Source organism: Pleurodeles waltl, chromosome 9 (genome assembly GCF_031143425.1).
Source record: "Pleurodeles waltl isolate 20211129_DDA chromosome 9, aPleWal1.hap1.20221129, whole genome shotgun sequence".
Classification (NCBI taxonomy): domain Eukaryota; kingdom Metazoa; phylum Chordata; class Amphibia; order Caudata; family Salamandridae; genus Pleurodeles; species Pleurodeles waltl.
In genome coordinates, this window is record NC_090448.1 from 567,260,187 (window position 1) to 567,404,365 (window position 144,179).

At 44.7% G+C, this 144,179-nt stretch overlaps 1 protein-coding gene across 1 annotated transcript; it reads right to left on the minus strand.

Annotated features, from left to right (window-relative positions):
- Positions 1-2,612: 2,612 nt before the first annotated feature.
- LOC138258676 (olfactomedin-4-like) lies at positions 2,613-113,619 on the minus strand. Its single transcript, XM_069205981.1, has 5 exons — positions 113,532-113,619; positions 106,670-106,822; positions 95,689-95,895; positions 88,107-88,254; positions 2,613-4,420 (listed from the first exon to the last, which is right to left on the minus strand). Exons 1-5 carry the CDS (start codon positions 113,586-113,588, stop codon positions 3,609-3,611), a joined length of 1,377 nt encoding a protein of 458 aa, XP_069062082.1. The 5' UTR covers positions 113,589-113,619; the 3' UTR covers positions 2,613-3,608.
- Between the last annotated feature and the right edge of the window lie 30,560 nt (positions 113,620-144,179).

The following is a 144,179-nucleotide window of genomic DNA, read 5'->3' on the forward strand; positions in this document are numbered from 1 at the left end:
AATAGTAATCGGGGTTAAGTTCCTTTTAAGATAATCTCTAAAAAGAATAGCAATTCCACCCCCTCCTTTCCTTTGGTGGTCTCACCTGGCTATAGAGTAGCCCTGTGAGAGTGTCAACGCTACATCAGCCATACAATCTTCCCTAAGTTAGGTTTCAGTGAGGAATAAAGCCTCGGGCTGATTGTCTTCAAGACAAATGACAACTCTAATTTGTGTTTAGGGAGAGACTTACAATTAATCAAAAACACATGCCAATTATTGCCGTTAATATCTGAGGAATTTAAAGGGTCAGTCTAGATGCCCTATCATCTGTTTGCATGATTTACACTTAAAGTGGAAACAAATAGGATCCAAAATGTGGTAACAACTCTTACCCAAAGGGCGGTGTAATGCACGGAGTTCTACGGATGAGTAGCTTAACCTATTTTTAGGCAAACGGGCAGGGGTTCTGTCCTCTGGCCCTGGTCAGACATAGATGGGCACAGACAGGCTTGACTCTGGTATGCCTTTTTCGCACCAGCGGCACATCCGCACCCCCAGCACTCATTAAGTAGGAAGGCCAACCTGACAACTGGAGCACTAACAAAAATGGCGCCTATGGTTGTCCTAACAAAGACTGCTAGCACTAGTCATGGCCAGTGAATAAAATGCAGTGCTGTGCTTAGTTCTCCTTACAAACCCCCCTGCCTTGTTGCCCAACAGAATTCTAAAATAAGGCTTTTCAGTGAGGCAAAAACAGAATAATAACACTTAAAAACAGGCGAAAAACAGCATACAACAGTGCAAGTAACGATTTAAAACACAAGCCCCCTCATTGATGGCCTTCTTGTGGAGAGTGCAAAACCTCACATCGTAACTTGCAGCTCGTTGGGATTGATGCTGAGAGACACATCTACGACCCAGCCCTTGTATTGCCTTGGCTGAGCGACGCACCCTCGACTCTGAACTCCACAACTCTTCGCAACCAGGTTTCAAGATACTCTTGTTCAGCATGCCTAACTCTATCTCTGTAGCCAGCCTGTGCTCCATCGCAGTCAGCCTGAACTTGTGACTTTGTCCTGGTCCAGTGTGACAGGATAGTCACAATTGGCACTTTGTGCTTTTTTACTGATTGAATTCTTGTTGATTTGGTCCTGTTTTATTTATTAAAAATAATTCTACTTTTCTAACTTGTTGTGGGATCCTTTTTGTGTGGTGATTTCACTTTATTTCTGCTTAAAGCGTTGCAGAACTACTTTACACACATTGCCTTCAAGTTAAGCCTCACTGTTCTGTGCCAAGCCATGGTAAGATTGAGCACAGGTTAATTTCGTGTTGACTAGCACTTCACCCTGACGAGGATTGTGTGCTGCTTGACCAGGGCTCACACCCCAGTCAACCAAAAACCCAATTACTTACACTCGTTCTACTTGTCTTTGTGGTCTGGGACTACATTTGCACTTTTATAATTCCGGCCCACCACTCCTATCTTAAGCAAGTGGCAGTGAATTTAAAATTAATCATATTACATATTTATATAGAGCAGGCCAGACAACCGAGGGGGTTAAATAGTAGTCTCAACTCACAAAAAAAAAAAATATGTTTCGAGATTTACTCTACAAATTTTGTGGACTTTTACATTTATATGGAATTCACAACCCTTCCCTTTTCTATGTCTGTAAATCTGCAGCAGCCGCAGGTTTCTACTTGTACTCATGGGATAGTCATGTGACTTTTTGTACATTACCATTTCCCCAGTGGCGGGTTGTATGCACAGCACAATTTTGAGTTAGGAAAAGATAGCACAGCTGGTCAACTGCAGATTGTTCTTTGTTTTTCTCCGTAGGGATTGCATTTTTCCCAGTGGAGAAACCTTTCCTCTAACAACTCCACAAAGTATGGGAACGTTGCGGTCTCCTTCCCACCCTGAAAAAGAATGTAAACAGACATGCTCGTATATGTTTACCATCCTAAAAGGCACTTGCAATTGGTTTACTCTCACACTATATTACACAAATTTTACGTAATAAATGTTACGCGAGATTACATTGCTTTTTGCTGGAAAGCCACTTTTTTAAATATCTTTCATGTGTAGATCTGGCCATTTTGCCAAAAATACTTTTACGACCAAAAAATGCCTTTGTCGGGCACTAGGTGTGTTTAATGCTCATGTTAAGGGGTTTATATTTTCTGAAAAAATGTAAATCTGAGTTGCTCCAACCAGGGTTTGAATTTGTGAGGTTGTGGCTGGAATCAACGCACTGAGGTTAACACTCTCCTTTTGGTATTTCAATACTTCATGGGTAAAACGGCCTGCTGCAACTGATAACTTAACGCAAGGTGCAATATCTGTTTTATTACTTCTAACAATCCCCTGCTCTAAACATATAGTGGTTCACCTGTATATCACAAATGGTGAACACATATGCCTCTTTTGAACATGTTGTTATCTATGTCATCTGTTTACACTCAAAGGCACCCTCAACTGTAACTAAGAGCCACACCAGCAATCCATCCAACAAAACAAAAGTGCAACCCTTATGGCAGTCGTGTGCTATGCAATCAAAGCTGAATGGCAACCAAGATATAATAGAAAGGCAAATGAAACTATTCATAACATTTAAATGCTTTATTATTATTACAATCAACATTTAATCAAAAGCAGATAGACAATCAGGCGCCTGTACTTTGAAAACAAAGCACTTTCCACAAACTGATATAAACAAACTTTTTGAAACACAGACATAGGTGGATGAAAGCAAATGAATAAAGACAACAGAAATACTTCTGCTTAAGATCACTGGGAAGTGATTGACCGTGTCTTGGCAGTCAGAAGTAATATGCGAGTTCTTAAAAACATTGATTGGTGTTTAACCCATGCATTTGCCTACCTTGGTTATAACTTTGAATCAAAGTATCAGGTTCCATGCCACTGAATGTGATAGCATGCCACTGAGTGTGACAATTTATTGTTTTCTGTAATTAATGCCCTGTAACATGCAGGGCAAATTCAGTTTACATCTAAGGGTACTGCCAAGGGTGCCGTGTGCTTATAGAAGCAGTCTTATGAACAAGTTGGAACTGACAGACCATGACATTCATGCCCAACTCCACGGCCGGCCTGAAAACTAAAATATGATCAGACACAAATCTTCAAACCAAGACCATGCTGTAGGAGGACATGACTAAAATGGAACAGAGGACGCTTTTGTGTTTGGTCCACTGTATGTCGTCCCACACTCAAGCAGCTCCTTAGCCTGCCACCGACATGGGAAACTCCAGAGCGGCAGAACGGCCAGACCTACCCTGCCGAACTCTCAAAGACGTTATTTGTAGAGTAGTGCCTTATGGCTGAAAAGAAATGACGTTCTTAAAGCCATCATGTCAACATCATTCATCTACAGAAGCTTTTAATGTTAACAAACTTAATAACTAACCTCTCTAAATGACAGCTTAAAGGTATGAGGTGCAGACAGTTAAAGTAAGGTGGCAAAAACATCAACGATTGGCAAACAAAATCAGCGTTTAAAAAATGGTAACATCCATAGCTCATTACCTACAGCCCCTCGTAGCCTTAGATTGCATGCACAGAAATTCCCTAGTTTGCCAGGTAAGGATGAGGCGGATTATCAGTTCTTGGAAGAATCTGTTTTGAAGTTTACATCATATGTGACCTCGTAGCCATCATTGTACATATACAGCTTGTGGTCATTAGGGTTGTAGCTCAGACTCTGCACCGTCTCCATCATCTTGTCAACAGAAATGCTTAACGTGCCCTCCTGACCTATATTGGTATCGTACATATAGAATATCTCCTCCCTGCGGGTAGTCACTGACCGAGTTGCGTACATCACCCCGCAGATCATGAAGGCATTGGATGCTGATCGTTTGTAAAGGGTGGTGGTCCAACTCTTCTCTAGAGTCAAGGAGCTCGGGTTCAGTTTACCAATGACAATATTCCCAACACTCTCCTCTGTGGCGTAAATAACCCAAAGCCCATATTCATCAGCAGCAAAGTCTATATCCTGGTAAGAGACATCAGCATAGGAGAAGCGGTTATTGAACACTGCTTGAGGCAAGGTCTTGCATTGCTCTACACTGCTCTGTACATTATGTGTGCAAATGTCACCATTGGTGTAGCGGTTGAAGTATAGAGTATTATTATACATAATCATGCCACCACCCTGCCCATAGTGTTTAGTGAGCTGCTTGTCGGTAGGAGTTTTATACAGTAATAAGTCGTTTAAGGTAGGATAGACGCGTAGCATTTTCACAACACGACCATCTGTTTCAAGTGGAGCTACCCAATATTGTTGTTCCTTGCTTGTATTCAGAAGTGAGTCCTTGCCCCATGCGCCGTATCGGTAGCTGAAGCCTCTCCAGTTCAGCTGCACCACGTAGGGTTTGCCTACACTTGCGAGGCCTCCGTGGTCGCAGGTACCTAATGAAATATACAAAGACCATGAAACATGGTTGTGGTACAATATAATGAGCAAATTCTACTGGCCACATCTGTCATTTGATTCCAACATATTCAATTAGCTGGTGAATTAAGCAAGGAATCTTATGTAAAATCTATTTCTTTAGCAACAAAACACACCACTTCTCAATGGGATTCCGCATTCAACTGTACCACTGACTTCTTTGGTAGATTCATAATGTGGTTCCATAATGCTAGAGGGCTCCTTATCCAATCCAAACTTTATGGAGGTTGTGCTCTTCAAGGGGCGTAGGACATTTATCAAGGCCACTCATATAGTAAAGGTCATTACATTACCTTGACTGTTTTCCTTGTATTATAGTTGGAAACTGCAGAAACTGTAGCACTATGATGGCAAATCAAAACTTCGAAAGCAACACTTAAAAATTACTTACTCCTGATAATTTGTTTACAAAATAAATTGTGTGAAAAAGGAACACCTGTTATAGTGGTTGTTCCCAAAATATATTGAAGTAAGGACGGGATGAAAGTGCCCGGTAAGTTAGGACTCTGTGGTTAAGGGTACTGGGTATAGGGCATATGCTGAAAGCATTAAGGTTCTGGGGTTTAAGGTTGAGGGAATAGTGGTGGGTTACAGAGTATAGAGTTAAAAGTTAAGGGGTTCGGGTCATAGGTTAAGTGGTTGAGGTATAGAGGTTAGGCATTAAGAGACTAGGGTTAAGGTTTGGGGTGCACAATTAGCTGTATAGGGGTTAAGAGCATAGAGATACGCCTTAAGGGTGTAGGATTAAACGTCCAGGTTTATGGGTTTGGTTTTAGGAGTTTAGTTATAGAGGTTATTGATACAGGGTTAAAGGTTCAAGGTATAGGGTTCAAGGTTATAAGGTTGTGAGAATAAGTGGATCTAAGGATTGCAGATTAAGGGTTTGGGTAATTATGTTAAGGGTTTGGTGTAGAAGATCAAAGTTTAAGGGCTGAAGTGTAGTTTTTAAGAATTAGGGGTATTTCTTCAAGGGTGTAAGATTAAGGGTTATGGGTATAAGGTTAAAAGTCTGGTGTATAGGGGTAATGGTTCTGGAGTAACGAGTTAAGGATATATGGTCAAGTGTTTTGGTTATAGGGTTAAAGAGTTAAGAGTTAAGCATACAGTGCTAACGGGGATTAGAGCAATATGGTTAGAAGTTAATTGTATAGAGAATAGTGTTAGGGTTATAGAGTTAGATGTAGGATTAAGGTTTTGGGCATAAGGTTAAGGATTTGTTATTCAAGGCGTTATGGGTAAAGGGACAGCCAATATGAAGTTAACCTCTATGATTGCACTGGCTTAGTGTCACAGTTTAAAACAAAATACTTAATTTGTGATTAGTTAATGTGTGTGTGTGTGTTATCAGCATAAGAAAAAGCAAATCTAAGCGCTCCTTTTAACAGTTAGTGCATTTAATTTATTTCAGTGAAGCAAACTTCACTTTTGAAGTGATGTAATTACAAGCATGAAAAATTAACTGATGCAATTCCTAAGTAATAAATGTCAAATAGATCCGGCTTGGTATTTATATGTGTGAGGATTTGGGTGTTCCATATGGTATGGCTTTTCAGCCTTACTGTGGAATACACTCACAAAAACTGCCTTGGGTCCAGTTATGCTTGTTTGAACAAACTTAAGCTCAACTCTGGGTAGATATAGCTTTGTGCAGCAGGGCTTGCACAAGGGAGCTTGGGCCAGATGTACAAGGATTTTTTCTTGTCGCAAACGGCCTGGTTCACAGAATCGGGCCATTTGCAACAAGAAAAAAGCATTTTGCTATGTGTAAACCCTCGTTTGCAATTCGGTAATCTATTTAACCAATCACAAAATAGATTTGCGTGTCGCTATTTGGAAGGGGTGTGCAGAGGGCGTCACTTCCAAATAGCGAGTCACAGGGGGATGTATGATTGTTTTGTGACCGCAATTGCGGTCACAAAGCAATCACAGTTAACACCAATTTAAAATTGAGGGTAACCCATTCGCAAACGGAAAGGGGTCCCCAAGGGTCCCCTTCCCCTTTGTGAATGGATGCGAACATATCTTTTCCAGAGCATGCAGTGGTCTGTGGGACCACTGCCTCCTCTGAAAAAATAAAACTGAAAGGTTTAATTTTTCTTTTTGAAATGCATCCCATTTTCCTGTGAGGAAAATGGGCTGCATTTAAAAAAACCTGCTTTATTTAAAAAGCAGTCACAGGCATGGTGGTCTGCCATCCCCACCAGGACACCATCCCTGTGAGTGCAGCCATTCCCAATGGGTCGCAAATTGCAACTTACCTCATGAATATTGATGAGGTAGGTAATTTGCGACCCCATTGGGAATCACAAACAGTGTGAGTTACACTGTTGTGCATTTGGATTTGCGACACACAATTTGCAACTCACAAATAAGTCGCAAATTGCGAGTCGCAAAACTCACGGTCGTACATCTGGCCCTTAGTGTAAATCATTTAACAGTACCAAATAATGAAATAAGAAAGCCACACAACATGCAAGAAACACAGCACTGATTTATAAAAACAGATTATATTTTCATGAAGTTTTAGATTTCAAGATGAGAAAAATCCAACAGAGCGTTCTAGATATACATATTTTTAAAGATTTGTCACTTTTTAACTCAAGAGTAAACAAGCATTGGTCAATTTGAAGTTTGCAAACATTTGAAAACTTTGTAAAGTATTGGCTACTTCATCCAGGCTTGGGTGACCAAATATGAAAGAATGGAGGGTTGGGGGGGGGCATGACCAACGGGGTACATTTAGACAGTTACCTGGCCACCAGAAAGTTTTCCAGTCCCAAACTTTACTACACAACCACCATAGACTTTAATGGAATGATGCTGGTGCTGGGGATACAGCATGGAAAGATGCTCAAATATGCCCCAGTTGCTGCGCAGTTAATGGGTAATGGGGGAAGAACCTTTGTGGTGATTTCTCAGTCCAGAGGTCGTATGGGCGACTTTGGCTGCAGAGGTCAGGGTTCCGCTAAGTTCTCTTCGAGACAGTACTGCTGGGGTACCAGTCTCCCCTCTTGGAGACTCCTGTTGTAGTAATGACACTGCTGGATTTTGGGCGGAAGCACCACCAAGTATGGGGGAGTCTGATCCCACACTGTGTGACAGTTGTCGGCCTAACTCTTCCTGCTAGCTAGCAGCACCTCACCAATATCAAAGGTAAGAGTGATTTGTGGCAGCCTTTCGCATGATACTTAGACTCATCAGGGAAGGTGTGATGGAACAGATCGTACCCGTTTCTCTCCGTTACACAAGTCTCATACATGCACAGACAAAACAGAAACAAGATCTTGGTTCAATAGGTTTAATTGAAGCAACTGCAGTGTATGTAAAAAGGCATGAATTGTGATTATGAGGATAATGAAACACAACATAGTACAGCAGTGAACAGAAAAGTGAAATAAAAGAAGAGACCCACCATACTGGCACAATAGCGTGTGTAACATCTCTACCTACACTACTAAATTGCTACATGAGAGCAAGCAGCGGTGGTAGCCCCAATTCGCTCTTCTGGGCCCAGGAGTGAAGCCCATCCCCCATACCTGTGTTCTGAGGTAAAGAGGTCTGTTAGCCTGCTGGGAGTCCTCTTATATAGACAACGAGGAGACAAAGGGTTTCATCACTTACTGGGATGAGGTGCAGCATGAGAAGGCATGCTGGCTGGAATGCCCCCTCTAAAATGATATGGGCAGTTTGATGTTTTAGAATAGCATAGATGTTGTTCTAAGAACTGCCCTCATATGACAACACATATTTTTCTGTGTAGAGGAGACAATGCCCACTTTGCATCGGCAATACCAGGTAAACATCATTTACAGCCTTGGGTTGAGCATAAGATGAAAATGCTGTGCAAAGGCATGAATAACAGATTTTGTATGGAAGATCAACTGATAAAAAGAATCAAAACAGCCCCAATAAAATGAAGCTTTGCTAAAACAATAAAAGGAATAAAAGAGAAATATAACTAGGTGAGAGGTCACAGGCCTCAGACCCAGGGCTAAATAACGTGCCAGTGTAAATGGTAAAATAACCCAGTGACAGCGGTCATAGCAAAATCTTTTGCTGGTGGCTAGTGTCCTTTTGGGTGACCAATGTGGGCTCTGATAACACTCCCTGGTCTGGCTGACTCGGATGCAACTTTTGGTCATCAAAGAGGTCTCTTGGGGCACCCAGCGGCAGTTAGTGGTGATTCTCTGAAGTGGTTACTGACTTGCCAGATTGGGCTTTATCAGCTCTTTTGACCCTGGAACCGGGCACAGAGGGTCAGCCAATTGACCCTTGGAGTCGATGGTTTGGTCTGGGGCACAACGTTTTCCTGAGCCAGGAGCCACATGCACAGTCCTAACTTCGCTAGCCCAAGGTGCAGCAGGTGCAACACAGCAGATGGTGCAGCCTTTCTTTGTTCAGTCCAAGGTTCTGCAAGGCAGTCTTTCTTCGTTCCTTGATGCTGTTCTGATGTGATCCGAGGTTCAGGGTGCCAGGGGTGTTTTTTTATCCCAGGAAAGTGCCCTGAGGGGGTAGTTCGGTAACTAGCCAATGGGCTACCAGGTCCTCTCCCTTTTGGTGATGCATTTTTGACAATGTGTGGCACGTAACACTCCCACGGGGCCCAATTCTGCCCACTCTCAAGATGTTGGTACCCTTCCTTGGCTATTAGGAACTTGGTAGCCCATCCTAGAGGTTTGGCTACTTGTGGGCCACACACCAAGGGAAAAACTAGTTTGGGCACTGGTTTCCCTTCTCTCTTCCTGTTGTCAGCCATCTGTTTGAATGAAGGGCAGCCCCTTAGTGGTGTCATCACCATTTTCTACCAAAGGCAACTTCCCCTTTGAAACTCACCATTTTGGCTAACACCCTAAGCGGCTTGCTTCAAATTGGAGGTAACACCTTGCCCTGCAGAAATCTGCTTTTGTTTCAAAGACTGAGAGTCATTCATACTACTCCCTAGTCGGGCAGAAAGCTGCCTTTTGGTCAATGCCCATGTGAGGCTACTGGACCAACTGAGTGACAGGGTGGCAACTTTCTAAAATTTGCATTACTTTAGAAGTGACCTGAAATTCAACATAGGCATCAGGTCAGGCGTAATGCCACACTTCATTTAATACCTTACAGTACCCAGTTAGGTAGCTCCATTAAGAAATTAGGAAGGCTGGGGTGGCAGTAGGTAACACTGTATTAGCCAATGGGGCTACTAACTTTTCTAAAGCAAATCAACAATTTAGAGGTATTTCTGCTAAGACATATATAAAAAATACATATTCTACTTAATAATATACAGCTCCCTGCGATAGGTCTCTATAGGCTTTCCTTAGGGGAGACTTTTATATTTTGGTGGCTTTGCTATACCTTTGAATGGCAAAGTCAAACTAGCAGTGTGATCACTGCTCTTCCAGTCTGCAGTGGCAGGCTGGGACCCATCTTCTACATTGTCACACACAGGGTGGCATAATCAGTGCTGCAGTCCTGAGAGGACACTTATGAAATGTCCTTCGTTCCCTGTGTTCCATATACTAGGCACTTAAAAGTAAGTCAGCACTTCCCAATGAGGATAGCCAATTTCACATATACTTTGTAAGGGGTTAGAACACTGACACTGAGGTCTGGATAGTAGACCCCAGTGCACTCTCTGAGTTGAAAAACTAGCAGCATCACTTGAAAAACATGAGCAGAACTTGCAGAGTTTTACTCTGCAGAACTCACAGAGATTTACACCACTGAATTCCGTGGAGTTCAGTAAAACCCACACAGCCATGCAAGGTGGCATTGCATGATCTAGTAAAACCCAGTTAAGGGCTTGTATAGCCTTGCAATGCCTTGCTTGATGCAACGGCAACACACGTCCTTAATAAATTTGGCTCAAGGTCTCTCCAAAGTCAGCTCTCCTATGGGGTTCAGTCCTCAGGAGTGAGCTGAGCTCTCATGGAATGAGGACTCCTTCTGTTTTTTGTGTCCCCAAAGCAGGAAAACAGGGGATCAAGCACTTGACTATTGGAGAGTAGCTTCAATCCATGGGAAGCAGCAGAATTCAGGAGTCCTTTAGTCCTGGGTTGAGTCCACTTCTTCCAGCAGAAGTCGGAGTTCCAGGTCGAGGAATATTCTCAGAAGGTGGTGGTTGAGGTACCAGATTTATCCTGATCACTAACCAGTAACTGGTGTAAATTTATCACTCAGTCCTAACACTCTTCGTGCAGTACCCAACCTCCTTTTACAGCACTTCCTACCTGTTATCTCTGTATGATTAACCAGATGCCTATTTTCCAACATGGCAAAACCCTACAGCCACCAGGCAGACCTGCCATCAGCTTCTTAGCCACATCCCTATTTGGATGAGTTCTCCTCCCACCTGAGAGGGTCTACAATTGGTCTCTCCCTTAGTGTGCAAGAGCCTAGATGTCTAGGAGGATCCAGGGAATTATTAGGGGAACCCTTCACAGGTATCTCCAGGTCAAAAAAGGCAGTGTTAAAGCTGTCTGTCATTCTTCCAACTGTTCTTGTCCACTCACAGGTAGCTGATACCTGCTCGGTAGTCAGAAGTTTACTGCTGTCTATTTGTTCAGGGCTCAGAGGTAAGCTATTACCCTCTGAGTCAGAAATGTTAACTCTCTCTGCCAAGGACTTGTATACTAGCCCGGATGGGTCTGGGTGCCAAAACTTCTTTTAAGTCCATTTTGGCTCAGGCAGCTCAACATACATTTTTACAAAGTTACTTTTCCACTCATATTATCAAAACTCTGATTTTACCATGAAAGATGATTTTAAAGTTTAAGTGAGAAATATGTTTGCAGCACCTGCATAGCATTTTTCTATGCTTTTATATAAAATAAATATTTTATTCCCATCTAGGCCTGTTCTATGAAAAGCCTAGCAAACCCTAAAGAGTGAGATATCTTTTGGGTTTTAGTTCTCTGGGAGAACACACTGTACTCAATATGTATTATGCTCTATTTTTATAAAATAGCACATTCCCTATGGGTATACACGGCACACATTAGGGGTCACTTCTGAATATATAAACATAGGCTTTCCCTGTGCGGCAAAGCATGTTTCCCACCACCCACCCATGTGGGAAGCACTGGGGCTCCCCCTGACAGCCCCTTCACATGTCACCTCAGAGGTTCGCAGCACATCTGCTTCCAATGCCTCCCCCACCAGTTCCCCTAGTGATTCAATGACATAAGCACTCATGGTGCATATCTGTCATCAACAGGCAATGGGGATGTTGTTTGCTTCCTGTGTGTCCAGGAAGGAGGACTCTTTTTGGGAAGTCCTCCGAATGGGAGGTTTCGGAGGTCCAACAGACACCAGGAGAAAGGAAAGAGTTTTTTCCTTTCCCCCAATGTCTTTCTAAGGTGTATTCCTGTTGCTGGACTTCTGGAGAGCAGTGATCACTCAGAAGGAATGCACCCACTAGACACCAGGAATTTCTTCTTGGTGCAGGGAGAAGCCCACTGGGCAAGGGTCAGTCCTTATATTTGGAACAAAAGATTTGGTCATTTCCCTCTCCCCAGGGGCAGGTCAGCCATTTGTTTGGCTGCTCTGCCACAAGAGGGGTGGAAAGCTACTAGACACCATGGAGATTATTTATGTATGTTGGGGAAGAATCTCCTTAAGCAAGGGTTGCTCCCAATTTTAAAAATGGCATCTCGTTTGTTTTCAGCCACCTACAGGCCAGATCAGCAATGTTTCAAATAATCTACTCCTGGCAGTGTGTATGAACTGCCATTTTGCTGGTGCTATGTGTGAACTGTTGTTGGCTGGTGGTGTGTGTGTCTGGTGTTTGACTGGTGGTGTGTGAGAACTAGCATTACAAATATATCAAAATGCCAATGCATATGAGTATAATTTCAGGGGGTACACTGGTAGGGTAGCATGTCCACATGCTCACACCTATTTACAATGAAAGCATTACACCTATGACTGCTTGGAGTCAGGCAGACGAAGTGTGCAAGCCTGTGCACATTGTAGACTACAACAGATGTAGAGTAGATCAAAGGTGTGAGTCTTCCAAAGTCATACATCTGGTGCACAAATTTGGCTGTTCATTTGTGTCATTTGGCATACTTCAATGCTTGTAACATTGTTCTCCAGATTTCAAGATGGATTATGTACAGTTACGGCAGCCTGTAATAGGCAGCCTTCTTGAAGTTGAGCAGGCAGAGTCGCTAGAATTGGAGTGGTGGAAGATGTTACTAGATTGAAAGAACCCCACTTTCTTGAATACATTCTTTCAACACCCAAAAAATACATTCCTTTTCTGATATGTAGAGCCTGTGTCCCAAGAGGAGTATAAAAGGAGAGTTGTATGTACTGCCATGAGAGCCATTCTAATCCTAGCCTATGTGTGTCCACATGTTTTAAGTTTAACCAGATGCAGCTCAATTATGGGAAGCAACCATTAGAATAAAATGGAACAGACTGTGGTCTGTATTGCCACTGGTGTAATAATAGCCTCCGCAGCCTCTGCAATGCTAAGTGGAGCCCCACTTACACCTGAATAGGATGAGCTCGGCAAAATAGGCTTAACAACCCTGTATTGTCAGTGCAGCCAGCTAGGAGCCAGGGCCGGGCAGACAGGAAACTCCTAGAATTTCAAAGGATCCTTCTGGAAACTTCTCCCAACTTCTAGGAGCAGGGCAACAGGGTATATAAATAAGGCTCTCATACTTGCTCTTCACTACTGGACCTGCGGAAGGACTTGTAGGAGGCTGGCCAAGTTTGTAGTTGGTACTTAAGGTACTTACACCCTATACCAGGTCCAATTATCCCTTATTAGTAAAATATAGTCAGTGTCTAGAAGCCAGGCTCTCTAGGGGTAGTTTGGATGAGCAGCAAAGGCCTAACTAGGAGCCATGCAAAGCTCATGCAATACCACTGTAGTCACGCAGTACTCACAAACATGAAAGAAAATACTCAGTGTTACAAAAATAAAGGTACTTTATTTTAGTGACACAAGGGCAAAAATACTTTGGAGACTATAATCCCTTAGGCCGTAAATAAAATACACAATGTATACACTAGTATCCAAAAACAGGAAAATAAACAGTTAGAAAACAGTGCAAATAGTAAAAATCACAATAGTTAGAAATAGGCGTAGGGGGAACACAAACCCTATACTAAAATAGTGGAATGAAAAAGTCAGTTTCCCACCTAGGCAAGTGTAGTGCGTAGAATGGCATTGGGAGGGTAGGAAAACACCAAAGGTAAGTAGTAGAATCCACCCCAGAGCCCAGGAAAGCAGGAGTAAATCACAGTAAGTTTCCTAGAACACACAAGAACATGTGATAGAATATTTTGCAAGAACCTGAAGAGACTGCAAGACACCAACGATGGATTCCTAGACCTGAAGACCTGTGGAAGAAGGGGACCAAGTCCAAGAAGCACTGAAGAGTCCAGGGAGACCAGGAGCCCCTGCTAACCCGGATGAAGGTGCAACAGAGGAACCACCGGTGAGGAACATCAGCGAGATTTGCACCCAAAAGACAGGTGCAGGTTCCTGGTTGGTGCAGAAGATGTTCCATGCCGGATGGATGAATGCAGTCTGGTTTGCGTCGCTGGATTCTGCCAACAAACCTTGGCACATGCAAAGCACACGGTTAGCAGAGAATGGCGCTGCCCAGGACCAGGAGGGACCTGGTGGCCTCTACCCACACGGGGTACACGGAGACCCCTCAGAAGACCAGGCAGCATGCAAAGGAGTCTCACAGCCCGGAGATAAAGAAGGTGCAAATGGAGGCCCACGCAGCACTACACAAAGGGATCTCAAGCCGCCGGAGAGCCACTCAGGAAGCTGTGCATCGCAGGAAGGAGTACTGGGGGCCGGAGTTGTGCTGTGCACATAGAACTTTGTGGAAGGTCGCACACAAGCCTTGGCAACTGCAAATCAGGTGGTGCATGGAGCTATTGTCTTGCGTGGGGAGGCAAGCCCTTACCTCCACCAAAGTTGGACAGCTGGAAGTCAGGACCATCTGGACCACTTCAGTACACCACCCGTGATGCTGGATCCACACACTTCATCAGAAGAGAGGACCTAAGCCACCGGTCATCACTGAAGAGGGGTCCCTGCTGAAGCAGGGAAGTGACTCCTTCACTCAAATGGAGATTCCTTCATTCTTCTGGTGCAGGCTGAAGACAGGCAGTTCAGTCCTGCTCTGGCGCGAAACTGGACAAACCAAAGGGAAGTGACCACTCCCCTGTCCATCACCACCCTGGGGAGGTGCCCAGGGCTCCTCCAGTGTGTCCCAGACCTCTGCCATCTTGGATTCAGAGGTGTTGGGGGCACACTGGACTGCTCTGAGTGGCCAGTGCCAGCAGGTGATGTCAGAGGCCCCCTCTGATAGGCTCTTACCTCTCTTGGTAGTCAATCCTCCTTTCTTGGTAGCCAAACCTCCTTTTCTGGCTATTTAGGGTCTCTTCCCTGGGGTATTCTTCAGATAACGAATGCAAGAGCTCACCAGAGTTCCTCTGCACTTCCCTCTTCGACTTCTGCCAAGGATCGACCGCTGACTGCTCCAGGACGCCTGCAATACCGCAACAAAGTAGCAAGACGACTACCAGCAACATTGTAGCGCCTCATCCTGCCGGCTTTCTCGACTGTTTCCTGGTGGTGCATGCTCTGGGGGCTGTCTGCATTCACCCTGCACTGGAAGCCAAGAAGAAATCTCCAGTGGGTCCACGTAATCTTCCCCCTCCTAACGCAGGCACCAAAAGACTACATCACAGTTCCTCTGGGTCCCCTCTCATCCTGACGAGCATAGTCCCTGGAACACAGGAGCTGGATCCAAGTGACCCCCACAGGCCAGTGATCCTTCAGTTCAAGTTTGGTGGAGGTAAGTCCTTGCCTCCCCACCTTTGACTGCAAACCTGTGTACTGCGTGATTTGCAGCTACTCCGGCTTCTGTGCACTTCTCCAAGGATTCCTTCATGCACAGCCTAGCCTGGATCCCCAGCACTCCATCCTGCAGTGCTCAACCCTCTGAGTTGGACTCCAACGTTGTGGAACCCTCCTTTTGTGACTCCGGTTACACCAATCTTCTAAGTGTCTGCTCTGGTACTTTTGCGGGTGCTGCCTGCTTCAGCGGGGGCTCTCTGAGTTGCTGAGCGCCCCCTCTGTCTGCTCCTCCAAGGGGCGACATCCTGGTCCTTCCTGGTCCCCAGAAGCACCCAAAAAACCCCACCACGACCCTTGCAGCTAGCAAGGCTTGTTTGCAGTATTTCTGCGTGGAAATACTTCTGCAACATCCAGCACGCAGTGGGACATCTTCCATCCAAAGGAGAAGTTCCTAGCCCTTTTCGTTGTTGCAGAATCTTCAGCTTCTTCCACCAAGAGGCAGCTTTCTTACACCTTCATCCGGGGTTTCCTGGGCTCCTGCCCACCCTGGACACTATCGCTAATCTTGGACTTGGTCCCCTTGCCTTGCAGGTCCTCACGTCCAGGAATCCGTCTTCAGTGTTTTGCTGGTGCTTGTGGTTCTTTCAGAATTCCCCTATCACTACTATTGTGTCCTTTTGGGGTAGTAGGGTAACTTTACACCTACTTTTCAGGGTCTTGGGGTGGGGTATCTTGGACACCCTGACTGCTTTCTTACAGTACCAACGACCCTCTACAAGCTCCCATAGTCTGGGGTCCATTGGTGATTCGCATTCCACTTTTGGAGTATATGGTTTGTGTTGCCCCTAGACCTATGTTCACCTATTGCATCCTATTGTGATTCTACATTGTTTGCACTACTTTTATTACTGTTACATACCTGTTTTGGGTTTGTGTACATATAACATGTGTATATACTTACCTTCTAACTGAGGGTACTCACTGAGATACCTTTGGCATATTGTCATAAAAATAAAGTACCTTTATTTTTAGTAACTCTGAGTATTGTGTTTTCTTATGATATTGTGCTATATGATATAAGTGGTACAGTAGGAGCTTTACATGTCTCCTAGTTCAGCCTAAGCTGCTTTGCCATAGCTACCTTCTATCAGGCTAAGCTGCTAGAAACACCTCTATTCTACTAATAAGGGATAACTGGACCTGGCACAGGGTGTAAGTACCACAAGGTACCCACTGTAAGCCAGGCCAGCCTCCTACATTGGTGGTGCAATGGTGGGATAAGTACTTGCAACTGCTTTACCACTTTGTCATTTGGTGCTTTTCATAAGAAAATCTTATATCAAATAGTTCAGTATATGTACATTTAATCAAAACTGTTTACTTTTACACTTTAAAACGTTTGACAAAGTTTCTGAAAAGTTTTGAAAACTTCTAAAAGTTTTCCCAAAGTTTGAAAAAGCTTTTCTATGTGCTTTCTAAAATTCTAAAACTTTTTCTCTCACTATCCTTAAACCTTTTCTAATGTCTGTTGTAGAGCCCACTCCCAAAACTGTTAATGCAACATATGAGAGTTTAAACTACAAAAGTTTGAGGGGTTTCCTGCCTGGAAAGAGGTTTAGGTATAGGTAAGAATCCTACAATAGAGTTTCTCTTTAACAAGCTCATTGTACATGACCAGTACCAGTCTGGCCCATCTCATGAGAGGTTAGAAAATGGGGAAGCTTCCCAGTCAGACTCAGAGGGGGTCCATGAGGAAGCTGGGGAGGATTCTTACAAGGTCCTGCCCCCTAGTAGGGCACCTAGTGACACTGGTAGTGTTAGAGGGTCCCACACCAGTAGGGCATCTTTCACCGCTAGATGCAAAGTTACTAGAGTCCAGACAGTTAGGGACAGGTCCCCTTCTGAAACTTCCCACATTTCCTCTGTGTCTAAACATTCCCAACCCACCCACCCTGAGGATAACTTGATGGAAAGGGAACTCAGAAAGCTGAGGGTAGAAGAGACCAGACTGAAGCTTAAACAGCAACAACTGGCCTTAGATAGGGATTCCCTAGACATGGAGAGGGGAAGACAGAGGTTGGGGGTTAGCTCCCCATAGTAGCAGCAGCAGTATTTCTGATAGCAATCCTGTTAGAGAGCAAGATTCCAGGAATCTGCACAAGATAGTCCCCCCTTACAAGGAGGGGGATGTCATTAATAAGTGGTTTGCTGCACTTGAGAGGGCCTGTATGGTATAGTTGGTCCCTCAAAGGCAGTGGGCTGCTATTTTGTGGCTATCTTTCACTGGAAAGGGTAGGGATAGGCTCCTTACTGTCAGAGAAAGTGAAGCCAATAATTACAAAGTTTTGAAAGATGCACTCTTGGATGGATTTGGCTTAACCACTGAACAATACAGGATTAAGTTCAGAGACACCTGAAAAGAGTCTTCTCAAGAATGGACAGATTTTGTGGACTGTTCAGTGAAGGCCTTGGAAGGATGGTTGCATGGCAGTAAAGTTTCTGACTATGAAAGCCTGTACAATCTTATTCTGAGAGAGCATATTCTTAACAATTGTATGTCTGACTTGTTGCACCAGTACCTAGTGGACTCTGATCTGACCTCTCCCCAAGAATTGGGAAAGAAGGCAGACAAATGGGTCAGAACAAGGGCGAACAGAAAAGTTCATACTGGGGGTGACAAGGATGGCAAGATGAAGGATGGTAAGTCTTCTGAGAAGGGTGGGGATAAAAGTAAGCATTCTGAGTCTTCATCAGGCCCACAAAAATCCTCTGGGGGTTATGGGTCCAAATCCTCTTCTAATAATCAGAATAAGCCTTGGTGTTATTTGTGTAAAGTCAAAGGCCATTGGGCAAGTGATTCCACTTGTCCAAAGAAAAACACCGAACCTCCCACCACCACAACCCCTGCTGCAAATTCTAGTGCCCCTAGTAATAGCAGTGGTGGTGGGAAATCTACTACTAATAGCCAATCCAAGGGTGTAGCTGGGCTCACTATTGGCAATGTAGTTGGGGTGGTCTTGTTAGGGAGACCACAGAGGCTGTTTTAGTCTCTGTTGGTGGAATTGATTTTGCCACCTTGGTTGCTTGCCCCCTTAATATGGGTAAGTACAAGCAACTACCCCTAATCAATGGTGTTGAGGTTGAGGCCTATAGGGACACAGGAACCAGTGTAACTATGGTGATAGAAAAACTGGTCCACCCTGATCAACACCTACTTGGTCAGCAGTACCAAGTGACAGACGCTCATAACAACACTCTTAGCCACCCCATGACTGTTGTGAATCTCAACTGGGGGCGGGGTGTTACTGGTCCAAAGAAAGTTGTGTTAGCCACTGATTTACCTGTAGACTGTCTACTAGGAAATGATTTGGAGACATCAGCTTGGGCAGAAGTGGAGTTGGAGACTCATGCAGCAATACTGGGCATTCCTGGGCAGAATTTTGGTTTGACAAAGGCTCAGGCCAAGAAGCAAAAAGGACAGGGTAACTTGGATCCTGGAACAATGGACCAAGTGCTCCCTAAAGCTAGAGGTAGAAATGGTAAATCCCTACCCACTATCCCTCTCTCTACAGATGATTCACCTTTTGAGGAAGAGGAATTCTCTCCATGGGCAGAATCTACACCAGAGGAGCTGGCAGCAGACACTGCTGAGCTTTTGGGTGCTGGGGAGCCTGCCAGGGAAGAGCTGAGTGTGGCACGGCAAACCTGTCCCACATTAGAGGGTCTCAGACAGCAAGCTGTCAAACAGCAAAATGGGGATGTCAGTGACAGTCATACGGTGTATTGGGAAGACAACCTCTTGTACACAGAGTCAAGGGACCCAAAGCCTGGAGCTGCCAGGAGATTGGTCATTCCCCTGCAGTACAGAGAGTTTATTCTCACCCTAGCACATGACATTCCTTCGGCTGGACATTTGGGCCAGACGAAAACTTGGGAAAGACTTTTCCCCTTGTTTCACTGGCCTCACATGTCAGAGGACACAAAAGACTTTTGTAAATCTTGTGTAACCTGCTGAGCCAGTGGCAAGACTGGTGGCACTCCAATGGCCCCTCTAATTCCACTACCAGTGTTTGGGGTGCCCTTTAAAGGGTAGGGGTTAACATAGTTGGGCCCCTTGACCTTCCAACTGCTTGAGGCAATAGATTTATCTTGGTGGTAGTGGACCATGCCACAAGATATCCTGAAGCCATACCTTTAAGGACCACTACAGCTCCTGCAGTGGCAAAGGCCCTCCTAGGAATCTTTTCCAGGGTGGGTTTTCCTAAAGAGATGATGTCAGACAGAGAAAGCAACGTAATGTCTGCATACCTAAAAGCAATGTGGAAGGAGTGTGGTGTTACCTACAAGTTCACCACCCCTTACCATCCACAAACAAATGGTCTGGTTGAGAGGTTTAATAAAACACTCAAAGGTGTGATAATGGGACTCCCTGAAAAACTCTGGAGGAGATGGGATGTCATGTTACCTTGCCTCCTTTTTGCTTACAGGGAGGTACCCCAAAAAGGAGTGGGCTTTAGCCCCTTTGAACTCCTCTTTGGGCACCTGCTCTTGTAAAGGAGGGATGGGAACAACCTTTAAAAGCTCCTAAACAGGACATAGTAGACTATGTACTTGGCCTAAGATCCAGAATGGCTGAGTATATGACAAAGGCCAGTAAAAACCTTCAGGCCAGCCAGGAGCTGCAAAAGCAATGGCATGACCAGAAGGCTGTTCTGACTCAGTACCACCCAGGACAGAAGGTGTGGGTATTGGAGCCTGTGGCCCCAAGAGCACTCCAAGACAAATGGAGTGGACCCCATCTCATTGTTGAAAAGAAGGGTGAAGTTACCTATTTGGTAGAGAGAGCCAGGAGTCCCCTTACGGTGATTCATGTCAACCGCCTGAAACCCTACTATGACAGGGCTGATCTCACCCTGCTCATGACAACAGATGAGGGACAGGAAGAAGAGAGTGACCCTCTCCCTGATTTCTTCTCCACCACTGAAGCAGATGCCTTAGTGGAGGGAGTAGTTTTAGCAGATTGTCTGACTGCAGAACAGAAAGACAACTGCATCAATCTCCTAAGCCAGTTTTCAGACCTCTTTTCACTTGTACCAGGTACAACATCCTGGTGTGAACATACACTTGACACTGGAGACAGCCTGCCTGTCAAAAGTAAAATTTATAGGCAGCCTGACCATGTCAGGGACTGTATTAAACAAGAGGTGCAGAAAATGTTGGATTTGGGGGTGATTGAACCTTCTGAAGGCCCCTGGGCTAGCCCAGTTGTGCTTGTACCTAAACCTCACACCAAAGATGGAAAGAGAGAGATGAGGTTTTGTGTAGATTACAGAGGGCTCAATCAGGTAACCACAACTGATGCACACCCTATACCCAGGGCAGATGATCTCATTGATACACTGGCTTCTCCCAAATATCTTAGCACTTTTGATCTAACTGCAGGGTATTGGCAGATTAGATTGGCAGAAGATGCTAAACCCAAGACTGCATTTTCTACCATTGGAGGGCACTACCGATTCAGAGTAATGCCCTTTGGTTGAAAAATGCACCTGTCACTTTTCAGAGGTTGGTGAACACAGTCCTGCAAGGGTTGGAGGCTTTCAGTGCAGCATTTCTAGATGATATTTCTGTCTTTAGCTCAACCAGGGATGATCACCTGGTCCACCTATGGAAAGTTTTGGAGGCCCTGCAAAAGGCAGGCCTCACTATCAAGGCCTCAAAGTGCCAGATAGGGCAGGCAAAAGTGGTTTATCTGTTTACCTGGTTGGTGGAAAACAGATTGCACCACTACAGGGGAAAATCCAAACTATCATGGATTGGGTTCCCCCTACAACTCAGACCTAGGTGAGAGCCTTTTTAGGCCTCACAGGGGACTATAGGAGATTCATCAAGAATTATGGCTCCATAGCAGCCCCTCTTAATGATCTCACTAGCAAGAAAATGCCTAAGAAGGTGTTATGGACAGCAAGCTGTCAGAAAGCTTTTGAGGAGCTCAAACAGGCCATGTGCTCTGCACCTGTCCTAAAAAGCCCATGTTACTCCAAGAAATTCATTGATCAAACTGATGCATCTGAATTAGGGGTAGGGGAAGTACTATCACAACTGAATTCTGAGGGCCAGGATCAACCAGTTGCTTTTATCAACAGAAGGTTGACCCCTAGAAAAAAGCGTTGGTCTGCCATAGAGAGGGAGGCCTTTGCTGTGGTCTGGGCACTGAAAAAGTTGAGACCATACTTGTTTGGTACTCACTTTATTGTTCAGACAGACCACAACCCTCTACTTTGGCTAAAACAACTGAAAGGTGAAAACCCTAAATTGTTGAGGTGTTCCATATCTCTATAGGGAATGGACTTTACAGTGGAACATAGACTTGGGAGTACCCACTCCAATGCAGATGGACTCTCCAGATATTTCCACTTAGACAATGAAGACTCATCTGGACAAGGCTAGTCTTATTGTCCTTCGTTTGGGGGGGTGGGTGTTGTGTAGGAAAGTACCATCTTGCCTGGCATGTTACCCCCATTTTCACTGTATGTATGTTTGTTTTTGCCCTTGTGTCACTGGGATCCTGCCAGGCAGGACCCCAGTGCTCATAGTGTGTGCCCTGTATGTGTTCCCTGCGTGGTGCCTAACTGTATCACTGAGGCTCTGCTAACCAGAACCTCAGTGTTTATGCTCTCTCTGTTTTCTAAATTTGTCACTGCAGGCTAGTGACTAAATTTGCCAATTCTCATTGGCACACTGGTACACCCATTTAATCCCCTTGTGTATGGTACTTAGGTACCCAGGATATTGGGGTTCCAGGAGATCTCTATGGGCTGCAGCATTTCTTTTGCCACCCATAGGGAGCTCAGACAATTCTTACACAGGCCTGCCACTGCAGCCTGAGTGAAATAATGTCCACGTTATTTCACAGCCATTTTTGCACTGCACATAAGTAACTTATAAGTCACCTATATGTCTAACCCTCACTTGGTGAGGGTTGGGTGCCAAGTTACTTAGTGTGTGGGCACCCTGGCACTAGCCAAGGTGCCCCCACATCGTTCAGGGCATTACACGTGTGAACTATACATAGGTCACTACCTATGCATAGCGTCACAATGGTAACTCCGAACATGGCCATGTAACATGTCTAAGATCATGGAATTGTCACCCCAATACCATTCTGGTATTGGGGTGACAATTCCATGATACCCCGGGTCTCTAGCACAGAACTCGGGTGGTGCCAAATTGCCTTTCCGGGGTTTCCACTGCAGCTGCTGCAGCTGCCAACCCCTCAGACAGGATTCTGCCCTCCTGGGGTCTGGGCATCCCCGGCCCAGGAAGGCAGAACAAAGGTTTTCCTCTGCGAGAGGGTGTTACACCCTCTCCCTTTGGAAATAGGTGTGAAGGGCTGGGGAGGAGTAGCCTCCCCCAGCCTCTGGAAATGCTTTGATGGGCACAGATGGTGCCCATCTCTGCATAAGCCAGTCTACACCGGTTCAGGGATCCCCAGCCCTGCTCTGGCGTGAAACTGGACAAAGGAAAGGGGAGTGATCACTCCCCTGACTAGTACCTCCCAGGGGAGGTGCCCAGAGCTCCTCCAGTGTGTCCCAGACCTCTGCCATCTTGGATTCAGAGGTGTTGGGGGCATACTGGACTGCTCTGAGTGGCCAGTGCCAGCAGGTGACGTCAGAGACCCCCCTCTGATAGGCTCTCACCTCTCTTGGTAGCCAATCCTCCTTTCTTGGTAGCCAAACCTCCTTTTCTGGCTATTTAAGGTTTCTCCTCTGGGGTATTCTTCAGATAACGAATGCAAGAGCTCACCAGAGTTCCTCTGCACTTCCCTCTTCAACTTCTGCCAAGGATCGACCACTGACTGCTACAAGACACCTGCAAAACCGCAACAAAGTAGCAAGATGACTACCAGCAACATTGTAGTGCCTCATCCTGCCGGCTTTCTCGACTGTTTCCTGGTGGTGCATGCTCTGGGGGCTGTCTGCCTTCACCCTGCACTGGAAGCCAAGAAGAAATCTCCCGTGGGTCCACGGAATCTTCCCCCTGCTAAAGCAGGCACCAAAAGACTGCATCACAGGTCCTCTGGGTCCCCTCTCATCCTGACGAGCGTGGTACCAGGAACACAGGATCTAGATCCAAGTGACCCCCACAGTCCAGTGATTCTTCAGTCCAAGTTTGGTGGAGGTAAGTCCTTCCCTCCCCACGCTAGATTGCAAACCTGTGTACTGCGTGATTTGCAGCTGCTCCGGCTTCTGTGCACTTCTCCAAGGATTCCTTTGTGCACAGCCTAGCCTGGGTCCCCAGCACTCCGTCTTGCAGTGCTCAACCCTCTGAGTTGGACTCCGACATCGTAGGACCCTACTTTTGTGACTCTGGTTACACCAATCTTCTAAGTGCCTGCTCTGGTAGGTACTTCTGCGGGTGCTGCCTGCTTCTGCGGGGGCTCTCTGAGTTGCTGAGCGCCCCCTCTGTGTCCTCCTCCGAGGGCCGACATCCTGGTCCCCAGCAGCACCCAAAAACCTCTACCACGACCCTTGCAGCTAGCAAGGCTTGTTTGCGTTATTTCTTCATGGAAACACTTCTGCAACATCCAGCATGACGTGGGACATCTTCCATCCAAAGGAGAAGTTCCTAGCCCTTTTCGTTGTTGCAGAACCTTTGGCTTCTTCCACCCGGAGGCATCCTTCTTGCACCTTCATCCGGGGTTTCCTGGGCTCCTGCCCCCCGACACTATCGCGACTCTAGGACTTGGTACCCTTGCCTTGCAGGTCCTCACGTCCAGGAATCCTTCTTCAGTGTTTTGCTGGTGCTTGTGGTTCTTGCAGAATTCCCCTATCACGACTATTGTGTCCTTTTGGGGTAGTAGGGTAACTTTACACCTAGTTTTCAGGGTCTTGGGGTGTGGTATCTTGGACACCCTGACTGTTTTCTTACAGTCCCAGCGACCCTCTACAAGCTCCCATAGGTCTGGGGTCCATTCGTGATTCGCATTCCACTTTTGGAGTATATGGTTTGTGTTTCCCCTAGAACTATGTTCACCTATTGCATCCTATTGTGATTCTACATTGTTTGCACTACTTTTCTTACTGTTACATACCTGTTTTGGATTTGTGTACATTTAACTTGTGTGTATTACTTACCTTATAACTGAGGGTACTCACTGAGATACTTTTGGCATATTGTCATAAAAATAAAGTACCTTTATTTTTAGTAACTCTGAGTATTGTGTTTTCTTATGATATTGTGTTATATGATATAAGTGGTATAGTAGGAGCTTTGCATGTCTCCTAGTTCAGCCTAAGCTGCTTTGCCATAGCTACCTTCCATCAGCCTAAGCTGCTAGAAACACCTCTATTCTACTAATAAGGGATAACTGGACTTGGTACAGGGTGTAAGTGCCACAAGGTTCCCACTAGAAGCCAGGCCAGCCTCCTACAGTCAGAGTTTGAGGTTTGCAAGGGATTCTGGGTAAAACAAAAATCTGGTGCGAGCTACACAAGTCATAGTCATAGTCAATTGTACTTCATAGTTATTTGAAACCTTTAAAACAAGCAAAGCACTTCAGATTATTCAGCATACAGAATTAAAAGCACCACATTATAGAAACGACAATGCTAAATTCAAGCCAGGAACAATTTAAACTGAGCCATTATTTGAAAGATAATAAAGTGCAAAGTGCATTTTTTGGTTGATGCCACATAAAACAGGATGGACCTTTGACTCAGTTAGAAAAACAATGTGCAAAGTACACAAGGCCAGGTACCGTTATGAGGCTTGCAGATCCACATTTCGGCACAAGAAAAAGACATGTTACATGATTATCTTACTCCTAAACTATCCCAATGCAGGACCAGGCAATGTAATTTAAAAAGTACTAGCGCAAAGAAATAATTTTAAACAAAGACATGTTATAGAAACACTAAACAGCGCCCGGTGCCAAATATGGTACAGAAGAATTTGAACATTTAAAAGCAATGTGAAGTGCACAATTATGACCATGGGGGACGAGACAGTATGCAATTTATATATTCTCACTAAAGTGCAGTGTACAAGAAATGCCGATTCATGAATAAACCCGGTACCGTTTACAACAATCTATACAGACTGGTTATTTAAAAGCAATGTGCAGTGTGCAATATTGACCACAGGAGATGATACAGTAAGCAACATTATGACCGTGGGGGACTGTACCGTATGCAACGTCTATATTCGCTAAAGTGCAATGTGCAAAGTATGCCGAAGACATAAATAGACCTTGCCCATTTGCAGCATACTGAGCAAGCAGTTTCGGTCTCAATACTTGTAGGATGCTGGCCTGGTTTGTAGTGGGTACCTTAGGTGCTTACACCTTATACCAGGTCCAGTTATCCCTTATTAGTGAAATGTAGTCGTGTTCTAGCAGCTTAGGCTGATAGAGGTAGCTATAGCAGAGCTGCTTACGCTGAACTAGGAGGCATGCAAAGCTCATGCAATACCACATATAGTTACACAGTACTTATACACAAGTAAAGACAATACTCAGTGTTACCAAAAATAAAGGTATTTATTTGGGTGACAGTACCAAAAATATCTTAGAGACAATACTCCTTCTGGAGGTAAGTATTATACACAATATATAGACTAGACAAGTAAATAGTCATAGAACAATGCAAACAGTAGGAAATGCTATAGAATGCAATGGAAGAAAATGGGTCTAAGGACAACACAAACCATATACTAAGAAAGTGGAATGCGAATCACAAATTCCCCCCTAGACAAGTGTAGTGTGTGCATAATCGCTGGGAGAGTAAGAATACAGTAAAGGTAAGTAAATTACCCCACTCCAGAGCCCAGAAAAGCAGGGGTAAAGTACAGCAAGTTTCCTTAGGACACACTACACCTCGTGATTGGGATTTTGCAGCAACCAACCAATTCTGCAAAGAACAACTGCTGGATTCCTGGACCTGAAGACCTGCAAAGGAAGGGGACCAAGTCCAGAAGTAAAAAAAAAGTCCCAGGAAGGACAGGAGCCCCTGCCAACCCAGAAAAGGGTGCAAAAGAAGAGTCCCTGGTTAGTCGAAGACTGCAGGAATGCACCCTAGGAAGATGCCAGCGGGTTCCTGCATGATGCAAAGGATGTCCCACCACGTGAAGATTGTTGCGGATAAGTGTTCGTGTTGGAAGTCGCCAACAAGACTTGGCTACAACAAAAGTGCATTTTGCATCAAAATGGCACTGGATGGACACAGGAGAGACCTGGGGGCCTCAACTCTGTGTGAGGAGGGAGCGGGGTCTCTCAGCACTTTAGAGAGCCCTCAGGATGCTAGGCAGCACCCCCGGGAGTCGCAGGAGCTGGGGACAAAGGAGGTGCAAAATGTGGAAGATACAGCACAACAAAAGAAGGTCCCACTCCGCCGGAGAACAACATAGCGAGCTGAGCGTCACAGGATGGAGTGCTGGGGACCTGGGCCAGGCTGTGCACAAAGGAATTTTGCAAATAGTGCACGAGGCCTCAGGAGGTGAGGAAGAAGACGCAGTACACAGGGGTACCGTCGCTCTCAGGGAAGGCAAGGTCTTACCTCCTCCAAATTGCGTCAGCAGGACCTCAGGACAGTCTATGTTGATGATGTCCACCCTCAGTGTCCTTAGGAGCATGCTCATCACTGTGAGAGGAATCCAAGTGTACCGGTCGTCTTGGAAGGTGCCTGCTGAAGCAGGGTAGTGACTGTCACTCCACTGGAGATTTCTTCTGCCCTTCTGGTGCAGGATGAAGACAGGGAGTCCCCAGAGCGTGCACACTGTGGAAACTGTTGCAGTTGCTGACTTGGAGCTGAGGTTGCAGAAGAAAAGTATCTCTTGTGGATACTTTGTTGCAGTTACAGCCTTTCTTGGAGCAGGCTGCGGTTGATCCGAGGTCAGAGGATGCTGAAGTTGTTGCTGATGATTCCTGAAGGAAACTTACAAGCAGAATCTGAAGAGAACCTACAGGTGAGACCCTAAATAGCCCTGAGAGGGGGTTTGGCTACCTTATCATGTATGGATCTATCAGGAGGGGTCTCTGATGTCACCTGCTGGCACTGGCCACTCAGAGGCCTCCAGAGTGCCCCTACACCTTGCAAAGCAAGATGGCTGAAGTCTGGGACACACTTGAGGAGCTCTGTGCACCACCCCTGGGGTGGTGATGGAAAGGGGAGGGGTCACTCCCATTTCCTGTGTCCAGTTTCATGCCAGAGCAAGGGACAAGGGGTCCCTGAACCGGTGTACAATGGTTTATGCAAGCAGGGCACCATCTGTGCCCTTCAAAGCATTTCCAGAGGCTGGGGGAGGCTACCCCTCCCCAGCCTGTAACACCTATTTCCAAAGGGAGAGGGTGTAACACCCTGCACTCAGAGGAAATGCTTTGTTCTGCCTTCCTGGGACTGGGCTGCCCAGACCCCAGGAGGGCAGAACCCTGTCTGTGAGGTGGCAGCAGATGTAGCTGCAGTGCAAGCCTCAGAGAGCTGGTTTGGCAGCAGTGGGGATCCATGGTGGAGCCTCCAGGATGCATGGAATGGGCTTCCCAATACCAGATTTGGAATGGGGGACAATTCCATGATCTTAGACATGTTACATGGCCATATTCAGAGTTACCATTGTGAAGCTACATATAGGTATTGACCTATATGTAATGCACGCATGTAATCGCGTCCCCGCACTCACAAAGTCTGGGTAAATGGCCCTGAATTATGTGGGGGCACCTTTGCTAGTGCAAGGGTGTCCTCACACTTAGTAACTTTGCACCTAACCTTCAGCAACTGAAGGTTAGACATATAGGTGACTCATAAGTTACTTAAGTACAGTGAAAATGGCTGTGAAATAACATCTGCGTTATTTCACTCAGGCTGCAATGGCAGGCCTGTGCAAGGGTTTGTCTAAGTTCCCTATGGGTGGCAAAAGAAATGGTGCAGCCCATATGGACCTCCTGGAACCCCAATGCCCTGGGACTTAGGTACCATATACTAGGGACTTATAAGGGGGGTCCAGTGTGCCAAATAAAATTGGTAAATGAAGTCACTAGCAAATAGTGACAAATTTAAAAGCAGAGAGAGCGTAAGCACTGAGATTCTGTTTAGTAGAGCCTCAGTGACACAGTTGAGCACTATACAGACATACACATTAGGCCATAAACTATGAGCACTGGATTCCTGACCAGCAGGATCCCAGTGAGACAGACAAAAACATACTGACATACAGGTAAAAATACCAAGGAAGATGGTACTTTCCTACAATAATGTCAGTGATACCCTCATCGGGACTGGCAATGAATGATTTAAAAGAAATGTCCCCTTGACGTAAACTCTCAAGGCCAAAGAGGATTTTCTGTCATAAATCCATAGAAGCAATAATGACCTTGATCAGGTTGTGGCAATAGTTGTGGGCTAAATTAAAGTTGAACCATGAAGGGAACAAGGGGACGGAGTGTCTCCCACTCGTAAGAGCAAGCGTCTCTTCCAGGTTTTTCCAATCTTTGGAGCTTTGGCCTTGAGAGTATACTTCAAGGGGACATTTCTTCTGTATCATTCATTGCCAGTCCTGATGATGGTCTCACTGACATCTGCTATCATGTCCGAAACGTTGGCGCACTGCCCATCTCATCTTTGAGCCTCCAATGTGGAGTCTTGGACCATCATTGGACCATCACCGTATAAATAACCTCTGAATATTTTTCACTGAGTGGGTGATTGTTACATGGATATATGATTGGATCAGAACTTTGATAATTTATCTTCAACATTTACGTAACTGCACATGTTTGAGTTTATGTACCCTTTTAAACTTAATTTTACTGCTATATTGTTGTATTGCATGAAATATAAAAGCTTTGTGACTATACATCCACGGTTTCATCCTTTGTGATTGGGTCACATGAAATTGTCATTGATTTAATTTCTTACAGATGTTACTAGAGTTTGGACAGCTCAAAATCATCTATGACATACTCTAGATTCATTTTTTCCAAATGAGTCCCTTGATTGCATATTTAAATTTTTTTAATGTTCTAAAAGTGGCCTTTTCAAACTAGGAATGATAAATCCAACTTTAAAGAGGGTTTATCATTACAAGTTCCTAGAAACCAAACATGACAAATCTACCACCTCTAGTTTAGCAATTACAGCGTGTAAAATATAATAAGGAATCCCCAATGGTATCCCATGGGAGGGGTAGACCTCACAGTAGTGAAAAAACGAATTTGGGAGTTTTTCATTACTAGGACATGTAAAACTAAAATATACATGTCCTACCTTTTATTTACACAGCAATCTGATCTAAGGGCTACATATGGCCTACCTTAGAAGTGACTTATATGTAATAAAAGGGGAGATTAAGGCTTGGCAAGGGAATTTAAATGCCAAGTCGACATGGCAGTGGGAGACTGCCTTCAGGCTGCAACGGCAGTCTTGGGGAATGTTTTAAGGTGCTACTTAAGTGAGTTGCACAATAAGTGCTACAGGCCCACTGGTAGCATTTAATTTATAAGCCCTGAGCATATGGTGTATCACTTTACAAGGTATTTACATGTACATTAAATATGCCAATCAAGTAAATACCAATCAAAACATGTATTGGGGAGTGAAAACAAGCACTTTAGCACTGGATAGAAGTGGTAAGGTGCACGTAGTCCTAAGGTCAACACAGCAAAAATCCATCAAGAAGGAGGCAAGCAGGCAAAACGTCTTGGGGAAGATCACCCTAAGGCTGACAGGTCTAACATCTAGCTTTCCCCAGGTATCCACTGTAATGTCTTCCTGATCCTGGGTACCCACAAATCACTACACCAAACACAGAGTTGTAAATCACATGCCTTTATTCCTCAGTGCATACCTGTGATCTCAAACATTCTAAGCCAAGCTTTCATTACATTCTATTCTAGTGATTGCGTCACACTGATTCAGAGTCCGCTGGAGGCAGAAAGGTTCTGTTGTAAATCATGCAAGACACTACATCTATATATCTATTTGTATGACTAATGATCTTATGTATATATATATATATATATATAAATCTATATATATATATATATATATCTATATATATATATATATATATATATATATATAGATATATATATATATATATATATCTATATATATATATATATATATATATATATATATATATATATATATATATATATATATAAAACCTAGTGGCAATAGTTAGGCCCTAGCTTCTGTAGAAAAATGTTTTTTTGTTTTGTTAATAACTTTGGCACTGTTTGATGGATGTTCATGAACTTTTCCTAGAAAATAGGACACACACTTCAGCGTCTGTCTGGAAAGTTTCCGGGTGATCTTTCAAGCAGGGGTAGAGAAAAAGGAGAGAGTCCCAAAACGATTTTTCCCCATTCATTTTTCCACAAGAATTTTGAACAGCCATAGCGTCCGAACCACTGGACGGAATAACACCAAATTTGGCAGAAAGGTAGATCTTGCTCCAGAAAGTGCACTTTTTGTTATTTGGTGTAAATCCATTCAGTAGTTTTTAAAGAAAATCCAAATGTCTGTGTATAGACGCGAAGGCTCTCCGAACTCTCCCGATCTCGTGCAGAGATCTGATATGCTGCCAACACTTCAACAAGGAATTGTTGGCAGCCATCTTGGGCTCTGCTTCATCTGAGTCACAGGAAAAAAGTAAAAAAACAAAATAAGGGGCCAGGGTAGGGACACCCTGAACCCTTAGCTCTGGTGCTGGGATCCAGAGGGACACCAAGAGTAAAAAAGCATTCACGGCAGATCTGGTGAAAATTACAAAAAAAACTAAGCACAGAGTCCTGAAGTTCTTAATTCTGTTGGGAACTGATAATTTTTAATGCAAGGGGGCCACCGACCACCATCTCCCCGGGGCTTTAATCAAACTCAATGTTAGGGGGGTTGCATGGCCCACGCACACTGCAACCCCAGGAACTGCCACCTCCCTGGGGCTTTCATCACAATCAATGTAGGGGCCACACACACCCCTGTAGCCCAGGGGACCGCCACCTCCACACGGCTTTCAACAAATGCAATGCAGGGGTGCACGGTCCCCCTGCAGCCCCAGAGACCGCCACCTCCCCAGGGCTTTCATCAAAATCAGTTCAAGGGGGCTGCATGCCCTCACCACCTACCCAGTGCTTTCAACAATGTAGAGGGCCTCGCACCACCCCCGGGAAGCACCACCTCCCTGGGACAATACTCTATGTAGGGGGGCCACGTGCTCCTCCTCATGGAACCAATGATGGCCCTGCGGACCGTCACCCCCCAGGGCCAGCTCTGGCTTTGTCCCAGGGTGCCCACCCCCAGGACATAGCTGTGCTTGATGGTGTAGTGGATCCTATTTGGTTTTATTGGGAATCAGGAGATAGCTTAGGCTTTTGGCTTGTAGGCCTGTGGCCCCGTAACCTAGTGACTTTTAACCTACTTAGCCTGTTCAGGTTTAGTGCATTTATTTAATTATTTCTTCCAAAATGAGTGCTATGTCTATAGTTAGGAAGATGTTTTAATGTCACTATCAGCGTAAAAAAAAAAGTGATATACGTAGGTAGTCACATCATGTACTTTCCCACTTATGTGTGGCAGCAACATAATGTACTTTTCATGGAATTGTTTATATAATTGCCACCTCAAGCATGCCTTCTTATCTATTGTTTGGGAACATAGCTGCATCAGGGGTCCTACAAGATCTGTATAAATAAATCTTGCTCAGACAGAGTTATCAGAAGGACTCCTACCAGATGCCATTGGCGTTATCTACGCTACATCGCCTTGATGCAGACCCATCCTTTGTGTCTCCATGGAGTCTGATCTAGAAACCTCATTCCAAGGTAACAAGGGTTGACGGGCTATTCTCATGGACATGGTACTGGCAGATTAGGTTTAACACACCTAGCTCTCTTAAGTTTAGAGATTAGGTTCATCATGCTAGGGTATTAGGGCCTATTCCACATCTATCTCACATTTCATGATTTTGCAAGATGGTGGGGGTCTTTGTATGTATGACTTTTGTTTTTACAATTCTGTTTCTTACATTGTTCATTAGCCTAATCATTGCAGCCCATGCAATTTACAGTAGATTGCAGTCTTGTTAATCAAAACTTCATGCCATCTCCCTCATTGTCTGTGTGTGATTGAGACTCATTCTTTATGTGTGAAAAGGGTGATCTCAGTTTAACCACGACTCCCCTGAGATGTTGCACTCTTTAGACCATGCATAAAGGCTGCCACAAATCACCTTTTACTACTTGGTTTTGGTGAGGTACTACTTATGAGGCGGGAGGGTTGGGCCGACAGTTGGGACTTGTTGTTGGATTGGCCTAATCACTTACAAACAAAAGTACTGTCATCCCTAAATCAGCAGTCTTGCTTAGACCAAGAGTCCAACTACGACTTGGCGCCACTAACGATGGTGTTTTGGCACTAATTACCGAGGCCTTGAGTATCTCTGTCTAACATACACCAGGTACCCTGAGTACCATTATACGGAGATGTCCGTTGTATTTGGGATAATCCTCCTCAGCTGAACAGGGACCCCCTGACTAGGCTGTAGGTTGTTCGAGCTCAGACTCTTAAAATGACTTTCTCCCTAATTGGTGTTCCACCTCTTTACCCATTTCAATATGGCTAACTCCAATGACATTCCAGAGAATGTCAGACATGCATTAACACTTCACTTAATAGGGCATGGCTTAAGAGATGAGGGTTGGGATGTCACATTCAAGGTAGAAGCTAATGAAGCTTACCAAACAGAAATATTCTATTTCTGGATCACCTTTTCTGAGGAAGACCCTAGAACATACACATTCCACACATACAGAATTTCAGACATACCACAATGGTACCACGCATACCAGTATCTTGAAATACCAATTATTTATCAAGAACAGCAGAACTGGTTTAATGGCGCCCTACCACACGTAACACAACCCATGAGATTAGGGGCCAGATGTAGCAATTTCCGATTTTGCGAATTGGAAATTGCGAGTTGGTGCGACTCGCAATTTCCGATTCGCAAAATCGGATGCAGTACGGTGTCTCAGACACCGACTGCGAGTCGCTATGGGGTCCAAAAGACCCACCTCATGAATATTAATGAGGTGGGTCGCTTTTTTTGCGACCCCATAGTGAGTGCCTGCAATCAAAGGGATGGTGGCCTGTTGAAGTCAGCAGACCTCCATGTCTGACTGCTTTTTAAATAAAGCAGTTTTTTATTTTTTATTTTGCAGCCCGTTTTCCTTCAAGGAAAACGAGTTGCAAAATAAAAAAATAACGAAACCTTTTGGTTTCGGTTTTTCAGAGTAGGCAGTGGTCCATTGAACTACTGCCTGCTCTGAAAAACCCTTTGTGGCAACATTCATGGGGATAGGCATTGGCTACTAACCCCCCAGACCTAAACACACCCCTAAATTGAGTATTTAGGGGCTCCCAGAACCTAGCAAGATAGATTCCTGCAACCTAAGATGAAGAAGGACTGCTGACCTGAAAGCCCTGCAGAGAAGACGGAGACACCAACTGATTTGGCCCCAGCTCTACCGGCCTGTCTCCCCACTGCAAGAAAAAAACTGCAACAGCGACGCGTTCCACAGGGTCCAGCGACCTCTGAAGCCTCAGAGGACTACCTTGCATCTAAAAGGACAAAGAACTCCCGAGGACAGCGGCTCTGCTCCAAAGAAGAAACATCTTTGCAACAAAGAAGCAACTTTTAAAGAGAACACGTTTCACGCCGTAAGCGTGAGACTTTGCACTCTGCACCCGACGCCCCCGGCTCGACTTGTGGAGAAACAACACTACAGGGAGGACTCCCCGGCGACTGCGAGCCCGTGAGTAGCCAGAGTTGACCCCCCTGAGCCCCCACAGCGACGCCTGAAGAGGGAATCCAGAGGCTCCCCCGACCGCGACTGCCTGCTTCTAAGAACCCGACTCCTGGTATGGACACTGCACCCGCAGCCCCCAGGACCTGAAGGATCCGACCTCCAGTGCAGGAGCGACCCCCAGGTGGCCCTCTCCCTTGCCCAGGTGGTGGCTACCCCGAGGAGCCCCGCCCTTGCCTGCCTGCTTCGCTGAAGAGACCCCTGGGTCTCCCATTGAACTCCATTGCAAACCCGACACCTGTTTGCACTCTGCACCCGGCCGCCCGTGCCGCTGAGGGTGTACTTTTTGTGCTGACTTGTGTCACCCCCGGTGCCCTACAAAACCCCCATGGTCTGCCCTCCGAAGACGCGGGTACTTACCTGCTGGCAGACTGGAACCGGGGCACCCCCTTCTCCTTTGAAGCCTATGTGTTTTGGGCACCACTTTGACCTCTGCACCTGACCTGCCCTGAGCTGCTGGTGTGGTAACTTTGGGGTTGCCCTGAACCCCCAGCGGTGGGCTACCTTGGACCTAACTTTGAACCCTGTAGGTGGTTTACTTACCTGCAAAATTAACAAACACTTACCTCCCCCAGGAACTGTTGAAAATTGCACTGTCTAGTTTTAAAATAGCTTTTGCCATTTGTGTGAAAACTGTATATGCTATTTTGCTAATTCAAAGTTCCTAAAGTTCCTAAGTGAAATACCTTTCATTTAAAGTATTGTTTGTAAATCTTGAACCTGTGGTTCTTAAAATAAACTAAGAAAATATATTTTTCTATTTAAAAACCTATTGGCCTGGAATTGTCTTTGAGTGTGAGTTCCTCATTTATTGCCTGTGTGTGTACAACCAATGCTTAACACTACCCTCTGATAAGCCTACTGCTCGACCACACTACCACAAAATAGAGCATTAGAATTATCTCTTTTTGCCACTATCTTACCTCTAAGGGGAACCCTTGGACTCTGTGCACACTATTTCTTACTTTGAAATAGTACATACAGAGCCAACTTCCTACACCTATTCACCGGCCTCAGCCAAAATATCCTGTCAAACAGAAAACCAAAGCCCCGGTGAGAGAGATCCTCACTCAGCCTGAGTACCAGGGAGTAATTGAGTCCTGTGTCTCTGCAATGAATAACTCGTTATTCTCTGTTGCAAAACCCAACCATTTATATAGAATAGTCTTAGACTATAGACACTTAAACAGTCATACACGCACATGCACAATACAAAATTCACACAGAACTGCACTAATTAACAACATGGTGCGTAAAAAATATAAAACAACCTTGGATATAGCCAATGTTTTTTTCTGCCAAAACGTAGCACACAAAAGTCGGGACCTGAGTACATTCTCATTTGGCTCACTAAAACGCTTCTGTCATTTGACCCAGGGCTACAAGAGCAGCCTACGGCTGTTCTCAGCCCGTGTAACATCAATATTGCATGATATTGATCCTGAGGAATTGTCCTATGTGGATGATATCTATCTCACCAATGACGACCTCAACATTCATCTTGCTGGGTCATTAGGATCGTTCTGGGGTTTGCAGCCTTTGGTTCCAAATTTAATTTTAGGAAAACCAAAGTGGCCTTTCTCAGTGTATTGCTCCTGGGATACAAGCTATCAAATGAGGGCAAGAGCCTGGCCCCACACTTTTTAGAAAAGTGTGCTCAACTCCAGCCACCAAATAGTACCAAGAAACTAAAGTTTTTAATTGGTTTCTTTAATTTTGGCCGAACATACATTCCTGACTATGCACAAGGCATCAAGCCACTCTATGACTTAATATGCCCAGATTTTACTAGCAGACACTGGACAGTAAAACACACATGCATCCTTAGAGGATTGCAACAGGACATGTTAAAAGCAAAACACTTACACACTCATGATGACAAAACTAATTTGGTAAGTAGAATAATTGCTGGAGCCAATAGGTTCACTTATGTCACCCTTAATGTAGGCGACACAATACCATAGCATATAAATCACATTATATTCCAATGCAGAACAACGCTTAGCACCCTCAGAAAAAACACTAATTGCACTACAGATGGCTGTCATCAAGGAGAGACCACTTGCCCAAGGGAAACGCATTATTTGCGCTACCCTGGTGCCAGCCTTAGAGACGGTCACCCAAGTTAGTGTTCCTAACACTAAAGCATTACATCCAGATTGGATTCAATGGGCAACCTCCCTGACTGCCACCGATGTTGATTACATCTTTGATCCCAAACTTCAAACACAAGATTTCTTCCAATACAAACAGGAGTACCCCGCACCTCTACACATCTTGCCACTTAACAGATACCATACTGTCAATTATACTGATGGTTCAGCACAACCAGCTGTAGGTACTAAACATCAGCACTCATCCGCTTGTGCAGTCATGAGCGGAGTGAAGAAGGATGGTATATTCTACCCACACAATACCTACACGCAGACCCTGGGGTACTGCACAGATCAGCTGGCTGAACTTAAAGCCCTTATCCCAGCAGTGGAACATACGGATCCTGGACAATTCACATTGATTGTTTGTTATTTTTACAATTGTGTCCAGTCTTACAATGATTATATTAATCATTGGCAATTGAACGGGTTCAGAGACTCCAAAGGGAACACCATAAAACACAGAACTATGTGGGGGAGGGTGGCTGATCTTAAAGATGAGCTACCAAGTTCTCATGTAGTCCATACATTGGGCCAACAATGTTTAGGAGTATACGTTATTGGCAACACTTTGGCTGATGAAACGGCCAAATCCGCAGTAGCTACTGCTTCTGTTGCTGCAGTGACTCATTCCCAGATGAGAATGGATAATTAAATTTTGGCTGCCGTGAATGCTTTGGCTGAAGGAAAGCCTCGCCCAAAAGCATACCCTCCAAAATATTTATACCATATCAGTGCACAGAATGCTGCCTATGCAACACTTCTTGGGGTTGGAGATCGAGTGATCCTCAACCAAGACCAGAGATTAGATCTAATAAAAGCAGCTGATAAGGGTGTCGCCTCTGCACATGCCTGTGTTGCGGCCACAATAACACTCTTACAGAAACGTTTATGGTGGCCAGGTCTATACAAACAGACCAAGCAATATGTTCTTTGCTGTGACATTTGCCAGCAGATAAAGGGCTCAAACATCAATTGCCCACCACAGACATCCCTTTTATTGTCCAACAGGCCACTACAATGTGTGTATCTGGACCATTGTGGTCCCCTACAACCTGACAGTGCATACAAATACATCTTAGTCGCTGTAGATTTTTGTTCTAGATTCCTGTGGGTATGGCCTCAGCAGTTGGCTGACGCTCGAACTGTTATAAAAGACTTTCTGATCTTTATAGGTACATATGCAGTTGCAGCATTCCATTTGGACCAAGGCTCTGCCTTTGCCTCTAAGGCATTCAGGGACACCATGAGGACAATGGGTGTTGAACTTCATTACTCCTCACCCTACCATCCAGAGGGAAATTCGGTTGTGGAGAGGAGGAATCGAGATCTAAAGCAATCCTTAACAGCTAGAGCATTCGGTTCTGGCTGCAGTTGGCTTCATCACCTATATGGGGTCCAGAGAGCACTGAATAATCTGACAAGAAGGTCCTTGGGAGGACGCACTCCTTAGGAGGTTCTCTTTGTGATATCTATATATGTCCCAGATCTGATCTAGATGGCCCTGGTTTGAAGGCAGCAGACACTCCTTTTGACATAAATGAACATCTCACTGTCTTACAGGAGCTTCAGCAATTTTGTGATGATAATTCATCCACCAGTGCTGCCAGTTTAGGAATAAGGGATTTACCAATAACTTCTGCTGGCTGGATTCCTAAAGTACGGTATCTGGTTCATGAGAAGATTGCTGTGAAGAAGGAATTCGGCCCATCCTACAGAGCACCGGTCCAAGTCCTGGGAATACAAGGTACCAGAGCTGTCATCCTACCACCGCAGCCTGGTTCCAAAGCAAAGAGATTTGGTTCCATTGACAACCTCAAACTACACCATGTGGCCGATCCTGCATAGTGTTCCCAGAGGTCCCTTTGGTAGTTCTCGGTCCCCTCTCACTACCCAACAACACATACCTCTTCAAAGAAGAATCAACAACACTTCTGACTACACAAGCATGTACAACAATGCTACAAATGCCTCTTGAGCGTGGGGAGGGCGGAAAATGTGCTTTTTCTGATTCCTGTTACCACTTCAACGCCAACACCTGTCCAAGGTGTGGCTGTCTTTTACTCCAACTCAACACAAACAGACGACATTGCCTACTATGAGCCTCCATGCAAAGTGGATCCATCCACCAGTAATGCACCGGCTCCTGTGTTTGCGGAGACTGTTATTTGATTGACCTTGATGACTTTTCTTTGACTTTATCCACATCTGCAAGTGAAACTGATTCAAAGACACGTAAGCTGTACATATGGCTGAAAAATAACTATTTAATTTATCCATGGAATTAACTGTGGAAATGTCTGACATTGCTTGCCTTTCTATTGTGGATTGGTTTCGTGACTGTTTTCTTTCTCCTTGTAAATGGTCATTATCTTCCTGAACGCTCCTCCGTCGAGCCAGTGGATGAAGTCCCAACTCCATATCTTTCCTCACATAAGGTCCAAAGTGACTTGTCCCTTGTGAACATTTTAGCAGTACCAATTCTTGATGGGATTGTGTGGGATAAAGTTCCATTCGATATATACAAGTCTATTGAATTCATTCAAATTCCATATGTTTTCAAAATCTCAATGACCGATATAATTACATCTGGTGTTGTTTCTGATGATTGGGATGTTCAAACAGTTGATTCCATGCTAGCTGAATTGCAGGATTTCACTGTATTTGAAAGTGATGATGTGCACACTATCACAAAGAATTATGGGGAAATGTTCTGTTATAACAATTAGGGACATTACTACCTGCACTGAGCAACTAGACACAAATCAGTATTCAATTACACACAGTGGGGACACTGTTCAATCCTGTCTGTGGGGAGCCCAAAGCATTATTCCGATAAATTCACATATTTTTCTGGGCATGACATTAAGAATGCAGAACCATACTACTTCAAGTTACCACCTTCCAAAATTAGGAAGAGTTTGCTAATAAACACAACATTGATCTACTCAGATTCCTTTGTTTCCCGACTTGCAGTTGAAGGATACGAATACTAGAAGAATACTATTTTTGTAAAGAGTGTTTGAGGAACGCAAGATTGGCAAATTCAGGGTACGGAAGCTTTATTTAGAGGGTGCCTTATTCATGTCCAAATTATCTTTTTGCATGACACAATACAACAGACATCCTGTCAAGGGATAATAACAATAAACAAGATGAATTGGCCCACAATCCCCACACCAGCAAACTTCAACAATTGGCAGTCCTTCCTAAACATCACAGAGGAAGATTTAGATGCAAAGGTTCAGGCTGGTACCTATAATTCTCCACTTTCCAGTCTCGGTGGGTGGTTATTGTGGCCAATAGATGCAAATAGGTGTCAGGCACGTTTTGGAAATTCATCAGGAGGTTTCAAGATGAGCGAGACGGACCCTCGCTATGTCTCGGGTCAACACTCGGGTACAGTTACTACATAGAGTGTGGGTAAACTGTGCTAACAATGGTTGCAGACTAAAACCTTAGCAGCAGTTAAAGAACATCTTAATACTCTATCTGAAGATATAGACTTTCAGGACTTCTTGTTAGGTCCAAGAAAGCCAAGCTCTAAAAGATTCATCTGTGCCATATACAATGAGATCTGGAAGCTTTTGCAAATGGAAGTAGCTGCACATTTAAGGCAGATAGATAAGGAAAATTTGGAAAAGGCTTTAGCTGTTGTCAATAATGGCATGAACACTTTGTTCAACAGAACATATTCCCTTAATAACATAGGCCTTCATTACAACCCTGGCGGTAAATGCCTCTTACCGCAGTGCAGAAGACTGCCAACATACCGCTGCGGCCGTGGAATTCCGCTACAGCTATCTCGACCCACAGCTTGGAATCCACCATAATACAGACACCCACACAGTCTGCCACACCAAAGGTCAGTGATAAACTGGTGATAACAAAACCAACACTGTCACGCCAACAGGAATACGCCCACACTATCACGACCCATGAATCAACGCAGCAGTCTTTCAACCGCGGTAATCTATTGGCGGTACACACCGCCACGCTCAAAATACACACACATATACAAAACACCACCACATTGGACTATTCAAACTACACACACCTGATACACATACACACAGCACACCCACACACCCAATCCAATATAAAGCACACAACCACATCACCCACAAACCCTTACTACCAGAATTCTGAAACCACGCCAGAGAGAGACACCACCATAAACAACACCAGCCTCCACAGACACACAACACCATCACTTACACAACATCCACGCACCTCAAACAACACACAACAACACATCCCCTCATACATCACAACACACACCACCTTACACATCATGGTACCTCAACAACACCCCAGGTTCTTTGAGCAGGAGCTCAGGGTCATGTGGAGGAAATCGTCCGGGTAGAGCCACAGCTATTCGGATCACAGGTGCAGCACACCTCCATTGCAAGGAAGATGGAGCTATGGCGCAGAATTGTCGACAGGGTCAATGCAGTGGGACAGCATCCAAGAACTAGGGATGACATCAGTAAGAGGTGGAATGACCTACGGGGGAAGGTGCGTTCCGTGGTCTCCAGACACCAGATTGCTGTACAGAGGATTGGCGGTGGACCACCACCTCCTCCCCCAGAACTCACAACATGGGAGGAGCAGGTCTTGGCAATACTGCATCCTGAGGGCCTAGCAGGAGTAGCAGGAAGACTGGACTCTGGTAAGTCAACTCTTTACTTCCTCATCCCCCCACCCTACCTGCATGCCATAACATACTCCTACCCTCACCCTCACCCCCATCACTCCAACACCTCACATATGCCCCGCTATTACAACCCACCCATCCCAATACCAAGCCCTGCATGCAACACCAAAGCATGGACACCCATCACCAAAGCATGTCCACTACAGATACCCACACAGACCCCAAACCAAATATCACACAAGGACCAAAACAAGAATGCAAGCATTGGAGTACAGGATCACTCATTCATTGCACACAATGACACACACAGATGCAATAATCATGCCTTTACACCCCTGCAGGACCCCTACCCAATGTCACCGGACAGGAGGTACCTGACATATCCAGCCCCCACAGAAGAGACCCACAATGATGACACATTGGATCAACCCACAACTGGATCAAGATGACCAGCCCGGCCCATCAGGGACCTCGGGACAGTCGGTTCCCCTGACACTGGCACAAGCCACCACAGAGCCTCCCCCCTCAGGAAACACCAGCACAGCACCCACCCAGGGGGCCCATCCCTCTGTCCCAGGACACATCAATCAGCAGTGTGTCCACCATTACAGGGAACCCAGGCAAACCCACCAACCCAAGGAAATCAGGGACCTGGGGGCAGTGGCAGTGGGCACACGGTTCAGGGGACAGAGGCTCAGGAAAACAGGGAAGCTGGGAGGACTGCTGTGCGACAGGGGGAGGTCAGGCCCAGGGAACCCACTCTTCACGAGGCCCTCTCCAACATCATGTGAGCTTACCATCATTCCCAGGAGACGATGGCAACGGTACTGGCCACGTTTCAGGAGACCCAGCGGCTGCAGGAGGAACACTATCTGGGGATCAGGGAGGACCTGAAGTCTATAAACAACCCCCTGGTCACCATTGCAGGGGTGCTGCAAGACCTTGTTAACACCAGGAGGGACACTGTGGCACAACAAGGGGCCCCTGACACTGGCCTGGAGGATGAACAGCCCTCCACCTCCGCTAATGGACATGAGGCCCCACCACAGGAACATGACACCAGCCCCCCACCCCCTGCAGATGGAGAACCACCCCGCAAACGATCCCTGAGATCCAGGAACAAGACAGTGAACATTGCCAAGACCCCCGCCAGGAAATGAGACCCCCCTGAATGTCACCCTTCCGTCCCACTTTGTCACCCTGTCCATCCTTCAACTGCCATTGCTCCACTTCCTACGCCCCTTTGGACAATGCACCTGTGAAACACATAGACTGGACTCTGCCATGGACATTCCTCCACCATCCACCCTGCCCAATTTACAACTTCCTTCACTTATTTGCACAGATATAAACACACTTCAATCACAAAACAATCTAGAGTCAGTCTGTGCTTTCACAAACGTGTAATTGCAATAACCATGGAATATAGCAATGTCAATTTACTTGTGCACATACCGATGTAACACAGCTGTAGGCCTGGAGGAAATATAGCAGAGGGCACAAAGTGGGACCCACATCTGTGAAATGGAAAGGCAAAGTGGCAAGTCAGGGTCCATGCACTGAGTGAAAATGACAGATACATGCTAGCTCCAATAATAGTGGGAGGCAGTGACATCCTCTTACCTGTGTCTCACTGGAAGTATTGCATGGTTATGTTGTATCTGTTGTTGATATCCTCTTCTTCTGCCTCCCCTTCTTCACTGTCCACAGGCTCCACAGCTGCCACAAGACCACCATCTGGCCCATCCTCCTGCAGAAAAGGCACCTGGCGTCGCAAAGCCAGGTTGTGCAGCATACAGCAGGCCACGATGATCTCGCACACCTCCTTTGGTGAGTAGTAGAGAGAACACCCTGTCATATGGAGGCACCAGAATCTGTCCTTCAGGAGGCCGAAGGTTCTTTCAATCACCCTCCTAGTTCACCCATGTGCCTCATTGTAGCGCTCCTCTGCCCTTGTCCTGGGATTTCTCACAGGGGTCAGTAGCCATGACAGGTTGGGGTAACCAGAGTCGCCTGCAAATATGGAGGGACAATTGTTAGACACACACTAACCTGTAGGGACACCCCCATACCCAGACACCTATTCACACTGTATAGGGTCCTTGTCCTTACCTATTAGCCACACACTGTGCCTCTGGAGTTGCCCCATCACATAAGGGATGTTGCTATCCCTCAAAATGTAAGCGTCATGCACTGAGCCAGGAAATTTGTCATTCACATGAGATGTACTGGTCTGCCAAACACACCATCTGCACATTCATAGAATGATAGCTCTTCTGGTTTCTGTACACCTGTTCACTCCTGCAGGTGGTACCAATGCCACATGTGTCCCATCAATGGCACCAATGATGTTGGGGATATGTCCCAGGGCATAGAAGTCACCTTTCACTGTGGGCAAATCGTCCACCTGAGGGAACACGATGTAGCTGCACATGTGTTTCAGCATGGCAGACAACACTCTGGACAACACGTTAGAGAACATTGCTGGGACATCCCTGATGAGTGCATGTGCTTCAGGGCAAGGGTGGGAACGTGGGCCAATGAGTATGATGGTCCGAACAGGTATAGAATTTCCTTTCCCCCTGTACTAGTCCTCTAGGTCAGCGCCCACCAGAAAAAGGCTATTTGGTGTGCCATCGCCAAGGACGTCCGGACCCTGGGGGTCCACCACAGACGGAGCACCCACTGCCGTAAAAGATGGGAGGACCTGCGCCGCTGGAGCAAGAAGAAGGCGGAAGGCCAGCTGGGGATGGCCTCCCAATGTGGGAGGGGTGACCGTCGCACCATGACCTCCCTGATGTTCTGGATCCTGGTGGTGGCGTATCCGGAGTTGGATGGGTGCTTGAGGGCATCACAGCAGCCACAAGGGGGTGAGTACACTCTCATTCAGCTGACTCTCCGTGCATTACGAGGTGTCTGGGTGGAGGAGGTGGGCAGTAGGTTCCCCTAGGCCAGGGCTATCTTGGTAGGCAAGGTCCCTTTGGAGGCAGGCTCTGTGGCACCCCAACCCCACTATTGGTTAGTGCCATCTACACCTAGTCAGGCTCCTGTGACTTCCAGGTGTGCAGCAATCGGGCTTAGGCCTTGTACCCCATGGGCATGTGATTAATCTAGGAACTATAAGTGCATGGCGTAGTGCAGAGGGCTGCTGTGTCTGTTGCGTCCGCCAACGGTAGTGGTGTTGCATGCACTGAACATGTCTTTCTCCTGTCTCCCCCTCCTTTTTGTGGTCTCCCTGTTCTTGTCTGCAATAGCATCATCAGGCGGAGGAGCATTGGCACCAGAGCAGAAGGGAGCTGCATCCCACTTGGCCCTGGAGGGTGAAACAATGAAGTCTGAAGCCACCAGTGGGACGGAGGGCGAGGGGAGCTCCCTTGCGGTGGCGGGCCTGCCTGTGCCCCCTGCATCAACAGGTACAGCCGCCACCCCCCTACCAGCACCGCCCTCCCAGCAGCCCCTCAGCGTGTGTCCTGTGCCGCTCACCCAGGAGGGTGGGCATCTCCTTCGCCCCAGGCACCTCAGGCCCTGCCCCAGTCAGCCCTGCTTCCCTCAGTGAGGAGGCTATTGACCTCCTGAGATCCCTCACTGTTGGGCAGTCTACCATTCTGAATGCTATCCAGGGTGCTGAGAGGCATTTGCAACAAACAAATGCATACCTGGAGGGCATTCATTCTGGATAGGCAGCCCAACAGAGAGCATTTCAGGCTCTGGCCTCAGCAGTGATGGCAGCCATTGTCCCTGTGTCCAGCCTCCCCCCTCCAACCTCCTCCACCCAGACCCAATCACCTGTGCCTCAACCTATCCCAAGCACACCATCAGACCAGCATGCACACACATCAACACACAAGAGTGGCTCAGGCAAACATAAGCACCACACATCCCACAGGCACTAACACAAGCATCATACCCATGCACACATACCAGCATCCACTTCCCCCACTGTGTCCCCCTCCTCCACGTCTCCCTCCTCCTTCCCAGTCTCATCTCCACTCATACCTGCATGCACTACAGCCTCAGCCACTACCTCCATCACCAGCACACCCATCACCACACACCGCTCACGTGGACTCACCACCCCCACTACCATTCACACATCCCCAGTGTCCTCTCCCAGTGTGTCAGTGAGCCCTCCTCCCAAAGTACACAAACGCAGGCACACACCCACCCAACAGCCATCCACCTCACAACAGCCTCCAGCCCATGCACCTTCACCCAAATCCCGCAGTCGTACACCTCCTACAACCACTACCTCTTCCTCCACTCCCAAACCCCCTCCATCTACCCGTCCCAGTGTGTCTAAAAAACTTTTCCTGGCTAACATTGACCTCTTCCCTACACCTCCCCCCCCGTCCTTCCCCTAGGGCCAGGCTTTCCAGGTCCCAGCCCAGCACCTCAGCCACCACATCCCCAGGCAGAGTGGTGCCAGCAGCTGCGGGGTCATGGAATGGCCAACCATCAGGGCTGCCAGTCTGCCACGGAGCGAGGGCAAGGTCATTCCGCCACCTGTCAAGGTGAAAAAGGTGCCCACATTCTGGAGGGAGAAGCCGAAAACACCTGCCACCAAGGGGTCAGGGAAAATGAAAGGGGATAGTGGCAAGACAGCTGCGCCACCATCAAAGGTGGGGAAGGGCCAAAAACTGAAGGGCAGGTCAGGAGAGGGCATGGTGGCACCGACTGGGGGACCAGTGTCACACCTTCTGTCCACGCCAACCTGTATGGCGGAGAACACCGCCACCAGCACTGCCACAGACCCCGCCACCAGTACCGCCGTCACAGACCCCGCAGCCAGCACCGCCGCCACAGACCCCGCAGCCAGCACCGCCGCCACAGACCCCACAGCCAGCACCACTGCCACAGACCCCCCCGCAATCACCGCCGCGACTGACACCGCCGCAAGCACCTCCACGACTGGCACCGCCGCAAGCACCTCCAGCGGCCCCGCGACATCCTCAGACAGTGGCACCACCGCAGACATGGCTACCATCCCCAGAGGTCAGTCGTCCAAGGCTGGTGGTGAGTTCCAGGACCCTGGGCAGCTTCCATGAAGCATCACTGTCATCACAGTTGTCACCTGCATATGGAATGCGAAGCAGCAGCAGCGTGGGGTATGTCTCTGCCTCCATGGCATATCATGCTACCTGTACCTCGGCAATCTCGTGGCACACACACCCAGGTGAGTGTATTGTTCCAGCCACACTGCACGTGGAGCACTCTGGGCACAAAGCCCCCTTCAGAACCAGTGGAGAAATACATCCACTACCTCAGTCGTTGTCAGGATGAAGCACTCTGGGCACAAAGCCCCCTCCAGAACCAGTGGAGAAATGAATCCACTACCTCAGTCCTTGGCAGGATGAAGCACTCTGGGCACAAAGCCCCCTCCAGAACCAGTGGAGAAATACATCCACTACCTCAGTCCTTGGCAGGATGAAGCACTCTGGGCACAAAGCCCCCTCCAGAACCAGTGGAGACTGTTATCCACTTGAGAGACTGTGGCTTTGCACTCCCCAGGATAAAGCAGTGGGCAAACCACCCACTGAAAAGACTTGAGAGACTGTGGCTTTGCACTCCCCAGGATAAAGCAGTGGGCAAACCACCCACTGAAAAGATTTGAGAGACTGTGGCTTTGCACTCCCCAGGATAAAGCAGTGGGCAAACCACCCACTGAAAAGCAGTGGGCATGGAGTCCCCTCGTGGAGCAGTGGCGTTGTGCGTTCATCAGGCTGAGGTGCCCCCCCCCCCTGAGGTGCCTGTATATTTTCTATCTGATGCCCCTCCAGTGTTCTCTCCGTTTGGAGTCAGGTATCATGTGTGGGCCTCGCCCATGCATTTTGGGCCCAGTGGCCCACAGACAATGATTGGTGCACTATCCAGACCTGTTTAGTTGGTGTACATAATTGTATATACTGGATTTTGAATTTTGATAATTATATTTCACATGATTACATTCGTTCAAATAATTTCCTTTTGTCCCTGCGTTATTCTGGGGGGGTATATGTAATGTTGCAGCATGTATTTGTGTGTATGGTGTTGTGGGTGAGGGTGGGGTGGGGGTGTTGCTTGTTGCGTATGAGTGTCACTCTCTTTTCCCTCCCCCCTCCCCTGTGTTGTAGGTGCAGTACTCACCGTGGTCATCGCCGCCGTCGTTGGAGCACCTGATAGAGGAGCAGGAAGACCTTCATCGGCAGTATCTGCAATTCGGGCTCCATGGTGTCCTGGTTCCTCGTGGGGTTGTGGAGAGGTGAGTGTTTTCCCTTTTGTGTACTGTTTCCGCCGTGTTTTTATTTGCGTTGGTTCAGTCCCAGAAAAGGTGGCGGATAGGCCTGTTGTGATAGGGTGGGCAGTACATTGTCTCCCACCTGTCTGTGGGTAGTGTCCGCCTCGCTGTTTGTTTGTACCGCCATGGTGGTCAGAGTGTTAAAGTGGCTGTCTATGTTGGCGGTTTCTGCCACGGTCGTGATTCCAGTTTTTTTTACCGCCGGCCTGTTGGCGGTATAACCACCGCTTTAACACCGACTGCCAGGGTTGTAATGAGGGCCTTAGTGTCATCTGCAATTGACATATCCTTTTTACACCATGGACAGAAAAAACTGTGTTCCATCATGCAGGTAGGTTGGGCACTACAGATTCTGAAAAATGGCTGCGTTCCATGGAAATACATTAACAGAAGTGACCTGTTTGTTGCTTTTAATTTATCCAAGGAACAACAGACAATGGCTAAAAGGGAAGCGAGTTTCACCATGCTTCACATAGAAATGTTGGAAAGGTTACCTTTCACAGTTGCAGAAAGTCCATAGACAGTGTGGCTCATGCATGGCATTATAAATTTGCCCATTTCAAACTTTTGTTTTTCAAAATGCTTGAAACATCTTGCCATGGGCAGATACGAGTGGCTAGCTATATTAAAGAAGAGTGGGAGTTGCCCTTTGAATAGAAATGTCTGAACGGCGAAACAGAGGTCTTCCTCAGCGGAATGTGTTAGTCATTCAATGATTTGCAAACAGGTGTCCATTCATGGCCTTTGCAATGTGAGGGTCGCAAACTTGGCCTGTTTTCTGAAGGGTACTCCCATCCCTTTGATTCTTCTGGTATTTCATATATTTTCAAATGGAAGTTATGTGGTTCTAAGCTAACAAAGCTGTTGCAGTATGAGACTAGGCTTTGCCTACACAATTTCAGTTTCTAAGATTGTAACGTGTTGCGGACATGTTTTATTCCCCCTCACACAATAGATAAGGGTAGCAGAAATGCGGTCTCACATTGATACTACTAATGTAAATTATGACAAGCTGGGCAGACTCAAGGCTCTACTGTTCCTGAAACAAGCTGCGTTGAGATCGGCCAGAGAGACGTATGCTCTCCAGACAGCAAGGTCATTAGCCGAGGTACAATTCCTATTAAATACCAACTTCCCTAAGCACTTTGGAGAGCTGGTATCCAGAATATACAATGCTTCGAGCACTACAGGGATTGTGCTCTTTTTAAGGCTGTCGGGTCTGGATTCGTGTCCATTTTCCAGAATGTCTTCGGAGTCATTCTTTCAGCCATCCATTCACTCTTTTTAAGTGTGTTTGACAGCTTTCCTGTGACTTTGGCATAGATCAGTGGCATACTACTACTATGTACGCCGTGGTTGTGCTTTCCCAGCTAAGCAGAGTAATGGAGCTACTACCACCAGCCTAGCTGTGCCGTGATCGCATGGTAGAACTCGTTAGTGCTCTGATGCTGGAAAAATTGGAGCATGATTGGTCACTGTCATTCCAACCAGTCTTGTGGTGTGTGCACCTAGTCTTTCATAGCACCTGGTGCCTCTTCGGACATCTACCTTCGGTGTGCCTTGCTGTTCCGCCTGTCCTTCCTGTGGACCAAGAACTGCTGATGTTCCCGATGAGAGTTCATTCACGGTCGTGCCCCATGAGACTGAGGCTCATTCACGAGGCCACTTAGGAGCCGCCCATGGTGGACTATCTGCCTCGTTTAGGCACTTTGGATGGTGCTGTCCTCTTGGGAGATTCTAGGTCTGAGGCTGCAGCGCACTACTGCTCCATGGATCCGTCTGCTAATCCTGTCATCGATCTCACATCTGATGATGTGGTTTCTTTCCTTAATACCCTTCCTTTCGATTGGCTTTGAAGACATTCTTTATCATCATGACTACTGTTAAATTAATTTGACCATTGGCTTATTTTAAAGTTTCAAAGTTTTGCCAAACATTGCCTTTAACTTTTGCCTGCTGTGCTTGTCATAGTCGACATTTTGTCTCTTTGTATGTTTTAGCTATTTTTAACTAGTTTTAGTTAGATTTTATTAGTTTTTATAATTCTTTAGCTTGTTTCAGTTCAGAGCATTTTAGTTTGGGTTCATGCACCTTTTCAGGCATCATCATTATGGTGTCATACTTGTTCCAGCAATGGGGAAGGTGTTGTGGATCCTATTTGGTTTTATTGAGAATCAGGAGATAGCTTAACCTTCTAGCTTGCAGGCCTGTGCCCCATCAACTAGGGACTATTAACCTACTTAGCCTGCTCTTTTTTAGCACACTTATTTAATTATTTCTTCAAAAATGGCTGCTATGTTTATAGTTAGGAAGATGTTTTAATTTCACTTTATCAGTGCTACTCTGTGAACGGCGTCACTATCAGCGTCAAAGATAAGTGATATACGTAGGTATTCACATCATGTACTTTCCCACTTACGTGTGACAGTAACATAATGTACTTTTCAGGGTGTTGATTATATAATTGCCTCCCCAAGCATGCCTTCTTATCTATTGTTTGGGAACATAGCTGTCTCAGGGGTTCTACAAGATCTGTATAAATACATGTCATGCAGACAGAGTTATCACAGGGATTCCTACCAGATACCATTGACGCTATATTTGCTACACGTTGCTTTTACGCAGACCCAGCCTTCGTGTCCCCACGGAGTCTGATCCAGAGACCTCATTCTAAAGTAACCAGGGATGAGGATCTTCTCATGGACATTGTTAGACCTGACATCCTTAGAGTGGTCACTCCAAACTTTTTGCCTGCCCTCCTCCATTTTTTGTTTACACTGTTTTTGTTGGTTTTAGGACTCGTGCACTTTACCACTGCTAACCAGTGCACATGCTCTCTCCCTTAAAACATGGTAACATTGGTTCATACCCAATTGGCATATTTGATCTACTTGTAAGTCCCTAGTAAAGTGCACTAATGTGTTCAGGGCCTCTAGATTGAATGCTGCTAGTGGGCCTGAGGTACTGATTGCGCCATCCACATAAGTAGCCCCTTAACCATGTGTTAGGCCTGCCATCGCAAGGCCTGTATGTGAAGTTTCACTTCCACTTCGATTTGGCATTTAAAAGTACTTGCCAAGCCTTAAACTCCCCTTTTTGTACAGATAGGACACCCCTAAGGTAGGCCGTAGGTAACCCATAGGGCAGTGTGCTGTGTGGGTAAAAGGCAGGGCATATACCTGTGTGTGTTATATGTCCTGGTAGTGGAAAACTCCTAAATTTATTTTCCACTGGTGTGAGGCCTGCTTCTTTCCTAGGCTAACATTAGGGCTACCCTCATATACTGTTTGAGTGGTAGTTCTGGATCAGAAAGGAGTAAATATGTCATATTTAGTATGGCCAGAATGGTAATACAAAATCCTGCTTATTGGTGAGGTTGGACTTTATATTACTATTTTACAAATGACACTTTTAGGAAGTGAGCATTTCTCTGCACTTAAAATCCATCTGTGCCTTACAGTCTGTCTCCAATCCACGTCTGGATGGGCTGGTTTAAAGCTCCCTTGTGCATTTCAACCACAAACACAGGATACTCAGTCACACTTTCACTCATCTGCATACTGAATGGGTCTCCCTGGGCTGGAAGGGTGGAGGGCCTGACACTTACATTTCAAAGGACAGTGGCCTGCCCTCACACATTGGATTGCCAAACCCCCTACTCGGAACCTGGCAGACAAGGCTGTATTGAAAGTGGACCTTGTGCACTTCAAAACCACTCTTTCATGTCTCCCCCACTTCAAAGGCACTTTTGGGTAGATATCCTGGGTCCCTGACCCCACCAGCTCAGACACTTCCTGGGACAGACACTCTGAACCAGATCCTGCAACCTGCCAAGAGGAGCTGCCTGGCTGCCCAAAGGACTCACCTGGACTGCTTTGCTGTGAAGGACTGCTGCCTTGCTGCCTTGCTGGCCTTTGGCTCTGCTGAGAAGTGCTCTCCAAGGGCTTGGATTGAGTTTGCCTCTGGTTCCTGAAGTCTCAGGGCTTCCTCTGCAAGGAAACTCCTTGTGGGATGAAAATCGACGCACATAGTGCAGGAATCGATGCACAGCCTTCCCAGCGGTGAAGGAATCACTGCAACACCGAACCGGAACGATGCACCCCGGCTCCCTGAGTGTTGATCAACGCGGCACTAGCGTTGTGTATGGAACTTCAACGTACCGCCCTACAGGATCTATGCATCGCCGAGCCAGAACGACGCAGTCCAACTTCCTGTGTGATGAATCAATGCATTGGCTGCTGTGCGTCAGAAACTCCAACGCATCGCCCACTGGATCGACGCAGAACCTGTGACTTCATCCTGCACGTCCAGGATTTCCATCATTGTCCCTGGGCATCAAAAGACTATGCGTCGCAGTGAGGATACAAGTCTGTGCATCGGAATTCGACTCAGAGCCTTGGCCGCATGGAAAAGAATCGACTCATCATCTGAGCGGGTCCTGAAATCCGACGGACACCTTACTTTTTCCACGCATCTCCTCATCTGTGGTCTTCGTGCGTGTAATACCAGGTACTTTGTGCACATAAGAGACATTTGTTAATTTTTAAAGACTTAAGACTCTTCTTATCTTTGCAACAGTGATATTTCAACTTGTTCTTATCAAATCTTGATAGTTTTGACCTTAAATTAATCAGATAAATATCTTATATTTCTCTAAACCTGTGTGGTGTCTTTTTGTGGTATTCCCACTGTGTTATTGCATGACTTATTTGATTTATTGCACAAATACTTTACACAATGCCTTCTACGTTAAGCCTGAGTGCTCAGTGCCAAGCTACCAGAGGGTGGGTACAGGATAATTTGGATTGTGTGTGACTTACCCTGACTAGGATTGTGGTCCCTAATTGAACAAGGGTGTATATCTCTGCCAACTAGAGTCCCCATTTCGAACACACATGATACTGGCAGATTAGGTTTAACCCACCTAGCTCTCTTTAGGTTAGAGATTAGGTTAATCATGCTAGGATATTAGGGCCTATTTCACATCTATCTCACATTTCATGTTATTGTAAGATGGTGGGGGATCTTTGTAGTCATGACTCTTGTTTTTACAATTCTAATTCTTACATTGTTCTTTATCCTAATCATTTCAGCCTATGCAATTTGCAGTAGATTGCGGTCTTGTTAAGAAAACCTTTTGAAAACTTCACTGCATCTCCCGCATTGCTTGTGTGTGACTGAGACTCTCAAGTGAGAAAAGGGTAATCTCTATTCAACCACAACTCCCCTGAGATGTCGCACTCTTGAGTCCATGTGTAAAGGCTGCCACAAATCACCTTTTACTACTTGGGTTTTTTGTGAGGCACTGCTTGTAGGCTGGGAGGATTAGGCCAACAGTTGCGACTCGTTCTAGAATTGGCTTAGTAACTTACAAACAAAAATGCTGTCATCACCAAACCAGCAGTCTTGCCTAGAGCAAGAGTCCCACTATGACAACAGCAGCTTTGACAGCTGCCGCCAAGTCATAGAAAACACTGCGCACAGCTAGGGAGAGCTGTCAAATAAATCTCCCTCGTTGCGAGCTGAGGTTTCCACTGTTTCCCTGCCTGCAAAGATGCAGGCAAGGAAACAGAGGAAACTATTGCTCTCACAGAGTGGGAGATGCTTTAGCTAAAGCAGCTCCTAATCTGTGACAGCAATGCTGGTTCGAGCAGGAGGTGGGGAGCCAACTGGGACCGTGAGGGCATTCAGGCTCCACCCATAGCCCCCAACATTGTGAAAGGGTGCCCTGAGGAGCACCAAGGTCATATGGCCGAGCCTCAGGGGATGGGATCCCCGGGGCTGAGATCGGCCTGGGAGAAGGTCAAGCAAGCCCTCCCCAAAAAAAAAAAAAATTAAGCTGAGCCCATGCTTCTTAATTGTGTCCTGGGTGGGACAAGTCCTGAGGGCATTGCTAATTTTTAATGTGAGGGCGGCCGCAGCATCCCACCCCTCCACAGCCCCAAGGACCACCACTTCCCTCTGGCTTAAACTAATATGGGTGTGGGGGGCAACCTGGTCCACCACAGTCCTGGGGACTGCCACCTTCAAGGGGCACATTTCTTAATACAATGCAATGGTGCCACCCGGGCCCCCCTAAGCCACCGAGGACCACAACCTCCCTGGGGCAATATTTTTTGTAGGTTGGGCTGTGCGTCCCCCCTCATGGAGCCAATGATGGCCCTGGGGACTGCCAACCCCAGGGCAGGCTCCTGCTATGTCCCTGGGTGCCCACCCCAGGACATAGCTATCTGCTATGGCTTGAAAGCAGCTATGACAGCTGCCGTCAAGTCCCAGCTTTAGCAGTTCCCTTTCTATAACAGCAATGCTGGCTCCCACAGAAGGCAGAGAGCCAGCTGGGACAGTGGGGGCCTTCAGGCTCCTGTTACAGTCCCCAACATTGTGACTGTGTTCCGTGGGGGGCACCCAGGTCACATGGCTGGACCCTGGGGGATCGGACCGCGGGTCCGAGATCGGCACGGGGAGAGGGCTCGCACAGACACCTCCCCACAGAAAGCATAAATAATTATGCTGCACCCTAGGGGATGAGGTCCCCCGAGCCCAGATTGGCCTTGGGAAGGAGGCAGTGCAGGAGGCCCTATGGCCAACCCCTATGTCGCACAGCCAAAAGCCACATGCAGCGCAGGGTTGGGTGGTTATAGGGGTTGACTGCAGGGCCTGGCCGCTGGCCACTCTGTGGTAACCCACCGCTGCGCACTGCCAAAGGCTGTGTGCGGTGGTGGTTAGATTAATGCATAGTAATGAAAATTACTTAACGTTAAAAAAATGAAGAAATTCACTGAAAAATACAAAGGCTGCAGGGTCGTTATAGTTAGGAAATAGAATTAAAGAAAAATAGAAATTCCCCCAAACCCAAAGGTCACAGAGACATTATAGTTAGGCTCAAATTTTAAACATACCAAACCGTAGAAACTCATCAGTTATAGTTACCTCAAGTAACTATAACTCATGCCGTAAGGTAACAATGACTTGCGCCCTCACCATGCACTGCTAATTACCCCACATAATACATCACTCATGACATCTTTAATAACATCAATGATAATATCAATGTAACATTTGGAATAAAATTATTTAGCAGAAAAATTCGCGTAGTGGGGGCGCAAGTTATAGTTACCTTAGGGCATGAGTTATAGTTACTTGAGATAACTATAAATGATGAATTTCTATGGTTTGGTAAATTCAAAATGTATATGTAAAAATATACACACACAGACGCACAACTATATCTCTTCAACAAATCTTCTTGGGGCTTTGATCATCTGACCCGATCTGGTTACTGGAAGCAGTAAACTGTCATTGTCAGTGTCAGTAATTGCTAAAGATGGTAAAGAAACAGTCACTAAGGCCCTCATTATGTCCCTGGCAGTCTTCTGACAGCCAGGGTAATGTGGCGGTATTACCGCCAACAGGTTGGCGGTACATACCGCCACATTATGAGATTGTAAGTTTGCGCCTCTTTTGCGTCAAAGAATGACGTAAAGGCGGCGCTAACTTTTCATAAATCAGGCCCTTACTTTTTCCTTCACTTTACACATCATCAAAAAATGCTTCTCTTTCCCACAGCTTGTATATCTATCCAACAGTGGGACACTTTCCTTCATGTGGAAATGAAAATCCACACATTTTATGTGTAGATATCACTTTGTATCCTTCAGTCTTTTGTTTTGGATTACTTTTCACACTCATGGCTGACTCGCTCTGGGCACCCCCAACGTCCATATCAGCAGCTTGTCTCTCAGAACGTTCCTCAGTTCTGGCAGCCATCAACATTCACTGCAGGCAAGAGTTTCTGTCAGCATTTGTTGTCTGAAGGAATTGGACAAGTATCCATCAATAAAGCTAAGCCACTTGGCTTCTTCATCGTTAATTGAATTTACAGTGTTTGAGTGTGTCGTCTTTCCACAAATTCTTCGATTTTTTTGTCAACTCTTTGATGTTGTTGACTGAAAACATATCATTCTTAATCAATGTTTGGTACTTGATTGAACTTGACATTCAACACATTCTTAATCTGATGGTATGGGACTCCTTCGTCAGTTCTCGGGATACTCAATAATCTTCCTGGTATCAGTCTCTCCAAGTGCATCAATGAAATCTTCAAAGGCCTCTATCCAGGCAGTCCATCTGTTAGACCTGGCATCGTTGGTGTGGTTTACCTGTCTTTTTGCCCTTGCTTTCTATAATTTTGCTGTGTGCTTTATTTTGTTTTCACTGGGTTTGGTACTCTGGACACTTCACCATTGCTGACCATTGCTAAAAAGCAAGTGCTCTCTATCTAAATAGTTATTATGATTGGTTATCCCTGACTGACATATTTGATTTACAAGTAAGTCCCTAGTTAAGTGCACTAGAGAGGCCCAAGGCCTGTAAATCAGATGCTACTAGTAACGACCTGTAGGATTTCCCTTGGTGTGAGATAGAACGACGGGTGCACTTGGAGATGTTGAGTCTGCCTGGGTGGGCCTGTGTGATCACTTGGTCTATGGCAGCCAGTATTGGTGATCAAGAGGACCTGGAGCCTGAAAGGGTGGCCCAGGTGCCTGGCTGGAAGAGGGAGGAGCAGGAGGCGTGGGAAAGCCGAACCCAGACGTTCCCATAGTTTAGGAGGAGTCTGAATCTGAGGGGGACTCTCGGACCCAGAGCCTATAGGGGAGCCAAGTGGCCAAACTGTACGATGTGCCTGACCTGGCCCATTGGCAGCAGGAAGGGGGTCCCACCAGAGAGGAGTTCTGTGAGGCACAGAAGACATGTCCTTCTCTGGAAGGTCTGCGGCGGCAGACTGCAGACCAGGCGTTGGCAAGGAGTCTGGATCATATTGTATTTACTGGGAGGATGTCCTCCTGTATAGTGAGCTCAAGGTTGCTGGGCCTGGGCAGCACAAGTGCTGGTGGCACCCAAGCGCTTCAGAACCTTCCTACTGGGTCTGGCTCATGATGTGCCTGTGGCAGGACATTTGGCAGGACAAAACATTTGAGAAGATTATCACCCAATTTTACTGGCACAGGCACTCTGATACTTATTGTAGGTCTTGCCAGACTTGCCACGCAAGTGGCAAGGGTGAGGGGAGATGCACGGCTCCCCTCCAACCATTCCCTATTGTGAGCACCCCTTTTGAGCAGGTATAAATCGGCATTGTGTGGCCTCTGGACCACAGGTTCATCCTGGTCTTGGTAGACAATGGTACCCGGAGACCATCCCTCAGAGGTCAGTGACGGCCTCCGTGGTGGGCCGGGCATGGACAGAGATTTTTACCCACATGGGGTTCCCAAGGAGGTGGTGCCCATTTGGGATGCCAATTTTATATCTACATATGTGAAGTCTCTGTTGAAAGAGTGTGTGGTAACTTACAAGTTCACCTCTCCTTACCACCCCCAAGGAAATGGGTTGGTTGAAAGTTTCAAAAGCACCTTCAGAGGCATGATTATGGTTCTTTCGGAAAACATGAGGTGTAAGTCAGACGTCCTCTTGCAATGTCTTGTCTTTACATACAGAGAGGTACTGCAGAAGGAACTTGGCTTTAGCCCCTTTGAGCTGCTGTACGGGCACACTTTGAGAGGACATCTAAGCCTAGTGAAAGAAGACTGGGAGAAAGATCCCATTAGGCCCCCCAGGATATATTTAGCTACATGCTGGCCTTTAGAAATAAGGATGCGTGTTTCAGGGAGCTCACTCTGGCAAAACCGGAAGCACGCCAGTAAGACATGAAACAATTGTACGACCAGAATGCCACTCTGGTTGAGTTTCAGCCTGGCCAGGAGAATGTGGGTCATGGCCCCAGTGGAGCCTCGCGCTCTCCAGGACAATTGGACGGGCCCTTAGAGTTGGTTTAGCTCAAGAGTGATGTCACCTACTTGGTGAACTTGCAGACTCCAAGGAACACTTTGAGGGTCTTACATGTGAACCACCTCAAACCACATTTTGAGAGGTCTGAACTGATTATGCTCTTGGAAACAGATGATGGAATGGAGGAGGAGAGTGAACCTCTTCCTGACATCCTGTCTGTCCAAGAAATAGATGGTTCTGTGGGGGCTGTGAACATCTTCACAACACTGACCCTAGAACAGCAGAGGGACTGTCGCCAGTTGCTAGGACAGTTTGCTTCTCTGTTTTCCTTGAACCCAGGGGTCACCCATTTGTGTCCCCAAGATGTGGACACTGTGGATAGTCCTCCCTGTGAAACATAAGAAATACAAGGTGACTGACAAGGTTAGATCCAGCATCAAGGATTAGGTTTCCAATATTCTAGCCTTAGGGGTGATAAAGTTCTTCAGCAGGCCTTGGGCCAATCTTAACATCGCTATCTGCTCCCAAGGGGAAATTACACTTAAAAGATGTTTCAAGGCAATGCCCATGTTACCTATGGGAGAGATAGGCCTTGCAATTGTGAAAAACAAATTTAGCAGTATTTCACTATCAGGACATGTAAAACACACCTGTACATGTCCTACTTTTTAAATACACTGCGCCCTGCCCAAGGAGCTGCCTTGGGCCTACTTTAGGGGTGACTTGCATGTAGTAAAATGGACGTTATGGGCCTGGCGAGTAGGTGCACTTGCCAGGTCAACATACAGTTTAAAACTGCACACACAGACACTGCAGTGGCAGGTCTGAGACATGTTTACCGGGCTGCTCATGTGGGTGGTACAATCAATGCTGCAGGCCCACTAGTAACATTAGATTAACAGACCCTGGGCACACATAGTACACATTACTAGGGACTTACTAGTAAATCAAATATGCAAATCATGTATAAACCAATCACCAATTCAATTTAGACAAGGAGTGCTTGCACGTTAGCACTGGCCAGCAGTGGTAAAGAGCCCAGAGTGGAATTAAGTTCAGCACAGGATCAAAAACAGGAAGTCAGAATCCAAATAGATAGGAGAAACCACACCAAGCGCTGACAGATCTAACAGATGTCCCTCCTATCTGAAATTAGGGGAGAAATACCCAACCTCTTGGGAGTTCTCATCACTAAGGCAGAAGACAGACTATCAGCATTGGCTTGTTCTGTGCCAAGGCGGTGTTCCACCGTAAAGTCCATTCCCTGTAGGGAGATGGACAACCTCAATAGTTTAGGATTCTCACCCCTCATCTGCACTAGTCATCTGAGGGCCTGTGGGCTGTCCGAACACAGAAGTGAGCACCAAACAAGCAGGGTCTTAGCTTCCTCATTGCCCAGACCACAGCAAAAGGTTCCCTTTCTATTGCGCTCCACCTCTGTTCCCAGGAAAGTAACCTCCTACTAATGAAAACTACTTTTTGATCTAGACTCTATTCAATTAGCTGTGAAAGCACGGCTCCCACTCCATGTTCTGAGGCATCTGTCTGCACCACAAATTCTTTGGTGAAGTCAGGATCCTTGAGCAAAGGTGCTGTGCATGTGGCCTCCTTCAGGGTCCAAAAGCGGTATAACATGCCTTAGCCCAGATCACCTGATGGGGCTGCTTTTGGATGTCAGCTAGTCAAAGGGGCAACAATGATGACATACCCCTTGACAAATCTCCTGTAGTACCTGGTGAGATCTAAAAACGCTCTCACCTCTGTCTGGGTCTTGGGGAGTGCCCAAGCCAGAATGGTGTCAATCTTTGCTTGTAGGGGTCCACCTGGCCACTCTCTATTTGATGTCCCAAGTACACCACAGAACCCTGCCCTATCTGGCACTAGCTTGCCTTGATAGTGAGGCCTGCACTCTGCAGAACCCTCAACACTTCCTGGAGGTGGTACAAGTGGTCCTCCCAGCTAGAGCTGATTACAGCAATGTTGTCCAGGTAGGTGGCACTGGAGTTCTCCAACCCAGCCAGGATCTGGTTGACCAGCCTCTGGAATGTGGCAGGGGTGTTCTTCAACCCAAAGAGCATAACGTGGAACTGGTAATGCCCCTCTGGTGTTGAGAATGCCGACCTCTCCTTGGCCCCCTCGGTTAAGGCAACCTGCCAGTACCCAGACATTAGATCAAATGTGCTGAGGAACTTGGCAGCCTGCACCGTTCAATGAGCTCATCAGCTTGGGGAATGGGGTGCACGTCAGTCTTAGTGATGGCTTTCTGCCCCCTGTAGTAAACACAGAATCTTAGTTCTGGTGTGACACCAGGTGGTGCAGCCTTGGGGGTTAGAACCACAAGGCTGGACCAAGGACTGTTGGAGAGCTCAATCACTCCTAACTCCTGCATCTTAGTGACTTCCTCTTTGGTGCTGTTGCTCACTCCAATAGTCACCCTGTAAGACTTGTGCCTAATAGGTACGCTGTCCGCAGAGTCAATGTCATAAGTACACCATTGGGTGACTCCTGGGGTGAGCGAGAACATAGAGGTGAACTGTCCCAGTAATTGGTGACAGTCCTTCTGCTGCTCTAGGGTCAGTGGACGGGAGAGGTTAACAGCCTCCTGCTCTTTGAAAAACAGGAGAACTGGCAGAGGTTCACTCTCCTCTTCCACCCCATCATCTGTGGCCAAGAGCATGGTCTACTCAAACCCCTCAAAGTGCTCCTTGAGGCGGTTCATGTGTAGGACCCTCAAAGGGTTCCTAGGAGTCTGCATGTCCACCAGGTAGGTGACATTACTGTTGCACTCCTTCTACTCAAATGGCCCAGATCAATGGTCTTGGAGAGCACGGGGCTCTACTCGGGCCATCACCCACACTTTCTGGCCAGGCTGAAACTCAATCAGAGTGGTATTCTGGCCATACCAGCATTTCATATCTTTGTGGCTAGCTTCCAGAATCCCTTGGGCAGGTTTCAAGAAATGGGCTGTGTAGTTCCTGAAGGTCAGTATGTATCTGAATACATCTTGGGGTGGCTTCTTAGGAGCTTGCCCCCAGCCCTCATTCACAAAGCTGAGAGGACCTCTTACAGGGTGCCCATTCAGAAGTTCAGAAGGGCTGAAGCCAACCCCCTTCAGTGGTCTTTCCCTATAGGCAAACAACAGACATGATAACAGGACGTCCCACTTATGCCGCATGGGTTCTGAGACCCATAATCATGCCTTTCAGGGTATAGTTGAACGTTTCAACCTACCTATTGCTTTGGGGGTGGTAAGGCATGGTGAACTTGTAGGCAACACCACAACCCTTCCACATGGCCTTCATGTACAATGACATGAAATTGGTACCTCGGTCGGATATTACCTCCTTGAAGAAACCCACATGGGTAAAGATCCCCATATGTGCCCTGGCCACAGTGGGAGCAGTCACTGTCCTTAGAGGAATAGCTTCCTGATTCCAGGTTTCTTGGTCCACCAATACCATGATCCACCTGATGCCCATGGCTGTTGTGGGGTCCAGAGGCCCCACAATGTGAATGTCCACCTGCTCAAAAGGGGTGCTCACATCAGGGAATGGTTGAAGAGGAGCCCTGCATCTCTTCCCACATTTGCCACTCACCTGGCAGGTTTGACAGGTCCTGCAGAACGCATCTGAGTTCTTCCTCATTTGGGGCCAATAAAAGTGGGTGACAAGGCTATGAAAGGTCTTGTCCTGCCCCAAATGGCCTGCCAGTGGCACGTAATGAGCCATGCCCAGTAGGAAGGCTCTGAATCCCTGGAGTACCACCAGCACATGAGATGCCCCAGGCTCAGCAACCTTTGGCTCACTATACAGGAGATCATTCTCCCAGTATATCAGATGAGATCCAGAGGCATCACCAGCTGCCTGGGCCTTGGCCTTCTTGCAAAGGCCTTCAAGAGTAGGTCACCTTCTGCACTGTGCAGAACTCCTCCCTGGTGTAGCCTCCTTCCCGCTGCCAATTGCTCAGTTCAGGTAGGTCCCCCAATTCTGCCACTTCTTCCCCTGTTGGTTCTGCGGCACCCCCCCCCCCTCAGGTTCAGCCTCATCCCACACTGTGGGAATCTCACGAGCAAGTTTCCTGCACCCCTTGCCCCTCCTCCTCCTGGCAGACACCTGGGCCACTGTTTCAGGCTCCAGGTCCTTCTGATCACCCTTTCTGGTGGCGATGGACCATGTGGTCATGCTCGCCCACTCTGGCAATCCTATCATTTCCAAGTGTGACCTGAGCTCCTCCTCCTACCAGGCTGTATGCTCCAGGTCATTCCCTAGCAGGCAGTCAACAGGCATGGGTGGACTCACAGCTATCCTCAAGTAACCTCAGACCCCCTTCCTGTTCAAAGGGAATGTAAGCTACCAAACATTGGCTCTCACTGCTGTCTGCTGCTGCAACCTGGTGGACCACATTAGGGATTACCTGCCCCTCAGACACCAGATAATAGCGGACTGTTGTCATACTGGCTCCTGTGCCTCTCAGAGCCTCCACCCACCTCCCATTGATGGTCACCCACTGCCTCTAATTTTTAGTTCTCTTGACCACCTCACCCAGGGAGTCTAGGATTAACTCAGCTGGCTTCCCACCACTAACGTGGGCCAACTCCTCCCCAAGCACTACACTCACTACCCCTAGTGTCGGCCCACCGGTGGGGGCCTGTGCCCAATTGGGATATTTGGTGCTCCCGCTGAAATGCCTCTCCTGGCCACAGGAAAAACACTTCAGGGGTCCCTTCCCTGCAGGCTTTCCTGAAGGGAACCATCTTTTATTTTCAACAGGGGGTTGGGAATCTTTACCCTGAGAACTGGTTTGGGGCCCTTTTGAAAACTCCTTACTTTTATTCTTGTCCCCCCTCTTTCGTCTGAGCTAGGGTTCGCCTCCTTGGGAAGCTTCCTGGGGTCAGTAAGCTTGCTGTCAATCAAGTGCTGCCGCAGCTCTGGAAGACAACAACTAGACAAGTACTCCCATACAATGAAATTGTACAGCCCCTGATACTCTGTTACCTCGCTGCCCTTCACCTAACCATTCAGTACTTTGCAGAAAGAATTAACATGCTCCACCCAAGTTTGAAAACCCAGTTTAGTACTTTCTTTAAGCTTTACCCTGTAACTCTCTGGGGTGAGACCATACGTCCTGGTCCAGGTGTCCTTAATGGCAGGGAACCTCATTTGATCCTCTACTTCTAAGGCCAACAAGATGTCCCTTCCCTCCATAGAGAAATGCTTCCACAGGCCTGCCCCCTCAAACTTTCTCAGGGACCCTGTGCATCCTAAGTACCACCTCATAACTCCTGAACGCCTACTTTATGTCATCCCTCACAACAAAATCTTTCACCACATCCTTGGGTGTATATACCTTCCCCTCAGACCCACTGGAATGGTGCTGCCACCATCTATGCTGGATCTGCTCTTTAGATCCAGCTCTATCAAACTTAGCTCTTGAGCTGAAAACCATTTTCTTCTCCTCAATGGTGATTTTCTCTTTCACTGCAGCATTTTTTTCTTTCTCTGCCTCTCATTTGAACCTGGCTAGTTCCAACTGAAGCTCCATCTCATGCTTCAGCTTGAGCTTTTCCAGCTACATTTGGAGCCTCCTGCCTGTCCTCCAGCTCCTCTGGGGTCAGACCTCTTGAGGAAACCCTGCTGCTTGCCCTGGAAGGCGACTTCCTCCCAGACAGATCATGATTATCCACAAAATCATTCTGCAGGTGTTGCTCCTCTCCCTCCACAATAACATTCTCCTTCCCTGTGCGCTCATCAGCCTCCTTTGCCGCCAACCAGGCCCTCCGCAATCTTTTGCAGCTCCTCCTTTTTCATGAGGCCTTTAATAGGACATTGGAGCTCCTTACAGACCTTTTGAGTGGAGGCACTGTATAGATCTCCAGCCTCACCTGTACAAACACTAAGGCCCATATTTATACTTTTTTAGCACCACATTTGCATCATTTCTTTACGCAAAAGCAGGGCAAAGTTTCAAAATGCAATTATATTTTGTAAGTTTGTGCTGCTTTTGCACCAAAAAATGACGTAGAAGCGGCGCTTATAAAATAATCATATGGGCCCGAATCTGCAGCTCCAACTGATGGCTCACCAGACTGAGACATGATTGTGAATTAAATTCAAAAGTTGAAAAAAAGAGAAAAATCAAACCAGTATGTTGGGGTGTAATGATCTGAAATATGGACACAGTCTATACCAATCACTGTATGTCAAGTACAAATCCAAGTCCCATCCTCACAGCTAATCACCAATGTTAGAAATCGGGCCTCTAATTTGCACCGGTTTGCACCCTGTCCAAGTAGGGACCCTCACTCTAATCAGGGTAAGGGAGTCACACACCTAAGATAACTCCTGCTCTCCCTCTTGGTAGCCTGTCAAGAGCAGTTAGGCTTATCTCAGAGGCAATGCGTAAAGTATTTGTACACACACAGAGTAACACAGTGAAAACACCACAAAAGTACTCAAACCAGTTTAGAAAAATAGCCAATATTTATGAGTATAACAAGACCAATACAACAGAACTCCAATTATACAAGCAAGGATATACATTTTTAAACATTAAATCTCAGTAAACCACTTAGTAACACAATAGCTCCAGCAGTCCGATGCCACTCGCAAGGGAGTGTAGGTTGGTCACTGAGTTGCACAGACTCCCAGGTGCAGTACCTTTGGAAAACAAGGAAACAAAGACATGGCACGAAGTCAGGGAGGTGAGGCGTCGCTGGAGCCGGTGTGGCGTTGGTACCTTACTGCTAGGCAGTGGAGGTGAGGCGTTGGTTCCTTACAGCTGTATGGGAGGTTATGAGGTGGTGGGAAGGTGTTGGATCCTTATGATCCGGCAGGGTAGATGAATCCAGAGGGTCAAGACGTGATGCATTGACTTTGCGGGGTCGAGATCACACCACGGAGCCAGTTGTCTTGCAACGAAGTCTGAGTTGGGTGTCTCGGACATCGCTGACATAGCCCTCTGGACTCATGTGGTGGCAGGACTTCCGAGGTGCTGTGCGTAGGAAAGTAGCCTCTTTCTAGCATGGTTACCCCCACTTTTGGCCTATTTCTCACTGTGTTTGACTGTGCCTAGTGGGATCCTGCTAATCAGGTCCCCAGTAGTTATGCTCTCTCCTTTAAATTATGGTTATGGGATACTGGTAATCCAGTATTCCACCCACAATTTGGTCTACTGGTGCCCCCTTATAAGTCCCTAGTATGTGGTACTTAGGTACTCAGGGCATTGGGGCTCCAGGGGATCCCTATGGGCTGCAGCATTTCTTTTGCCACCCATAGGGAACCTATGCAAAGGCTTCTACAGAACTGCCATTGCAGCCTGTGTGAAACGGTGCAAGCACCCTTTCACTGCCATTTACACTGCACCACTGCACTTTGGAGAAGTGTGGCACAATGGTTAGAGCGGCAGACCCTGATGCAGAGATCAGGACCAGGGTTCAATTCCCGCCTCAACGGGTCTTGGGCTCAATTCCCTTGGACCAGATAATTCTCACCTTGGTGCCTAATCTAATTAATGGGTCCCACTCTGTAACTCTGGGCAATAGCTTACTTAATCTTCACAATGGCCATGACAGTGTTTGGATGCTTGGCTTCACCCTGGGGATTTCCCAGGAGTGGGTGCCTCACAGGGAAAAGCCAGGAGGGGTTCCACAGTGGTATGTGTACAGTGCCTTGAGACCCTAACAGGTGAGTAGTGTGCTATACAAGTCTGAAGTTTATGTTTACGTTTCACCAGGCCACTTCTAAGTCACCCTTACTGAAGGCTGGGTGCAGAGTACGTGTGTGTGAGGGCACCCCTGCACTAGCAGAGGTGCCCCCAGGACCATTTGTCCAGACTTCGTGAGTGCAGGAATACCATTTCACATGTGCATTTGACATAGGTCACCAGCTATGTCCAGGTTCACAATGGTAACAATATGGCCATGTTCAGTATCAAACAAGTTGGAATCATACCAAAAAGCATTGGTTGTATGATTCCATGCACTCTGGGGGCTCCTTAGAGGATCCCCAGTACTGCCATTACAGCCTTCTGAGATTTTCCAGGCAGCCCACAGCTGCTATCACCTCACAGACAGGTTTCTGCCCTCCTGTTGCTCAAGCAGCTCGAGCCCAGGGAGGCAGAACAAAGCATTTCCTTTGGGAGGGGGTGTTACACCCTCTCCCTTTGGAAATAGGTGTTACAAGCATGGGAGGGGTAGCCTCCCAGAGCCTCAAGAAATGCTTTGATGCACAGATGGTTCCCTCCTTGCATAATGCGGTCTACACGGTTCAGGGACCCATAGTCCCTGCTCTGGCGCAAAACTGGACAAAGGTAAGGGGAGTGACCACTCCCCTGTCCATCACCACCCCAGGGGTGGTGCTCAGAGCTCCTCCAGAGGGTCCCTAGGTTTTGCCATCTTGGATTCCGAGCTGGTGGGGAACTCTGGGAGCATCTGAGTGGCCAGTGCCAGCAGGTGACATCAGAGCCCTCCCCTGATAGGTGCTTACCTGTGTAGCTTACCAATCTTCCTTTCTGGGCTATTTAGGGTCTCTCTCTTGGGTGGTTCTTCAGATTCCGATTGCAAGACTCCAGCAGGAATCCTCTGCATCCTTTACTTCACCTTCTTACCGAAGAAACTGCATCTGGATCCTCCAGGAACTCTACCAACTGCAACAAAGAAGCAAAGATGACTTCTGCAACATTGTAACTTCAGCTTCTGCAAGCAACTGCAACTGTTTCCAGGTCGTGCATCCTCCTAGGACTGCCTGTCTTCACCCTGCACCAGAAGAACAAAGGAATCTCCCTTGAAGTGAAGGAGTCACTTCCCTGCTTCAGCAGGCAGCCCTCTGCAGTGATGACCGGTCACGTGGGTCCCCTCTCTTGATGAAGTGCATGGATCCAGCAACACAGGTGGTGGACTGAAGGGGTCCCGATGGTCCTGACGTCCAAATGTCCAACTTTGGTGGAGGTAAGAGCTAGCCTCCCCACGCAAGACAGTACTCTCATGCACCGCATATTTTGCAGTTGCAAAGGCTTGTTGGCATCCTTCCGCGAAATTCTTTGTGCACCACGCAGCTCCGGCCCCCAGCACTCTATCCTGTGATGCACAGCTTCCTGAGTGGTTCTCAGGCGGCGTGGGAACCCTTTGTGTAGTGTTGCATGGGCCTCCTTTTGCACCTTCTTTGTCCCCGTGCTGTGGTACTTCTGAGTGTGCTGATGGTCTCTGAGGGCTCTATGATTTGCTGAGAGTCCCCTCTGACACGCCCTTCTGGATAGATTCCACCAGAACCCTCCTGGTCCCAGGCAGCGCCATTTTCTGCTAACCGTGTGCTTTGCATGTGTCAAGGCTTGTTGGAAGAATCCTGCAACGCAAACCAGACTGCAATCATCCATCCAGCATGGGACATCATCTGCACCAACCAGGAACCCGCATCCATCTTCTTGGATGCAGTACTGACTGTTGTTCTTCACCGGTGGTTCTTCTTTCGCACCTTCATCTGGGTTAGCAGGGGCTCCTGTTCTCCCTGGACTCTTCAGTGCTCCTTGGACTTGGTCCCCTTCTTCCACAGGTCTTCAGGTCCAGGAAGCCCTCATTGGTGTCTTGCAGTCTCTTTTGGTTCTTGCATAATCTTCTTTTTCATGTTCTTATGTGTTCTAGGAAAGTTACTGTGATTTACTCCTGCTTTCCTGGGTTCTGGTGTGGGTTCTATTACTTACCTTTGGTGTTTTCTAATACTCCCTCTGCCCCTCTACACACTACTCTTGCCTGGGTGGAAAAACGATTTTCACATTCCACTTTCTTAGTATATGGTTTGTGTTCCCCCGGGCCCATTTCTAACTATTGTGATATTCACTATTTGCACTATTTTCTAACTGTTTTTACAGCTATTTCTGCATACTAGTGTATATATTTTGTGTATTACTTACCTCCTAAGGGAGTACAGTCTCTATGGTATTTTTGGCATTTGTGTCACCAAAATAAAGTACCTTTATTTTTGGAACACTGAGTATTTTCTTTCATATATGTGTGAGTACTGTGTGACTACAGTGGCATTGCATGAGCTTTGCATGTCTCCTAGTTAGGCCTTGGCTGCATATCTACACTACCCCTAGAGAGCCTGGCTTCTAAACACTGACTACATTTCACTAATAAGGGATAACTGGAACTTGTTTAAGGTGTAAGTACCTTTAGTACCCACCACAAACCAGGCCATCCTCCTACACTGCGGCAGTGTCGGGTCTAGGGAGCTGGTCGTGGTTGTTGCACTCAGCGGATACCACAGCTCTGGTGCAGGCAGCGGCTGAGAGTCAGACATCGGCATCAGTTCTGAAGTTGCTCTGGGGTCGATGTCCCTCCCAATGGCCCAGGAACTGGATTTGGCACCACTTGGTGAGCCTGGACTCTGAGCAAGAGAGCCAGGTGCTGGCAGATGAAGTCTTTGATGTCCCTGAAACTTCTAACAGGAGGCAAGCCAAGTCCAAGCCCTTGGAGAACCTTTGGAAGCAGGAGGTAGAAAGCAAAGTGCAGTCGCTTCGCTCCCAGGACAGAAGGAGCAAGCAACAGCCCAGCACAACAAAGCACGAGGCAGAGTGGCAGACCCTTCTACGGCACCTAGCTCCTCCTTCTAGCAGAATGTCCTCAGTCCAGAAGTGTTCTGAATTTGTAGTCTCAGAGGTCTAATACTTTTCTGTCTTTGAAGTATCCAAACTTCAAAGGAAAGTATTTGTAGTGTACAAGACCATGCCTTTCCTGCCCTGCCCCAGACACACTTCAAGGGGTTGGGGACTGCTTTGTTTAAGGACAGGCACACCCCTAATCAGGTGCAAGTGCCAGCTCCTTCCACCACTGTAACCCAGGAAGACTCATTAGGAGATGCAGGGCACACCTCAGCTCCATTTGTGTGACTGTCTAGAGTGAATTCACAAACAGTTCTACTGTCATCCTGACCCAGACGTGTATTTCACAGACAGACAGAGGCACAGAGCGGTTAAGCAAAAAAATGCCCACTTTCTAAAAGTGGCATTTTCAAACTTACAATTTAAAAACCAACTTCACCAAAAGATGTTTTTTTAAATTGTGAGTTCAGAGAGCCCAAACTCCAGATCTCTCTCTGCTCCTAATGGGAAATTACACCTGAAAATATTTTAAGGCAATCTCCATGTTACTCAATGGAAGAGATAGGCCTTGCAATAGTGAAAACCGAATGTAGCAGTATTTCACTATCAGGACATGTAAAACACACCAGTACATGTCCTACTTTTTAAATACACTACACCCTTCCCAGGGGGCTGCCTTGGGCTTAGCTTAGGGGTGACTTACATGTAGTAAAAGGGAAGGTTTGGGCCTGGCAAGTTGGTGCACTTGCCAGGTCAACATAGCAGTTTAAAACTGCACACTCAGACACTGCAGTGGCAGGTCTGAGACATGTTTACAGGGCTACTTGTGGGTGTCACAATCACTGCCGCAGGCCCACTAGTACCATTTGATTTACAGGCCCTGGGTACAGATAGTGCACATTACTAGGGACTTACTAGCAAATAAAATATGCCAATTGTGGATAAACCAATCACCAATAGAATTTAGACAGGGAGCTCTTGCACTTTAGCAGCAGTCAGCAGTGGTAAAGTACCCAGAGTCCTAAAGCACATGATCAAAAACAGGAGATCAGAAGGCAAGAAGCCATGGGAAACCACAGCAACAGCTGACAGGTCTAACAGTAAATACTGCTGGTTCTAGGCCCAAAAACATTAGACTGCATCAATCAAATATTACATGCAACAACTCACTGGTAACACAAATATAGGCACATTATTTTCATGATAAGTTTCATTAGTGTAACAATAACATGAGTTGATAATCTCTGCAATACAAACACATATGTCTACAAGAGCCTCTTAGTCACAAAAAGAAATTATTGAACACATTTATCAGGAAGATTCAGATAATATACACCATTAACTCATAGTGAGTGATTATAAAATGCACATTCTCAGCAAGAGAATACATTTTGTTTTACGTATCAAATTGACAGTGTGCAGTCACAGAATTTAATTGACTACTGCAATCACTTAAAACACATATGATTTCCTGTACATTATTCAATGTTACATATTGGTTTGCTGCATGTAACCTAGGATTTAATTAAAAGGGCAATATCTCATCAAGATGAAACTCTACTGAGAGTACAGTACTTAAATCTCACTGTATTGATTAATAGAGGATGGCCACAAATAATAGGATTTTTCATGTTATCATACATTTTTCAGTGTTTATCTGCAAATACATGGATTGTTCTAAACTAAAATTGTTGGGCTGCTTCCTGCAAATCCATGACTCCCATTTGCACCTTTATTTGAGCACACCATAGCAATATCCTTGCCTGTCGTATAACAAACCTGCTCTAAACAGTACAGCAGATTGTAAAAACATCCATTGGGCCATATATTGTAATATGATGAGAACAATGGTCACTTCCACTGTGATCTCACCCAGCCTGGCATTCAATGTCAGCCCAAGTTTGCCTCATAAGCTTTGATTCATTTTCTACTGCCTACATGAGCCTTGATGTCGACAAGATGTTTAGAAATTAGAAAAGTATTAATGTGACAGCAGCTATAAGGCTATGGGGATTTTATTTGTTACCAGTACCAAAAATGCCTTCTTTACTTCAAGTTCACTTCAATAAATATGACAGAAATGCATTTTAATACACTGATAACTGCTAGGCCTTTTAACTAAAAGAGGCGTGATGGAGCTCTGATGAATCTCTATGAAGAGAACATCAAGATTTGGGCACCTGTTATTACCAGTGTGGTTAACAGTGTCATTATAAGCAGCCTCCATAGTTCTTGGCATACTGTTGTGATCATTTCCAAGAAAGGCTGCAGACAAGATCCCCGTTGTTACAGGCCAACCTCTGTTACACTCAACTGTTAAAATTATTGGGTGCATTGTTCTCAGCAGGATTGAGAGCTGGGCTAACCTTCACCAGGTAATCTCTCATGAGCAATATGGGTTCAGAGGGGCGCTTGGCACTATAGAACAATGCCTTAACTTCTACTTATTTATGAACAAATTCTTTTATGGATTTAAGCAACGCCTTTGACATAGCTAATCATAGCAAATTATGTAAAATCGTGTTAGTCCTGTTTTTTTTTGATGATTTGGTTGTATTTCTACAAGCTTTACACTGTGGGGTAAGTGCGAGCCAGGAGAAAAATGCACTGATCCCTTTGATTTTTGCTCACGGTGTGGTCCAAGGCTGTGTTGTGGCACCCATCTTGCTTCTTCTTTATATAAATGGCTTGAATGATCACCTGCGATCTTCAGGGGAGGTTTTGCTGAAGATTAAGTCCACTTCAGTACCTGCTCTGCTTTATACAGAAAATGCATTCTTGATGTCTCAAATCCTCAATGGTTTGAGGACCCTAATCAATAGTTTGGTCACCTTCATGGATAACTTAGATATTGAAATTAACATTTCTAAAACTAAATACATGATATGTGGTTCCAGAGTAGTTAAGGTGGTCCCCTGTTGGATTAAGGAAAGATGCATAGAGCAGGTTACTAACTTTCCATACCTAGGAATTACATTTAAATCTAAATACACGTGGAGGGCTTGTGTACCCAAATGATGTTAAAGCTTTAATCACTCTGTTAGGGCTCCGTTTGACTTCACATAAAGTGAAGGTAACAAACTGATTCAGCCTCTCTTGGAGGTCTATATGTAAAAACATTTACCTGTTTTAATGTATTGTGCTGGAAATTGGGGCTACTGAGCTGACAACAAGTTTCAGGTAGAGTAGAACCAATTCTGCCGGCATTTGCTCAGCCTCCCTGCATCGACTCCTCATTTATTTTTATATGAGGAACTGGGTATCTCCTATGTTTCTGATGTAATTAAGGCTGCATCATTATGTCCCTGTGTCTCTGTCTGTCATAGGATGGGATGAATTGTTTACATCACCCCACTCCCTAACTAAAGCAGATATCTCCCAAGCTAAAATGCTTTTATAACTTATTGTGAAACATCCAGGGAGCAAGAGGAGATGAGGAAACCGCTATCGTAGGATTATGCTATTGTCCAAAATTCAACAAATTTTGAGCCTTATTTGACCTGAGTAAGGAGCCCCTTGAAAGATCATCCTTAGCTAAATTTCATCTGGGAACTATAAGATCCAAGTTTTGATTTCCCTGGGACCACTATGATGAAGCATCATTTTTAGTTTGGCCTTGTGATGCGATCTCTGTACAAACTTTAAACAATTATTTTTTTATCAATATTATGAATTTCAAACCAAAAAGTTTTTAAAACCGTCCTTAAGCTCTAGTGTTTTCTTCAAAGAAAGCCTGCTTTGTATATTTTACGCGTGCTTCTGAATTACTTGGTTTGTTTTTATGTATGGAATTTTTTTAAGTCAGTACTATAGAACAAAAATTAATTTGACTGTTTGATATTTTGTTCTTTTTGTCACCTAATATTGTAAGGGTTTGTATGACTATTCATAATAGATATTGATGTATGAATTGCTTTATGATTGTTTTTAACCCCTCGGGTGCCCTGGACGAGATGGTTACTTCCGCTGCCATGGCACTCAGGCGCCAGGGACATAACCATCTCATCCAGCAATGGGCCCCCGGGGGAAGCGCTAGCACTCCCCCCGAGGCCCTCACAGCCCCCTCCCATGGGCAGGGCTGGAAGGGGAATTGTTTCTCCTTCTCCCCCCACCCCCCTGGACTCCCCCATGGCATATGATGATGTCAGCACGCTGACCTCATCAGAGCCTGCCCCATCGCTCTGAAAGCCCAGCTTCCAGTGCAGATTGAAAGAGAAATGCAAAAGCATTTCTCTTCCGATCACATGGGGGGGCGAGAGAGGCATTAAAGGAAAGGAAGGGCCTTTCTTTTCCTTTGACGTCTCTCTCAGCATTTCAGCTGCCCGATCGTGAAGCGATTGGGCAGCAGAAATGCCCACTAGACAGCAGGGATCTTAGTTTTTTATTTATTTATGTAATAAGGGGAGCAGCCCCTTGGGCAAGGCCCACTCCCTAGGGGGACAAAATATTTTTAGACCATATCTGCACCCCCGTGGGCAGATAGGCCTATTCTAATTAAGCCGATCTGTCCCCAGGGTGGACAGAAACCTCTAGACACCAGGGATCATTTTTGTTTTTGTGTTATTTTTTTTAGATGTGGGGAGCAATGGTTGCTCCCCCGGGGCAAATTTATCTTTAGGTCATTTCTGCCCTCCTTGGGGGAAGATTAGCCTGTTTCTATTAGGCCAATCTGCCCCCAAGGGGGGCAGAAACCACTAGATACCAGTTTTTTTTTTGTCAATTTCATGCAAGGGGAGCGACCCCTTAGACAAGGGTTGCTCCCCTAGGGGGGGGCAAATTTGATTTAGGCCATTTCTGTCCCCCTTGGAGGCAGATCGGCCTATTGTAATTAGGCTGATCTGCCCCTGGGAGAGGGGGGAAGAAACCTCTAGGCACCAGGGATCATTTTTTTGTTTTATTCTTTTAAATGTGGGGAGCGACCCCCTATACAAGGGTCGCTCCCCTGGTGGACAATTTTATTTTAAGCCATTTCTATCCCCATTAGGGGCAGATCGGCCTATGTTTATTAGGCCAAACTTCCCCCATGTGGGGAAGAAACCACTAGACACCAGAGATTTTTATTTTTTGGCGTCAATTTCATGCAAGGGGAGCGACCCCTTAGGCAAGGGTCGTTCCCCTGCGGGGGGCAATTTTATTTTAGGTTATTTCTGCCCACCTTGCGGGCAGATCAGCCTCTTTTTATTAGGTTGATCTGCTCCCAAGGGGGGCAGAAACCACTAGGCACCAGGGAATTTTTTTGCTCCAATTTCACACAAGGGGAGCGACCCCTTATGCAAGGGTCGCTCCCCTGCGGGGGCAAATATATTTTAGGCCATTTCTACTCCCCTTGGGGGCAGATCAGCCTATTCCTATTAGGCCGATCTGCCCGCAGGTGGGGCAGAAACCACTGAGGCACCATGGATTGGTGTGTGTGTGTGTTTTGTTTGGGGGGGCAGCCCTTTGGGCAAGGGTCACTCCCCATGAGGGCATATTACTATTGGCCATATCTTCCCCCCTTGGGGGCAGATCGGCCTATTTTTGGAAGGCCCATCTGCCCCCAAAAAAGAGGGTGGGGGTATGGCCATACCCCCACCCCAAATACATGGGGCCAAAGTTGTTCTGCTCACCAGTGGGCAGATGGGGCAATTACCCCGATCCACTCCTCAGGTGAAGGGGCCGAAAGCCTACTAGATGCCAGGGAATAAAAAACAAAAATAGTGGGGTGGTGGCTACCAACCAGTACGGGCATGGTTATGCCTCCACACCAACTGAAAAGGGTAACAGTCTTTCAGCTCTCCCCCGCACACTAAAACATCTTATCCCATGGCAAGCAAGAGGACATTTGATTATTTTGGGTTTTGGTTTTACATTTGGGCCATGAGAGCTTGTCTAACTCTCAAAATCGCCCCACGTGGAATGGGGAGGACTACACTTTTTGTACTTTGGGACGCTGCCATGTAGAAAAATCCCAAAAGACCTAGACACATCTGAAAACTAAACATCTGGGTGAGTCCAGGGTGGTGTGCTTCACATGCACCTCGCACCATTTTCTTACCCACAATGCCCTGCAAACCTCCATCTTTGCTTGAAATCACATATTTTCCCCACATTTTTCTGATGGAACCTTCCGGAATCTGCAGGATTCCACAAAAGTCCTACCACCAGCATGGTCACATCTATACCGATAAAAATTATGCCCCACTTGTCAGCCTAAAAATGTTTTTTTCAAACTGCCCTTTTGGACCCGCTTTGGTTCCCCCTCAATTTTGACATGTTTTTGGCTCTTCCCTGTCACAGGCAGTTGGCCCACCTACACAAGTGAGGTATCATTTTTACCTGGGAACGTTGGGTGGTAGGACATTTGTCCCGGTGCGGTGATCCCACACAGAAATATGGGAAAATGTGATTTGTTTTTGGTAAATTTGAGGTTTGCTGAGGATTCTGGGTAAGAAAACACTGGGGAATCAACGCAAGTCACACCTCCCTGGATTCCCTCGGGTGTCTAGTTTTCAAAATTTTTTGGGTTTGGTAGGTTTCCCTATATGGCTGCTGAGCCCAGGACCAAAAACGCAGGTGCCCCCGCAAAAACAGGTAGTTTTGTATTTGATCATTTTGATGTGTCCACATAGTGTTTTGGGGCATTTCCTTTTGCAGGCACTAGGCCTGCCCACACAAGTGAGGTACCTTTTTTATCTGGAGACTGAGAGGAATGCTGGGTGGAAAGAAATGTGTGGCTCCTCTTAGATTCCAGAACCTTCTCTCACCGAAATATAAAGAAAAAGTGTTTTTTTTCCAAATTTTGAGGTTTGCAAAGGATTTTGGGTAACAGAACCTGGTGAGAGCCCCACAAGTCACACCATCTTGGATTCACCTAAGTGTCTAGTTTTTAAAAATGTACAGGTTTGATCAGTTTCCCTAGATGCCCGCTGAGCTCGAGGCCAAAATCCACAGCTAGGCACTTTGCAAAAACCACTCTGTTTTCTTTGTGAAAATGTGATGTACCCACATTGTGTTTTGGGGCATTTACGCCACAGGCACTAGGCCTACCCACACAAGTGAGGTACCATTTTTATTGTGAGACTTTGGGGAATGGTGGGTGGAAGGACATTTGTGTCTTCTCTCAGAATCCAGAACTTTCTATCACCGAAATGTGAGGAAAAAGTGTTTTTTGGGCCAAATTTTGAGGTTTGCAAAGGATTCTGGGTAACTGACCCTGGTGAGAGCCCCACAAGCCACCCCATTCCTGGATTCCCCTAGGTGTCTAGTTTTCAAAAATGCACAGATTTGGTAGGTTTCCCTTGGTGCCGGCTGAGCTACAGGCCAAATCCACAGTTAGGCACTTTGCAAAAAACACGCCAGGTTTTAATGTAAAAATGTGATGTGTCCATGTTGCGTTTCCTATTGCAGGCACTAGGCCTACCCACACAAGTGAGGTACCATTTTTACCGGGAGACTTGGGGAAACACAGAATAGAAGAAGAAGTGTTATTGCCCCTTGTTTTTCTCAACATTTTGTCCTTCCAAATGTAAGGCAGTGTGTAAAAAAGACATCTATTTGAGAAATGTACTGTAATTCACATGCTAATATGGGACCCCCGGAATTCAGAGATGTGCAAATAACCACTGCTTCTCAACACCTTATCTTGTGCTCATTTTGGAAATACAAATGTTTCCTTGATACTTATTTTTCATTCTTTATATTTCAGCAAATGAATTGCTGCATACCCGGTATAGAATGAAAACCCATTACAGGATGCAGCTCATTTATTGGCTCTGGGTACTTATGGTTCTTGATGAACCTACAAGCCCTATATACCCCTGCAACCAAAAGAGTCCAGCAGACGTAACAGTATATTGCTTTCAAAAATCTGACATCGCAGGAAAAAGTTGCAGAGTAAAACATGGAGAAAAATGACTGTTTTTTCACCTCAATTTCAATATTTTTTCTATTTCAGCTGTCAGTTTCTGTAGAAAAACCTTATAGGATCTACCCAAATGACCCCTTGCTGAATTCAGAATGTTGTCTACTTTTCAGAAATGTTTAGCTCTTTGGGATCCAGCATCGGTTTCACATCCATTTCTGTCACTAACTAGAAGGAGGCTAAAAGCACAAAATATAGTAAAAATTGGGGTATGTCCCAGTAAAATGCCAAAATTGTGATGAAAAATGCAGTTTTCTGATTCAAATCTTCCTTTTCCTGAAAGCTGGGAAGATGGCGATTTTAGCACTGCAAACTCTTTGTTGATAACCATTTTCAGGGGAAAAAACACAAGCTTTCTTCTGCAGCCCTTATTTCTCTTTAAAAAAAAGACGATTTGTTTGCTGTGTTTTGGCTAATTTCTCAGTCTCCTCCAGGGGAACCCACAAACTCTGGGTACCTCTAGAATCCTTAGGATGTTGGAAAAAAAGGACGCAGATTTGGCATGGGTAGCTTATGTGGACAGAAGGTTACAAGGGCCTTATCCCGAACTGACCCAAAAAGCCAAAAAAAGGCCTGACACCTGAGGGGGAAAAGCCTGGCAGCAAAGGAGTTAACTAATCTAATAAAGACCTTTACTGATTGATTAATCAAAAAGAGGTACTGCATGTGTTATTGTAGGTCTGCATTTACTATGCCAATTTTCAAAATAGACTATGCCATGATAATCACTGAACTGACAAATTTAGTTCACACAGCCTACCCGACAAAATGTGACGATGTGTTATTATATTTTATGGGGCATCATCTCAAGAATGTCTTTGGCGTATAAATCATTGGCACTAAACTAGCCCACGTGTTTAAAACTGTATTCTGTGGCATTTCTTCCACTCTTGGAAGTGTGACTTCTAGTTTCTGTCCGGTATTAGGGCCTGTTTTATTAGTTCCAAGTGCGTGTTTTCTTGTACTCTTGTTTCGAAAATTACTTCTTCACATTTAACAACAAGAACTTCCCTAGTGATGGTAGGTAGCTGCATCGGGATGGTCATTGCGATCTGTAAATATTATGAACTTGCCTTCCCCAAATTGCAGTCATTTTCTTGTTCCAGATCACTTTTCAATTGCTGTCATTTTCTGGTGAACGTTATGTCCGAAATTCTGTTGCAAGACAGTGAAATTCCACCTGTCAATCATCAACTTCTAGTGGAATCCTTATCATACGCTGCAATAAGAATAAGCTTTTTCAACTACCTCACGCTTAAGGAGCAGAATATGAGACTGTGCAATACCAGCTACACTGCATTCTCATTCGCTGAACAGCTCCGTGAGAGTGCGCTCTCAAGTTTTATACTTCTGTTTCTCCTACCCAACCTACCCAAGTAGCTGTCACACATTGAACAACAGAGAAGACATCACCTCGACATTATCAACTTAACACATCTGGAGCTACATTCACTATTTTTGATACCAGGATTCACCATTTGATGTTTTAATCCATTCTCCAAATAATTAGTGATGTTCTTTTGGTGCCCAATTGTTTTTTTTTAAATAATTGTTGCAGCTGCCTGGCGGTTCTGCAGTCTCTATTTGTATTTTTTTTTCTTTTTGGCCATGACCAAATTAAACTGCTAGTAATTGGATGGCACATTAAACTGCACATACTCTTCCAGTACATCTCATGTGCCTCACTACACAATCATGAGGGTGGAACAAAACACTTTATTACGCATTTCCCGGTGCAAGCTGCTTTGAATACTAGACTAGGATGGATGAAAAAAGTGCTGAAGCAGATGCCTTAATTATTAGAAATTATTAATGAGTGTTTATGTGTTTCGAATAATGAATGATGTAGAAAATGAAATAATGAAGAAAAATAATGTACAATGTTTGAAATTGTGACCTCGAAGAATGGCCATCAGTGTTCACGAAATGTACTAATTAATGATTAATACTCATTACATATTTAAAATTGCATTAGATTAATGTAGTAATATGTCATATTAAGGGTTGTGAAGCATGTTCTTGCGTATTAATTGTAAGCCTTAACTTAGCAAGTGTCTTGGCCTAGTTTTGCCAGGCCTTATGCAGACGCTGTGTTTCTTATTGTTTAATAGAAAACGCTGACGGAGTAAAACTAACTGTGAAATGTTCATTTTTTTAATAAAATGCTTAGCAGAAGCTTTCCATGAGAACCAACTAACAGGAGACAGTGTCCTTAAATGTGTAACAATTGAGTGTAATGTGTGCAAGAAGTACTTTCCCAGGACGCGAACAATGAAAACACTGACTGGAGAAGAAGATGCAACAAATTTGATACCTGACGAGCTGGATGATAAGAACATTGTAAAACAGACCAAACAACAACGTGTGAAGGATGAAATATTAGAATTCATGTATTTGGTGTAGAAAAAGTATTGTGTGGAGTAATACGTAGGATTAATTGACTAATTGGGAATTAGAGGATAGTTTGGGTGACTTTGATATAACAACGTGACAGAGTGAACTTAGACAGATTGTGAGACTAGAGATCCTGAGTGACTGTGGGAGAGCATGCCTTGGGCTCATACTCTCTGACTGAGAGCCTGATGTTTGCTGATCGATTGCTGACCTGACACTGCTTAATTTGTAAACAAAAGGATGCCGGTGCTCAAAACCCTCCTCTTAAACACACGGGTGCTGCAATTAAATGTGCGAACATGGAATACTGAGGCAGCGTAATCCCGCTGCCATCTCGGGCCTCTTCAATCCATATAAGGCCACTATCTGTCCCTTCAGCTCACTCTAGCAGCTTTATGCTTTCTCTCATCGTGATGCTTTTTCGTTTTTCTCTTCCTCCGTCTTTCCCATATGTGTCTTTTGCTCGTAGTAAATGCTTGAGGCAGAAGACTAAGCGCCGGCCCTCAAAAATAAGTGCCGGTGCTCAGCACCGGAAACAACAAGCACAAATTAAGCACTGTGACCTGAGCAAGAAGACTGATTCTGCTTGCTGATCCATACCGTGGATAGGTAGGTATGACAATGTGACTGAATGCATTTTTTTGCCTTTTCTTTCTGAGACCAACTGCGCTGTCTTGATAGTTTTTCCTTAGCTAGATATTTTCCTAAATTCGTGTTCTAAATTGTTTTGCATGAAGTCCAACATGCTGATGCTAATCTGGGTTAGTTGAGGCTATCCATCTGACCACTGACAATTTGCAGGGACAAATGTATGACAAGCTATCGTGCTAAATCCTATGTATTATATAACCTTATCGCAGCTAACTTTGATATTGATCTGTACTGTTGCTTTAGAATGTATTGTGGTTCAAGATTTGATTAGATTGCGTTTCTTCCGTCGCTTTGGTCAACCAGTATTGTCCTTATATATGTTTCATTTGATATTGAGATTAATCCACATGATTTTAGCATTGTTAATATAGGGAAATAAACTTACTAAACTTTTACTAAAGGTGTGGTTATTCATGACCTTTCAGTCATTGTGCGTGACAATTACTGACCCCATTGATTATTGATTTGACTAATGATCATTGATTATTGCTTGTTGATTATTGTTTCTGTTCTGGAGCTATGGTAAGAACACCCCGAACAAGTCAAAAGTTTTATCGACCTAGACGCATCCCCTTGTAAATCAAAAGTACTTATAAAGCACACTGCTGCCTAAAAAGGTGGGTCTTGTCACTGATATGGAACTACACAAGATACATACTAGAGAACAACTAAGGCCAGAATTTATAAAGATGTCACTGAAGTTAACGCAGCAACCAAAGTTGCTGTGCTGCCTTACGTGACAGAGATATGGCACTGTCCTGCGCTAGCGCAGAATCACGCTGATGAGTGCCACGTACACATCTTTTCACCATAGTGCAAGGGTGAGTGCATGAGGTTAGCATAGGTTTTGTACTGGAAGTGTACCAACCCTAGGCAAACTTTACAAATATTCCCACTCTGGATGTGTGCCGTACTGTGCAACTTACATGTAATGTGAGAAAAGTTAGGAGAAAAGAAAAGCATTCTCCTCTCAGTTCTTTCTTCAAAGAACTATTATTTTAGGTTTAAAACCATGTGTACTATTGTTAGATAGGGTCTGGATAGGGTTTTGAGTAAAAAAAACATGGGTGGTTGTCTAGGAACCTCACTGTACTACCCATGGAACGCCTCCTTGATGCAGAGTAGGGCAAAGCAGCGCTTTAGCTGCTTTGTATTACTTTCAGGCAACTTTCCAGTGCAAAATTAAGCATCCCCCGCATTGTCTGAATACTTCTTCACGCCTGATGAGGAGCCAGGGAACACTGTGGGGGCAGGCAGAGTGGAGCACCAAACTGATGAGGCTGCCACCAGATGCCTGTAAGTACACCCAATACCAGGAATTGAAAGGAGGGGGAGAAACATGCCCTATCAACTCTGCTCCTTTGCACTCTCCAGTGACCCCCCCCCACTACAGGCTACCCCCTCCATGCTATATAACACCCCGTGAACACTGTGGGATACTCATGACACATCTGCAAAGATCAAAGATCTGTGGGCCCTGATACCATGCTGAGAGGATGGATGGCCCTCATGTGACTCTTCCCTGGCCCAGTGCGGGTCTATAACAACAAAATACATCCCACAAGTGACCTCTCATAGCACTATGGCACCACTGCAAATTACGCTGGCGTCTGATTTTTTGGTACACTGGCCTGCGTTGTTGCCCATTCCTGGGCCCCTGATGGTCCAGAATATTCCTGCACAGTCTACAGCCAAACGCCCCTCTAAAGACTTACCTGAACAGTGGCGGAGATGCAATCTGAAAAAGGAGAGAGGGGTGAAGAGGGGGGCTCCTCATTCACTTCCTGGACACTCATGCTATCCCACAAATATTCACCAATGTACCACAGGAACTGCTTCTGCCCCCCCGATAACTGTGCATAGGGGTGAGGCAGGTACCATAATGAACTTCATCAAACATGGACCGCAGTGCGGATGGTGGCTGGATGTGGATCAAGTGGTGGGATCGGACCGGCTACCAAGTTAAGCATACAGGGTGAATGCCTTGTTTCGATCATAGCCCTTTGCAACTCCCTGTACCTCACTTTTAGGCAAGACTGCTCGAGCCACGCTATTGAGCTACTGACAGTGACTCAAGGATCTGGAGGGTCCAGCACACCGGCTCATTGACATTTTAGCTCCTTCTGGCACAGAGAAGGTTTTACAGTGTGAGCCGCGCCACACTGTACAACTGATTCGATGATGAGTCACAAGGGTGGACCCGGCCCTCAACAGCTGCAACAGCAGTGATGATATTATGATCCGCTCCGTGGCAGGACCTCCAACTGACATGGCGGCATAACAAAAAAGCATGGACATTAAACTGGACATGATACTAGCAGCCATCACAGATACCAGGCAAGATCTGAGCGCCAAGGTGGAGCAGTTGCAACTGAATTAAATCTTTTAAGCGACGGTCAATGAAAACTAGCAGCCAGTGACACCCGCACTGAACATGAGATCACAAAGATCTGCCTGAATATACAAGACCTAGAAAGACAGGCTTGTCTCCTCACTGACAAGGTCCCTGAATTAGAGGCTCGGGCGGAGGACTCCAAAGGGCGCTCACATTGAAATAATCTCCGTGAGGTGGGTTTCCCAGAGGGGGCGGAAGGGGCAGAACCTGTCACATTTTTCACAAAGTGACTATTGAGAGAGGTGGTACCGGGACATTTATTACCACATTTCCTTATAGAGTGAGCTCATCATGAACCAGCACACTGACCATTGGTAGGGGCCTTTCCCAGGTCTGTAAGTGGCCTATATTATGAACTACAGAGAAAAATAAGCTTTATTACCAGCAGCTAGAGCGTCTGGGCCACTTCACTGTGACAATGCCTGAATATTCATTTTTCCGCATTACACCGTGTTGGTGCAGCACGGCAGGGACTTCTTCTTGAGGGTGACGTGCAAATTGCAGCAAGTTGGCCTTCGCTAGTCCTTTCTCTTTCTGGTGAAACTCAAGTTAATAGCAGGGAATAGAAGTTACTTTCTTATGGAACCAACAGATGCCTGGGACTGGGTGGAGCAAAGTCGCTATGAGACATCCACCCACTCATCACCAGCAAGCCGCCAATGTGCAGTGCGACCATGATATAGTAGGAAGCGTAAAACTAAAAAAAATAGCGGTGCTGGGGCTCCAGGGGTGCCCACACTAGAACAGGCAAAGGAGGAACAGACACTTGCAGTGGCAGTCACACAGTAGGCGGACCAGCTCTCGCCCCCTGCTCATGCCTCAGAAGATGGAGTATCAGATGTTGACTCCTTCACTCTATCGGCAGCTTGGATTCTGGAACTCTACCAGAGGTGACACCACAAACAGCAGATGTGATCCTGTAACTCAAGGAATCTGATGCCAAAATGGCATGCCTCTGCATCCATAATGGTGTAGAAATGGGTCCATCCGATGGCATCAGTGCGAATGAAGGTACAAACTGCCTCTATATTTAAAGAGTTAGGAACAGGCTGACCGCCCCCTTCGCCCCACTCCTGGGCAAACATGAGACACAGTGGTGCACATGTAGGAGCATCCCATCCATGGGACATTCTTTTGAAAGTTTTGGCTATCACATGCTTTAGCGTTGCCTTGGGTAGGGAGTTGGGGTTTTGTTTTTATTGTTTGCAGAGTTATGTGGTTTGCTAATATATTCTATTTCAGGAAATGTGACATCTGTTGTAGGGTGTATACTCTGTGACCCACCATTAGCAAAGACACTGACATGACCAAAGCTATTATAATCACATGGAATGTCTGTGGTATGGGTACCATGTGGAAGAGACATGTGGTCCAACAGAATGTCCAATGGAGGGGTGCACAAATAGCACTATGACAAGAGGCCCATATCACGGGGTAAGACATTCAACTTCAAAAACGCTGGAAAGGGCAATGTTTCTGTACTACGTACTCTGTCTTCACTCATGGAGCCCTTTTTTGGGTTAGGCCAGGGGTCCCCTTCAGACCTTTAAACACCGAAAGTGACCCAGAAGGTTAACACGTACTGGTTGAGGGGCAATAATATGGGAGGGTGGTGCTATTGGGAAGCATTTTCACCCCCAATTCAGCGCAGCTGGCCTATTTTGCATTTCTGTTCTCTGCTCACTAAATGTGCCCATTTCTTCTGGAGCATGGGTTGGGACTTCAACTATGTGCTTGATCTGCAGCTGGATTGCTCCCACCCACCACTCCCACACTCCCCAGTGGCAGCAGCAGCAACACATCTCTCACAGTGGCTTTGACACTGGAACCTGCTAGACTGCTAGAGATCCTCACACCCCACCTCCAGGGAATTCTCATATTACTCCCTCCCCCCACATCACTTACATGTCCACTGGACTCATGGCTACGGGGGCGGAGGACATGGGGAAGACCTTCTCTAACCATAACCCCTTGCAGGTTCAGTTTGAGTGGGGAGCACCATGCCTACCAGTTCCCACCTGGTGGTTACAATCTACAATGCTTGAAGATCAAGTTTTCCAGGACACAGCAGCGGACACACTGTCCCATAGCCTAACAGACAACTGAGGAACATCCTCATCCAAGTTAATAAATTGAGAAGCGATGAAAGTTGTCATGAGGGGCCATTGCATTGGTACGGGGGTGAGGGCAGACTTAAGAGAGAACTTTCTGATATTAAGAGCTCCCTTGGTGCATTGGAAGCAAAGGTCCGAGCTGACCAAGCAGAGCTGGGTATACGAGGGAAACCCGGGACAAACATGCACAACTAATTGAGCAATTACGCCATCTGGTCTTCTACACGTATCAGGCAAAGATGCACGTTGGGCAACTTGAGACGCTTACTGGCTTGGCTCTTGCACAGTGCCAATCCATTCACAACAATCACAACAGTCGAGGCCACATACCAGGCAGAGATTCATACTGCTTTCACTGCACAATATCAGACCTTAAATGACCCTCCTGCCGTGGATCAGCAGATTGACATGCAACTGCACTGGAAATATACAAAGCTCAAGCTAGGGGGGCCGCCTTATATGGAGCTGAACTTTGGGGCCATTGTAATTTGGCGAATCTGGCTAGGGCGGAAAATCAGTTTCTAAAAATGATGCTAAAGGTTCCATCGAGTACCCCATCTTTGCCCATTCGCCTGGACCTAAATCTTTTTTCAATTTCACAGATTGCTGCCCTAAGGCCTCTGCTGTTCTGGATTCGGTTGTGGACAACAGATGCCCTAACCCCTTTTCGGTGTGGCCTTCTCAACGTGGTGGGCCACGATTCTAGCATTAAAACTAAATGGTGTGTCTTTGTTAAACAATCTTTCTCTCGGCTTGGCTTAGGGTCCTATTGGCATGATCCTATTTCTATTTCTAAAAATGCTGCTCAGCTGTTAAAGGATGCTTTTTGGCATAATGTTCAGGTTGGACAATTTGTTAGTTCTATGCCATTGTCTATGTCTGACAATTTTTTACTTGTTAAATGACATTATGAATTTGAGCCCTTTCTGGACGCAAAGTTATCTCCATTTGCTCGTGCCCTTTTTATTAAGTTTAGGATTGGGTCTCTCCCTCTGTGCTGTTTTACGTATAAATGGTCCAGCTCAAATAATAGATCTAAACACTGCCCGATGGGTTGTAAAAGTGAAGAAACTGTTTCTCATGTTTTCTTCCACTGTCAAGCGTATCATAAACAAAGAGCACTTTGGCTCATTCCGCTTTGCAAACAGTTAGGGGTTAGATCCTGTCTCCACGCTGAGAGAATTTGAAAATGCGACCCGTCCGTGCAGATAGCTCTACCAGTGGCAAGATTTCTTGAGTCAATCTGGCGGTTGAGATTAGCAGTTTTAAGGAACAAAACTGTGTAGTTACTGTTTAGTTTTACCTATGTATATTTACTTAATCCGGATGTATGATTGTAGTCTTTGTTGTATAGGACATAGACTTTGGTTCGGTTTATTATGGATTATTTATAGATCTATGGAACTGATCCCTCATTTTATGTCGTGAGAATTTTAAAATGAGATTCATCCACCCAGATAGTTTTATTAATGGTAAAAAAAAAAATGGTATTATTCTGACACTCGAGATTAGCAATTTTAAGGAGTAAGATTGGGAATTAATTTTTAGATTTAATTATGTATATTTATCAAATTGGATGTGTGATTGCTCCTTAGGATATAGACATTGGTGTATTATATTTTTAACTAGTGCTGCTTTATGGAACTAGTTTCCTTATTGAGTACAGCCTTTCATTATATTAAGCGATGTTTATCTGACTGTTTATTTTTTTTGTTTGTTTTTAACTTGTTTTGTCCTTTTTAACTGTGTTTTTATTTTATTTTTTTAGTACCCCCGGCTTTTAAGAAGCTCTCTTTCTCTTTGTTGTGTATTGTACTTTAATGGTTTGTTTTTTACTTACCGAAATAAAGTTAAATGATGATGATGACATGCAACTGTTCCTCTCCTCAGTCGATTTACCAGTCCTTACTCCACTACATAGGGAAGACTTTAATGCTCCCCTTTCATTGCTAGAGATATGAGGGGCAATACGGGGTGCGGCGACTAATGAGACGCTGAGAATGGACAGATTCACAATCGAATTCTATAAATCATACAAACACCTCCTAGCCCTTAAGCTTCTCAAACTTTACCAGTAGGCCCTCACGGAGGATTGGCTATCACCAACACTCTGAGAATCTCTCTTAGTGTCACTTCCCAATCTTGGGAGAGACCCCCGTGGAGCTTGCCTCATACCGCCCATTGTCAGTGTTGGGTTCTGACTTCAAGGTACTGAGCAAGATAATAGTGGGCAGGCTGTATGACCACATGCCATGCCTGGTGCATAGAGATCAGAACGGCTTTGTGCCAGGGAGGTCCACCAAAGTAAATATACATCGTTTGCACAGGATATTGGGGCATTCTCCAGTCCACTGGCCATTTGTTGTGTGCTTGGTATTGGACTTGGAGAAAACTTTTGATACAGTAGATTGGAATTATCTGTTTTCCACCCTGACAGCTTTCAGCATTGCAAGCCACCCCCATGAGTTGATCTGACTCTTATGCACCAAACCAATAGCGAGGGTGAAAAACAGACAGTGCATATCCCCCTCCTTTTAAGTGAGCAAAGGGGTGCGTCACGGTTGTCCACTGTCCCCTCTACTCTTTGCTTTAGTGATAGAGTCCTTAGCTGAGAGACTTCAACAACAGGGACCCTCCTGAGTTATCCCATTATTCGGGGAGACCCACATTGTCTCGCTATATGTGGATGCCATGTTAGTCCATATTTGTGACACAAGGGAGGGCGTTGCTGATATCCAACATATATTGCAGGAATTCTGTGCTGACTCTGGCCTAGGGGTAAACTGGGCAAAAACATGCCTGTTTCCGTTACATTCGAACTATCTGTGGCAGAAATCCTCATATCCTTTGCACTGGGAGCCACATACATTACTATATCTTGGTTTAAATATTTATCACGAGATACAGGATCTAATAGATGGCAATCTCACAAGAGCTATCTCAGCCTTACATCCCCCAAATGAGCTCTACTGCTCACAGTACAATGTTGAGTATCCATGCCCAAGAGGGTAATGCTCCCTTGGCTACTTTACTTTTCTGACAATCTCCCAGTCCGGGTGCGTAGATCCACATTTCGCAGCCTGCACTCTGCACTGGCTAGTTTTATTTGGAATAAAGGGAGGCGCTGCATTGCTCTATGTAAGCTGCAGCTACCTGTGGACAAAGGAGTACTAGGCGTTCCAAATTTTGAGCACAGCTGCAGTGGCCTGTATGTTGGCTAGCAGGTCACCTCACAGAGGAACTGGGATGCCCCACAGTGGCCCTAGTATAACACGTAGTCCAGCAGACATTCCTTCGTCAAGCCAAACCCTCTAAACTCTAATAGATTTCTGCAAACTGCATGCAAGAGCTTTAAACGTTGTCTGCAACTCATGCTGCAGATCCCTTGCTACACTCCCAAGATTCCCCTAGGTTCTATAGCCTCATTTGGAGAAATGCTGGTGGAAGGGGACGTGGAAGTCTGAAAAAAGGCAGGAGTAAATGTATTAGGCTCTCTGTTTCAAGGAAGTAGTCTTTTACCCTACGATCATTAACAGGAGGAGTAGAACCTCCGTGACAGTCACTTTTAGCCTACAGATGTTTATTAGCGGAACTGGAGTGCCTCTTGCGTTTCAAGACACTGAGCCAGGCCAACACCCACCCATACACACATTACACAAATGGGCGAAGGACCTAAATTGTTCACGTGGTTCGTACGGGCGCTGGCAACACTGCACAAGACCCATTGAATGTATTCCGTAGGGAATGGGAGAGGGACTTGGGTTGCAAGCTAACCAAGAAAGAATGGGAGATGGCACTCCAATATCCCAGAAAACTGTTGCGGAATGCCATGTTCCAATACATCCAACATAACATATTAGATCGTGCTCACCTCACCCCCGAGAATCTGTCCCGAATGTTTGGGTCTTCCTCCACATGTTCGAGATGCCACCAACCAGGAGCTGGTATGATTCACATGTTCTGGAGCTGCTCATAGGTGATTGCTTTATGGGCAGCAGTGTCCGCTGTGGTAGGGGAGGTAAATGGACTCATGCACTGTTGGGATTGTTTATATGCCCCAAAACTGCCAAAGGTAGAAATCACTTCATAGATCTAGCATTACTGATAATGTGCCAGTTGCTATGTACTGTAAATCCCCGGCATTACGAAGTAGGGATCACTAATGTGTAGAGTGATGCTTACGTGGAGGAGGGCGGAGGTGGCGGTGCACCGGAGAGAGGAGGTGCGAGGATTGCCCAAATATCCCAATGCAGCAGATTGGGAGACGCTGCTATATGACATGCTCATGTACAAAGAAGAGCTAAGTGACCATCTTTAGAATATGCCATGGCGTGGCCATGCCCCTCCTCTCTTTTCAACTGTGAGGGTCTGTCTATTCCTCTACCTTTACCCCCCTCCAATCCCCCTCTCTCCCCTCCACTACCCATTTTTTTGTGGTGAATGTTTACATGGCCGCCCAGACATGTTATATCGCCCTTCCCGAGTACCCTTGGTGTACCCAAAGAAACCTTTAAAGGCCCTGTTAATATTTAGTTGTCACCGCCAACATTGTATGTGTACAATCATTTCTAGAGTTGAGACGATTCGCAAAAGTGGTAGATAATACCGCGGCATGACACGATGTCACCAGATGAGCATTGTTCTGTTGTTGTTTGTTTTTTGATTGTAAGAACTGAACCAAGGGAGATGACACAAATCCACTAATAACTCTGCGAGAGGAAAACCGCATCTGTCATTGTGAAAGTGGCTTTATTATGTATGATATATGTAATTGCTGATAATAAACAATGTAATAAAATTGGTTGTAAAAATGCATTTTATTCACCTAAATTCAATCCATGTTAGCAAAATATTTGGTGAATCTGCCATTGGTGTTTTGATCAATTAAAAATTGCGTTTTACCTTTCAAGTCTCTTTTCAAGTCATTTCTACACACGTTCCAATAATCTCTGTTCAGTCTCAACACTTTCCTATTTTCGCAAATGAAATGAAATATAACAAATATTACAGGTAAAAGGGTCACTGTCAGAAAATGTAATACTGACCGTAGCTTGGTGGTGGGATGGGCTTTGTCTGGTTCTTCTCACAGTCTTCCAAACGTTTCCGAAGGGACACAATCTCCCGCCGCACAGCCAGAACATTATTTTTGTCATACACTTCCAGCTGATTGACAATAAGTGAAATGTTGCGAATCTGAAAAGCCCCCAGAAAACAAGGATAGATCAAAGAAAACTATGAGGAGAAAGTAATGAAGCCTGAAGCATCAAGCAGAGGAGCATAATTCGCATAGATGGTGTATTAAGATCCAGAAATAAACTCTGCAGATGCAGCTGTATTTTAAAAACAAAACAGATTTGAGAACTGTCACAGGAGTAATAGCTCTACGTCCAACAATAGCCATTTCAGCGACCCAGAAGGTAATTTAGATCTCAAGTCATCACCGTTCACCAAAAATTGTTTTGCTGACACGGTGGGGGCACTTTAGTGATACCTTACTGTGCCAACTGCACGCCCTGCCTCGGTGTGTGAGGAGCCACGTGGCATTTTTTGCATTTTCCGAAGACAAACACCCAAAATCTGGGTTTTGTTTTGGTAAATATGAAGTAATTGCCCCTGATGTGCTGGCAGTTTCAGGTATCTCATGAGAGACATTGATAATTGTTAAATGCACAACAGTCTTGGACAAGAAAAAAACACTGCTGTCATGACATGAGTAGGGCAAATAATGAGCCTTCCAACACCCGGCAGTTGGTGGACCAGCCATAGAGGGAGTGTTTCTGAAGGCAAAGCTGTCAGTTAGTACTTGGAAACACTGCCCTTTCCTCTCTAAGAGAGGCTGGTGGAATCAAAAGCTGGGAGGACAGGTCGTACACCAACTTCAAGCAGAGGACCAATGTCCTCCTCCGCTGTAAATGACCACCTAAGACTCTAAACCAGGAGAGTCCCAAGGACCAGCTCCCATATTAGGCTATGACACAGCAGGTGTATTTGGAAAAGATTCGTAGACCAGTCTATTACATGGCCATCTTTTGAATCTGTTATTTATATAACTTCTATTTTAATCTACAACTACTAATTCTACTTTTGATGGCAAAGACTATACAAATTTGCTCCAAATAGGATAGATGCCATAGAAGCCATAATGCGTAAGATCTTACCATCTTTAGAACAACTGCAGGTACTTTTTACATTGCTGTGCTATTACGGAAATAAATGTCAGTACATTTTTGTGGTAGACGATTAATTGAAGGCTCCTTGCTAAACAGGTCACATCGGTTCTCAGGGCTCTGGTGCCCAGCTTGCCATATTGCGCAATTGATAACTCACTGTCAGTATCTAATGCAGAAAACATCCTCCAGAGTTGATGACTAGACAATTAATCAAGCGCAAACAGTACCAAGCGTCTCTCTACTGCCGGTTGCAATGGCTTCTAATACATTTCCTGAGCCGAAGACAGCAGTAGTGAGTTCTGGCTGCTAACATTTACAATACACAGTACCGTCCACACTATTTGACCACCGTGATTACATTTAATAAGCATCGTGATTAAATTGAATGGGCACTGACACAGAGTGGAGTCTAGCAGGGAGAAACAAAGAATGAATACACAGGCACAGCAAGGCATCCCCAACATTCTCAAGTTATAGTTTTGCAGCTTTATTCGGCAAAATAATGCGATAATAACAACACAAACATAAAACAACACAAAACAGTATAAATATAACTATAAAGATTCGTAAAAATAATTAACTAATAGATAAAATCCTAATGTTACCTATTAGATCTCAAACACACTTTGTAAATCTTGCCCATACAATAAATAGTCACAGGAGAGGAACGCATTTGTAAATATAAAAAGGCAGTCTCCAATTCGTAAAATGAATTTGACTTACTGACGGTTTCAGATATGTGGTCCTCTGTAACTTAAATAGGTTACAAAGGAACATAAGTGTATCATGGTCGGTGTTCAGCAAATATCGCACAAACAAGAACTATTTCAATTAGAAGGAGGTTACCACCTTGGATCCTTGAGTAAAATGTGCATCACCCTTGCTTTAAACCTTCTAAAAAACTTGCGTTCATAAACACTGGATAGAAAATCAAGACAATACTGTAGCCCCGCATAGTTCATCGTAAGCTAATAAGATAGTACTGAGAATTTATTAGTTTCAAATTCTTCTCTCAATAGTGACCTACGATTAAAAATACCTTCTTGATACTGAGGCCCATATTTATGGTTGGTTTGCACCGCGTTAGCATCATTTATTTTAACGCTACTACAGCGCAAACTTAAATCCATATTTATATTTTGACACTAGACCCATCTAGCGTCAAAATATAGGAGTTAGCGTCATGCTGTGGATGCAGCAAACTACCTTGCGCTAATTAGATGAAAGCTAGGCATTCCCGTCCACAACATGATGGTAACCCTCTGCCGCCATATTTATACTCTGGCGCAGAAACAACGTGCACGGAGTCGGTGGACCCAAATAATGGCGCTACGCCTGCTTAGCGCTATTAATTAATGCCTGGGTCAGACCAAGCTTTAGGGCACCTGTGGACCCATTTCCATGGCCAAACACCATGGAATGAGCCCACAGATGCCCACCTCAAGCCCCAGGAACATCCCCACCCACACCAGAGGGACACCACAGGATGGGGTAAGTATTGGTAAGTACTTTTTTTTTTGGGTGGGTGTGCCACTGGGGCCCCTGACATGGGGCCCCCTGCCTGGCTCTGGGTCTTTTAGCCTTTCCCAGGAGACACTGGTCCCCTGTGCTGGCCATTGGGGTGGTGGTAGGGCGTCAGAAAATGACGCTAGGCTGGTTAGCAGCATATTTATTGCCACTAACCAGCTGAGTGTCATTTCTGACCCACTACTGCCTTTTTCCCTACCACAATCCCCCCCGGCTAGCATCTTTTCTTTAGATGCTAGCCATTCCTTAGCACTAGCGTGCACCATTCCATTGATATGCCGCTATGAAATGGCGCTTTCAGGCGCTAAGGATTTTGATGCAAAATTGCATTTGCGCAGTTTTGCGTCAAAAACCATAAATACGTCCCTAAATGTATCTGCCTTTTTTATATCATAAGGGCTATCAAACTAATGTATGTCAGAACCACACCTGCCGGAACAACTCATTCCTGAACAACGAGGTCAGAACAATAACCTCATTGTTACCACTAATGCCTTTATCACGAATGCCTTAACGATTTATCGTTGTATAGGCATTCCTGGTAAAGGCATTAGTGATAGGCATGCATTGGTCCAGCATGCGTCCACCTGGCCCCCCACCCCCAAAAATTACCATGACCCCACCACCCCCCCTAAAACAACACCAACCCCCCACCCTTGCCCCTAAAACTACCCCAACCCCCACCCCCTCCCTAAAATTACCGCAACCCCCACCCTACCCCCACAACCTAAAACAACCCCAACCCCCACCCCATCCCTGAAACTTAAACTACCCCTACCCCACCACTAAAACTACTCCGAGCCCCCCACCCTGCCCCTAAACCTAAGCCCCCCAACCCCCCACGCGCCCCTAAAATTACCCGACCCCCCAACCCACCCCTGAAACCTAAACCACCCCAACCCATACCCCTAAAACTACTCCGAGCCCCCCACCCTGCCCCTAAACCTAAACCCCCCAACCTCCACCCCACCCCTAAAATTACCCAACCCCTAACCTACCCCTAAAACCTAAACTACCCCAACCCCCACCCCTAAAACCATCCCAACCCGCCCCTAAAACTAAAAACACCCCGACCCCCCACCCCTGCCCCAAAACTGAAACCCCAACACCCCCACCCCGCCCCTGCCCCTAAAAGTAAAAATACCCCGACCCGACCCCCCACCCCGCCCCTAAAACTAAATCCCCAACCCCCCACCCCGCCCCTAAAACTAAAAATACCCAGACGCCCCACCCGCCCCTAAAACTAAAACCAAAACCACAACCCCCGCCCGCCCCTAAAACTAAAAATACCCGACCCCCGCCCCAAAACTAAGACCCCCGCCCCTAAAACTAAAAATACCCCGACCCCCCCACCCCGCCCCTCTTACCTGACCTGACCCCCCACCCCTAAAACTAAAACCCCAACCCCCACCCCTAAAACTAAAAATAACCCGCGCCCCCCACCCGCCCCTAAAACTTAAACCCCAACCCCCGCCCCTAAAACTTAAAATACCCCGAGCCCCCATCCCGCCCCTAAAACTAAAACCCCAACCCCCCACCCCCACCCCACTTACCTGACTCGTCGCATCGTCCTCCTCAGCCGACTCCCTTGTTTGTGCCTTAACCATGCATGTGCGTTCTTCAGCACATGCGTGGTTAAGGCACAAAACAACGAAGTCGTGGTTAAGGAAAGCGCAGTTCCGCTTTCGTTGGCCACGACTTCTTTGATTCGCAGTCGGCCTTCAGGGCGTTTCCCCTATCAAACACTTCCGAGCACCAATTTTGCAACAGACAGTTTTCACCGAATTAAGCCACAGACATGTAGCTCAAATCAGTTAAATGGCTTTCTAATTTAAACAATCTTGAATTAGCAGCTTTACTATTCCAGCCTGAGACACACAAAATAAGAGGTGCCACATGAAGGACATTTTCAAGACAGCATAGCCTCATCTCGTTGTGACAAATAAAATGGCTGGTGCCATGGGGTGAGCCCTAAAGTCTACTTCAAAGCTGTTTTTCTTCTATTTGAAGCAGCTTTGCATCTATGAGCCCCCCAACCTCCAGTTGGAGAAGAGGAAACACAAGGGCATTTACAGGAATAAAAGGTTTGAATCAATTTTGAGGGTTTATTGCCAACTCTAACTGGAAAATAAAAAAATGCACTCAACGGTATGACACACAACAGCCTTCAGATGTATCATATATTAATCCATTTTTGGGGATTGTCAAAACATGCCCAAAAATCGATGGACGAAGGGACCTTGGTTAATATACATGGGCGGTCATTCCTACCTCCGCCTGCCTGGCGGGAACCGCCAGAAGACCGTACCGCGGTCAAAAGACCGCGGCGGTCATTCTGTCTTTCCCGTTGGGCTGGCGGGCGACCGACCAAAAGGCCGCCCGCCCGCCCAGCGGGAAAGCACCAGCAACGAGGAAGCCGGCTCCGAATGGAGCCGGCGGAGTTGCTGGTGTGCGACGGGTGCAGTTGCACCCGTCGCGATTTTCAGTGTCTGCCAAGCAGACACTGAAAATCAATGTGGGGCCCTGTTAGCGGGCCCCTGCAGTGCCCATGCCAGTGGCAGATTGATCATGAGATCCAGAGTATCCAAAAAAGTTACATAGCAGTCCATCAGATTCTTTAGACCATCCGTTGTTCTTGCAATCAGAATAGCATAGTCCCCACACAGGAGTGCTGGGATTGCATTCTGATTCCAACGCGGCACATCTTGGCCAGCATTCCTGAACTCAGCCACTAGCCCATTAGGGCAGACAGTCACCAGTTGGGCCATATCTTACTCTTACTGTCAATTCGTTTTGTATTCTGCAATTCTGTTCAGAAAATCAACAATGGATACACCCACACCCTTAAACTCTAAAATGGGCCATACTTTAAACATGTTCATTCTGTTGGATCCTGAAGTCAGATCCATGAAGACAAGATGTAACGAATCACTTAAAACATAAGTACACTTGCATGACTACAAATGAAGATTTAAACATTGTTCTAAGATGTCTACCCCTGGACCAAAACTGCGTTGACAGTCCACAAGCATATTATTATCAGAAGTCCAAAGCCTTATCCTGGACATAGATATGATGCCACAACTTTAACTACTGTCTATCGAAGAGATAGGTGGTAGCACTTGGGGTCACTTGAGTCACCTTTTTAAAAATAAAACTAGAATAATAGTAAAAGTAGATCTGTGACTGCTTTCCCGTCTGGTCATAACTATGTTCTGTTTAATTCCTGCCATTGCTGTGGCCTGCAGTTGTGTTATGGATATCTGAATATGCTACAAATATTATGTGCAATAATCAGTTCATTTAGTGAACATCTATGAGAGGTTCTAGATACTGCTTGGGCAGCTTGGTCTATTAAAATTCCAGATTTTTAATATTTAAAAATATCCGTTGATATACATTACAGTTTTCTTTCTTTTCAGGTAAGCTTGGGATGAACATTTGGGTGGCATGGAAAACATCTGGCAATCAAGAGGTATAGGGCTGTTTTTAGGACCAGATGGGCAGAGAAATCCAGATGTTGCTCTTCAGAATAGCTAATAAAATCTGTGGCTTTTAAATCAATACATGATTGTATGTCGAAATGTCGACAACAGAAACATTTTTCTACCAAAATATTGTGGTAAAAAAATCAAGATCAACATTTTTAAAAGGTTAATGCATATAGATGCGTATAGTACCTTACTTACTCCATATCTACGTACCTTAAAAATATCCCTCTCTCTCTCTTTCAATATATATATATATATATATATATATATATATATATATATATATATATATATATATATATATATATATAACTGTCATTTACATTTTATTTCGTTAAGGTAGCTAGTACCTATATGTGGAGTTAAAGTAAACCTATATTCGCCTATATAAACTTATCTTCACTGTATTTTGGTCCTTGATGTTTTGTCCACAGTATTATGATAGCATAATATTCCGAATTTAACATTAAGTGAGTATTCCCAATGCATATGGAAAATTCGACTGTAAAACGCATCATTTGGTTACATTTGTGAAAACAAATACTTGGGAGAATCGACTAAACTCTCTTCTAGAGTGCTGGACATAGTCATTGCATGATACTTCATTACATATATACTTCACAAAAGCCAGTGTGAAGGAGAGCAGTATAAATCAAGTTATATAGATGGTGTTGGTTGTCATAGTGCATGGATCAATTTTCACTGCACATGTTGATTAGCACAGCGTATGCTGGTATAAATGCTATTTTCTGAAAATACACACCAATGCCAATTCATGTTTGCTTTTTTTCCTTTCTACTCTCTTGAGTGTTACTTCATGAGAAACCCTTTTGAATTTCCCCATAGTTTTACACAATGTCTCAAAGCTGAAGAAATTGACTCTCACAGCTCACAGTCTGTTAGAAGAGTCTTCTAAGATAAATAATTATTGCATAGTATCTATGGCCAGGTGCTAAATACTATATTTCTCACACCTGTTATGTGCTTTGGGCGTAACATGCAGATTTTGGTACTAAATGCATCAAAATCTGCATGACCCAGTATTTTACAGGTTTTTTCTCCCCTTAAATACTGAAAGGTTTGCCCACCTGAAATTTAACATGGAATGCAGTTCCATCACACGCACTACATAGCAATGCGATAAATACTGCACAATTCTGAATTCCGATGAGACATAACAGGAGTTACTGTACACATTGGGAAGTATAAGGCAAATCATAAAAGGGACCAATGATTCATTTGAGCAGCTTCCGAAGACAGTCACAATAGAGCAGGTCACAGAAAATACAAATACCCATACATCGTCTTTTGTCACTTGTTCTTGACTAGGTCAATGACTACATAAAACCTTTTGATGCATAGAGTTCAGAGGACACTTTCTAATGGATCCATGACTACTGGAGCACTGTTTAACACGATCAGATACAAACTGGTCTTACCTCCTGAAATAGGATATGTACAATGACATTGGTTCCTTCCATAGACGCATTCAGTTGTAAAATGAGAGTTTCCATCTCCTTAACTTCCAGTTTCAGCAGCTCAAAGTCAAGCTCAGTATATGATGATCCTTCCATGGCCTCCAAACGGACAGTCAAATTTGTAATCTTCTGTAGATAGATGTTTAGGGTTTGTTGGTAGCTTTGAATCTGTAGATGGGAATTAACAATTGACAATTATCATGAATGCGAGACGCTTCTTAAACGGGCCCTCCCGTGAATGATGTCATAGGTAGATCTTAAACCAAAGCATACATCATCAGACAAAGAAATGTCCTGAAATGTCTGTGGGGTTCATTATTAGCGTTGCTCTTTTTCTGTACCCTGGATAGTGCTTTAAGGGCCAACACGGAGTCCAATAATAATGTTATATGCTCACATACCAGACACACAGTTTAACATTACTGGTAAATGAAGACGAAATATTTTTTGAAATAGCAAGCATGAGTACAGGAGAAAGGTTGGTGGCTATTTTCAACAGATGAAAAGCACTGGATATGGGGAAGGACAAAAGGCCATTATATGCTATATTTAGTGGAGCTGGCTCCATTGGAACAGGAAACGGAAGTGGGTGTGTTAATGCTCATTTTAATAATGAATATTAATGTGTTTTGAGTAGAAAATGTAATAACGTAGAGGAAAATAATGAACGCATTTGAAGACGCTACTACCAGAGTGGCGCCATTGTTCTCGGAGTATACTTATTAATGGCTTATTAATATGAAATGTTGAGCTTATGTTTGATTAATGTAGTAATATGTCATATTAAGGGTTATGCATTATTAATTGTAGGCCTTAACTTAGCGAGGTCTTGGCCTAGTTGCACGGCCTCATGTCAAGCTGCATTGCTTAAGCGTTTAATAAAATGGATGCTTAGAGAGTTAAATTGTGATGTTCCACTGGGCTGCCCATGTGCTTATAGCTAAAAGTCTTTCTAATGAGAACTGCTTGCTAAGAGATGATGTACTTGCTAGTGCAGCAATGTTTAATGTAATGTGTGTAAGACTGACTTTCCCAGGAGAAGACAAAGACCATACTGACTGGAGTATAAGCTGCAACAATATTGTTACCTGACGAGCCGGATGATGAGGACAAAAGGAAAGGAGCCAATCACCAACATGTGAACAATGAACTAGTAAAAATGTAGATTTCATTTTTTTTATTGGACAAAGTGTGAGCATGTGAACCCCTGACCAATTCGGATATGGGAAGTAGTTTTAGGAAATCTAACTTAGCCAGACTGCACAGGGAGGGGAAACCACCATTATTTTGTTATCTGTCTTGAGAAGAGACATGCATAACTTTATTGCTTAAAAGACTTTGCTTTTTTCTGAACTTTGATGCTAAATCCTGATGCCTTGCTGATCAGACTGATGTCCTGATGACGAAGACTATCTTAGTTTGCCAATCCAATTGAGGAGAGGCATACTGTCACTAATGTTGTTTGCTATGTCTTTTGCTTTTGTTTCTAGGTACAAACTGCCATTTTGAAAGAGCCATAGTTAGATGTTTTCAAAATTTGTGTTGACTAAATTGTCTTGCATGAAGCCCAAACATGCTATTCTAATCTGGTGTTAGTTAGGGATCTCACTGATGAAGTTCACCACAAGTAATAAAGGCTGATGTCTTTTCTTTCCTGAATCTAAATGTGTGTAATATAGTTTGTGCAGTTATTCTTGCTATTAATTTGCACTGTAACCTTAGGATGTGTAGTAGCTAAAGCTTTGATTAGATTGTGATTCTGTTGCCGCTTTGGACAGCCAGTATTGTTTCTGTATATTATTGATTTTGAGATTAACCTACATTACATTAGCATTGTTAATATAGGGAAATACATTTTCTAACTTTTACATAAAGGTGTGGTTATTCAGGGCCGAGAGATCATGGTGAGTGACATTTACTGACTCCTATTGTTTACTAATGTTATTGATTGTCATTGGTTATTGATTTGTGCATGTACGGGATATATGATGGAAAAACCTTGAAGCGAGTCAAAAGGTTCATCAACCTATTTGCATCTCCCTTGTAAGTTTACTTATTAAAGTCTGATGCGCTAACAGAGATAGTATGAGAGATTGATGGTTTGTCACCTAAGGAGCCCATCATAGAGGTCCAGTACATGGTTTGTCTTTCAAGAGCTCATCATTGCTGAAATTTGGATTCATTTTTTCAATGATACAAATTGTAGTGAAAATGTGCCCCTAAGTGCTTAATATGACTTTCCCAGAATCTCGGAGCTTGCCAATGATTGTTGGAGGATGTTCTCAGCGTTCTAGTGATTATGTGAATGGAGTAGGTTTTGCGTTTGCACAGCTTAGGTGAATTGCAGGTGAATTGTGACATTTGTGAGGGTTTAGGGAGTTTGCATCCTCCAAATGAAGTTGTAGAAGGAGTGTGCGTACTCCGAAGTGTTATAGTAGGGAAGTAATCAAACTTCACATCTGTGTGGCGCTTTGTGCTAAAAAATTGTCCACATGGTTTCTTGGTATATACGGACCATGCATGGTCGAAGACTCTAGTATATTGAAAAGTGCATGAGTCACTTGGTTTTTGTTGTAATTTGTCTGGTTTAATAGGTCAATTGGGCGTGGTCGACAAGTCAGAGTGTGAGTCAACGTGAGTGAAAGAATTTTTGACTGAGATCTGGTGACTCCTATGTGCACCAGGCCAGACCCACTGATCAGATGAGAGTGAAATTTGCGGGTCGAATTTTGCTTGCTAATCAGGGAAACTGAGAAAGAAGGAGTAGCTGTTAGAGCAAAATGCCATCAGTGAAAAATCCGTAAAGTTTCTAAAGCGATTGTGTTACCTTACCTGTAGTAAACAGACAAATTGGGTTTTGATTTTGTTTAGTGCTTGCAATAAAATTGCATTCGTTTAGTGTGAATCTGAGTTTAGAAGGATGAGCTGCAAGACTTTGTCAGCCACTGTACGTGTGATGTCATTGGAGCGGCACTGGGATAGGTTGGTTAGTGAGAAGGGTCACGCACGGATTGGCAGCCGTCCGTGAAGCACAACTGGTTGAGAAGGTGGGTGAAGAGAATTCTGGGATTAAAAGTCACTTGCTGATTTGATTTAGAAAAACATAAAGGTCGCAAAAATGACATTTTTCAAAGCTTTAAAGAGTGCTTTATGGGGAGATGTGTACATTACCACGAGTATAGGGGATGTTTCACCGTCAAAGGGACACCAGCTTACATTGTAATAGAAGAAAAGGGCGTTGCACCAGGTCTTTGGTTAAAGCAGTGAAAATTAACAGAGAAAGATGGGAGTTTAGCGTTTCCTATCCATGGAACATTTAATTTGAGGATCTTAGAGAATCTGAGGAGGGTGCTATATGATTTAAAGCCCCTTCCGAGTCCAGCACAGTCTGAGGCGCTGGCAATTTGGGAGCTAGTAGCTAGACAGCAACAGAAATTTGAGAGGAGGATGAGAAAGGCAGAAAAGACACAAGCGGAGGCTAGGTGGGATGTTGGTCAGAAATTATGGAGAACTGAGACTTTACAGTGAATTAAGATGTTCCCAGCAATTACACAAGACAGTGAGAGAGAAGGAAGGAAAGCTACCAGAAGATCACATAGGAGCCCTTCCAAGAGTAGAGAGCGGAAAACTGGGGAGACTAGGAAATCTTTGACGTATGAGGAAGAATCAGATGATGATGAGTTTATTTTACAGTTATTGAGAAATCGTCCCCTACCATATGTGGCATACAAGAGTGGTCCGAGCACCAGTGCAGATCCATCTGCTCCGACCCAGGTTAATGCAACAATGAGTCTAGTACAGGTTACTCTGAATGTGATACAGTGCCCGATGCAGAGTAGTCTTAACGCATCTTTTACTCTGGTAACACAGAATCATGTGCCACAGTTGAGTGCCCCAAGAATTTACTCTGATGTACCTATTATAGAAACTGCCATAAATCTAATAGTGTCTACGGGACAGGGTTGTCCAAAACCAATGTTGGTTCAGACAGAGCCAACTCCACTTTACTGCCTCAAATGCAGCCACAAGTAATGCTGAAGTACACTCCGACAACAGGGACTCAGACAGATATGTCTGTACTGATGAGCCAGGATATGAGAACTACACAACCACAGAACTTGAATATCAGACCCAACCCAGATGCTGTATCTGTACCTGTTACTATTGGTCCGATTGTACCTTTGTTTACACAAGGGAAAAACAGTGCAGATGGACAGGGAGTCCTGAGTCAGAGTTCAATGAGGGGAGGACTTAACGAGAATATTTGAGTAGTCTCTCCTGTAGGACAGCCCTTTGATGGATTGAGATCATTGCTAGACCTAGGTCCGTTTGAAGTTCCTCTAAGTCAAAACGGGCCAAATGTTAGTCAGAACCTGAAATTACTGACACCGCAGTCTCCGAATTTAGTTGTACAACAGGTGACGCCTGCCAAGGCCAAAAGCATTTCGCTGCAGGGTTTGACAGCCCAACAATTGACTGAATGGTTAGACATGCTGAATACCCCACAGAGTGCTCCTAGGGGAGGGGAGTACTTGAACTATACAAGACTAGGAATGGAAGTGGCCATTTTGATAGAGCCATAGTTAGATGTTTTCCAAAATTGATCTGCTAAATAATTACTGCAGCTAATCCATCCAAAAACAATATGACAATCAGCCATCTGTACCCCAACCTGGGAACGAGGAAACATCTTTCCCTTTACTATGTTTCATTTGAATATCTGTAAGAGGGCTTTTCAGAGTTACTGTGAGACAACAAAACACATCTGAAATGCATGGGCAGTGAAAGGCAGGTGTTCCGTTAACATTTTCGCCTCACTTATTCTAACTGCAAAAGGTTTTTTTCAAACAGCACTCTGGGATGATTGTTTTGAAAGTCGGAGGCCTTAATTTTGAGGTGACTGTCACTGTCCATTAAAGTTTTGTCTGAATCACAGCGGGATGGACTTGGAGCTACAAAGAAGGTTGAATATTATGTTAATAGTAGCCTGAAACAACACAGGTAAGTACTGTGAGCAAAAAAGAATCTCTCGAAGGAACTTTGGATGATTGGAAGGGTGGGGGCACTTTACTTGGTGATGCACCAATGTTAACTAATCGCTGAAATTATTTTCACACATTATCATTTGTATGAAGTTTGGTTTATCAGGAAAACTACCAGTCTGTGCAAATTTAGTGGAAATTTCAATAGAAAATGTGCTGTCTGTCAACAACAGTGTGCTAGCACAATGTACTTTAATAATATATTTGTGACAGCGTGCTCCAAAATGTACCACCAGCTACATACCAAACTGAATACTGAAAAAGGCAGTGCACTTTTGCGAAATGGACAAAGCCCTTGGGGCCCTGTAGGAACATGTACCTAGTTTATTGTAGTGTTGCACTAACCGTTGCCTTTCAGTAGCTGGAAATAATAAGTACTACGTATCTGTTCAATACCTCCTTTCTCTATTTAATTCAGAGGTCTCCAAACTTTTTAATGCCGTGACCCCCAACCGAAAAATTAAAATCTTTGAGACCCCTCCTCAGAATTTTGCACAATTATTGTATAAAGATGGCAATGTTTAAATATGTCTAGACCTATTTAAACATTGCAGCTAAGTACTGTTATCTTTTTAAAGATGCAATAACATGCTTAAAACAATGGCCTGTTATGTGTTTAATGCTTCTTCTGGCCAGAGTCTGGCACCCCCCCTGTGATCATGTGAAGCCCTCCTAGTTTGAAGACCTCTCATTTAATTAGTCTGATGCGTGTTGTTTTTTGTTTGTTCAATAGAGGCATGCAGTGTATAGTGCACAATAGAGTAGCATCACGTGGAATAGCATACAGTGGAGTAGTGTACAGTGAAGTGGTGTACACTGCAGTGGCATACACTGGAGTGGCACAGATTGGAATAGCGTACAGTGGATTGGAGAAGACTGCAGTTGCTGACAGTGTAGTGGGGCACAAGGAAGTACAGTACAGTGGAATAGCATACAGTGGAGTGGCATACAGTGTAGTGGGGTTCAGTGGAGTGCAATACAGTCAAGTAGCATAGAGATGAGGGAGTTGAAAGTTGAGTGGAATAATGTATACCCTAGTGGTGTACCGTGGTACAGTAGAGTGGCGCAGAGTGGAGTGGCCTACAGTGCAGTGGCATAGAGTGAAATAGCATAGAGTGGAGTTTTGTACAGTGTAGTGGCAGAGAGTTGAGTGGCATTCAGTAGAATAGCATACAGATGAGTCGAGGTGCATAGAATGGAGTATAGTACAATGTAATAGCATATCGTGCAGTAGTGTAGAGTGGAGTGGCGTAGAGTAAAGCAGCGTACAGTAGAGTGAGATACATTATACTGGCATGCAGTAGAATAGCATAGAACAGGGTGGAATAGAGTGGAGTGGTGTAGAGTAGAATAGTGTACAGTGGGGTGGCGCACAGTGGAGTGGTGTAGCGTGGGGTGGTGTAGAGTGGGGTGGTGTAGAGTGCGGTGGCTTATACTGGAATAGTGTAGAGTGAAGTGTTGAGAAAGGAGTTGCATACAGTCTAATAGTGTAGAGTGGAGTAGCAAACAGTGGAGTGGCATAGACTGGAGTGGCATACTGTATACTACTTCAGAGTATGGCAGTGTACTGTACACTATTCCACTGTTTTCCACTCCACTCTGCACCACTCCCCTGTAAGTCCCTCCAGTATACTCTGTTCCAATGTATGCCACTCCACTCTACCACAATCCACTCTATGCTACTCCTCTCCATGCCACTCCATTGTACACCACCTCCTTGTTTACTATTCCACTTATGTTATCCCATGTAGGCCACTCCCATGCTAATCCAGTGTAAAACACTCCACTGTACAGTCCCCCTCCACATGCCAATCTACTCTGTGGTATTCCATCATATGAAACTCTACTTTACACCCCTCCACTCTATACTATTTCACTCTATCTTTTTCTACTGTATGCCACTCCAATGTACGCCACTACAGTGTACGCCACTCATCTGTATGCTACACCACTGTACACTATTTCACTCTATGGCAGTGCACTGCATGCCTCTCCAATCTATTCCTTTCCACTGTATGCCACTCCACTATACGCTATTCTACTTTATGGCCCTAGTGTACATTAGTCTGTTGTACCTCACTCCACTGTATACTATTCAATGCTACTCCACTCCAGTCAGTGACACTCCACTATATGCAAGTCCTCTGTGTGCTTCTCCACTCCACTGTATGCTATTGGACACCACTCCACTTTACAACTCTCCACTCTACACAGTTCCAATGTATGCCACTCCACTGCATGCTGCTCCACTCAATGCCGCTCAATACCAGTCCACTCAACAACACTATACGCAGAACCACTGTTGCACAGTGTACCACACTGTAGTCTACTCTTCCTCACTCCACTGTACAGCACTGTACTCCACTCTATGCTGCTACACCGTACTCCACTCTACTACAGTTTCACACGCTCTACAACATGACATACCACTCCACTTCAAGTCATCCACTCTATAAGACTTTAGTCCACTGTATGCTATGCCACTGCACTGTACTACACTCCACTGCACTGTACTATACAAGACACAGCTCCACTATATGTCACTTTAGTTCAATCTACACTATGCCAATCCACTCAAATACATTATACGGCAGTTTGGCCTTCTGTATGCCACTGTATGCCACTCCAATGTATGCCGCTCCACTCTACAACACTCTACTGTACTCTATAAAACTGAACTCCAGAGCACTCTACTACACTCAGTGGCAGTGTATGGCACCATACTACACTGTGTCCCCCCACACTGCATTGCATAACTCTCTACTCCAGTGTTTCTCAACCTGTAGTTCTAGGACCCCTGAGGCTCTGTGAAGCCTCCTCAGGAGGTCCGTGACTGCTGAAAAAAGTAAATAATATTAACAGATTAGGTCCCCAGCTTTCAGTTATGACTCAGTGGGGAGTCCTCGAATTCCAATAATGATTCAGTGGGAGTCCCCAGGTTCCAGTATTGATGAAGTGAGGGTCTACAGAAGTCAAAAGGTTGCGAGCCACTGCTCTACACCACTCTATGCCATTCTGCGATACTCTACTCAGCTCTATGCCACTCAACGACTGTCCACTCCACAACACTGCAGTCAACAATTGTTGTCCATTGTATGACACTTAAATGTACAGTACAAAATGCCACTCCACTGTAGAACACGACACTACACCTTACAATACTCGTCTCCATTATATGACACACCACGCATTCCACTATCTAACACTTTAATCCAATATGCAAAATGCCACTCCACTGTTCTCCACCTCATTGTATTTCACTCTACAACACTAAACTCTCTGACACAATACTGTAACACACTGTAATTTGACACATTACATAATACTGCACTTAACACCACTTTATAAAATGACACTCAACATTATGATTTTACTTGTATTTTTATTACATTTTAATCTCATCATTTACCACACTATATCAACTATAACTCGACACTCTACCATGCACTGTGCTCTGAGAAATTATGTCATTGCAGATGTCATAAGTCTTATTTTAACTGCTGTGATTTAACATATTATAAGCTTTATAGCATGCAAGGGCATAACCAGTACATGGAGATACGGTGAGTTATACTTATTGCAGTGTGGGGATTGTGAGAAGAATATGTTCAGAGATGCGCAATGCACAGTAAAATGAAGGTGGTGCGTAAATTATAAATGTAAGTTCTATGAATTTAAGTTATAACTGTAACTTTATATTTGTTCCTGTTTGTGTAGTTTAAGTTGAGTTTGAAAATAAATAATACATAATGGTTTCCTAAATATAACTCAGTTTTAACCTTTGCTTTTCATTTTGCCATTGGCATGTGTTCATAGACCTGCACTTAACACAAGGATTGAAAAAAAAGACAGCCAGGCTACAGGCCAGGACCTGTGGGCAAAGGTGCTACGCATGTTAAAGACCATGTGGCACGGTTGTTGTTAATCTGGGAAAGGTTAGCAAACTATTAGCACATTAAAACTTTTTTGTTTCCCTCAGAATTTTGCTCCTTGTAGACGGATTTGCATGAAACTTCTCAAACTAAAGGTAAGCTAAATATGCTAAAGTCCTGCCAAATGTCAAGTCACTCTATGGTATAGCTCCAAAGATAAAACAAAAAATTATAATGTTTGGTCCCGCCTTAACTTTGCTCCTTTCATCAGACTTGCCTCCAAATTGAGATTCATGTACTCAGTTTGCTAACAGCCTATTAAATATCACACCAGGACTGAAGGTATTTGGAAATGAAAGCTTTTTTCAACAAAGGCCCTCCTTTATAGATCTGACTAGAACTCGGTACATCATGTGTAAGCTAAAACTAATGACAGGCAGTCAAAATCCATGCTGAAGTGTAGTAAGGCCCCAAAGTTATTGCTATATGAAAGAGTTTGTGACCTCTCCTCTTTAAATTTGCTTCCTTTTGATTGATTTGCATAACGTGTGCTATACCAAGACAAAACCATTCTAATATTTTGCTAAAATTGCTTGGTGATTCATTTAATGGTATCACAGTTATTAGTAACTTAACTTTTATGGACCCAGCTTAATGAATCAGCACAAATTATGAGCTAAACATGCTAGATGTTTGCAAACTTTTGGGCAGATTTGTCAAATTGTACAAACCTTTTAAGCAAATCACCTTCTATTCATATACATCTATGTTACACTGGAGGTGAGGGTGCCTGTGCAAAAATAGTTAGGCTTTGGTTTCTATAGGAATGGCATTTTCTGTTTTCATAATAACATTGGTGTAAAAAATATAGATTTCATCATGTGATGTGCAGTACTACAGCAGCACCCAGTGAGGCCCTCGTGATTCTGTTGAACTACTGTGGCCCCGTCGGCACAAGCTTCCATAACACGTTGCTACGGTCCCATGAGAGCATCCACAACATAGTGCTGAATCAGCGCTACTGGTTCTAGCACTACGAATCCAGCACCAGTAAATAAAGCTAATACAGGACCATAGCACTATGGTAGGGAATCTTCAACCCGAAAATATGGACCAAAAAAAAAGAATGGTAGGCTTCTGGATTTGGCAGCAGGCACTGGTCGCTTGCAGGTTGCTGGGTGCAAGGTTTGGCCAGAGGCCAAGCCTTGCAGCCCACCTCCTCAGCATACAGTCAAAGGCTGTATGCAGCAGACTTTTGCTGTGTGTGGAGTGATGAGCACCAGGATTGGCAGAGGCTGAAGGTTTTATGTAGTAATTTCACCAACTTCAGAGGGTTGGGAGAGTGGCTTGGCCGGAGCCAACCCCTGCTACTAAATCCACTGCATACAGTCAAAGGCTATATGTCGTGGAGATTGTCTGCCCGTGGAGAGTTGGCCACAGGTCCTAAAGCCAACCGACACAGCTCACAGCTATAGTACTTAAAGTGTCAATACAGAGCCTATTCCAACTTGAGTATGTTCATTTGGCGCAACAGGCTTGCCATTACCGTTGCATGCACATTGCATTGTTTTGTGGGTCCTTTTCTTGAGAGATATTGTTCTTCGTCGAAGAGTATTCTTCATATACTGCCTTACCACTCACTGCAATAATCTCTCAAACTGCTGATTACATTTCTGAAATTCTACTGGCACATAACAAGGGGCTATGCTACTAGAGTACAAAAAGCTCAGCTGTGGACCTTCCTTGAAGAAATGCTCAAAAATAAACTCTCATGTCTCACCGTTAGTAAACTAAAACATGTTTTTTCCCTGTTCAGTGTTCAGAAGTCCTCTTCTAGGCAGGTAATCTTTTTTCTCTTTGTCTATTTTTCAAAGAAATGATACCATCTGACTGAACGACCACCTTAGAAATGAAGTACAATATGACATGAAATTAAATGAGAACTGCAATGAATGCATTCCTGTCCAAATCAATGAGGCTGGTTAATTGATCAATGAATTGTTTATTTGGCTGAATGTGATTTCTCACCGTGGTGATTTCCTGCTGGACACTAATGGTTAGATTATAAGAAAGGACTTCTAGATGTTCCATCCTGTGTACTGGAAAGGTGTTGTCTGGCAGGATCACAGTGCAGAGGCAAACTCCATTCTCATCCACAGATCCAGTTACATTCTGTACATCCTGTATAAATAGAATGATAAAGTATTGATGTAAACGGAGACATATTACAGTGTTGCCTGAAGTCACTGACATTTCCAATTTTTTATTTTAAAAAACTTACAATTAAAATAATAAAGCGAAATTTTCAAAAATGTAAAGGGCCCTCAACACCAGTTCTATCCCACAGGTTATTGGGGATAGCCCTCAATGTGTTGGAGAGGTTTGACTCTTCCTACTACTTCACCAAGTTATAAATTTAAAATGGAACCCACCAACTCTTGTAAGAAGGAAACACTTAGGGGCATATTTATAATGCCCTAGTGCTACCTTGCGCCGCACTTATGTAATTATTTTTGACGTTAGGTGGCCCAGCGAGGCCGAAATCCTTGCGTCGTATTTACAGAGTAGCGCAGTGCATTGCACCACTCTGTAACCCTTTACGCTACATAATGCCTGTACCAAGCATAATGTATGCATAGGGGGCATTCCCTGGTTAGGGGGGCCGATAAATTGGAGCTAGGAAATCCATGAGATTTCCTTGCACCATTTTTTTACGGCACTTGCAACGCCCTCTCAGAGCGAGCGTTAAAAAGGGGCTTCCATTCTTTAGAATGGGCCCCTATATACTCTGCAGGAGTAGCGCCAACAGTTGGCGCTACTTCTGCAGAGTACATCAATAGCTTCAAAAATAATGACGCTACTGCACCCTATCTTCCACTATGGTGCGCTGTACTTTAAATACGGGGAACTCATGGTGGTGGTAGGGGAGCGCTGAAGGGTGCAGGAAAAGTTGCGCTGCACCACTTTCCATAAATCTGCCATTTAATGCTACATGTATTTAATTGTGTATAGATATCACAAAATGCAAGCAGTGAGGGCCCCTAAATGCAAAATGGTCAGACTTGACAATAGAAACGTAGGAACAAAACGTATCCTGTGTAGCTATGGAGAGAGAGGGAGAAACATACAATGGTCCTATTTTGCATAACATGATCATTTTCTACCACCCACATTGCCCAATAGAATAATTAATTTGTGACCTTGATACACGAATGAAGCAGCACAGCTCTTCCTACCTGTTCGTCTTCTGGAATTCATTAACCTCAGCCAGCAGTATCATACACAGAACTCCTTCTCACAATTCCTCTCGGATCATTCCTTCACTAACACCAAGACCTCCGACACCTACTCACACTGTAACCCACTTGATCACATGTAGAACTCGCCTATTACTACTTCATTTACTCATAAACACATTTCTGATTTGGCCCCAAAGTCCATGTTTTCCCAGGGACAACATAGTACATCACCAAAAGATCTTAACAAAGTATGAATTGAAGAGAGCAAGGCAGGCTGGAATTATGGACTCTCTAGAAGGTACCATGACCCAACGTTTGACAAATAGAGATGGGCAGACCCTCTCCGGGAAACTTAATATCCAATGCTGGAGGCAAGTCTTTATGGCTCTCAGATAATCAACATGTAACGGGTCCACTCCTTATTTCCCTTTCATTTTAAATAAAACAAAGGTTCTGGCTTTTTCACATATGGTACAATTGTGCCTTCTCACTATCACAGAACCCCCCCATTAAAACTCCCACAGTTTAGGAACAATAAGAATGTGGAAAGACACCACCTGAGTGAAAAGGCCAGAGAGTGGGTCAAGGAGCCCATTCTATGTGAGGAGACACAGATCGAGTATGAAGACAAAGAGTGACTGAGAGGGTATGGACTGGGTAAGAAGTAAAAAAAGGGTGAGAGGCACACAGTTGGTTAGTGAGCTCCATGCAAAGAATTGTTCTTTGCAATGTATTAAACCCACTTTAAAAGACAGTAACTTTTTTCGAAGTCCTAAAAAGGGTTAAGGAATGGGTAAGGAATCATTATTTGAAAGGGGAGTATTGTAGGCTTCCCTTCCAAATGGTGGATCCTATCTGTATTAGTAGTTTTTGGCTGACACAGTGGTTGTAAACAATTGAAAAATTACTGACTAACAAGTTGGGACAGTAGCCCCTTCACAAAAGGGGACAGGACCTCTTCCTCTTATGAATGTTGCAAAATGTTGAGAAGGTGGCAGTGGTCCAGGAGCCCACAGTCTATCCTCAAACAAAAATGTAAAAGGTTTAAAACATTTGCTTAAAATGAAACCCTTTTCCTTTAAGAAAAGCAGGCTTCAGTAAAACATATATGTATTTAAAAAGCGATCACATACATGGTCTCTGCTGACCAACTTACTCTTTATCCTTAGCAGTAACATCCTTCCTTTTACCCCTTTATATTGGCCTCTTAACCTTACATATACATTCTTAACCTTAACCATTTATACTTACCCCTTACCTTCACATCATAAACAACTTAACCCTTTCCACTGAACTCCTTTTTTAAACGATTACCCTAAACTCCATGCCATCAATCCCTTACCTCAACCACTTATCCTTAAACCCTTACCCTCTTACTTTTAAAAGCTTACTAACCCTTACCCATAAACCATTACCCTTAACCCCTTACCTTTCCACTAAAACTCTTCCTGCTGCACCCTTATCCTTAGAACCTTATCCTTTTACCCTTAAGCCTATACCTTTACACCTCTTATCCCCTTGCTACTTATTTGTAACTCCTTAAGGATCCTTACTGCTACCACCCACTGCTACCTTACCCCTTTATTGTTAACCCCTTCCTGCTTACCATCACACCTTAACCTTTACTCTTACCTTTAACCACTTACCCTTCTCCTCCCCGTACCTTTGCGCTTAATTGCCCATCCATAAATCCTTAACCCAACCCACTTAACTTTACATCCTTCACCTCTTTCATGTTAACCCAGTAGTCTTCAAACCTTTTAATTGTGCACCCCACTTTTGTGAATAATTTCATTGTTCACCAGATGGACAAAAATATTGTTTAACAATTATTCTATGCAATTTGCAGCTCTAAACCTATTATGTCATCCAAATGTTGCAGTTATGTTCAGTTATCCCTTGTAAAAATGCGGCCACTTTATTATTGCCAACATGCTATGGAAAGCCGGGTCTCTAATCCACAGTGATCCTTAAGTAGAAATGCAGAGATGGGACTTTGAGAGTTATTTGGAGCCCCTCTCCCCTTTGAAACCACTTCTAGCCAGGACAAAAATTACAAAATATATTATGACGATTTACCATCCTCTTTTTTTGTCTAGAAACACAGCATTATTTTTAGATTGATGCGCCTCTTGGCCAGAGGCTGGACCTCCCCTGAGGTCAATACAGGTCTTTTTAGAGGACTTCCCCCACTTTTAAGATTTAACCCCTTACTATTAACGCTTCCCCCATTTTGCCTCACCCTTACAAAGAACCCCTTACACATTACCATTAACCCCTTATGCTAACGGATTATCTTCAACTTTAGCCCCTTACATTAATCTTAACCCATTAGTCTTCACTCCATTTTACAAACATAAACTCGCAGTCCCCAACCACATTACTCTTAGCACTAATCCCTGCCATTCACACTTATTTTTAACCCCTTAACATTAACTCCTTGCCCATATATCCTTGCCCTCCACTGCATACCATTGCTCCTACTTTCTTGCCCCTTACCCTTTACTCCTCACTTCCTTACTATTAATCATTCACAATTATCCTCAGCTGAATACCTCACCCCAACCATTTTCAAACAAGTACTAGACATTTTCACACAATTACATTTATTACACGGAAATCAGAAACGTTGAGGAACGTGGGAGAAAGCTCAAGAGAGATGAGATACACATTGGGATAAGAAGAGAGCCATGGTGGGAGCAACATGAAAATCATTGATGAATAATACAAGACACATCGGGAAAATAAGACATTATGGCAACAGAGAATACCACACCTTACCCTTTGTGTAGCCAATAAAATGTGTAAGCAGTGAATTTCACAATTGAGGGATATAATGGGGACTCGCTACAAAACTTCACAATACAATAAACTATGGAAACTGGAAACCTTAAACTTGTGGTATTTGTATGATTCTGTTTCATCAAGTTCATTATATTTTGTGGCAACCATGGTTTATGTTTGTGCATGACGAACATTGATGTGCGCTACGAAGCCTACTCATAATCCATATGTAGGGGTTGCTGTTGAAAATAATTATCTCTTTTTTCATCCAAAATAAATAACTGAACAAATAAAATGAGTGATTCTCATTACATATGGGGTATTGTCTGCCAAAGTAAATCTATATCCACCTTACCAAAGATTTACTTTCCTTTTTCAAGTTTGTGGCTTGGCTAATGAGGTAAAAAGGAAGCATCCAGTTTTGAGAAATGGTAGGGGAAGTTGGGAAGACCTTTTGCCTGGATGAAAGATGTTCAGCCAAAGAAGAACTTTGATCTGCTTGCCATTTGCAATCCACCTCCTTTCACGGCTAAATATGAGGGTTAATATGCCTGAACCACTAATCTTTACTGTCTGACACAAAAATATAATTCGGATTTGAGCTTATTGCAAAAGAACAGAGAAGATGCCCAGGATGTGGGCCAAGAGTTTTCATAGCCAAGCTTACACATGTAGTGGGAATCTAAGGAGTAAAGAAGTAATAACTATGTTTTAGTTGCAAGTAAGTACTTTCAGGGGAAAGAACGAATCTTATTATTCAGGTAACTGTGAAAGTACCTCAGAGTGCAGCCAGATGTCATCCAGAAGGTAGAAGGGGATATGTATTGCCTTGTTTAAGAACGTGCAACATCTGAAGAGTGGTCATTGATGTGCTGCATTGTCTTCCAAAGCCAAATTGATGGGAGCCCTGCGGATTATCCATTGATGTGCTTTTGAGTACCAGGTTGGGTTTAATACTTTCAAAGTAATTCCAAAAGACAGGAAGTTATGACAAAGCCCTGATGATTTTTTTTATATTAAAGTTTCATTACTTATGGAGAGAGTGGTCTATCTGGATGCCAGCAAAGGGGGGATACCCATGAACTAAAAACAAGAGTTTCAAATGAGGTTGCTCTATCATTAACAAGCTTCTCTGACATTCCATCTTTAGCATCAGGAGTTTTTAATCAGGAGAATTTATGGAGCAGGGATGAGAGATCTACATCCTGAAATAATATTCACTGAGGAGTTATGCTGGGCTGGTCAAGGGCAGATGCATTTAACTGATTTCTTCAGAAAACTGTGGATTTCTCTATTAAGAAAATCAATGGATTTGGCATCCTTGATGGGATGGAGCAAGATACATCTCTTTCTGTTATGAACAAGCGTTGTGAAAAGCTGTATGGTGGAATACTGAGTGAGAGTATATTTTATGTGCTTCACATTTTGAAATGCTACACTGCTCTGTTCTACTGATTGATTGCTGAGTGTTTTGATAGACTTTTGGTATTGTGATGCTTCTATGGACATTTCTGAAATAAACTGAATAATAATTGACTCAAAATAATTCATTGGACTGATTGCAGATTTAAGTTGATTTTACAGAATAAGACTTTTGTTCATGTTAAGAATCAGATCCATTTGATAATCCTTTGCATCTTTCGTGCAACCACCTTTTTCCTAGGGTTTGTTAGCAATTCTGCAATATGACATTTATATGTAATGCCCTGTAGCAAGAAGGGCCCAACAGCAAATTGGAAATAGGAGGTCATAAATAGAAAGGAAATAGGGTTACCAGATGTCTGGGTATGAGAGAAGGGGATTTGGTACTGCATGGTAAAAGACAACATTGTTCAAATGTTTTAGTTCAATATTGAACAGACCTCTCCCCTGATTAGGTCTTCAGAAGGTTAAAATATACATTCATAAAGTTCATGATCAATGTTGTTCCATGACTCATCTCTCCAGTTTTAGGTTATGGATTGGCAATAGCCATGCTTTGACTTTTGGATATTTCTTTCATCCTGGATTTTGGATCTTCTGTGCTGGGCAGAAAGTTTTACACGCTTGTCTGCCTTTGTTTTATGCAAGTTGTAAATTGGTCACTCAGTGAGTACAATGTAATGTCTTTGAAGGATGTTCTGTTGGCTTGTCCCATTGCAATAGTGGTGATGAGTCTTTTATTATAATTTTCTTTCTTTCTCCTCTTGCTCGCCCTCCTGGTCCCCTGGGGATGTTCAGCAGTGCTGCAGTTGTCAATGTTTTAGAATTGGATGCTAAGATGGTGGAACCTTGTCAACCTGAATAGGTGTATCCAGCTGGAGGTCCTAGTGGTCCATTGAGGGCGCCCTGTGGCTAGTCCAAATGGCAAAATGGTCAGTGTCACATGAGATTTAACTGGAGATGTGATAGTGTATAGATACTCACTTCTGCCATCGAAAGGGCCAATGTCAAATTCATTAGGTGGAGGGATGTGATTCTTATTCGTTTTCCATAACGTTTGTGCGATTTTCAATACATCTAGATGCATTTTTAGTAGTGGTTTTCTGATGGTTTTAATTATTTTTTGTTGCAAACGCTCTGCCCACAGAAAATAGATTTTAAGTGTATTTTTCTTTTTATAAAATGCAATCACGTTAAAAAAATTAAAAAAGTATATTCCACAATTTTCTGTCTTCTTCTCGGTCCAGCCATTTATAACTTGCAAATTAAACCTGCATTAATGTTTTTTTTTATTTTTTTATTTTAGCTATTGTTACATGCAATAGGAAAATAGGATTTAATATATAATAGGCAATCGATCTTAAACTTCGAATCCTTTCCGACCAAAATAAGAGCATGAAACAACATTTAAGAATTTTTATGAAAAAAACGAATTAAATACTCACCGAAGGAGTCAACTGCCCCTGCGCCGTGAACACAGCTAAAAGGACGAACAGAAGCATCTTGCCGAATTCCGTTTAAATGTAAACAGTGTAGTCATCCAAACCTTATTTATAGAAGTGCATTGTGGGTTGGGGAAGTCCAGCAAGGTTGTCTCTGGTGCATGATGAAACTAGAGCTGATAATGACTTATTTGCATGTTGCAAGACCACTTTACTGCTGGTGCCGTCAAACAAGATTCACTCGATAAGATAAGGACACCATCTGCAAAAGCTCAGAACTCACTTTCCTAATCCTCCTGTATCCCCAAATGAATGGGTTGTAAAATTACAAGCATTAGTAAAGGCAACAGCTGTGGATTATGATTGAAACTGCCTTGAGGTATTTGTGTTTAGGAATACGGGTCATCATTTAGCTAGCAACGTCCATTTTGAAGCATTTAGATATAATTAGCTTTAAAATGGCATATTTTCTTGACTTTGTGGCCATCCACAATTTGTACATGCCACGTACTCTTTCGGGACCCACTACAATTAATTCTACATAACTGTTTACCAGCTGATTCCCCTTCTCAGCCTCTCATACCACCACCTGTTACCTGCTCAGCTCTGTATGTCGACATCTAATAATCAGTATGTATGTGCCAGTGAATTAACACGTGGTTTCCCTTTTAGGTGTTATATTTTTCCAATGTGTCTCTCTCTTCAGCACCTTCTGGAAAAAGGAAATACCCAGATCTCTCCTCCAAGAGATGCTTATTACTGATCCAGCACAGGGTTCTGTCTCTCTATCTGGGGTCTGATTAATCTTTCCTCTTTGTTCCGAGGAATGGAGAGATCATTTTACCAGATTATTCAAATCAATTAAAGTGCAACTCAATAGTCACACATTAAACCTCAGAGTTCAAATTAAAGTTGTTTCAAAGGACTTTATTACAGACTTGCAGCCAAAGTTACATAAGTGAGTCTCAAAAACATAGAACAGATATACAAAATCACCAGTAGAGAATTAAAGAGTCACACAATATTAAATTGAAGCAGTACATAAAATACCAAGCCTTCAATAGCAACAATGCAGAAAATCAGGACAAGTAAGTTGTGTCTGGATTCTAAAATTAAGTTTTCTTGCCTAACCATTGAATCTAGCTCCTAAACTATTCTGATACAAAAAGGATATCTGAGAAAAGGATAGCAAACAGAACTTCTGTAGACGATTCTGTTTGAGAGAGGTGTGGTGGCATAAAGCCACATATAAATTAAAGTAAGAGGGCTATACCTCAAAAAGGTCCACTGTGAGCAAGGGACAAAGGGAATATGAATCTCTCAATAGCTAAACCACCCTTAAATCTCAATTCTTCCAGGTGTGATGACATCATAACCAAAACCTTCATTTGAAAACAGAACCACAAATCAATTATAATTGACACTATAGACTTCGGCATTTGACCGTGGTACACCCTCACGTTCAAGAATTTCAAAAGTTATAGCTGCCAAATCCAGGATACTCCTTCTGTCCTGTAGCAGTTCTCTCAGGCTCTCTTACCTCCCTTTCACAATGGGCTCCTTGTTAAGTTCAGCACCTGCAGATTTAGAAAAACAAGCTTTCAGGTTGAAGATTAGAACACACAAAAATAATTCGGCCTTCACTCCAAACTAACTAAAATGAACCTGAATATACTTTCAGTTCAATGTGTTTCAAACAACATACTTATTGAATTTAAAATATTATAAAAATACAATTTCTGATATACTATAACCTAAACATTCTTGCAAACGAGGATTAAAATGTGGCATACATGAAACATTTAATTCATTGTGCACTTTTACTGATATATTTCAGTTCACCACGTTTAACAACTCGTTTCACATATTACAAAAGAAAATGACCACCCCTTCTTCTCACTTTTTGAGAGGCATAATGGCACAGCCAGGTTATGCTCTTTCATTACGAAGTGAAGACAGACCACAATGGACCAGACAGCTGGCCAATGCCTTCCCTTGCTGTAGTCTAGAGTCTAATCCTTCACTCCCATCTTGCTCCGTGACTTCAGTGGATCCCAATGCTCACATCATTTCCAACTACAGCACATACCCCCCTCACATAATATGGAAACAGAGAAAAATCAAAGAATTGTTGTTGTAAGAAAATAATGCACAACACTGCTCAAATATGTACAAAATATTTACACGGCTCAGAGCATGTATACATACAATGAGGTGGGAACCAAAAATGAATGTCTCAACTGCAATTAATGTGTGTTTCACAGGGTCACGCTAATATCAAATTCAAGAGCAAGATTCCATCCCTCGAATCTGCATAGTACTTAATCGAAACAGAACTCATCAAAATGTGTTCAAACCCACTGTGCTCACGAGTTGGTTCCTCTTAAGTCACCATGGGCCAGATGTAGCAAACGTTTGCGACTCGCAAACGGGCCGATTCGCAATTTGCGACAGTGCAAAATCGGAAATGGGATGCAAAAAGCCCATTTCCGACTCGCAAAAAGCGATGGGACCCGTTTGCGAGTCGCATCCGTTGCGACCAGCAAATTGCAAGTCGCAATTTGCGAGTCGCAAACCTTATGCAATTGCAACTCGCAAACTGCGACTAGTCGCAAAAAGCCCAGTTTGCAAGTCGCATTTACCACTAACTCAGAGCAGGTGGTAACCATTACCAAAGTATAAAAGGAGACCCAGAAGGCATCTGGGTCACTCAAGATGGCGGACATATACCTGATAGCAGTGAGGAGGAGAGTCTACGCAACCCAGCAGAGGAGGAGGAGGGGCCACAGACAGGAGAAGATATATAGAACAAGGCAGACCCTTTTCCAGCAAACTGAAGAGGAGATCTATGATAAATACCGCCTTAGCAGCGCTGCCATTCTAGAATTAATAGATTTACTAAAACCACAGCTAGAACACAAGACTCTGCGTGGCTGCGCCATCCCTACGCATGTGCAAGTACTATGCGCACTGCACCTCTTGGCCTCAGGGAGCTATCAGGGGGTCATTGCCGTGGCAGGTGGGGTATCCCAAAGTGCAGTGTCAAGGTTCCTCAGGGCATTCCTAGATGCCTTAGTAGCGCACAGGTCTCAGTTCATATACTTACCAAGGAATGAGGAAGAAATTAACAGCACGAAACTGGACTTTTACCGCATTGCCCACTTCCCCCATGTCATTGGATGTGTAGATGGGACACACATTCAAATATGCCCCCCGCTAATCTGGAACATATTTTCCGCAACAGAAAGTGTACCCACTCACTCAACATACAGGTTGCTTGTGATGCCCATTACGTCATCACGGACATCGTAGCTAAGTTTCCAGGCAGTACCCATGACTCATACATTTTTAGACATAGTGGGATACATCAACGCCTGGAACGTGGGGAGTTTGGAGACGGATACCTCCTAGGTAGAGCTGCATACACCTTGCAGACATACACACAGGTCACTGTGCACGACTATCTGGACTTCCTAACAGTGTACTTTTGTGCCCAACAGGTGACAGTGCATATGCTCTAAGGCCATGGATCATGACTCCATTTTTAACACCCAGCAATGATTCAGAGAGGCAATACAACAGTGCGCATAAGAGGACCAGGAACCTCATAGAGCGCACCTTCGGACTCCTGAAGGCAAGATTCCGATGCCTCCACCGCAGCGGAGGCGCCCTCCAATACACCCCCATTACCGCTTTCAAAATTGTGGTCGCATGCGCCATCCTCCACAACATAGCCACCCGACGTGGGCTACCTCTCACCCCTGCAGACCCAGATCCTGATGATGAAGAGCAAGAACAACCACATCGCCATCATGGGGATAGGAGTCTAGCTAATCAAGGCAGACTGAGATGGGACGACATTGCAACGCAATATTCTGGACGGTACGTGTCAACTCCCACCATACTCACCTATTAACCATTTGTTAAGTGGAACAAAAATAACTGTTTTATTAATGTCATGAAGAAACTATATACAAGTTGAAATTGTCCATGGGCAGGAAAATGCCAACCAGTCATGTGGCACATTAACGCCATGTGCCACATGAATCTGTCCTGGCTGTTATCTATGATCTCCTGCCCCTCCTGCCAGCCTGGCTGGTCCCTGCTGCGTCCATGGTGCTGTGCCTACCACTCCTCAGCACACTACTGTGAGTGGCAGAGACACTGCTCACTGTTGAGCCCTCCTCCCAGGTGTATTTGTTAACTTCCTGGCTGTGATGTCATCATCATGTGCCAGGAAGTGTTTCCAGGGTGTTCTGGTATGCTTTCTGGAGTGTTCTGCTGCATCTGCAAGCAATTTTGAAGGTATTCGCAATTTGCGACACCCACTCGCTAATTGCGAGTTCGTTTTTGCACACTCGCAAACAGCGACCTCGCAAACTGCGGACTCGCACACAGCGTTGCGAGTCCGGCTGCGAGTCGCAAAATCGGATCGCTTTTTTTTCTGGCATTCCACTTTGCGACTCGCATTTTGCGAGTCGCATCATCTCGCAAAATGCGAGTCGCAATTTTTATTTTTGCTACATCTGGCCCCATGTTCCCTATTCATAGATGCAACTCTCTCTTTCCAGCCAACTAACCAACTTGTTCTGTTTCTTAACACTAATGGCCATGATTCCCCAAATGCAACTTGAGCACAATCTTTTTGACATTTGCAATTTTAAGGTTATATGAAACCCAAATATACCCTTTTTCAAAACTCTCTGATTATCCATGAGAATCACATCACACACTCCCCATTTTGCACTCGATTTGTGACATTATCAAAGTATTCTTTGTAATTTTTCTGGTATGTCCCAGTCTTTTTAGAAAGCAGTTCCCTCTGAAACACACATTTTTCCTCTCCACATTTCAAATACAAGGTTTACCTCTTGAGTTTGCCAACTGACATTTCAGGTTAAGAAATGGGAAAACAACAGTCACATTGTTCAGCGTAGTTCGGTAAGCCTACACAGTCTCACAAAAAAAACACACTGCAAAAATTTCCTTAACTCTACTGACCTTTTTATGCAGCATTTGACCAACCTGTCATTTTGTCAATACTTTACAAACCTGTTCATTTTGTCCACGTAAGTAGAGTAGAACACGGTCTTTAAATGAGTGATAACCAATTCAACTCATGCATCTCCTTAGAAGTAACTGTATTATACTGTCAGATATGGTGACTTTGAGCAAAATCTGTTGCAAATCCATCCTTCTGATATTTATAGTGTTTGCTTAAAGTAGAATGCTCTTAGATAAGAATGTTAAAGTAGAGTCTTAGGATGTCATGGGAGAAATAATTCTATGTGACAGTTGTGGAGCAGAGAGCCAGAGAAGTGGTTGTAAACCTAATTCTTCTCAACCCGTGTATGTCTGTATGTGTTTTTGCCACACAAATTGGCAACAAGCAGGTAGAAGGGCAGCACTCACCTTGAAGAGCTTTTGTGCTGTCCTGATTGTAGGAAAGTATCATCTTTCTTGCTATGGTTCTCCCTTTTTCTACCTGATGTCAGTGTGTTTGACTGTGTTCATTGGGATCCTGCTAACCAGGACCCCAGTGATTATGCTGCCTCTCCCAAAACACTGTATTTAATCCCACAACTGGCACACTGGTGCCTCACTGTAAGTCCCTAGTATATAGTACCTTTGTACCCAGGTCATTGGTGTTTCAGGGGATCCTATGGGCTGCAGCATTTATTTTGCCACCCATAGGGAGCCCAAGCAAAGGGGTCTGCAGGACTGCCATTGCAGCCTGCGTGAAAAGGAGCAAGCACCCTTTCACTGCCACTTTTCACTGCACCAGGTCACTTATAAGTCACCGCTCTGGCAGGCCTTCTAGCCCAGAGGGCTTGGGGCACAGTACCTGTGTGTGAGGGCACCCCTGCACTGCACCAGGTCACTTATAAGTCACCGCTCTGGCAGGCCTTCTAGCTCAGAGGGCATGCGGCACAGTACCTGTGTGTGAGGGCACCCCTGCACTAGCAGAGGTGCCCCCACGAACTCCAAGCCCATTTTCCCAGTCTTCATGAGTACGGGGATGCCATTTTACGCATGTACTGGACATAGGTCAATACCTATGTCCAACTACATAATGGTAACTCCAAGCATAGGCATGTTTGGCATCAAACATGTTGGAGTCATACCCCTATGCTTTTGTAACCATTGATTGTACAATTCCATGCACTTTGGGGGCTGCTTAGAGGACCCCCAGTATTGCCATTACAGACTTCTGAGATTTTCCAGGCAGCCCAGGCTGCTGACACCTCACAGACAGGTTTCTGCCCTCCTGTTGCATGAGCAGCTCAAGCCCAGGAAGGCAGAACAAAGGATTTCCTTTGGCAGAGGGGTGTTACACCCTCTCCCTTTGGAAATAAGTGTTATAGGCTAGGGAGGTCTACACTGGTTCAGGGAACCCCAGTCCCTGCTCTGGCATGAAACTGGACAAAGGAATTGGGAGTGACCACTCCCCTGTCCATCACCACCCCAGGGGTGGTGCTCAGAGGTCCTCCAGAGGGTCCCTGGGTTTTGTCATCTTGGATTCAAGTTTGACAGGGAACTCTGGGAGCATTTGAGTGGCCAGAGCAGGCAGGTGACATCAGAGCCCCCCCTGATAGGTGGTCACCCAGCAGGGTGACCAAGCCCTCTTTTAGGGCTATTTAGGGTCTCTCTCTTGGGTGGTTCCGCAGATTTGGTTTGCAAGACTCCAGCAGGATTCCTCCTCAACCTCTACTTCGACTTCTGATCAAAGAAACTGCACCTGGACGCTTTAGGACCCAACAAGCTGCAACAAAGAAGCAAGATGCCTTCTGCAACATTGTATCCATGGCTCCTTCCAGCAACTGCAACATTTCCCCGGTCGTGCATCCTCTGATCACAGTCCGTTTTCAGCCTGCACCAGAAAGAAGAAGGAATCTCCCTTGGGGTGAAGGAGTCACTCCCCTGCATCTGCAGACACCAACTGCAATGACGACTGGCTGCTTGGATCCCCTCTCCTGCTGAGCTGCGTGGATCCTGCATCATGGGTGGTGGACTGAAGTAGTTCTGACTGTCCTCTGTCCAGCTTTTCAAGTTGGGTGGAGGTAAGCCATTGCGGGCCCACGAAGGACAGTACCCCCACGCACCGCGTCCTTTGCAGCTGGCTTTTTTCCAAGGGATCTTCAGGCATCTTGAAGCCCCAGCCCCCAGCACTCTATCCTGCAAAGCACAGCTCCCTGAGTGGCTCTCCAGTGCATGGGATCCCTTTTCGTAGTGCTGCATGGGCTCCTTCTTTGACTTTAGTGTCCCCATCCTGTGGGACTCCCGTGGGTGCTGCGTGTGCTTCTGTGGGCTCTTTGTGTTGCTGAGGGCCCCCTCTCACTCCTCCTCATGGGTAGAGTCCACCTGGTCCTTCCTGGTCCTGGGCAGCTCCACCTTTCACTAACTGTGAGTTTTGCTTGTGCCAAGGCTTGCTGGTGGAATCTGAAGACGCCAACCTGACTACAATCCTCCTTCCGGCGTGGGATATCACCTGCATCCTTCAGGAACTTGACTTCATCTTCTTGGGTTCAGTACTGACTCTCCTTCATCTCCATCAACTCATCTCTTGCACCTTCAGTCTGGTGGGTAGGGGCTCCTGCACTTCCTGGACTCTGCTGTGCTTCTTGGACTTGGTCCCCTTCTTCCCCAGGTCCTCTTGTCCAGGAATCCACTGTTGGTGTCCTGCAGCCTCTTATGGGCTTTGCATTATTCTTCATTTCTTCCAAGTGGAATTTACAGTGATTTAATCCTGCTTTCCTGGTCGCTGGGGTGGGTTGTGGTACTTAACTTTGGGCATTCCTAGTACTACTAGCTCCCCTCTCCCCTCTCCACTTACCTAGGTGGAGGACCAACTCTCGCATTCCACTTTTTTAGTATATGGTTTGTGCTCCCCCTAGGGCTATTTCTATCTATTGTGATTTTCAATAATTGCACTGTTTTCTAACTATTTTTATGCCTATTTCGGCATACTAGTGTATATAATTTGTGTATTATTTACCTCCTAAGAGTGTATAGCCTCTCTGGTATTTTTGGTATTTGTGTCACCAAAATAAAGTATCTCTATTTTTGTAACACTGAGTGTTTTCTTTCATGTTTGTAAGTATTGTGTGTGACTACAGTGGTATTGCATGAGCTTTGCATGTCTCCTAGGTAAGACCTGGCTGCTCATCCAGAGCTACCTCTAGAGAGCCTGGCCTCTAGACACTGACTACACTACACGAATAGGAGATACGTGGACCTGGTATAAGGTGCAAGTACCATAGGTACCCACCACACACCAGGCCAGCCTCCCACACTGACTTCTTATTATTCCATGGTGCTTTGTTCAATGATCAGATCCTGTACAAATTTTGGACATTTTTAGCAAGGCAGTAAGAGTAAAAGGTGGCATAATATGGAATTTCAGGAATGTTTCTGTGTGCAAAAATGCATTGATGATGATTCAGGGATCAATGAGTGGTGACTAAGGAGGTTCTTATTTTGACATGTGTGCTGATAATACTGATTATAATAAGAAGACTTTAGGAAAGGGAGATGCATCAAGTGAAACGGGTAATGTACACGATGAGTCCACAAGTTCTGAGGGTATGGTTCAAAGAACAAGTGCAATAAGTAATGGTGGACATGATGATGTATGTTAAAAGTCTTCAAGTGCTGGTAAAACAACTAATGGGAATGTTTCTCAGCATTCCAATGACAATGTGATTGATAAAGGCTACAAGATCAACGTCTGTAGGAGTATACAAACCAAGAACATTCCCATGAAATTGAAAGTTCTTGTGCAATTCTGACTTAGAACTATGTTTTTTAACTGTATTATATTTTTGCATTTTGCTTATTCCTGTACTGTTTGATTTTGTTTCATTTTTAGTCTCTGGGAGATGTGTAGTGTTTGTTTTAAGTTGAATGTTCTTAAGTAAGACTCTCAGGAGTCAGAGACAAAGGCTAAGACAAGAAGGATGTCACACCTCCTGCCCCCCATCTGAGTTAGTGAATTGAGTCATCAGCGTGGTGAGCTTCAAAGGCTTCATCACCCCTGATAGCCATCTATGCTGTCCCCAGTGGAGAAAACTGCCCTCCCCTGCCCCAGGCTCATTTGCTCAGGGTCAGATGGGAAATTAGGTAGGCAGGACAGTACACACCCCCAACAGGCTGACTACACCTCTAGGGTGAGCAGTCCGGTCTGTGCACTACATTATGATTTCTGCCATCTTAGGAGTGGCAGAATAGAGGGTTATGGGTAGATAACGGAGGCCTACCTTACTGGATGTGTTCACTTCTGGGGTGGATTAGCTGTAGGAGCTAGCTGCCCATTGGCCACTAGTCTCCACACCCATAACTCCCTCAAATCTAGGATTTAAGAGACACTCCTGACAATAAAACCTTAGTTCTGATCAACCAACTTCAAAGAAGGACCAGAAGGAGCTCTGTATCACTGACAACCGGGCATTGCCCACTGCACCAAGGCAAAAGAGGGATACTCAGTTCCTGAGGCAAAATACTGGGAACTGCATGAACGACCCTCGTCCTTGTCTAAACCTTAACCCTTCTGACTAGAGGGATCCTTGTGGAAGGCAGAAGCACCCTCTGATTCCCTTGGAATAGTAGCAGTAGTCCCCTGCAAACTGCGGGTAAAAATGCTCACAGGATTTGCAGTTTCACCAGCCATCGAGTCCGAGCTGGGATCGACGAAAGCCAAGTGGTCCAGTGTCTTTTGGGAGTTGTAGTCCTACCTGCCCCCCAAGTTGCAGGTGGCTACATCGCTCCCCCAGACCCCGTGAAGTTCCCAAAGGATTTCTACACGTTTTCCACTGTCATGGCTTGTTGGTTGCCAGTCCGGTAACCAACCCCCACACTCAACGTTGCAAGTTCAGGGCACATTGTGCAGCCTGCACCCGACATCTGCAAGCCAGCCCTAGCTGAGGTTTTGCATCCCTTTGTCAGCACTGTCATGTAAATGGTAAAACCAGCACCAGCACGAGTCCCATTCAGTATGAAGGACAGCCAGGGCAACTCTGCACCCGGACATCACGAACCAGGTAGAAGTGAACTGACTGTTGTGGCCTAATCCCAGGACCCACACAACCTTAACCCTGTGAGAGTTCCCTGCAACTCGACTCCTAAGTGGTCTTTTTTCAACAGTGGCTCCTTGCTATTGACTTCAAGGCGAGTCCCATAGAGCACCATGGACATCCAGGACAACACTGCACCCTATTTCCACTTCCCAGGTAAAACTACACTGACTGTCATGATCTGATCCTAGGGCCTGCACAACCTCAACCCCAAAAGGGTTCCACGTTGTGATTTAATTTTGCTTTTAAAATCTATAACTCCACTTATATTGATTACATTTTGTATGATTTGGTGTCTAAAATAAAATAAAAAAGTTAGATTTTTATGAATTGGTGTTGGGTTTCTTTTGAGTCATGTCATCTACTTATTGTCAATGTTGGTGCTCTGAAATGCTTAACACATATTCTTCTAAGTAAAGCCCAACTGCTCTTTGACACACTACCAGTACTGAGCTAAGGATTTACTAGTGTGAATACACAACCATCTCTGGGGAATTGTGAGAGTATTATGTGGTGAGGACTAACTCCACACCACATAATACTCCACTTTCCTACATGCAAATTGTAAGGAAACCAAAGTGGCAGCTTGTGCAAAGGATGTTGCTGTAATCACATGATAGTATTTTCTTACCCTTTATCACCTTCACTTTTCCTCTCCCTGGTTTATTCCCTGTCCCCACCTGTCATACTCAAGATTCTACATGGTACTCTTGACAGCAACTCAGCTAACTGGAAATGTGATGGTGAATGCCTTGCTTTAATAAACTTGTTGACAAAATAGTGTCAAGGTTATGCAGGCAACAACAGCTGTATACGGGCATGAGCCTTTCCGAGACATTTTGGTGAACTTGTGGGACATATATTTAATGCGTCCTGCACGGCTGGATTAGCACATTGTTTTCAAAGCTGTTGGTATTGGTTTTGTTCACACCTTTTCCTCTATATTCGGTTTGAAACCTTTGGCTATTCACTCAATTTTCTGAAGCATTTTTGGGGGATTCCAATAACTTTGGCTTTATTAGCCGGCATTTTGCTGTTGCTGTTGTTTTTCCGCAATGGCTGTCCCGCCGCAACAAGGACAAATGAAGGTGCTCCCATCAACGCAGCTGTGTCGTGAACGCATGATGCAGCAGTTTGGAGCAACACTCGTGGAACATATGGGATGTGACTGGTCTCTGTCATTCAGACCAGTTTTGGATTGTGTGCAGCCCGTATTTCGGTGCCGTTGGTGTTCTTTTGAACATGCACTGGAAGTTTGTCTTTCACATCAACGCCCCTCAGTGATTGATGCTGATCTGTTGATGTTCTCGTTGAGAGTTCATTCCCAGACATGCTCGCTGTGTTTGCTCAGAGACGCTGATTACGAGCTACCCTTCCTGGAGGAAGATACCATTAACTCGTTAATAGGCACTGCACGGGATGCCGCCTTGGTTGACACTGGGGCTCTGGAACACACCTGCTCCTTAGTGGTTTTTGGCGCGGATTTACCGGTTTTGTCATCTGCCGAAGTGGAGGACCTCCTGCTTTCCATGACTGGTGCATTTGGAACTGTCCTAAATTGACATTTTCCTTTGAATTCGGCTCTTGGCCACATGGTTATCTTTTAAATTGCTGAGTAGTATGCTTATGTGTCCTCTTGACTTGTCAAAATTAAGTAGGGTTTTAAATATATTTTAGCTTAGGGCATTTTACATTTGGCTTAAACCACTTTCTACCGACAAGGGGAGGGTGTAGTGTAGCCATTTTAAATATAGCTTCATGCACGTTAGTTTAATACACTAGGCCGCTGTGCACTTTGCCCTAGATATATTTTATTCAGCTTTGCACTGTTATTTTACAATAGCCAGTTTTTAAGATCTTGTTTTAATTTCTTCCATCACACTGTTTAGCTTAGTTCAGCACTGTGTTCTCAAATAATGCATTCTTGATATCCCTGTGCTTCAGTCAAGGCTACAGTCTGGTACATTGCTGGTAAACGTGGTAGAAGTTTAGTCGCATTCGTAGAAATATACATCCTAACGTAGGGACATTTTCTTAGAACATCTGCATGTTAGTTATAAAAACACTTTCTAGTCCTAGTATACGTCAAGAGGGAGATTCCAGCCAGGGACCCACAACTGTATGCTGAATGCCCCGTTGCAGATGCTGATGCAGATTACAGGCCTTTGCTCAGGTATGAGGGTCGATGTCCTCCCGGGGGAACCTGAAAGGCAGGCTTAGAGCTTAAGATGCTGTGCTCGAAAATATAACTTAGAGAGAAAATAACCTAGCAGCACTATGATAGCTTTATTCTTGTGCATCACTCTCATCGTCACTATTTTAATATTACTGTGTTGTGTAGTTCTGGTTATTGCAGCTCACGCCTTGCTATCTAAAATGCAGTCATTTTATTAAATCAATCTTTAAAACTTATACTGCCTTTTGTCATTTATATATGAGATCGCACTGTGTATGAGAGAACCGGTTGTGACCTGAGTGACCACGGCTTCCCTGAGAAGTATTAAGATGTCATGCTCTCGGCTGCCGAATTGTCTCTACCATTTGGGAGAGATGACGCACTGCTAGTTAGCCGGAGCAAAACCCAGATTTGGAGTGACAAGCGTCATCTACCGTGGGCTAGACTCAGTCCCCCACATCGTGGATGATCTTGTTGCTCAAAATTCATCAGTCTCATTAGGATAATGAGAGCCTACGCAACATGGGAAGTGAGCGCCATTCTGTAAGCCCTTTGAATTTGGAGTCTCTTGCAACGCTCCCAAGGTGGTGTGGTTTCCATTGGCGGTTGGCTGTTGCCGCTCTGTGAAGTTTACCTCTCTGTGGACTCTCCAGCTTGGAAGCCTCTCTAGCAACTGGCAAGGTGAGACACTTTTTTAATCCTGTGTGCAGTGGCGGAGATTATACTTAATCCGCACAGGGAACCTTTTCACTACATGCAAACGAAAAGGCACTGACCTTATGACTCACATGAAGCCTGTCTCAGCTTTATGTATCATACTCCATAGCTTTTGCCACTTTTAGCCCTCGAAGATCTATGCTTGCTGCAATTAAACTTACTGTTCTTTAAAGAACACCACATAACATCATTATATTATTCGAGGGCTAATGGCCTTATAGCAAGAATGATAATTATGGCACAAGAATGTCTAGCCACCATGGCTCTGCAAGAAACAATCTGGGCATAACGCACTACACCAAATTACATCACAAAAATCTCCTCTTTTGTGTCCCTCCGGGCAGAGAATCAAAAACTCAGCTAATCACTTCTTCGTTAAAGAAACATAAATCTGTTGTAATTGACAGAAAAATATATCAGCGAGAATAAATGCTCACCAAAGCAAGTACAAAAATAAATATGATGACTCAAATCATGTAAAAAAATTACATTTGAGGTTAGAGATTGAGTTAGAATTGATCTGCCTAAACCTCACAGGACAAATCGATCCAGGTTTTCCAGACTCTTGAAAGTGATTCAAGTGGGGCAAAATGTAGTAAAAAACCTGGGGTATGGACAAAATTGTACTTCATGATACATCTCCAAAGAGTGGGAAAAACTCTGAAAGGCAGGTTCCTATCAAGGGGCTGGAGCATAACCAGAAGGGTTCCCATAAAATGAAATGAGCATGTTAGAGCCCAAAATGGCATAAAAACTATGATTCGACATAATATATTATCTTGAGTAAGGGAAAGATGAATTTCATTTTCTATCTTGTTATAACCATATTGTTTCAGTTGTTCATGTAACCTTTAGGGTACTTTATAGTTTCAAGCAATGTTTGCTGTATCTTAGAATTTAAAACGTTCTGAAATAGACCAAATGACAAAAGGGAGGCAATTCCAAAGTTGTGTCACTTGCACGCAAAAGGAGCCGCTGCCCATGTGTGAGTTTTGAAGGCAAGGGTCCAGTCAGAGGTTGTTGTTCTCAGATTGCAACATTTCATCTGAGATTTGTTTAGAGATCCAGAGTTGTAGACCTCTCAGCCGGTCATGCATAAAAATATAAAACTACGCAAAGCAGTACATGGATAACAATTAAACCAGGGGAAATTCAATAGTTTCCTGAGGTTCACAAGTATCTGACTGGCAGGTTTTTCAAGACAAACCTCAATCAATTAAAAAGACAAAATGTATTTATATCTCTAATCTGGAGATAGTTGTCAGTATTAAATGAAAATCGAAGTGGTATCAACTGTGATCTTCGTTTTACCAGAAAATGACAGTTAGTCCTTCTGTTTTCCGGCATTCACTGGGCCTCCTGCAATATGTATACTGACATCAGGGTTCCATATGCAGTATGGTGCTATAAAGTAATAACGTCAAGTCATGTGTTGTATATACGAATATCAATATCATCTTTGAGCTATTATCTCGAACGCCTCCCACGAATGCTGCCTATACAGGACTCCATGGCAAACAAAGATAGGGTTATCCTTGATGAGTAATGGAACCCTCAGGCTGATTGTATCAACAAAATATACACCTAAGTCAAACACGCCCATCGAACCTCGTGCACAAAACTTCTAGGGTTAGCCAGCAGGTGAGCAGATGCATTCAGCAGATTCAGGAATTGGATGAGAGTATAAAGGGCCATATTTATACTTTTTGACGCACAACTGCGCCAACGCAGTTGTGCGTCAAAAATTCTAACGCCATTCCAAAGCACCATGCGGGCGCCTTATTTATGGAATGACGTTAGCCGGCGCAGCTGAGTGGTGTGCGTCAAAAAAAATGACCCACACCAGGCTGCGCCGACGTAGGGGAAAATGGAGCTTGGGCGTCAAAAAATGGGGCAAGTCAGGGTTGAGGCAAAATATTGGCCTCAACCCGATTTGCGCCATTTTTTTTTAACTCCCAACCCCCATTGAAATGACTCCTGTCTTAGCACAGGCAGGAGTCATGCCCCCTTGCCCAATGGCCATGCCCAGGGGACTTATGTCCCCTGAGCATGGTCATTGGGCATAGTGGCATGTAGGGGGGCACAAATCAGGCCCCCCTATGACACAAAAAAATAAATAAAAAAATACTTACCTGAACTTACCTTAAGTTCCCTGGGATGGGTCCCTCCATCCTTGGGCGTCCTCCTGGGGTGGGCAAGGGTGGCAGGGGGTGTCCCTGGGGGCATGGGAGGGCACCTCTGGGCTCCTTCCGAGCCCACAGGTCCCTTAACGCCTGCCCTGACCTGGCGTTAAAAAATGACACAAAAGCGGCTGGACGTCATTTTTTTTGACCCGCCCACTCCTGTGCGTCATTTTTGCACGGGAGTTTAAATAAGGCGCACATGCCTCGGAGTCATTTTTTATACGGGAACGCCTACCTTGCATATCATTAACGCAAGGTAGGTGTCCACGCTAAAAAATGACGCAAACTCCAAGATCTTTGGCGCTAGACGGGTCTAACGCCAAACTATAAATATGGAGTTAGCTTTGCGTCGGATTTGCGTTAAAAAAAAACGACGCAATTCCGGCGCAAACAGAGTATAAATATGCCCCAAAGTCTCTGTCACAGTGACGTTAAATAAGACATCTTACTTTTACTCCATAAGGCACACTTGTGCCTCTCACTGGTCTGGACAGAAAAACTAGGCCAGGCTACAGGCTCTCTTGCAAAGATGTATAAAATGAGAGTTGTTTTTGACAATGTGATCGATGCTTAATTCGGTGAAGTAAAGAGACTTATGGGGCCCCCCCTGCACAGTTCATGGAGGAGGCCCCTCCCCTGGACTCACGCAGGAGCACTTAGGCCAGAGTACTTTGCTGAGGGGACCCCTTGGAGACCCCTCTTCACCCCACGGGGGCTGTGGAGGCCTTGGTTATGTCACTGGCTTAATTTGAGCCGGCGGTAGCAGGCGGACCCACCGCAATCATTTTTGTGCACAACTACTTATTTTTGTTTATCATACCTTGAACCAGAGTAAGAGGAAGAAAAACACAAAAGTGGGAATGGAGGAAGGGAAAGGAGTTAAGACTGTGAGAAATTGAGAAAAGAGCCATTAAAGGGACCGAATGAGTGAGATAAAAAGGCAGGGAATTTTTGGTAGTGGAAGAAAGAGGCAAGTTGCGGAATCAAGATTACGGAGCATTGGTATTCAGCACCAACGACATTTGATGGCACCAGTCGTGGGCTTCTGAGCAAAAGGCTGGATGCTAGCACGGCTTCTTTTACAAATTGATTACTGAGAGTAAAATCATTTGATCCCTAGGACATGGCTTGTATAAAACCGCGCTAACTATCAATGCAGTTTGTCATATTTTGGATCTGCTCCAGTCTCAGCTCGATATCTACTTATGGCAGGTGCAGTGATTCCTAAACGTCTTTATGCAGGGACAATATAGCGTCCACTTCCTATAAAACAACGACAAAGTGCAAGTAGCCAAAACAGGACAGGAAGATGTATTTGCTGGCTGAGAAACACAGAAAACATGGCAAAAGTGAAACACCTTAGTGTAATTGTGAATGCGGCATTAAGTTGAAATCAAAGGACTCAGCATATTGCCTACAGCGGTTCGGGCCCCAAAAACCAATTTTTGGAGTTTCTACAATGCCAACCATTGATAACGCGTCCCAATCTAGATAATTTATTCACTCTGAGACTCGTTTTAGGCCGATGAATCTTTTGACCCTGATTGAAGTCTCCTTAAGACGAGATAACTAGTCAACATGTCAATAAATAATCAATAACCTCATCAATAATCACAGAAGCAAAGCAATCAAAGTAATCAGTAACATCATTAAACTTGAAACACACCATAACCTTTCAGTCATGAATAACCACACAGAGTTTAGTACGATTTATGATATTTATTCCCTATTGATTACACTCTACTAGCAAGTTTATTAGTCTCAAAACCAAGAAGCACATCAACATTGTCATAATATGGCAACTCGAATAAGATTTCATCAAAGCAAAGATCATGAATATTAGAACATAGCACGACGTCAACATGGATAACTTTAGCAGAGTATCATTAGCGCATTATTCAACAAAGCATAGATTCAGTCATTTGTCTATTTGCGTCCGTTCAATGAACTCCTTAACTAACCTCGAATTAGCATTGGCATGTTGTGCTTCATGCAAAACAATTTAGCAACATCAATTTAGAAAACATCTGTCTAGGGTCTCTATCAAAGAAGCAGTTGGTACCTAGAAAGAAAAGGCAAATAGATAATTACAATTTCATCATCATATAGTTACCCTCCGTAATGGGTCAGCATACAGAGTCAGTCTTCGTCCTCAGAACAGCAATTGATTCGCCATCAGGCAGGAAACACAGCAAAGTTCAGCAAGATCGTACAAAGGGGAATACTTCCCTCATAAGGGGGAAAAGTATATAATCGGGCAAGACAAAGTAAGGATGGTTTGAAGAATCAAACAGCAAAGTCTTCGGGCAGAGTAACAAAGTGACAGCATGTAGTGGCAAAATGGCTTGTAATAGCTCGGAATGGCTCGGAATGGCTGATTTCTCCTCGTGTCCAAGAATTTTATATCGATTTTGTTGTACAGTCCCCCAATTTCCAATTGGGCAAGTTTTAGCGCACCATCATCTCCATCCAATGGTTTATTTCTCGCCTCATTAAGATTGTCACCCCATAACAGTTCTCACGTAGTTTATTGGCTCCTGTCATTGACGTCTCCAATGGGTAGAATGTCAGGTGAGGAATAAGTGACATTTGTTACTCAAGTCAGTAGTCCCATTGTTTTCCCTAGTCTAAATTACCTTGTACCTGTTGCAAATTACACTGTTGCATTCGGCAAGAATGTCTCCTTGGGCAAGTCAAGTCTCATGAGAAAGTTTTTACTATGGTTACACTCATCTTCCAGCTTCTGGAAAAGTATGACTACATGTCCTTCAGCAAGTCAGCATACTGCAAGTTAGAGAAACACATTTAATATGAAAACCGGGCAGCTAGGCCCTGACTCATGCTAACTAAGGCCTAATGATTAATTAGCAAAACATTAACATATAATATTTAATACTAGTACAAAATCATACATTAGTACATTCATATTTCATTATTAGTCAATTTCATTAATCATCGAATACATTGGTGGCCACTCCCTGTGGGCACCATTCAAACGCACGTTTAGTAAAACACATTAATACATTTTCTATGCAGCATTGTTATGCATAGTTCGTAAACATTTCATATTAATTTTGATTATAACAACTACACTCCAACACCATAACCCCTTTTCCATCTCAGTATCCGTTCTTGTAGAACTCTCACAATGACGGGAACAAAACTGTCGCGTAACGTAGGATTTTAAAGAAACACGTCTCCTTACAGTGGATATGAAAAAGAACATGCAGAATTACAATTCTGCCTAAATGCTTCTAATTTTACCGTTGTATTATTCATTATTCTATCTAATTTTTGTGTCTCTGTGTCAATGTTTACCTCATTCATTTGTGTGACGTCAAGTGCTTAGCAACCAACACCAGTGAGCACAATCTGTACTCAATAACAAATAAATACATATGTAAATCACTGTATTAGATATTTCATTTATCACAAGTGTTTATTGACAATAGAAAAACCTGTTAAGTAGTACAATCCACATGTCTATAAAACAAACGGTGCATACACACACACATTATCAGGAAACTTGACATGCAAAGCAAGAAATATTACACTCACTCGTATACTACCCGTTTGGCTTTTATTATCGTGCAGGCAGCAGAAGTATTAAAAACCACAATTCACTGGAACGATGTAACACAATACTTGTGAATTACTTTTCTTTTTCATACTACTAGGTGTTGAAACTCGTGTTTAATAATACGACCAGAAGTATTTAATGGCACTTTATATGCCAAAAAATACACTCACCTGTTCATTCTAAGGATATTTCAAGTCACCGAGTTCTGCCATCATAGAGGAACAAGAATGAGTTGCTTTTTATAGTTACAGAACTCAAAGGCAGCAAGCAGTGTCTTTAGAATATATGGTAGAGAGTGCTTTATTTCTTATAAAACATGATCACCACATTTACATTCCCCTAACAGTCTTTTAAACAGTTTCTTTCTGTTACTTCTTATGAAATAAGTACTATGCTAGTTTTATTGTCACAGATAAAAATGTAAACTCTTTAAGTGGAAAATAAATTGTTTGCAAAATATATTTTAGCAGTTGAATATGTCACATTTAAAAGTAATTGTAATTTAAGCAATTTTTTTTAATGCAGCTACATTGCTGGTACTTGTGATGTACTCCAACTCCGACAGTGCAGTATATAAGCATACTGCCATAAATGTCAATTTAGCTTAGCACTGATCATATTCAGGTTAAATTGGCTTAGAAGATAGAGCTAGAAAACTAGCAGTCATTTTCATATTTCAAACAGCAGTTGTATTTCTCCTATGTGACCTCCTTTCCACATAGCCTGCTTACATAGCAGGGGATTGCACAACGCAGCTATAAAAACTTATTACAGTATATTAGCAACACCATTTTCCTATTACAGGCGATGAGTGATGTGACAAATTGACTTTATTAGGATGTTTAGGGGCAGGCTAATACCATTTATTACAGATGTGCGTTTACTATAGAAATGGCCACTCGAATTATGTGATTGTGCACCCGTGGCGATTTTCACGTAGGTATAGATTTGCTGAATGTGCCACATAATCCATCATCTGCCACATAATCTGCAGATTATAACAAAAAAAAATCTGTTTCTATCTACCACAGTTCAACATTTACTACAAATTCCGCGGCACGTGTTGCAGGCATTGTAAGGCCCTTACCAAAGGTTGACTGGTCACATTTCTGTTGCTTATTGCTTTATTTATGTGCTACACTGGTACTAATGAGGTGCAACCTGTGCCCAGACAGTTTTACCATCTCAAAGAATGGCAAAATAATGAATTAATGCTATTTTATATTATGCTGCATAATATGCCTTTTGTTGCAGCGTAATTTATTCAACTCTGCTCCATAATTTCTCCCTCTACTGCCACATCATTCCAGTGAACCTGACTGCTGAGAATTAACCAATGATTTTGAGAGAGCGTAGTTTAAATAGTACATATATTAAAGTGAAATGCTTAACAATACTGCACATAGAAAACGACAATAATTGGTTATTTGCTTAAAGTGCATTTGAATTATGACTATGATAGACTGAACTAATGACAATAATGAGTAAACTTGTTTGTGATATGATTAATCAAGCTTATATTAGTATTTACGATCTTGTATTGAAAATCCTATAGGCCTTAAGTTAGCGTGAGTTAAAGACTTAACCGTGTAACTCTCATATTAAAGCATATTTTCTGTTTTTCCAGTGTGCTGACTCGCAACGGGCCGTGACCCAGCATTTGTTCTTTTTCTTCGTTTCATGTAACAATAATGGTTTTCTTCCAATCTGCATATTAGCTGTTTTTGCAATGGACTTTATACAGTTTGCAACAAAGGTAGAAATATTCAAGGACATTCGACCATGGAAAAGAGAACTTTGGACCCGAGGAACGTGCCAAGGCAATGACATTCTCCGGATGTGCCACCTACGAAGACGTCAATTATGAAGACCAATCAAAGTGTTATAAATTATCGTGAGGTGACAATTTGGATTACCTAATGTATAATTTGATAGGTTGAAGATAGTGGGGTATACCCAATATCCAATAGAATTTTGGGGGAAGGTATTGCGAAAAAGGGATAAAAACTCATGACACAGAAGGGTCGTTAGAATTAGGTAGGGAATGATATTGATTGCATCCAGAAACTCTGTCACTCTGTTTGGTGATTTGAGACTTAAATAAATATCCTCATCCATAGACTGCCCCTTTACACTTTTTCTCCTTATGAGGGAAGTGTCCCCTGTCCCTTTAGACGAAGTAGATTGACGGCGATCTAACTGATGTCCTGAAGACGAAGACTGATCCTGTATGCTGACTTATTCCGAGGAGGGTAATTATGACAATGCTATTGTAATTTGTCTGTTTGCTTTTCCTTTCTAGGTACCAACTGCTGTATTTTTTAATAGAGACCTTAGTTAGATGTTTTCTAAATTGGTGTTCAAAATAGTTTTGCATGAAGTCCAACATACTGATGCTAATCAGTGGTTGGGCTAGGTGATCACCCTGACTGACGCAAATAGACGAGACTGACATTGTGCAATGCTGAACTGAGACGTATATGATATTCTATGTACTCTGATCTATGTTTATCTTATGTTGGTGCTTTTATGTTCGTGATCTTTGCATTATTAAAATCTTATCACAGCTGCCATATCGTGACTATGTTATTTTGCTTCGTGGTTTTGAGATTGACACTTCTATTATTAGATTGTAATCAATAGGGAATAAAATTTATAAAATTCTAATAAGGTGTGGTTATTCATGATTGAAAGGTCATGGTTGCGCCGACAATCTAACCAATGTCTTTATCCAAAGTAAAGTATATTGTGGTAATAAATATTGATAACATCATTGATATATTGCTTGACATATTGATCTGCGGTGTCTCACCACTGGGTCAAAAGATTCTTGGGCCTAAAACGAGTCCTAATGTGTATAAAATGGACATAAAGGGACGCGTTAACAGTTCTGGTAGCAGAGCGACGGTTTGGCCCTTGGGGGCCCCAGAACGGAGAATTATTGTTTAATTTGTTTTTCTGCAATAATGCAATTTGGAGGTATGATGGGTTTCTAAGTTCGCCATGACTTTCTCGGGATCTTGGAGCCTGCCTAAGTGAGTTGGGAATGTTCTCGGCGCCATAATGTATGTAGGTTAGGGTTTTTGCGCTAGCTTAGTTTATGCCTTTGCAGGAGATTGTGAAGATTTGTGTGTATTTTAGGCCAAACTAAGTGTTGTTTAGTAGGAGTGGGCGTACTCCGCAGTATGAGAGTAGGGAAGTCGGCGTACTTCATGTGAATGAAGCGCTTAATGCTCAAAAATTATCCACATGGTTGGTTGTTGTGTACGGACCTGTCGAGGTCTAAGACTCCGGAGTATGAAGAAAATATGATTTATGTTGTAGTCTGTGCGGTTTAATAGGTCAATCGGGCGTGGTTGACAAGTCAAGTTTGAGTCATAATGTGTGTATGAAACCTTCGATGGAGATTTGACAAATTCTAAAGTGCACTAGAAGGAGTCATTGACAAGTCGAGAGTAGGATTTGCGGGTCGAATTCTACTTGCGTATGCGGGAACTGATATGGAGAAAGTAGCGGCCGAGGCTTCAAGTGAAATCTCTGTAAAGTTCTGAAGCAAATGTGTTACCCTTCCTGTAGTAAACCGGCAGATTTGCGTTGTCATTCAAGGTGCTCGCAATAATTGCATTAGTTTGTGTGAGATTGCATAGGTTCAGTGAGGAGCGGACGAGCCGCAAGACTTTGTCAGCTGTAGTATGTGTGAGTGTGACGTCAGTGGTGCCGCGCTGAGATAGGTCAGTTGTTGAGAGGGGTCGCGCACGGATTGGCTGCCGTCCGTGAGAGGCAATAGGTTGAGAAAGGTGGGTGAAGAGTGTCCTGGGAACTAAGGGGGTCATTCTGACCCCGGCGGTCTTAGACCGCCGGGGCCAGAGTCGGCGGGAGCACCGCCGACAGGCCGGCGGTGCCCCGCAGGGCATTCTGACCGTGGTCTCCCGCCAGTGTACCGCCGCCCTCCTGAATCCTCCAAGGCGGCGCAGCTAGCTGCGCCGCCGAGGGGATTCCGACCCCCCCTACCGCCATCCAGTTCCCGGCGGTCCGCCCGCCGGGAACCGGATGGCGGTATGGGGGGTCGCGGGGCCCCTGGGGGCCCCTGCAGTGCCCATGCCACTGGCATGGGCACTGCAGGGGCCCCCGTAAGAGGGCCCCTACAAGTATTTCACTGTCTGCTTGGCAGACAGTGAAATACGCGACGGGTGCAACAGCACCCGTCGCACCTTCCCACTCCGCCGGCTCGATTACGAGCCGGCATCCTCGTGGGAAGGGAGTTTTTCCCTGGGCTGGCGGGCGGTCTTTTGGCGACTGCCCGCCAGCCCAGGGCAAAACTTAGAATACCCTCCGCGGTCTTTCGACCGCGGAGCGGTATTTCGACCGCGGAGCGGTATTTCGGAGGGGGAAGTCTGGCGGGCGGCCTCCGCCGCCCGCCAGACTTAGAATGACCCCCTAAGTCACTTCCGATAAAATACAAAACTAAGTGAGTCACAAAATGAATTTCGTTAAAGCATTCAAGAGTGCTCTAAAGGGAGACGTATATATTGTTGCAACCGATGGGGAGCCCACACCACCTGAGGGTACTCCAGCTTATATAGTCATGGAAGAGAAAGGTGTTGCGCCTTGTTTATGGATGAAACAGTGGCGCAAATTAACAGAGAAAGAGGGATGTCTAGCGTTCCCAGAACATGGGACATTTAATCCAAAGGTTTTGGAAAATTTGAGGTGGATGTTAAGTACACAGAAACCATCTCCGAGACCAGCTCAGTATGAGGCTTTGGCAATTTGGGACTTGATGGCTCTTAAACATACACAAGAAAGGTTTCAGAGAAGACTGAGAAGGGCAGAGAAATCTTATGCAGAGGCTAGGTGGGATAATGAGAACAAAATGTGGAGACGGGGAATTGTAGACGGATTGAAATTGTTTCCAGCAATAGCACAGGGAGAAGAGACACAGGGAAAGAAAGCCTTATGTAAAACAGATAAGGACTCGAACAAATCTAAAGAGAATAAAAGATCTTGGGAAGTGGAAGATGATTCAGACGACGAGGAATTCATGGACAGATTATTACATGATCGTCCGCCACCATATGCGGTGAGCGACAGTGCTCCAAGTACTAGCTTGGATCCTGGGAACCAGACGCAGGAAAAGGGAGTTACTGATACGGCACAGACTAGTGATACAGCTTCGATACAGAATGGTGTCAGTGAACCCACTGCACCAGACATACCGATACAGTTACAGCCTCCACTGCAGATACAGAGAATCTACCCCGATGTCCCAGTGCTTGAGACAACTACAAATTTTATAGTGCCGCCAGACCCGATATACTCGAAGCCAAAGTTAATACAGATTGAATCAACTCCGAAATTAATGTCTCAACCACAACCACAGCTGATACCAGGGTACAACCCTGTAGCGGGTCCACCATTAGTACCTGTTCCGGGTACATTGGAACAGACCTATGGAGTTGCTGCTCCAAGAAGTTTGGGTCCGGGTCAGACACCTGCCGCCATATCGTTACCCATTACTGTCGGTCCACCAGTGCCATTATATGCACAGGGTAAAACGGGTGTGTGTGATCAGGGAGTAATGACTCAGGAGGCAATAAGAGGAGGGTCTTTGGGAACTCCACAGATAATGGCCCCCGGAGAACAAGTAATTGAACAGCCTAGGCCCTTAATGGACCTTAGTCCGGTAGGAGCACCCCTCGAAGCAATGCGCCAAGCAGGTTTGGGAGTTCTAACTCTGCAAACCATAAGTATGAACACCTCACATTCCCCAATGATGCATGCAGGGAACATTTCACTGCAGGGTTTTACAGTTCAACAGTTAAATGAATGGTTAGAAAATCTTATACTTCACAGAAGACTGCAGTGGTTACAGTCGAACCAGAGAAAGAAAAACAAGATGAATACCTGAACTTTGTACGACTAGTGGCGGAAGCTGGCGAGTTAGTAGAAGGGACAATGGGAGTAAATAGATTGGAGTCATACACAGAGGCAGAATTGAGATACTTATGTCCCAGAATTACTAAAGAAGTAGGTAAGGTGCATCAAAGATTATCAAACCTGGCAGACAAATACAATATCGATATCGGAAACACTAAACATATGAAAAGAAGTTACAGACTAGATTTTGACTCGAAGGATTTTGAGCACATGAGATCTGCAGGAATGAAGGCACATTTGAGAGAACTGTTCCAAAGCGCACAAATTTGGGGTGCACTGGAGAAATGGGAAGGCCGATGGGCAAAGAAAAGAGATAAGGGAAAAGGTGACAGCCCAGGGTCTAATCAAACCAAGACCTCACCTGATTTGGAATCGGTAAAAATATTACCTATGAGAGAGACAGCTGGTGGTGTCCTAGTTCATGTTCCTTGGACTAGAGGAGACATTTTATCCTTTACTAATGATTATCCCAGATTGAGAGAGAAACCGATTGAGTGGTATCAACAAACGGATAGATTTGTGAAACTTGCAAAGTGTCTCTGGGAAGATTTGAATACCTTGTTTGAGATCATTGTTCCACCTGATTTGTGGCTCGAGTGCAAGAGAGGGGTAGATTGGCCGACAAAGGAGCCGGCAAGAGATAAGGTGACCGGGGCACCTTCTGAAGAGGTGATGAAGTATTATCATAAGGTGATTGAGTTTCTGAAACAAAAGGTGTCGCCGAAGGTGACTGATTGGCAGAAAATCGACCGGACCTCTCAAGAGGTTAAAGAGTCAATACATGCTTATTACGAGAGATTGTTAAAAGCGTTTAAGCACTACAGTGGTACTGAGACTATTGAACCAAAGGATATGAACCACCTTGTGTTCAGATTCGTCGAAGGATTGAGACCAGAGGTTAGCCAAATGATTAAGAATCATTTAATTTGTTGGCAAGCTAAACCGATTGATGAGGTGTTGCAGTATGCAAAATACTGTAGTGATGAGATTGAGTTGAAACAGAAAAAGTTGAAGAAAAAGGTGATGGCGATGCAGATAAGGGCTGCACAGGCTGGAATACAGGGAAATGGAGTTCAACAGATGATACAGCAAATGAATGGTGTGTTTCAGACACAGCCGAGAGGATGAGGCAGAGGGTTTGTAAACCGCGGTTCAGATTTGAATACAGTTGTAATTCAAAATGACATTCAAGGGGTGAAAAAGATGTCACCATGTCACGCGTGCGGGGGTGTGGGGGACTGGAAATGGGAGTGCCCGAATATGGTGCAGGATGGTGCAGTTCAGCAGAGCACTAATGTTAGTACATCACAAAATTCACGAGGTCCGAAAATGAGACATCAAAACCCAAATTTTCAGAACAATTTGGTACAAATGCAAGGGGTACAGCCCATGCAGCAGATGCAAATGCCACGTTTCCAGTCAATACAAATGCAACCAGTGCAGCAGCAGATCCCTATGGTGCCTAGACAGCAAATGCAATTACCAATGGCTCCGATGGGCAGCAACAGGTGATGCTTCCTCAGCAGGTCACAGGCCGGGTAACGAATCAAAATAATACTGTGCAACAATTCCCATTACGAGGCGAAAATGGCATGAATGAGGAATGGTCAGATGATAGCTCAGACAGTGAAGAGTGCAGGCTTGCAGCATCCTTAGAGGTGGATCAAAGAGGCCCATATGTAGAAGGAAAGGTGATGGGCTACAAGGTTTCATTCCTGGTCGATACAGGAGCTACACGTTCCACAGTTAGAAGTGCAGAAATTCCAAGATTGCCTCTCTCAGGGCGTACCATACGAGTGGTTGGAGTAGCGAATCAGTACCTGACTAACCCGATTACAGATCCAGTGCAAGTTGAGATTGGCAACTTCCAGGGGCTACATAGATTTGTTGTCTGTGATTCAAGTCCGGTATCCCTACTGGGAAGGGATTTACTGTGCAAGACAAAATGCTCAATTACCTGTTCCAATGATGGAATTGAAGTACAGACAAATAGCGATGACGAGGGAGATGAAAGTCAATTGTTAGAGGAAGAAGCAGGGACAAATGAAGACTACCCTCTGATTACTCTATTCCCAATGCATACCCTGATCGATCTGCCTGTCGAACTGCAAGGGACAGTAACAGAGAAAGTGTGGGACTTGACCGGGAAAGAAGTAGAACTAATAAAAGGGGTGGAACCAGTCAAAGTCCAGATAAAACCGAATGCAGTGTTCCCACAAGTGCCACAGTACCACATGACCCAGGATGTTCTTATCGAAGTGTCACAAATAATTGCAGACTTTCTCAGACAGGGAGTTCTGAAAGAAGTCTTGAGCAGTCCATGTAACTCTCCCATAATGGGATTAAAGAAGACCTGTGGAAAAGTTCGAATTGTGCAAGACTTGAGAAAAATAAACGAAATTGTGATAAAATGTTGCCTTGTGGTACCCAACCCGGCAGTAATAATGTTTCAGGTCCCCTGTGATGCTGAATGGTTTACCGTGGTAGACCTTTCACAAGCCTTCTTTTCAATACCTCTACATGAGGACAGCCAATTTTTGTTCAGTTTCAAATTCCTGGATAAGGTGTACAGTTGGTGCAGAATCCCTCAGGGGTTTTCTGAATCACCGTCCATATTCAATCAGATATTGAAAAAGGATTTGGAGCCACTCGTGCTGCCTTTCAATTCAACTCTTGTGCAGTACATTGATGACTTTCTAATAGCGTCCAAAACAAGGGACAGTTGCAAATACGATACCATTGCATTACTAAATCATCTGGGGAAAAATGGATACAAGGTGTCACCCAAAAAATTACAATATTGTCAGAAAGAAGTGAAATACTTAGGACATTTGATTGAAAAAGGGTCCAGGAGAATATCAAAGGAAAGAATAACAGCTGTTTTGCAAATAAATCCCCCCACGACAAAAAGAGATGTCAGAATGTTTTTGGAAATGGTGGGCTACTGTCGCCAGTGGATACCCAACTTCTCAATCATTTCGAAACCATTGATAAAACTGACAGGGAAAGAAATCAAGGATGAGCCATATACTATAACCTTATCAAAAGAAGAGCTTGAGTCATTTATGGAGTTAAGCGAATGTATGTGCAGGGCACCAGCACTAGGAATGCCAGACTACGAGAAACCTTTTCTGTTGTTTTGTCATGAACATGATGCTTGTTCTTTGTCTGTCTTAACACAGGTCCACGGAGATGCAAATCGCCCTGTAGCATATTTTTCAGCTACCTTGGACCCTGTCGCAGCAGCCTTACCGGGTTGTTTGCGTGTAGTTGCAGCAGTTGGTCACAGCCTTTTACAATGTGAAGGCATAATCATGGGATACCCTCTAACAGTAATGGTCCCACATTCATTTGAAATTCTGTTGACTCGAACTAAGACTCAGCACATGACAAATGCACGTCTCACTAGGTATGAGACTATTATACTGGAGTCACCAAATGTCACCCTTAAGAAATGCACTGTATTGAACCCGGCAACTTTGCTTCCTAATGAAAACACTGAAATCAAAGATGGGGAAGAATTTGAACATGATTGTCTTGAGGTGACTAAGCTGTGTACCAAACCTCGTCCAGACATACAGGACACCCAGTTAAAAGAAAATGATTGCATTATGTTTGTCGATGGGTCCTGTCTAAGAGATTCTGCAGGAACACTAAGAGCTGGCTATGCGGTATGTACCATAACTGGTATTGTTGAAGCCTCCTGGCTTGAAAAAGTGTTTTCTGCGCAAGTGGCAGAATTGATTGCTCTTACAAAAGCATGCCACGCAGCTGTGAATTTGAAAGTCACTATCTATACTGACAGCAGATATGGGTTCGGAATTGTACATGATTTTGGCCAACTTTGGTCGCAGAGAGGTTTTATGACCTCATCTGGCTCTCCCGTGAAAAATGGTGAACAAATAAGAGATTTGTTACATGCGATTCAGTTACCTCTTGAAATTGCCGTGGTGAAATGCAGTGCTCATATTAGATCGCAAGACTTTGTGTCTATGGGAAACGGCTATGCAGATCAAGTCGCAAGATTTTGCGCATTGAACTGTATATCGTTCAAGGAGCAATGGGAATTGTTACCACAATCTGAAAATGACACATGTTTAAACCTAGCATTACGGGTGGTTGACACCTTAGACGAACTAAAAACATTACAAGGTCGTGCAAGCAAGGAAGAAAAACGCTCTTGGCAAAGAATGCAATGTGTACAGAGAGCTGATGATTTATGGATTTCAGAGGAAGGGAAATTGGTCTTGCCAAACAGACTTCTGTCACAATTTGCCAGGCTTTACCAGGCTCACCTGGGAAGAGATGCCATGATCAGGTCATTTAAAATTGATTGGTTTAATCCAAAATTCAGACATGCCGCAGAGATTACCTGCCACAGGTGCATCATCTGTCAACAGATGAATGCTGGAAAAGGAACTGTGGTAACTTTGAGCCACATTGGGAGAGCTGGAGGTCCATTCAACAAAATGCAAATGGACTTCATTGAAATGCCTGTTTGTGGAGGACTGAAGTACGTGTTGGTGATTGTGTGTGTTTTCAGTCACTGGATTGAGTCATATCCCACACGTAGAAATGACAGCCTTACAGTCTCAAAACTACTACTTAGGGAACTGATACCAAGATTCGGGTTTCCGGTTTCTATAGAATCAGATATGGGTAGACACTTTGACAATGAGGTGATTAAACTCCTGTGTGCTGCACTTAACATTGAACAAAAGCTGCATTGTAGTTATCGCCGCGAAGCATCAGGACTAGTAGAGCAAATGAACGGTACTTTGAAATCGAGAATGGCAAAAATGTGCGCAGCAACTAACATGAAGTGGCCAGATGCCTTGCCTTTAGTGCTGATGTCAATGAGAAACACCCCAGACAAGAAAATGGGACTATCCCCCCATGAAATCCTCATGGGCAGAGCTATGAGGTTACCAGCAGTACCTGCAAATGCACTAGTGAATATTACAGGTGATATGGTGTTGGATTACTGCAAAGGTTTGGCTGATGTGATTCGCTCTTTCTCTCACCAGGTGGAAGCTAACACGTTACCACCGATTGGCGATCCAGGCCACTCTCTACAAGCCGGTGATTGGGTGGTTGTCAAGAAGCACGTGAGAAAATCGTGTCTAGAACCAAGTTGGAAAGGGCCATATCAAGTAATATTGACGACTACTACTGCTGTAAAGTGTGCCGGGGTTCCCAACTGGATACATGCCAGTCATACAAAAAGGGTAACGTGTCCTGTTGAAGAGGAACTTGAAGTTTCCGGCACAACAACTTTAGAAAGAGAAGTCTCAGGGCCAGAGAACAGTCAAGAAGGAACTGAGACTACCGGAGAGCCCACTGAGAACAGCCTTGTCCCTCAAACAGTCAATGAGTTCGAGAGAGGTGACAGAGTGCCTATCTCAGTAGAGGCAGCAGGAGAGCTAAGTCAAGGAGAGGTTCTCCCAGAAGTAGACGGATACAGGTTAGAGCTCGAACCCGGCACAGAACCAGAAGAAGAAGAAGAAGGAGAAATTGTAGAAAGGAATCAGAACGTATCAGAGTCTCCTGAACCAGTTGCAGGTCCGTCAAGAGACAACACCATATCACAAGAGGAGGGTGCTGTCCAACGTCCTGAAGGAACACCTTGAGAAAAGACACATAGAGGCGACAATTGGCCAGATAAGCCACTCTTCAAGATAAAAGACGTATCAAATGACACAATAATAGAAGAGAACAATACTTCTCGATTGGATGATCTGAGTGAAGGAGAACAACAGAGTGAACGAAGGTTAAAAAGAAAAAGAAACGCAAACAGAAGATATACAGGTCCTGAATGGGCGTATGCTACAACTTCTGAATGGCAACAAGAATTCCTAGCATTTTGTTTTTATCAAGAAGTCCCAGGCCAATACTACGGTACCTGAGCGAATGTGGGAAAAGCTTGGTTAAATTCTGAAAATTTTTGAAACTGGAAAGAGACATTACAAACTACTGGAAGTGACACGA

What these genes read in the sequence shown, in the direction of transcription:
- LOC138258676 (XM_069205981.1), bottom strand. Translation starts at nt 113,588, where the DNA reads ATGCTTCTGTTCGTCCTTTTAGCTGTGTTCACGGCGCAGGGGCAGTTG. An exon ending in TACATATCCTATTTCAGGAG is followed by an intron (nt 88,255 to 95,688) that starts GTAAGACCAGTT and finishes GGGGCTTTTCAG; the next exon opens with ATTCGCAACATTTCACTTAT. An exon ending in CATCCCACCACCAAGCTACG is followed by an intron (nt 4,421 to 88,106) that starts GTCAGTATTACA and finishes ATATTTCATTAG; the next exon opens with GTACCTGCGACCACGGAGGC.